General features: G+C 45.5%; 1 protein-coding gene across 3 annotated transcripts; it reads right to left on the reverse strand.

Annotated features, from left to right (window-relative positions):
* Positions 1–15,804: 15,804 nt before the first annotated feature.
* On the reverse strand, positions 15,805–114,069 carry MOSPD1 (motile sperm domain containing 1). 3 transcript variants are annotated; one of them, XM_073543523.1, is made up of 7 exons: positions 113,883–114,069; positions 72,495–72,529; positions 43,923–44,177; positions 20,650–20,725; positions 19,365–19,588; positions 18,647–18,808; positions 15,805–16,207 (listed from the first exon to the last, which is right to left on the reverse strand). In XM_073543523.1, the coding sequence occupies exons 3-7, from the start codon at positions 44,074–44,076 to the stop codon at positions 16,176–16,178; spliced, it is 648 nt and encodes a 215-aa protein (XP_073399624.1). In that variant the 5' UTR covers positions 44,077–44,177; positions 72,495–72,529; positions 113,883–114,069; the 3' UTR covers positions 15,805–16,175. The 3 variants fall into 3 exon arrangements, with proteins under 3 accessions (XP_073399624.1, XP_073399623.1, XP_073399625.1); XM_073543522.1 differs by lacking the exon at positions 113,883–114,069 and adding an exon at positions 88,307–88,480; XM_073543524.1 differs by lacking the exons at positions 72,495–72,529; positions 113,883–114,069 and adding an exon at positions 58,028–58,153.
* Between the last annotated feature and the right edge of the window lie 30,110 nt (positions 114,070–144,179).

The raw sequence follows: 144,179 nt of genomic DNA on the forward strand, positions 1-144,179 counted from the left end.
GGGGCAGTGGGGCAGAATCTCTCTCAAAATCGGGACTGTCCCGCTGGGAGGTATGAATGCTCCCACCATACACCTTGCACACGTATGGCTCCGCACACATCATACACACACGGTTCCGCTTTTTATGCCTCGTACACACACGGCTCCGCTCTGTACACCTTGCACACACAGGGCTCCACTCAGTACACACATGGCTCCACTCCGTAAACCTCGTACACATGCGGCTCTGCTCCGTACACCTTGTACACACGTGGCCATGCTCTGTAAACCTTGTACACAAATGGTTTCCACTCCGTAAACCTTGTACACATGCGGCTTTGCTCCATACACCTCGCACACGCGGCTCCGCTCCATCTCACACGTGTGACTCTGCTCCGTACACCTCGTACACGCGCTTCTCCGCTCCGTACACCTTGCACACGCTCCACTCCATGTACACACACGGCTCCGCTCCGTACACACACACAGCTCCGCTCCGTACACACACAGCACCGCTCCGTACACATCTCTGCTCCGTACACCTCGTACACGTGCAGCTCCGCTCCGAGCACCTCGTACACGTGCAGCTCCGCTTCATGCACCTCGTACACGTGCAGCTCCGCTCCATGCACCTTGCACACGCGCAACTCCGCTCAGTACACCTCGTACACACACGGCTCTGCTCTGTACACCTCGTACACACACACGGCTCCGCTCCGTACACCTCGTACACACACACGGCTCCGCTCCGTACACCTCGTATACACACACGGCTCTGCTCCGTACACCTCGTATACACACACACGGCTCCGCTCCGTACACCTCGCACACACACAGCTCCGCTCCGTGCACCTCACACATTCGCGGCTCTGCTCTGTATACCTCGTACACACACGGCTCTGCTCCTTACACCTCGTACACACGCGGCTCCGCTCTGTACACCTCAGACACATGCGGCTCCGCTCTGTACACCTCACACACTCGCGGCTCTGCTCCGTACACCTTGTACACACACACGGCTCCGCTCCGTACACCTCGCACACGTGCTGCTCCGCTCCGTGTACACACGGCTCCGCTCCGTACACATCTCTGCTCCGTACACCTCGTACACGTGCAGCTCCACTCCGTGCACCTCGTATACACGCGGCTCCGCTCCTTACACTTTGTACACATGTGGCTCCGCTCCGTACACCATGTACACACGTGGCTCTGCTCCGTACACCTCGCACACACGCGGCTCTGCTCCGTACACCTCACACATTCACGGCTCTGCTCCGTACTCCTCACACATTCACGGCTCTGCTCCGTACACCTCGTACACACACATGGCTCGGCTCCGTACACGTCATGCACACATGGCTCTGCTCCTTACACCTCGCACACACGCGCCTCCACTCCGTACACCTCACACATTCACGGCTCTGCTCCGTACACCTCGTAAACACACATGGCTCCGCTCTGTACACCTCATGCACACACGGCTCTGCTCCTTACACCTCGTACACACGTGGCTCTACTCCTTAAACCTCGTACACACGCGGCTCCGCTCCGTACACCTCGCACACACACACGGCTCCGCTCTGTACACCTAACACACTTGCGACTCTGCTCCGTACACCTCGTACACACACACGGCTCCACTCCGTACACCTCGCACATGCGCCTCACTGCTCCGTACACCTCGCACATGCGCTGCTCCGCTCCGTGTACACACACACGGCTCCGCTCCGTACACCTCGTACATGTGCAGCTCCGCTCTGTGCACCTCGTACACACGCGGCTCTGCTCCTTACACCTCGTACACACGCGGCTCCGCTCCTTACACCTTGTACACACGCAGTTCCGCTCCCTACACCTTGCACACGCGCGGCTCTGCTGCATACACCCTGTAAACCCCCCCTGACCCCACACATAAACTTCCCTTATCCAGCACGATGACAACCAGCATAGACAGCAGAGTCCTGAATAAACCAAGGGCTGATGCGCACAGGACCTGTGATGAGGTCACAGGACGGGAGGAGTCAGGGGTCACATGATCAGGGGGCCCTGACTCCTTCCCTCCTGTGACCTCATCAATTACAAGCCTCTTGCAGACTGCAGCACCAGCATGCAGAGGCTAAATTGTAGGTGCTGCAGGTAGAGGATTGCATAATGCCGCCCCCTGCCGCTTGAGCAACTGGCTCAAATCGCCTCACTATAGCTGCGACCCTGGCTGCGTGTCACCCCCAGAGAATCCCCATGTGCTGCATGTCACCCCCATAGGAACCCCATGTGCTGTCTGTCACCCCCATAGAATCCTCATGTGCTGCATGTCACCCCCATAGTATCCCCATATGCCGCATGTCACCCCCATAGAATCCCCATGTACTGTCTTTCACCCTCATAGAATCCCCATGTTCACTTCCATAGAATCCCCATGTGCTGCACGTCACCCCCACAGAATCCCCATGTGCTGCATGTCACCCACATAGAATCCCCATGCACTGTCTGTCACCCTAATAGAATCCCCATGTTCACTTCCATAGAATCCCCATGTGCTGCATGTCACCCCCACAGAATCCCCATATGCTGCACGTCACCCTCATAGAATCCCCATGTACTGTCTGTCACCCTCATAGAATCCCCATGTGCTGTCTGTCACCCCCATAGAATCCCCATGTTCATACAAATGAAAAAAAAAAAAACAGCACATACTCACGTCGGCCCGGCTCCCTGGCGCTCTGCTCCTCTCTCTGCCTCCGGTGCGTTGACTCTCCGGAGTACACAGCTGACTGCGCCTAGGGAGACAACGGAGACAGCCAACGGGCGGGAACGGTGCAGCCCACGGACATCTGGTTTCCAGCCCCATGGCTGTCTCGGTCCGCGGGCCAGACTGAGACAGCCAGAGGGCAGGATGTGGCCATGGACCCTTGTTCTCAATACCGACCAGTGTAAATGTATCCTTATGCTTCCTTTGGTTGCAATTCTGTAGCTGAAGATTATTATTACTATTATTACTAGTACTAATAATAATATCATCATTAGATCTGCAGTTACAAGACTGTGAATGTCCTGAATTGCAGTACTAATTTATGACAGACAGCTCTGAGTGGCTTCCTGTCAATTTCTGTAACAATTTCACAATGGAATTTTTGGAAGTAAAGTTCCTCAACATGTAGATTTTGCTTCCTTGATGCACCATGATGTAAATGTGATCTGCAGAGAGCCTGGTGGTGCTTAAGGGTCCCGATACACTTGGCGATGCACCAGCGATCCCGACAACGATACGACCCGGTCAAACAGGCAGATCTCACCAACGACACAGCAGCGATAAGCGATCTGTTGGCGGTTGCTCTTACTTGTCACACCGCTGCGATGCCGACTTCCGCCTGCGTCCATGCATCGCTAGTCGGCGCCAGCGGGACGCCAACGAGGAAAAAATGGCCCAGGATGTTCGAGCGCAATCAGCGATATCCTGGGGGGGGGGCCGGTTGCAGGTACGTGTCACATGTAGCGAGATCGCTAGCGATATTGCTGTTCCGTCACAAAATCGGTGACACTTTAGCGATATCTCTAGTGATCTCGCTACGTAAAAGGCCCTTTAGGCTATGTGCATGTTGTGTAAAATTTCCTTGCAGAAATTTCTGCAAGGTTTCTGCATCTCTTGGCAGCAAAAACACTCGCGTTTTGGTACGTTTTTGCCCCGGTTTTGTATGCGTTATGTACAGCAATGAAGGCTTTTTTGAGCTAAATATATTTTAAAAAAAAGTTTTGTGACGTGATTTCTTTGTTCAACACCTTTTTCATTCTGATGCAGTGTGGCATCAGGGTAATGGGATTAAGGCTTGATGTCAGCAGCAGCCATTGACACCCAGTCCTAGGTTTAGTAATGAAACGGTGCCAGCCAGACACCCACATTACTAAGTCGGTAAGTAAACACACACACACTGACGGATCTCACGGGGGAAGGGGGTGTCGACTTTGCTTACCTCGGGGGAGGGGAAAGAAGGACCTAGCAGGGGTTGGCTCTCTGGCACTACCACTTGCCCCAGGTCAGTCAGGGTACTGCACCGAGGGCATATAGTCACCGGAAAGGCTTCCCTTATAGGTATGAGTTATTGAGGCGCTCCCAGTGAGGGGGGATACATATCACCAGTCTAGGCTGGGGATATATATATAAACCTCCTGGCCAGAGTTCCTCACTAACACAGTACGGTATTCTGCCACCAGTTCCTCGTTCAATGTAAGCCCCGTCTGACAACAGGCTTATATCAGGTCAGAAACCAACCCAGATAGCATATAATTGACCAACGGAGCGTGCGGACGTGGGTTTGTGTATCGAGATAAATGAGCAGCCCAAGATTAATTTTATATTTAATCGGTTGGGTATAGATAGGTTGCAATTACCATGACATGTAGCATGTGACCAGAGGGAGGCGCTGATGGATCACAGGTCCAAATCTTAGTTATGTGGTTCCCTTGGCCGCATCAGGTAATGGACCTCCTGCCGGTAGAACTAAGTCCAAAATGAAGGACTGCCTTATATCTCCTAGGCTGTTCCCTCCCACACTCTGCTGTCACACCTCCCATCTCTGATAATAAGATTTTCTGTCCAGAATCGTGGATGGCCCATAACTTTCTGCCTGAATCTCTGAATGGGTTGGTGGCGTCGCCACTGGGTTTCCCTAGATTTTTTCTGCGCATAGAGACTAAATATGCCTAAAGTATGTAATTCCTGGTAGCTATGCTTTATAATGCAATAACGCAGAGTAATACAGGTGGCTGCTGGACACAGGCATATGGGGGAAGGAACGCCGATTTGGATTATGTGCTCAGCTAATCTCAGAGATATTGCATTCTGTTATTATACATCATTTTCCAGATTCAATACCTCAGAGCCTTGCTGTGCCTTGTTGTGCCACGGTATCTCCATGTGCTTCAGTCAGATAAAAACTAGCCAGTAAAGGCTATTAATATTAGCTCACAGCTGCTTGCTTAGCCTTCACTGGCTATTTTTTAAGAACACCCCAAAAAAAATTACATAGGGTCCCCCTATAAAATGTAACCAGCAAAGGGTGGCAGACAGCTGCGGGCTGATATTAATAGCCGAGGAAAGGGCCATGGATATTGGCCCCCTCTCAGACTAAAAGCATCAGCTCTCAGCTTCTATAAGATGTGCTAAATCTGTTGCTTAGCCTCGCTCTTCCAACTTGCCCGGGTGCAATGGCAAGTGGGGTATTGGGGGTGTTAATGTCACCTTTGTATTGTCAGGTGACATCAATCCCATAAGCCCATAGGTCAGTAATTGAGAGGTGTCTATAAGATGCCCTCATTACTAACCACATAGTGATATTATAAAAAAACACATCCAGAATAAAGTCCTTTATTTGAAATAATGACAGACTCCTTTATTGAATCTAAATTAAACCATATTCATTGAATGCCTAATCCACTGAACAAAAACTAACAAAAGTAAAATATTAAACAATATTCCTCACCTGACCGCAGAGAATATAATAATCCATAATGTCCCCAGATGATACTAATGACTTTGAAAGCAGACATTGAGAGAGTATTTGTAATTTTTATTTAATATTATTTATTTTATTATTTTTATGGTTTATTATTTTTAATTTTTTTATAGGAGAGAGACAAGGGCATTGGGATTGGGCGTTAAGGTGAGTATATGCTGTTTTTTATTTTACATTTTTCATAGGAGACAAGGGCATCAGGGATTTGGTGTTAGGTGAGTATATATATATATTTTTTAATTTGAATATGTATTTAATTAATTTATGTTGTTTTAGCATAGGTGGCGGTTGCCAAGAGACAACTTCTCCTATCAGCGGCTCCTTCTATTACAATCAAAGGACACTGATGAAAATTTGAGGAAACTTTGAATCACTGATGAAACTCAGACCGATGTTCACGTATGAAAAAATGACTGAAGTCTGAATGAGCCCTGAATCTACCTTAGGTCGCCCCAGACCCTGGAATGATCTCGGTTTGCTTCAGTAGAGCAGAGTGATTCGTGCTTGTAATACAGATGCTAAAGACAGTCACATTATTGGTACATAAAACCAGTCTAACGTTTTGACTGTCCACTATTTATGTGGCTCTTAGTAATGTTTGTGTATTAAGGTGGAGTCAGTAGAGTTGAGCGACTTTGGTCGGATCGGGTTTCATGAAACAAAATTTATTTCAGATGAAACTGGTCAGACTAGGGCAAAAAAAGTCGGAGTTTCGTCCAAAACCCGACCCCAATGCAAGTCAATGGGGAATAAAAGTCAGCATTGAGTGGATGAATGTCATCCGCGCAATGCCGACTTTTATTTCCCATTGACTTGCATTGGGGTCGGATTTCAGACAAAACGGCGACTTTTTTTGCCCTAGTCGGACCAGTTTCATCTGAAACAAATTTTGTTTCATGAAACCCGATTCGACCAAAGTCGCTCAACTCTAGGAGTCAGCCTTCCAATGTTTGACGTTGTCTTACATTTCACTTACCCACCAATGTACTGAATTTGCTGGGATGAGTAAGCCATAATTTCCAGTCATAAATATATAATTGTCTCTGAGGCTGTTAGGGGTGGGTTTGGTTCTGCAGCAAGCACATTTCTCTGCAATCCCAATCTACCTTAGGATACGCCATCAATGTGTTAACTATTGGAGCCTGCACATGGTGGAAGGAGTTAAGTTGGGACAAGAAATTCTGTTTCCTGTTTGTGAGGGAGATATTGAAAAGAGAAGGACCTATGGTCCAGGATCGGAAAAGGGTGTTGTGTGTAAAGAATGGAGACCATACTCAGATAGTAAGTTCTAAGAGAGAACAAGTATCAGAGGCAAGTGGGGCCTACAGCAAGCATTATCTATACCATAGCTCACAACCATCCCAGATTGAGCCAGACTGTCCCATCACATCTTTCATCCCACTTCTATACATACCTCTTCTCTCTAACATCTTCATTGCTCCACCTCCTCTGAGAGCAGGGCTACTCAGAGATCCCACAGGTACAGTGTCCATTATAGGACAATATCATATATCAAAATCAGGTATGAGAGTCAGGTATCAGGGTCAGGTATCAGAATCAAGTATCAGAGTCAAGGTACCAGGTATCAGAATCAGGTATCAGACAGCGTATTTCTGATGTTTGATTTTGATATATGATCATGTCCTAAAATGGACACTGTACATCTGGAATACTGTGTCCAGTTTTGGGCACCACATTTTAAAAAAAGACATCAACAAACTCGAGCAAGTTCAGAGAAGAGCGACCAGAATGGTGACCAGTTTGCAAACCCTGTCTTATGAGGAAAGGTTACAGGATTTTGGAATGTTTACTTGCAAAAAAGAATACTGAGAGGAGACTTAATAGCTGTCTACAAATATCTAAAGGGCTGTCACATTGTAGAAGGATCATCTATATTCTCATTTCCACAAGGAAAGACTAGAAGCAATGGGATGAAACTGAATGGGAGGAGACACAGATTAGATAGTAGAAAAAACTTTTTGACAGTTAGAGTGATCTACCATTCTATGATATGTTCTTTACGTGTCATGCCTGCTATATGATGTATATGCGCTTCACCAGTTTGTTCAGTAAAGTTTATGTTTGCACTTTGGTCTTTCTCATTCATCTCTACTTAGTCGGGTCCTGGCCTGCCATGTCAAGAGACAGCAAGAGGTCTGCAGTAGCGTATCACTAAGGTTAAAGCACACACACTAAGACAGAATCCCCAACTTTTCTGTAGCATGTCGGGGCACAGATGCAACCAAGGGCCACCCTGTTAAATATGATTGGTGTTACCTCTCCTGGCTCCATTGCCGACCATTGCGTCCCCGCTATCTATTGTCCGATATCATCTGTTCATGTGATGTTACCCCATCGGCCCAAATAGCCCGACTCAGTAGGTGGAAATGCACGTCAGTAGTCAGGTACTTGGTGTTCCGCCACTACTTACTGCTGGAATTTATTTGCTATTCAAGACTCCGCTGCTACATCTTTTCTGGTTATTTCAGCCTCAGCTGCTATAACTCTGCTATATTGTTGTTCCAATTATGTTATCTCAGTCTTTGCTGTCCCAGCTTCACACTGGCATGGTGTTTCCTCTACAGCCCAACTCCTCCATTCTGCTGCACCAGCACCTTCTGCCGTGCTGCTCAAAAACGTCTTTCCTGGACCAGGGGCTTAAAGAATCCACCTCAGCATGTGAGACATAACACAATATTCAATATATGAAGTGAGCGGCAGACACAGCTACATGTCCAAGGAAGCCACAATAGCAAGTACAGCTTTTAATGGGCCCCAGGGCACCGGTGATCGCTCCTGCCCCCTCATTCTGCTAGAACCTGTCTGACTGAGCACTAATGAAATGCTTCTATGTGAGGGAACACTTTATTAACAAGATCCAGCAGTGGAATGAGCAGAGCTGGTTGACTACATGATAGGAGCTGCTGGGTAGCTTGAATATTCGGTTCAATCAATCAATGTTTCAGAAACACAATATTGGAGGAAGGCGAGATCGGTGTTGTAGTTTGCAGTTTTTCCTGGCCTCATTAGGACGTGCTTTATTTCAGTATGGCCCATAACATAGAAAATGTCATGTTTTGGGATGCTGCATTCTAAGTCCGGCTCTGTCTGACATTCATGGTATAGATTCTATACTACAGACTATAGTGCTGTTCACACGAAGACTAAGTTCACACCAATCAGGCTGCAAATTTTGGATCCATTTTCCACACAGACAAAAAAAAAATGTTCATCTGAATGTACTCAAATGGTCAGGAGAAGCGTTGCAATTTTTTTTTCCTGCAGGAGAAAATAATGGATTGTAAAAACCGACACATGGACCAAAAAAATTAAGAAACTCTAATGTTGTTTTTTTCACATGAGTAAAAAAAATGGACTTCTGAATGAGACCTAAGTAAGCTCCCTTTCCCCACATATTGCAATAGTGTTGCACTATTGTCCACTTGGTGTAATACATTGCTGTGGATTAGTTGGGGAAAAATTAAATGCAATTTGTTATATAAGAATGGACCTTACAGCCAAAAATTACCTATGAATAACCCCATTCCCCCACATGTAGTGTTTACACCAAGGTCTACTAGAATCATAGAATCGTAGAGTTGGAAGGGACCTTCTGGGCCATCTGGTCCAACCCCCTGCTCAAAGCAGGATTCGCTAAATCATCCCATACAGATGTCTGTCCAGCCTCTGTTTGAAGACTTCCATTGAAGGAGAACTCACCACTTCTCGTGGCAGCCTGTTCCACTCATTGATCACTCTAACTGTCTAATATCTAATCTGTGTCTCCTCCCATTGTTTCATCCCATTGCTTCTAGTCTTTCCTTGTGCAAATGAGAATAAAGTTGATCTTTCTGCAATGTGACAGCCCTTTAGATATTTGTAGACAGCTATTAAGTCTCCTCTCAGTCTTCTCTTTTGCAAACTAAACATTCCCAAATCCTGCAACCTTTCCTCATAAGACAGGGTTTGCAGACCGGTCACCATTCTGGTCGCTCTTTTCTGAACTTGCTCCAGTTTGTTGATGTCTTTTTTAAAATGTGGTGCCCAAAACTGGACACAATATTCCAGATGAGGTCTGACCAAAGAGGAGTAGAGGGAAATAATGACTTCACGTGATCTAGACTGTATGCTTCTGTTAATACATCCTAGAATTGCATTTGCCTTTTTTGCTGCTGCATCACACTGCTGACTCATATTCAGTCTGTGATCTATTAGTATACCCAAGTCTTTTTCACATGTGCTGTTGCTTAGCCCTATTCCTCCCATTCTGTATATGCTTTTTCATTTCTATTGCCCAGATGTAGTACTTTGCATTTTTCCCTGTTAAAAACCATTCTGTTAGTTGCTGCCCACTTCTCCAGTTTATTTATATCTTTTTGAATCCTCTCTCTCTCTTCTCTAGTATTAGCTATCCCTCCTAGCTTTGTGTCATCAGCAAATTTAATCAGTTTACCCTCAATTCCTTCATCTAAATCGTTGATAAAGATGTTGAACAATACAGGACCCAGGACAGAGCCCTGTGGTACCCCACTTGAGACTATATTAAGAGCTCATTCACACATCAGTTCTTTTCACGCATGAGGAAAAACAAGCCTGGTTTCATCAGTGATTTTGGTTAGATTTTCATCAGAGTTTGGTTGATTTCAGAAATTTTTCTCAGATGAGAAACAGAAACAAAAAGGTTTCCCCACCTTCTAATAACAGTCCATGAAAAACCGGAGCACAGTCTGACGATATCTGAGTGCGGTCAGCCATAGACTTGCATTGCTAATTTTCATCCTTTTGTCAGATAAATATCGAGCATGTCTCTGCAATTTTGCTTGGTCCGCGAAAATGAACGGCCCAATTAAGAGTACAAGTGGTTTCCTTGAAAAACCCAGATGGCACTTGCAAGCAAAAAAAGGGACGTGTTTAATGAGCCTTTCAGGGAAGACCAGAAGATGCATTTTGGATCTGTTCAAAACTACATGTGGTTGACACAGTGTTGACCTTGTACTCCCAAACACTGATGAAAATTTGATCCGGAACCCAAGGAAAATCAGTTCATTTTCTTCATGTACAAAAAAGAGAATATTCAAAGGGATGTATTTTCGTTCTTAGGCTATGTGCACACGGGGCGGATTCTGCTGTGGATCCGCAGCATTTCAGGCTCTGCGGGTCCGCAGATTTAGGTGCGTTGTACAGTACCACTGTTTTCAATGGTAAACTGAAAAAACGCAGTGCACATGCTGCGGATTTTTCCGCGCGGATTTGCTGCAGGTTCAAATCCGCAGCATGTCAACTCTTTGTACGGATTCCGCTGCGGTTTCACACCTTCTCCATTGTAGAGGTGTGAAACCGCAGGCTAATCTGCAGGTAAACCGCAGGTCTTTTGACCTGAGAATTTACCTCCAGATTTTTCCAAATCCACAGGACCAAAATCTAGGTGTGCATACGTAGGCTATGTGCGCACGTAGATTTTGGTCCTGCGGATTTGGAAAAATCCGCAGGTAAATTCTCAAGTCAAAAGACTTGCGGTTTACCTGCAGATTAGCCTGCGGTTTAGCCCTGCGGTTTTACACCTCTACAATGGATAAGGTGTGAAACCGCAGCGGAATCCGCACAAAGAATTGACATGCTGCGGATTTGAATCCGCAGCAAATCCGCGAGGAAAAATCCGCCAGCATGTGCACAGCGTTTTTCAGTTTACCATTCAAAACAATGGTACTGTACAAGGCACCTAAATCTACTTAGAAGACAGCAGACAGCATTTATAGTGGAAGGATCCATGTTTTGAGCTTTAGCACTATGGCACTTTGCAACAAGTTAGTCCCCTGAAGATTTACTTGGATGAAACGCGTTGGGACGCTCTTCTAAGGGAAAGTGCAGGGCATGTGCAATATAGGGTGAGCTGTGGACTGCCCTTGTAAGGGCAGGAGTCTGGGGATCAGATGATGGTTAGTTTTTGAGGGATTTGACAGGGTATTGTCTTCCTATCTCTACCTCCCTGTGTGTATACAGAGTATCCCTGGAGACTCCTGGCCGTCTGCAAAAACCGGTGAGATTGTTCCTATTTTATATATCTCACCTTCTTGTATCTCGTGGCTATAAACCTTTTTTGTTTTAGCCAAACACAATATACATATATGCAATTGGTTATGGCATTGTGTGCTAACTGTTAAATGCTGTATCCTGTTTACAAACTGTTGCCTGACATGATACATTAGCAACGTTTTATATCCTGATTGATGCGGTTGGGTGGTTCCCATCTTTTTCTAGGGATTACCCATCAAATGGCATCCTTTTAATCACTATTGGTGACATTATTGTTTTGGAGCTTTTAAGTTACATATTAAAAGTTATTTTTTAACCTCACTTATTGCTGTATGGATATGTCAAAAGTAAAAGAAAAGTCAAAGATGCTATAGGATTTTTACAGGATGAAAATGATGAAATGTAAGACAGGATGTTGAGAAGGCCGAACTTTTAAATTCCTATTTTGCATCTGTTTTCTCTCAGAAAGGAAATGTAACATCAACTGTTCTTCACTGTCCTATTAAGGGAATAGAAGAATCCAGGATATCTATAAACAGAAAGATAGTGAGGAAACACTTAGCTAACCTAAATGAATTCAAGTCTCCAGGTCCAGATGAATTACACCCCAGAGTACTGAAGGAGATAGCAGAAGAAATTTTTGAACCCCTCTCCATAATCTTTGAAAACTCTTGGAGAACAGGAGAAGTCCCAGAAGACTGGAGAAGAGCAAATGTTGTTCCTATCTTCAAAAAGGTGAAGAAGGTGGACCCAGGGAACTATAGGCCGGTGAGTGTGACTTCTATACCAGGAAAGATCTTTGAACAAATTATTAAACATGTGTGTAAGTACCTGCATAAGAATGAAGTGATTAAACAGAGTCAGCATGGGTTTGTAACTAATAAGTCTTATCAGACTAACTTAATTTCCAGCTATGACGGAATCACTGATTGGGTGGATCAAGGAAATGCTGTAGATATAGTATATCTTGACTTCAGCAAAGCATTTGACAAAGTATCTCATACAATCCTTATTGAAAAAATGACTAAGTATGGAATGGACAAGTCAACTGTTAGGTGGATTCATAACTGGCTTAGTGATCGGACCCAAAGAGTGGTCGTAAATGGCTGCACATCCAGTTGGAAGAATGTCTCAAGTGGGGTACCACAGGGCTCTGTCCTGGGCCCTGTATTGTTCAACATCTTTCTCAACGATTTAGATGAAGGAATTGAGGGTAAACTAATTAAATTTGCTGATGACACAAAGCTAGGAGGGATAGCTAATACTAGAGAAGAGAGAGAGAGGATTTAAAAAGATATAAATAAACTGGAGCAGTGGGCAGCAACTAACAGAATGGTTTTTAACAGGGAAAAATGCAAAGTACTACATCTGGGCAATAAAAATGAAAAAAGCATATACAGAATGGGAGGAATAGGGCTAAGCAACAGAACATGTGAAAAAGACTTGGGTATACTAATAGATCACAGACTGAATATGAGTCAACAGTGTGATGCAGCAGCAAAAAAGGCAAATGCAATTCTAGGATGTATTAACAGAAGCATACAGTCTAGATCACGTGAAGTCATTATTGCCCTCTACTCCTCTTTGGTCACACCTCATCTGGAATATTGTGTCCAGTTTTGGGCACCACATTTTAAAAAAGACATCAACAAACTGGAGCAAGTTCAGAAAAGAGCGACCAGAATGGTGACCGGTCTGCAAACCCTGTCTTATGAGGAAAGGTTGCAGGATTTGGGAATGTTTAGTTTGCAAAAGAGAAGACTGAGAGGAGACTTAATAGCTGTCTACAAATATCTAAAGGGCTGTCACATTGCAGAAGGATCATCTTTATTCTCATTTGCACAAGGAAAGACTAGAAGTAATGGGATGAAACTGAATGGGAGGAGACACAGATTAGATATTAGAAAAAACTTTTTGACAGTTAGAGTGATCAATGAGTGGAGCAGGCTGCCACGACAAGTGGTGAGTTCTCCTTCAATGGAAGTCTTCAAACAGAGGCTGGACAGATATCTGACTGGGATGATTTAGCGAATCCTGCTTTGAGAAGGGGGTTGAACCAGATGGCCCAGGAGGTCCCTTCCAACTCTACGACTCTATGATTCTATTCCTTTCCTCCATCCAGGGTAATATTAGTGATATATCCCATCTGGTGCTTGGGACGGGAACAGCATGGGCCTGTGTGATTTCAAATGCCAGGGCTGAATTTCAGCCCCAGTCCGTACCTGTAAACAGCTATCTGAATGAGGCCTATGACGTCTACTTCAGCCATGCAAACACCTCAAGGTTTTGAAGAGAAGCTTATTTGGTAGTTTCCTGAGTGCATTCTCAACATTTTTGACTGCCATTTTTTGTGTAGCGTCTTTTTCAGCTTTTTTTGTGTTCCATTTTTTTTTCTATTTCTGATTCAACAATGAAGAAACCACTCGAAACTTTCAAGCAAAAACACTGGCAAAGCGCACAAAAAGACGTCTTTTGAGCCTTCCCACTAACTTCTATTATAAAGTAGAGAGCGTCTTGCACAGCGGAAAGCACCTGAAGAAAGGTTAAGTCACATCTTTTAACTTCTTGGCGGGAAAAAAGACGATCAATAGCCTGAGCATATGAACAGCGAGTTTTTTTTATACAGAAGTTATATATTCATTCGAGTTCTTAGGTAGTGCTTTTTCAGGTGACATCGTGCGCATAAACCCAAAGACCTCCTTGCCTTCCAATTTATTTCAGTTTGTAATAAATCTGAGATTTTTAACAATTCTTCTCTCTGTAAATAATTTGAAGATATTTATAAAATTATTAATTGGTTGATTAAAAGCTGGAATAAACTTTTCCCAAAATCGGCGACACGAATGATTTTGAAATGACTTCAGTCAGTCATTATTTCGCTATCAAACACGTTAATTAAAAGCAAGACTAAATCACATTCATACTAATATACGGAGTTTGTGCAGTGGGAAGTTAAATTGATTTAGACTACAAATCAGAAGTGACTTCTGAAATGAATGTGCCAGTAATGTGCCACTGGGCACAAATGGATCCATTGCGTTGCTTTCGCTATTGTGACGGCAGAACGATTCTTTTAGTCATTGTACCTGTTCAATGCTGTCAGAGTCCAGAATGCAATGTTCACAGCATCAGAACGAATGAACTCCCTTGACCGGCCATGCTGATTAGTTTTGTGAGGCAGGGCACTTGTAAATTTCAGCTGCACAGCTCTGGCTAGTATTGCAAGTTTTGCCTCTTTTGACTTTAAGGGGGTAACATGTCTCCTTGTTGAGAATGACATGTCAGTGTAAGGAGACTTATAGGCCATGCAATGCTCCTTTGGGAAACTAAATATGCAGTTTGTGTATAGCTACAACACTGGAATACCTGCCAACTTCACACGAGTATATCGCCCTCCATTGGTGAGTTACTATTACTGCATGTTACAAGCACCGTTACTGTATGTTCCTTTTTAGGAATGGACAATAAAAAATAACTGTTGAATCCAAATTTTTGCTGTGATTTGTCTTGAGACGATGGAGAGAAAAGAAGCCCTGAGTTGAAGCCAAGACGGATAGAGTGAATGTGATGTCTTCTTTACGCAGAGTTGGTTAGTTTCTTCCTGTAGCCATGTTTCTGTAACCAATAAGTACAAAACAAGCGCGATTCAGCATGTAACATATGGGAGTAGTTCCTACAAGCCCTAGGAAATTATTATATGCTCACTGTATAAGATAGGATAGTAATATTTTATACTAAAGTATTCACTTACGCGTTCTCTTATTTTTATGTTCCCATTATACTGTAGTCTTTGAGCAAGTTCACTACTTTTTTGTGGACCATCCAAATTTCCAGATCAAAATTACCTATTCAAGTCAATGGACAACAGACACCGGCCGGCAGCAGAGGCGCAGACTAAGGGCTCATACTCACTTGCGAGAGACTCTACACATGCTCTTTTGTCATCCCTTCATAACAGAGAGGCAGGCTTTCACAGCAGACACAATGTATGCTGGGAAGTAAGGGGAAGAGAGTTCCAGCTCTGAAAGTGCTGGCAGAATGCTGGCAAAGAGAAGCTGCTCATTCAAAACAAGTGAATGGCAAAAATTACAGAATTGAGGCAGTTTTTAGGCAAGATAGAAGTAGTAAGTCCATGCATTTTGACAGGTTGTGTTTGTGAAAGGACAGGTACGCTTTACATCATGTATATTTTTCTAATATAAAATCACCAGGAGTAATAATCCCTACACACATAAACAATGACTGATTATGGGATGCTACATGGTAGATGGATTAAATTAGATTATTTCCGTTATTTTTTTTTTATTATTCCTGAAAAATGAAACACAAACAAAATGTAGAAAATGACCGTCCATTGGACAATAAAAGTATCGTATAGGCATACATAGAAAATGCAGTTTCTTCAGATTTCTTTCACAGACGTCATTTAACAACAAAAAAAAATCTTGGTTTTCTGTAACAAATTCACCGGTAATATATTTTCAGCCATTCAGTGACGATAATAAACAGTTAAAAGAGCTGACGTTTCGGCCATAATTCCTTAAAACCATTGCTATGTCTGTATGGCGGGAGAGCGCGGCCGGAGCAGCGGCTGAAAGCGGTCCCCGTGATGAAGTGGACAAACGCTGTCGTTTTCTAGGTGAACTAAAACCTTCATGTTCTCAGAACAACCATTGTGATAAGACCTGGAAGAGACAAAGCGGAGACAATGCAGAAGTCAGCACCGCAGAGTACAGCATTGTCAGCCATGAGGAGGGGGCTGCACAAAGGGTTAAGTGTGTTAGGTGATAGGGAATTGGTGCGGTGGCCACCTGCAGGCTATTGGGAGGTACTGCAGCATGCTACACCAAAGGTTTTTAAAGGTGTTGGTCACCATTGAGAATAACTTAAATGCATGTATTTTGACCTAAAAAGAATTTTGCCAATTGGGTTTCATTAAAAATTTTGCTAACTGCAAAATTAATTAACTGAGAGTCTTTCAGCTCGTTTTGTAAGTCTTTTATCTGTCTTTTTCTGAACTCCTCTGTGCTGCTTTATGGCCACTGACTTCTATCGGTGAGCTGAACTTTCCTGCGGTCCTAAAAAAGCTGAAAAGTGATTAGATACCGACGGATAAAAGAGTTACAAGCTTTCTAAATGAATCAGCTCACTGAAGGATTCTTAGGCCGGGGTCACACTAACCGACGCAAAATACGGTCCGTAGTTTACAGGCGTAATACGGATGAATGACCCCTAAACAGTGCTCCGTATGTCATCCGTAAGCAAGGTGTGGTCGCGTATTTTGCGCATGTCTGCATCCATATGTAATCCGTATGGCATCCGTATGGTGAGATTTTCTCGCCGATTTGCAAAATGGACATATAATGGAGCCCTATGACAGGGTTTCTAACAGAAACCAAAGAATAGATATAGACACATAGAATACATATAATATATATATATATATATATATATATATATATATATATATATATATATATATATATATACACACACACACACACACACACACACGTCATTGAGATAAACATATATAAATATATATATTTATATTTTACAGAGTTCTTCATAGCAGAATAGACGCTAATTAAATTGCCGGCTTCTATCAAATAATTCCCCAACCTGACATGAAATGACACATGGTTTACATTCAGTAAAGCACTTCATTTCATGTTTTTTTATACGTCCTTGACTAATAATTAGATGCGGGTTTGTGTGCCAAATTTGGGAGTTGTAGTTGTTATTTTAAGGGGTTAATCGTTGTTAAAAAATGCGTGGGCTTCCCATTGCCCTGTAGCGGTGGCGAATGGGTTAATCTAACAAAGGGTTAATGTCACCTTACAATCGAATGGTGACATTAACCCTTTGTTAGATTAACCCACTCGCCACCACTATAGGGCAATGGGAAGCCCACGCATTTTTTAACACAAAGAAACAGTGCAAAAAAACGCAAGTGTGAAACCAGCCTCAGATGCGAGAAAATCGCATCCTCGCATTGCACACGGTGACATACGGATCACTGTTCAGGGAACATTTCTGCGATTCTCGTCCGTGTAAAATAGACCGTATTTTTATACGTTGTGTGTGACTCCAGCCTTAATGTGACACTCCCCAGCGGCCCACAAATAATAACAAACATTATTAGTGATGCTAATAATCAGAGAAAAAGGGAAAAAAAGATGAAGGGTAAAAAAAAAGATGAAAAAGGTATATTCTTGGGTAAAACCAATACAAAGTAATTTGAGAAGTTGTCCAGGATTTGTTTAAATGTGTGCCAAGAGCTGGAAGTGTGGCAACCTAATAAAATAATCTTTAGTGATTTCTCTGCTGCTCCAGAGCTAAAACTATGGTGGTCTTCACTAATCCTGCATGATAATGTCATGTCCAACATTCACAAGGCTGGGCAGTTCTGCTTCTAACATACAGACACGCAAAGACACGTCTATACTTCTTCCACTGGATCCAGTCACAGTGGCTGGGATAAGTGGCACTACATCTCAGATGTTGAGCTTTGCCTAGTTAATAATTTCTAATGTCTTACCACAATTTTATTTTGTATTGTACATCGTAATGTCTTAGGCCTCTTTCACACTTCAGTTTTTTGCATCAGTTCAAATCCGCCAAAAAGTCAGACAAGCGGATCCGTTCTCAACTGATGTGAACGGATGGCACAGGATCCGTTTTCAGACGGATCCTGAAAATGAGGAAATTAAGGAACCGCTGGCCGGGAAGAGGAGAGAGAGAGTGAGAGTGAGAGTTTTGTCCGGCACCCAAAAAGAATTTCGGGTTAAATCAGTGTCTGGAGGATCCGCCAGAGAAAAAAACGTTGCAAGCTCCGTTTTGAAATCTTTGAGGATGGTGACGGACAGCAACTTTTGGCGGATCCTCAAAAAAAACGGATGCTACGGACGGCAATCCGTCACAATCCGCCATTAATGGAAGTCAATGGGGAAAAAAACGGATCCTCAAAAGAAAATTGAGGATCCGTTTTTTTCAAAACCTGGCGGATTGTGACTGATTGTAAAAAACTGAAGTGTGAAAGAGGCCTTACTAAATGCCTTCCTCATGGCTCGAAGGGGAATAATACTGGGCTTCATTTCACGTGACCAGCATGCTATTCTTACCTAAAACATAGGCAGCCACTAATTTTTGATTCACACTTAAGTGGAGGTAGAGAGGCACCACAGATTCCATTTCACCCAAAGTGGGCATCATCAGTGCGGCAATACAAACCATGCCAAGGAAGACCATCAGTAGACTCGGTCCTGAGGAAGAATTTCTGACATCTGGAAGAAGTACAAAAATAAATAAAAACTGACTCCCTGTTGATAAAATGCAAATTTTCATCTGGATTTTGACAAATAATTCTACAGTAAATGATTGTTGTTAGTAACTCTACCCAACGATTAGGTTTCAAGACGAGTTCACATAGGGCGGCCATAGCATGGGCAAGTTGTATATCCCGAGGTCAGCAATAAAACTTGTTGTTTGCCATAATACCAACACTTTGGGTTTTTTTTGCCCCTGCAGTTTTGCAGGCAGAGAGCAGTTTTACACCCAAACCATGAAGTCATGTATGATTTATTTCTACATCCCATCTTCCAGAACGCTCGGCTCCACCGCCTTTCATCTTCCCGTTTGCTGGAGGTAAGTACGTTCCTCAAGATTGACCATTTGGCTGACAGCATCATGGCGCTGCTTGCCCGAACTTTAGGCGTTACAATGCTAATTTTTAGATCAATTAAAAATGCTTTAATAATGTTGTTCCATAAACGTGTAGATAACGGATAAGTAGCAGGTGACTTGCCTACAACATCTGCACATTTCTAGAATCCCACTCACCCGCTTGGCATGGTGTCTGCTCGAAGAAGACACTTTCCGCTAAGTGCTCTTTGATCCTCTTCTCTTCCTCCTCTTTGTGCTGTTGCTCTTTAGCGGATGGAAGAAGAGTTGCTATTACCTCTTTGCGTCCCAATGCTTTTCTCTGGCTTTGTTCGGACACTTGAAGGCGGAATTTGTCAATAATGCCAAAGTGACTGGCTCGGACATCTTTGTGTCGAATAACACTGCAGGAGAGAAGAAGAAACACAATTAGGCCGGGATCACACATGTGGCAGTGCCGGGTATTAACATGTGAGACTCGTCTGAGTTTCTCGCATGTGTGATCCCAGCCTTAAAATTTGTGATTAGCAAAAATCTAGATTCTAATGTGGGTGGAGATGTAGGATATCAGGACTCGATAAGCATGGTCCCTACTCTGCTCCTTCACTTTGCAGTACCCTAAAATATAAATCTACTTCAAGGCAACTGGTCAGATCCCCTAAACCTTACACACCACCTTAGTACCATGTAATAAATACTCCAGCATCCCAATATTGCCCCTGATCGCCCAGGTAATAATTAGTATTATTAATGCCCCCGGCTTATGCAAGTGAACCTAACTAGTTTGGGGAGGGGGAAGTTTTTTAACCAATCTGGCCTTATATGCTGCAATCAAGACCCCTGGAAGGGATTCACCACATGATCTTTTCTGCGCTTGAAATCTCACATGCATCTAACCACCTTCGGCATCACTATGCTTCTCAGGGCATGCACAGAGTGCTGTTCAAGTGTGACAAGTACACCCAGCCTCTTTATAAGAAAAGAAGTCATGTACACGCATCAAATTTCATGCACCGAAAAGAAGATGAGATGGTCAGGGGGTCATGCAGACGTCCATGCACATCGGTCTGAGCATGGACCACAAATGCACAGACTGACCGCAGTTCTCCCAACCCAAGCGGCCACAGCCTCAGAAAAATACATAAAGCAGTTTGGAGACCTGCAGCCAGTCTGTGCATCATGGTTCAAAATCGGACCAAATTGCATGGACGTCTGAATAAGCTCTAAGGAGAAAAGATGCCTCGGAGGTCAGGCTCATTTGCAAGGTGGCAAGCAGTCCTCAAACCATGCACCCTGTTAGGGAGGGAGTATGAGCGCTGTGGATGTGGTGCTATTTACTGTATATATATATATATATATATATATATATATAACATGTCCCTTTTCTGCTCATCTTTTTCTGCCATTTGTCGGGCTGAATTTATAAGAGCATTAATAATAGTCCACCTGGATGTAAAATACTCACATATCAATGCAGCACTGAGGTTTCACCGCACCAGCAGCATCAACAACAACATACTTGTTAGGGGTTGTGCACAGGACTGCAGAGAAAAAAAGACAGTGTTGGCGAGCACAGAACTGCACTTTATTATTATTATTAAAGGGCATCTGTCAGGATGGTCCCTCCTAAGCCGTCTATATGGACATGTAGGTCATAGAAAGCTGAATAATATGATACATTTATATCTGCTATCTGATGTCTTATTCCGGAGAAATCCATGCTTTTTTTAATATGTAAATGAGCTGTTAAGATCTATGAGCCGAACATAGATCTCCCCGAGAATCTGTCTCCAGAGCTTATTTTATATGAATGGGGCATTACCACAGTGAGACATGTAGCTCAGAATAGCAGCCTGTCAGCCATTACATGTCTCACACTGGGAACTCGCCCAGTCATTTATAATAAGCTCTGGAGACAGATTCCCAGAGAGATCTATGTCTGGCTCGTAGATCTTAACAGCTCATTTACATCAGACCACAAATATCAAGGAACCATTTTATACAGCTTCCTATGACCTCCATGCCCATATAGACAGTTTAGGAGGGTTGATCCTACTGACAGATTCCCTTTAATCTCTTACTTTGCAGATCCTGATGGACTCTCAGCATGTTTTATCCGTGATAGATGTCACCACCTTGTATCGCAAAGGAAAATCTGTGGCAAAATCCGCAGTGAAAAATAAATGTGTTTGACTTTTAGTGCAGGCACTTGCCATGCCGCAGTGATATCATCCACGTATATGACACAATACACAGCGGCTGACGAATCAAAAAATTACCGGTATATGAAATAATTTATTGCTTTTCTATTTTTGGATATTCATAAGTTATTTTTTATTATTTCAAATAAAGGAAAAGTCCTAAAATTAACTCATTAGCTGGTTCATGGATGAAGCACGCAGTATTACAGTGTATGTGCGACCTGTAATGGCTGACCAGTAGTGATGAGCGAACATGCTCGGATAAGGCGTTACCTCAGCATGCTAAGGTGCTAACCGAGTATCTTCGGCGAGCTAAAAAAATATGTTCAAGTCCCCGCGACTGCAAGTCTCGTGGTTGTTCGACATGCAGGGATTGCATAAACAGCCGCAAGACATGCAGCCATGGTGACTTGTACATATTTTTCGAGTATACAGAAGTCACTTTGCTAGTACCAGAGCATGCTCACATAACACCTTATCCGAGCACGTTCGCTCATCACTACTGACCAGTTATTAGCTATTAGTATTAGTAAATGTTACTTTTTGGTGGAAGGTCACTAAACCCACATGAATATGCAATTATCAGTTCTCACGCAAATGGTAATGATGTGTATGGGGATTTCTGTGACTCTCAGGGGAACACCTTTAAAGGACAATTTTTTTTACTTAAATGCATGTTAATTGGGTTGCAATAAGAACTTTGCACGATTTGGCTTATAAAGGCTTTTTCTTTTCCTGTGGACTGCGGTAAAAAAAAAAAATTAGTTAAGAAGAGCTCCGAAAAAGACAGATAAAAGAGTTACAAACTCCAGATCAGACAATCGTTGTGCCTGACTGACGGAGTCTGGTATCTCCTTCTGCAGCCTGCAATAGACGGGTGCAATACAAAGGCCAGAGAAGGCAAGCGGTGCAACATTGTTAATGACGCTCAATTTCAAAATTTTTTTTTTTTACTCCAAATTCCATGCATTTAAGAAGAAAAATTGTCCCCAAAAGGTGGAAAACTCACCAGACCCTTTGCTTTTTTGATAGGCTTTCTCCTCTCTGAAAACATGTGATCGCTTAGCAGTGCCGAAGGTTTAAGCGTATTGGCGAGTGAGGAATTCAACCTCCATGTGATACTGGTAAAGTCATGTTCACACGGTCAGTATTTTACATCAGTATTTGTAAGTCAAGATTGGAACAATTGTAGGGAAGGTGACCTGACGGACGGACTGACTGGTCAGATTTAAAAAGGAAAAACAGCTAGGAAAGTGTAGGTGACGTGCAGTACCTTGAACTGACATTAGAGGGCAGAGAGCAGTGTGAGCATAGGACTTGACATCAGCTTAGGGCTAAGAAACCGTTGGTCATGGGGGGCGGAGTTATAGGGAACCGGGAAAGTTATAAATTTGACAGGAGGGCTCCAGAAAGTTCCAGTCCCCAGGGGGAGCTCAAGTGACGAGGAGACTGTGACAGTTGCTGCACTGTGAGGAAAACCCAACCAGGGGGACTGAGGAGAAAGGAAGTCAGGGGAGTGGTCCTGACACGAAATACCGCAGTATAGACGAGGCTCCGGGTGTGGGACACCATATTGGAACGACACTTGACCAGTAACATTACTGTTGGTGTATAGGCCTAAGGCAGCCACAGTGACGGAGCTGTCAGAGCGTCACTGAGTGTAAAGGGGATGGTACGTAAATATACTCCCCGGGAGAAAGTGTGTCACCCTGTGTTCTGTAACCGGAGAACCGTGAAGAAAAGTGCGGTGTGCTGTGAGGCCGTCTGGCGGACGGCGAGAGAAAGAATAACCTTGGACCTGTTGCACCCAAAACTTGCCTCCAGCTAGTGTCTGTACGTTACTGCGCGGTATCCAGAGGGACCACCCCCCAGCCCGGCCCACCGACCCTATAGTTGGCGTAGTCGGCAGGATCAACGCCGCTAATACAATATCTTCTGCGGCAGGCCTACCTCTGAGGAATGGGAACGGACTTGGACTGCACTGTGTTGATTATAAACCCCTGTGGATTACAAATTAAAAAACCTGTGGATTACAAATTGGGAGTGCTGTGGCGTATCTGCGTTGCCAGCAGAGGATCCGAGGTGGTACCAGGTCCGGAGCAAGATGGTGGTGCTGCTTCAGCGCAGAGGAGAGATCCAGGTGTTTGCCGTTGTCTCCAATGGACTGGGGCCCCCTCCTACGTACCCTTGGGGACGGCGATATGTACCAGGAGGCCGACGCTTCCACATACTGGACCCTGACAAGTGGGTGGAAAGGCCTGCCGTCGCCCCACCCAGCAGAGGGAGTGCCACAGAGGAAAAGATTGTCTGTGGCTGTTTGGCGCAATTCGATTGCTGCCCACTGGACGGGATGCGACACTGCGGTTGTAGAGGCATTGGCCGCCTGGAGTGGCGATGGCGGCTGGAGGTCGAGCTCCGCCAGAAGATCTATACCTCGGAGTCACGAACAGCCAGTCCGGTCTCGGGTGGAGCCATGGCAGATCCCACGGGAGCGGTTGCCCAAGATATCAGCAGAGAGCCCCTCCGCGGAACATCTGGGCCTGGAGGCCAGCCTCACCGGTTGGTGGAGTGAAGAGCGGAGACTGCAGGAGCAGCCGCGGGAAGATGTGACGGAGACCGCGGCGCCGGGGAAGGTGAGAGTTCCCCCGGCTTTGCCAGTGGCTCCGCAAGCGGCCCCCACCACTCAGTCGCAGCGCGCGGCCTCCTGTGCTCCCGAAAGTCTGGGCAAGGAAGATCCCGCTGTCTATGCGGAGCTGAGTGGGGCCTCCACTCCCAGCCCCGAGTCACCGCGCCCGGTGACGCCACGCCTGGTGTCGCCGGTGCGGAGCATGTTTCCCGAAGACGCTGTTGCGTCCCCCCTGCAAGTGACGACATCCTCCCCGAAACCAGCTGTTACTCCGGTTATGCCGGCTCCAGCTCCGGATGCAGTCCACCCTGCGGCCGCGGTTATGCCGGCATTGGAACTGGCTGAGGCCTATTTGTCAAGCCCTGTGGCCCAACATCCGGAAAACCTGTCTGCCCCTATCCACCACCCGGCCCCAGCGGCTGCTGGGCCGCAGACATCACCAGCCGCCTCTGCCCTGTTTTTGTCCCCGGCTAAGTCCCGCCCACCGGACCTCCCGGGCTCACACCGGACCCTCCGTTTGGGTCACAGAAGTGGTAAAAAAGAAGAAAGCCAGGGAGCAGGAAGTATGGAACCTGCTTCATGCAAAGGGGGAGGCTGGCATGGCGGCGACACGATCTATGGGACGGCTCGTGTATACGAATATACCCAGGGGGTATGGGTTCATACGCGATCTGGCTACCGGCCAGAAGGTTTATATTAATGTGGCCTCTATTCGTCACGGCCGGGCTCTACACGAGGGGGACTTGGTGTCGTACTACAAAGAGTACTGTCCCCACGGCTACTACGCAGTAGCTGTGATTGCTGAGTCCGAAGGTCACGAGCCCCCGTAGAAAGAACTCACAGGACACTCCTTACATCCCGGGAGCTCCACGGCTGTGGGGCCCCTCGTTGCCGGCCACTAGGAGGTGGCTTGAACTTTCGAAATTTCGTTGCACCGTTGTGCAAATCACAAGGACAGTTTGCGTCCAAGTTAATGGGAAAAAAAAAAAAAAGTTTAATATAAAAGTTGAGGTTTTGTTTGTATTAAGCCTGGCAAAGCAGGGATGTGATGAGAGAGGAAGTGTCCTTGTTAACCCCTTCACGACCTTTGACGCCACGTAGGCGTCATGAAAAGTCGTGCCAGAACGACCCATGACGCCTATGTGGGTCACTGAAAGGTCACCCGACCCGCAGATACAGGGGGCTTTGTTCTTCGCCACAAGGGGCGTGGCTTCGCCCCCACGTGGCTACGATCGCTCTGATTGGCTGTTAAAAGTGAAACAGCCAATCAGAGCGATAGTAATATTTCATCAATGAAAATTGATGAAATATTACAATCCAGCCATGGCCGATGCTGCTGTAGCATCGGACATGGCTGGAGACACCGATTCCACCCCCCCCACCGGCGATCGCCCCCCCCCCCCGCAACTGAATGACAGCGGTGATCTGCCGCCGCTGTCATCATCTGCCCCCCTCCCATTCCCTCTGCTCCCCGCCAGCTTCCGATAACCCCCTCACCCCCTCTCACCTCCCCCGGCACCTTCTAAGTCCCCCTGTCGCTCCCGGTGTCCGGCGGGTCCGGTTCATGGGCGCCGCCATTTTGGAAAATGGCGGGCGCATGCACAGTGCGCCCGCCCGAATCTGCCGGCTGCAGATTCCATTCTTTCATTTTGATCACTCTCACAGTGATCAAAATGAAAGAAAAAGTAAATAAACCCCCCGATTATCACCCCCACAGGTAGGCACAACTAATAAAGTAAAGAAAATATTTTTATTTTTCCATTAGGGTTAGGGTTAGGGTTGAAAAGAGGGTTAGGGTTGAAAAGAGGGTTAGGGTTGGAAAGAGGGTTAGGGCTAGGGTTGGAAAGAGGGTTAGGGTTGGAAAGAGGGTTAGGGTTAGGATTGGAAAGAGGGTTAGGGTTGGAAAGAGGGTTAGGGTTGGAAAGAGGGTTAGCGTTGGAAAGAGGGTTAGCGTTGGAAAGAGGGTTAGCGTTGGAATTAGGGTTAGGCTTGTGGTTAGGGATGTGTTAGGGTTAGGGCTGTGGTTAGGGGTGTGTTGGGGTTAGGGTTGGAGTTAGAATTGTGGGGTTTCCACTGTTTAGGCATCAGGGGGTCTCGAAACGCGACATGGTGCAACCATTGATTCCAGCCAATTTTGCGTTCAAAAAGTTAAATGGTGCACCCTCCCTTCCAAGCCCTGACATGTGCCCAAACAGTGGTTTACCCCAACATATGGGGTATCAGCGTACTCAGGAAAAATTGCACAACAACTTTTGGGGACTAATTTCTCGTGTCACCCTTGGGAAAATAAAAAATTGGGGGCTAAAAAATTATTTTTGTGGAAAAAATGATTTTTTCATTTTCACGTCTCTGCATTATAAACTTCTGTGAAGCACTTGGGGGTTCAAAGTGCTCACAACACATCTTACATACATTCCTTGGAAGGTCTAGTTTCCAAAATGGGGTCACTTGTGGGGGGTTTCCACTGTTTAGGCACATCAGGGGCTCTGCAAACGTAATGACGACCGCAGTCTATTCCATCAAAGTCTGCATTTCAAAACGTCACTACTTCCATTCCGAGCCCTGACGTGTGCCCAAACAATGGTTCCCCCCCACATATGGGGTACCAGCGTACTCAGGACAAATTGGACAGCAACTTTTGGGGTCCAATTTCTCCTGTTACCCTTGTGAAAATAAAAAATTGCGAGCTAAAAAATCATTTTTTGAGGAAAAAAAATTATTTTTTATTTTCATGGCTCTGCGTTATAATCTTCTGTGAAGCACTTGGGGGGTTCAGTATGCTCACTACACATCTAGGCAACTTCCTTATGGGGTCTAGTTTCCAAAATGGGGTCACTTGTGGGGGATTTCCACAGTTTAGGTACATCAAGGGCTCTGCAAATGTAACATGATGCCCGCAGACCATGCCATCAAAGTCAGCATTTCAAAATGTCACTACTTCACTTCCGAGCCCTGACGTGTGCCCAAACAATGGTTCCCCCTCACATATGAGGTATCAGCGTACTCAGGAGAAACTGTACAACAACTTTCGGGGTCCAATTTCTCCTGTTACCCTTGTGAAAATAAAAAATTGCGAGCTAAAAAATCATTTTTTGAGGAAAAAAAATGATTTTTTATTTTCACGGCTCTGCGTTATAAACTTCTGTGAAGCACTTGGGGGTTCAAGGTGCTCACCACACATCTAGATAAGTTCCTTGGGGGGTCTAGTTTCCAAAATGAGGTCACATGCGGGGGTTTCTACTGTTTAGGCACACAGGGGCTCTGCAAATGTAACATGACACCCTCAGACCATGCCACCAAAGTCAGCATTTCAAAATGTCACTACCTCCCTGCTGAGCCCCGACGTGTGCCCAAACAGTGGTCCCCCCCCACATATGGGGTACCAGTGTACTCAGGACTAACTGTACAACAACTTTTGGGGTCCAATTTATCCTGGTACCCCTGTGAAAATAAAAAATTGCGGACTAAAAATATTTTTTTTAAGAAAAAAAAATATTTTTTATTTTCACGGCTCTACGTTATAAACTTCTGTGAAGCACCTGGGGGTTCAAAGTGCTCACTATGCATCTAGATAAGTTCCTTAGGGGGTCTAGTTTCCATAATGGGGTCATTTGTGGGGGAGCTCCAAAGTTTAGACACACAGGGGCTCTCCAAACACGACATGGTGTCCGCTAACGATTGGAGCTAATTTTCATTTCAAAAAGTCAAATGGCACTCCTTCCCTTCTGAGCCCTGCCGTGCGCCCAAACAGTGGTTCCCCCCCACATATGGGGTACCAGCGTACTCAGGACAAACTGGACAACAACTTTTGTGGTCCAATTTCTCCTGTTACCCTTGTGAAAATAAAAAATAGCGTGCTAAAAAATCATTTTTGAGGAAAAAAAATGATTTTTTATTTTCACTGCTCTACGTTATAAACTTTTGTGAAGCACTTGGGGGTTCAAAGTGCTCCCTACACATCTAGATAAGTTCCTTAAGGGGTCTAGTTTCCAAAATGGGGTCACTTGTGGGGGAGCTCCAATGTTTAGGTACACAGGGGCTCTCCAAACGCGACATGGTGTCCGATAATGATTGGAGCGAATTTTCCATTCAAAAAGTCAAATGGTGCTCCTTCTCTTCCGAGCCCTGCCGTGCGCCCAAACAGTGGTTTATGACCACATATGAGGTATTGGAGTACTCAGGAGAAATTGTCCAACAAATTTTAGGATCCATTTTATCCTGTTGCCCACGTGAAAATGAAAAAACTGAGGCTAAAAGATAATTTTTGTGAAAAAAAAGTACTTTTTTTTTACGGATCAATTTGTGAAGCACCTGGGGGTTCAAAGTGATCACTATGCATCTACATAAGTTTCTTGAGGGGTCTAGTTTCCAAAATGGGGTCACTTGTGGGGAAGCTCCAGTGCTTAGGCGCACAGCGACTCTCCAAACGCGACATGGCAAGCGCTAAATATTCCAGCATATTTTCCATTCAAAAAGTCAAATGTGCTCCTTCCCTTCCGAGCCCTGCCGTGCGCCCAAACAGTGGTTTATGACCACATATGAGGTATCGGTGTACTCAGGAGAAATTGCCCAACAAATTTTAGGATCCATTTTATCCTGTAGCCCATGTGAAAAAGAAAAAAATTAATGATAAAAGAAAATTTGTGGTGCAAAAAATAAAATGTCCATTTTTTCCTTCCACGTTGCTTTAGTTCCTGTGAAGCACCTGAAGGGTTAATAATCTCCTAGAATGTAGTTTTGAGTAGCTTGAGGGGTGCAGTTTTTAGAATGGTGTCACTTTTGGGTATTTTCTGCCATATAGACCCCTCAAAGTGACTTCAAATGTGAGGTGGTCCCTAAAAAAAATGGTTTTGTAAATATTGTTGTAAAAATGAGAAATCGCTGGTCAACTTTTAACCCTTATAACTTCCTAACAAAAAAAAAAATTGTTTCCAAAATTGTGCTGATGTAAAGTAGACATGTGGGAAATGTTATTTAGTAACTATTTTGTGTCACATCACTCTCTGGTTTAACAGAATAAAAATTCAAAATTTGAAAATTGCGAAATTTTTAAAATTTCCACCAAATTTCTGTTTTTTTTCACAAATAAACGCAAAAATTATCGACCTAAGTTTACCACTAACATGAAGCCCAATATGTCATGAAAAAACAATCTCAAAATCGCTAAGATGCGTTGAAGCGTTCCAGAGTTATTACCTCATAAAGGGACACTGGTCAGAATTGCAAAAAATGGCCAGGTCATTAAGGTCAAAATAGGTTGGGTCATGAATGGGTTAAAGGAAGGGGGAGGAGAAAATCTGTTATGTTTATTATATGTTGGTTTTAAAAAAAAAAATAGAAAAAATGTAAGAAAACGGGGTACTTGTGATATTATAGAGTTGTTTTGATGTATGATATGCACAAGAAATGCAACAGATCCGGGTAAGGGAAGGTCTGTGTGACCAAAGGAAGCGTGAGACCGAAGGGGTCTATGAGTTGAGAGGGTCTGAGAGACCGGGACGCCGACCATGACTGGTAACTAAGAGAAAGACAAAGAGATAGAAGATGTGAAGCAGACAGTAGTCCTAGGTCAGGTCCCAACCACCACGGACACCCCTGGAAGAGGAAGGCGGGCACCGGCGATGATCTGGTAGGTGTAAGGCCTCGATCATGGCGTACCGGATTGTGAAAAATGACAGAAGGGAAGAGTAGGAGAGTAAGATTGTCGGGGACGACAATAGATAAAGGAAGGGAGAGTGTAGGGAAGGTGACCTGACGGACGGACTGACTGGTCAGATTTAAAAAGGGAAAACAGCTAGGAAAGTGTAGGTGACGTGCAGTACCTTGAACTGACATTAGAGGGCAGGGAGGAGTGTGAGCATAGGACTTGACATCAGCTTAGGGCTAAGAAACCGTTGGTCATGGGGGGCGGAGTTATAGGGAACCCAGGAAAGTTATAAATTTGACAGGAGGGTTCCAGAAAGTTCCAGTCCCCAGGGGGAGCTCAAGTGACGAGGAGACTGACAGTAGCTGCACTGTGAGGAAAACCCAACCGGGGGACCGAGGAGAAAGGAAGTCAGGGGGTGGTCCTGACACAAAGTACCGCAGTATAGACGAGGCTCCGGGTGTGGGACACCGTATTGGAACGACGCTTGACCAGTAACATTACTGTTGGTGTATAGGCCTAAGGCAACCACAGTTACGGAGCTGTCAGAGCTGTCAGCCTGGCCCACCGACCCTACACAATCAGAGGAAAAGTATAATAGAAACCAGTCACCACTTCTGAATTTATCACCCACTCCTGGTTATGGCTTACAAATACGGAGGTAAAATACTGACCAAATACTGAACATGTCCTAAGTGAAATTTCATATAACTGTCTGTTCAAATGAATCATTGCAATTTTGCTTGATCATTAATTAGTTGCTGATTATGCTGCTTGGTATTATATGATGAAGGTAAACTTTAAAGGGGATGTCCAGGGTATAGAAAAAGCAGGAAATGGAAAAAATTACCAACGATCGCTTGTTCTATCCATCCTAGCTCCTGTGACTCGGGACAACCTCTTTAAAGAAGCGCTCCTCCTCCTCCCATCAAAATTCCTATCATCATATTATATGGCACTTGTGACAAAGTCACTGGCAAAGTGCTGGAGGGGAGATATGCATCACTGAGGATGGTAACTTCAGGGATATGAACATAGGAAAATGCTCCAGAACACTAAGTGTTTAGAGGGGTTAATCGGCCATGTAAAGGGCTAGGTTTAGTGAACAGCTGAAGAGTGGGTGGGAGGCTGTTCACCTTATCTCCACCCCAGGGTGTGGTTTAGGAGGTAAAAAGTCAGCCTTCTGAATCATTCAGTGTTGGGTGTGCCTGGAGATGCAAGCTCAAGAGAAGTGTTTATGTGAAAGAAAGCTGAACCTTGTTTACCCAGAGCGGACGGTGTTATGAATGAGTCACCGAAGGAGGAAAAAACAAAAATACAAGCTAAGTCCAGAAAACCGGAGAGTGTTGTGAGTTCATTTTTCCCTTCACCGTTGAGGTCTGATGAACTCCCTCCTCTGGTGAAGGAAGGTAGTGAGGCTGATTATCAAACACCTGGGCAGCTAGATGATGACTGGGTGGCTGGAATTGAGGACTGGATATAAGGCAGCCGACGCCCTTCTGCCTTGCTGGTGATCCTGCTGGATTCTTGGAGACCAGTCTGATTCCTGCGTCTCAAAGCTAAGTTTTTCTGCTCTGCTTTGTACTCTTCAGTTTTGTTTTTGTTTTGCCTTGTTTTTTGGGAGTTCTGCCATCCCCGGCCGGGGGTGAGCTGAATTCCATTTTTGCCTCTGATCTGTTGATCTTTTGCTCTGTCTTCAGAATATACCTGAGTGCTGATTTAGTCTTTTGAAGCCTAGCGACTTCAGGGCCTGTTTTTCCTTTCAGTCGGTTGGCACATTTTGGATAGGGTTTTTGCGGATGGCAGATAGTAGCTTTCCTATCCTGTCCTATTTTAGTTAGCTTGGGCCCCATCATTTGCTCAACCTATCTTTCTATCTCTGTTAGTGTTTTCACCTTGCTTCACCGTCATTATATGTTGGGGGCTGCCAATTGCTTTGGGGTCTGCTCTGAGGCAGTTTAGTTTTTCCCCTTTCTGTCTTTAGGCTATGTAGTTCTCCGGCTGTGATCGAGGGGTCTAGGGCACCGTAGGAACCCCCCACGGCTACTGCTAGTTGTTGTGTATAGGTTCAGGGGTCTGCAATCCAATAGCTGCCAACCTCTCTGGTTTTTCTGGACTTAGCTAGTATTTTGTTTTTTCCTCCTTCGGTGACTCATCATAACAGGAGAGGTTGGTAGCTATCGGATTGCAGACCCCTGATCCTATCCACAACAACTAACAGTAGCCGTGGGGGGTTCCTACGTTGCCCTAGACCCCTCGATCACAGCCGGAGAACTAAATAGGCCTAAAGAAAGAAAGGGGAAATCTAAACTGCCCCAGAGCAGACCCCAAAGCAACAGGCAGCCCCCAACATATAATGACGGTGAAGCAAGATGAAAACACTAACACAGATAGAAAGATAGGTTGAGCAAACGATGGGGCCAAGCTAACTAAAAAGGACAGGACAGAAAAGCTGCTGTCTGCAATCCGTAAAAAACCCTACCAAAAAATGTCCCAACCGTCTGATAGGAAAAACAGGCCCTGAAGTCGCTAGGACTTCAAAATGACTATATCAGCACTCAGGTAAATTCTGAAGACAGAGCAAAGAGACAAACTGATCAGAGACAAAAATGGAACTCAGCACACCCCCGACCGGGGATGGCTGAACTCCAAAAAACAAGGAAATTTACACCCAGGGCTCAGCTCAATTGCACATAACTCCTATGAGGAGGCAAAGACGCAGACTCATTCTCACTAAATACATCATAAAAATCAGCCAAATAGTCAGGAACATCATGCGACTGGGGAGAGGTGGAGAAAACAGGAGCATCACTAAGGGCACACCGACAACCCCAACTCACCACAGACACAGATTTCCAACCAAAACTGTATTATGGATTTGCAACCAGGGAAACCCCAGAACAATGGTATCATGCAAATTATGCAACACCAAAAATCTGCAATTCTCTTGATGGTCTGGGGTGACCCGCATTACCACCTGGGTCCAAAACTGAGGTTTATTCTTCGCCAAAGGAGTAGCATCAATACCCCCCCTCAAAGGGATAGGTGTCCGCAGAGGTGTCATTGGAAATCCACAACGTTTAGCAAAATCCAAGTCCATCAGGTTCAGAGCTGCTCCCGAATCCACAAAAGCCTTAGCGGAAAATGTGGACAGGGAGTAGATCAGAGTAATTGCCAGAAGAAACTTAGGTTGAACACCACCCACAGCAAATGTGTGTGCAAAACGTTTCTCTCGTTTAGGGCACACAAAAATAATATGCGAGGCATCACCACAGAAGAATCACAGCTTATTACGCCTTCTGAACTCCTGATGTTGCGCCCTAGACAAAACTCTATCACATTGCATAGGTTCAGACATTTGTTCAACAGGTGGCAACACCTCTCGTGCGGTTTTACGTTCACGCAAACGCCGATCAACCTGAATGGCTAATGACATAGAATCGTCAACACCAGAAGGAACAGGAAATCCCACCATAGTATCTTTTACGGTTTCTGACAAACCCTTCCAAAAGAGAGCTGCCAAGGCACCATCATTCCAGGTAGTAGGGACCGCCCACTTTTGGAATTTTTGACAGTACAACTATGCAGAATCCCGACCCTGGCTCAATGCCAACAGGGCCTTTTCAGCCTGATCAATAGCATTAGGTTCATCATACAACAACCCCAAGGCTTGAAAAAATGCGTTCACATTAGTAAGAATAGGATCATCAGGTTTCAAAGAAAACGCCCAATCCTGGGGATCGCCGCGCAGCAAAGAGATGACAATTTTAACCTGCTGCGCGGAGCTCCCCGACGAGTTAGGCTTCAAGGCAAAAAATAATTTACAATTATTCTTAAAATTCAAAAATTTAGACCGATCCCCAAAAAACACATCAGGAGTAGGGATCTTTGGTTCAGCAGCATGTGAATGAGCAAGATAGGCGGAAATTCCCCGCACTTCAGCAGTGAGCTGCTCCACACGATCAGACAATTGCTTCATCTCCATTGAGAAAGAAAAAAAAATTCCCCCTACAGCCTCAGAGACAGAGGAAAAAATATACACAAAAAAAAATATATATTCTGACAAACTCTTTTTTTTTTTTTTTACAATTCTCTCCTGCTATTGAGTACCCTAGGATCTGCGGTATGGCTGGTGATTCTGTTATGAATGAGTCACCGAAGGAGGAAAAAACAAAAATACAAGCTAAGTCCAGAAAACCGGAGAGGTTGGTAGCTATCGGATTGCAGACCCCTGATCCTATCCACAACAACTAACAGTAGCCATGGGGGGTTCCTACGATGCCCTAGACCCCTCGATCACAGCCGGAGAACTAAATAGGCCTAAAGAAAGAAAGGGGAAATCTAAACTGCCCCAGAGCAGACCCCAAAGCAACAGGCAGCCCCCAACATATAATGACGGTGAAGCAAGATGAAAACACTAACACAGATAGAAAGATAGGTTGAGGAAACGATGGGGCCCAAGCTAACTAAAAAGGACAGGATAGAAAAGCTGCTGTCTGCAATCCGTAAAAAACCCTACCAAAAAATGTCCCAACCGTCTGATAGCCCTGAAGTCGCTAGGACTTCAAAATGACTATATCAGCACTCAGGTAAATTCTGAAGACAGAGCAAAGAGACAAACTGATCAGAGACAAAAATGGAACTCAGCACACCCCCGACCGGGGATGGCTGAACTCCAAAAAACAAGGAAAACAAAACTAATAAGTTCAATAGCAGAGCAAAAACTTATCTTTAGGAAGCAGGAATCAGACTGGTCTCCAAGAATCCAGCAGAGAAATCACCAGCGACTCAGAAGGGCGTCGGCTGCCTTATATCCAGTCAGAAGTTCCTGTTACCCAGTCATCATCTACAAGATCAGGTGTTTGGTAATCAGCCTCACTACCTTCCTTCACCAGAAGAGGGAGTTCATCCGACATCGACGGTGAAGGGGAAAATGAACTCGCAACAGGACGGGTCCTTGCAGCCTGTGCTATAGGTTTACTTTTGTTTTCCCTTTAAGCCAGAAAGGTTGTGTTTATTTTGCGTAACTGTGTACTGGTTTATGCCATACCTTTTAAATAAACCAGTGGAAGACAAGAAGTGTTCTGGTGCTACCTCTGTGAGCAGCTGAGTGAGCCAATTTACCAGACACTGTATACTTACAGTTGCTCATTTTGCCCATTTACCCAGATAATTCTGCTCTTTTCCATTACGTCTATGACATCACGTGATTAATAACTGACTGGTTGAATCCCTCTAAGCCAGTGTTTCCCAAACTCCAGTCCTCGCGGACCCCAACAGGTCATGTTTTCAGGATTTCCATAGTGTTACACATGTGAGAGAATTCCTGATGCCTTGATGATACTTTCATCACCTGTGAAATACTAAGGAAATTCTGAAAACATGACCTGTTGGGGTCCGCGAGGACTGGAGTTTGGGAACCACTGTTCTAAGCTCTATGTAGAAACAGGAGGTCTATTTTCCCTGCATGAGACAAAAGTCACTGCAAAAGTCCCCTGGCAGGGTGAGGAGGGAGCAGCTGGGCCAGGATTTGAAGAGGGGAATGATAAATGAAGGAACAAGAGACTTCCTGTTTCTACATAGAGCAGAGAAAAGAGAAGAATTATCTGGGCAGAAAGACAAAATGAGCAATTGTAAGTACACAGTGCTGAATAATATGATGACTGCAATATATTAAGAGGATAAAAACTTTGATGGGAGAAGGGCTTCTTTAAGCCATAGGTATATTCAGTGCATCAATAACTTTTTTTTTAATTAACCCCATTAAGAAAACACTAAAACACTTGACTGCACATAAGCTTCCAATAGCCTAGAGGATACCATTGTATGAAATATTTTTTTCACTGCAATGTGCTCGGATTTCCCCTTGCCTCCTTGGTGTGCTTTTTATGGTGGTCTTTCCAAATGTATAAACTGATGTGAAAAATTACATCAAGGTGACACTAGCTTTACACAGCACTGAAAATAGACAAAGAAATAAAACCTGAACACCAGTCCTAAATTGAAAGGTTAGCAGCAAGATCCCATCGCACTGCATTCACCCTCCGCCAATTATTCCATGGCAGAACATTTTCATATGAACCTTGTGACACAAGTGTTCACGGAAAATCACAAAGCAAAGTAATAACATTTTGACAAGTACAGAAAATACTCCCTTCCTAAGTAAACTGTGATGTCCTGCCAAACAAGATCCCATACAGCAGCAGTGCACGCACTTCATCCCCTATTAGAACTTCATTATCGCGGAATAGTTTGCTCTTAGTGTACACTTTAACCCCTTCCCGAGAAGGCTAATTTTCACTTTTGCTCTTTAGCTTTTTCCTCCCCTCTGAAGAGTCGTAACTTTTATTTTTGCCTCTTTTTACACAGCCATATGAGGACTTGTTTTATTGTGGACCAAGTCGCTGTTTTGCGTGAAACCATTAATTTTACCATGTAAAACACTGAAAATTAGGAAATAAATTAAAAATCTGGTGAAATGAAGAAAAAAAAAAAATCTGCCATCACGTTTTGCTTTTACAGCATTCAGTAATCGGTAAAAATGATTTGGCAAAGTTATTCTTCAGGTCAGTACGATTACAGCAATACTAAAACATCCATAGATATATATATTTTAGTGGCTTAAAAAATGTCAAAACTTGGTAAAATAAAGATTTAATTTTTTTTGCCAAGCCGTTTTTGTCTGAAACTCATGTTTTTTTTATTTTTCCCATCAATGGAGATGTGTGGGGATCGTTCATGTTTTTGTGAGGCAAAATCTCATTCTGATTGGTATTTTTCTGGGATATATACAAGTATTTTTTTTTTATCAGTTTTTGTCCCATTTTTCGGTGGAGGAAAAATACCAAATCTGTTTTTTTTTCCAACATTTACAGCATGGGTCAAATAATTTAATATTTTGATCAATTGCACATTATGGACCTTGTGATACCAAACATATTTATTTTTGCACTTGCAAACAGGTTGTGAGGTTGTAATTCAAACTTCTTTTTAATTTTTTTTTAGATTTTTCAAAACTTTTTCATCACTTAGGGGACTTGAACCTATATATAAATGATCGTCACAGCTCATTTTCTAAGTTGCAGCTTTACAGTCTGCATACCTAACATTTACTGCTCCTGTGAAAAGACTCCTTGACATTTCGTACAGGTAATGAACATGCTCTTTACTTGTACTGGGGAGGTTTGACAGGAATTTGCAGAATTCACATGGGACGCTTTGGTTTATTCTGTAGTTTCCTTGTAAATGCCTTGAAATTTCAAAATCAGATCACGTCATTGGCAAGTGACGTAAGAAATTATTATGCCCAATAAATAATACTCATATTAGAAAGCAAATGTTCCCATAATGAACTTTTGGTGCATTTTTTTACTCAGCGATAACTGGCCTTGATGAGCTTTTGATGTTGCAGATTTTCTGCTGCTATTATGCAAACTAGATTACCGGTGTTTTTGAGTTTTTTGTTTTACATTTTTTTACGTGTTTTTATTGTGTTTTTGACTCATTTTGGTATGTAATGTTTTAAATACAGTCGTTTTGTTATTGATGCTTCCTGATATTTAGCTTTCAGAAAACTTTATTGATATAGTCATGTGTGGATTACACATGTTTTTTTACCTGCAGATTTTCGAGATCTAATGCAAATCCACGCAGAAAACTCAGCGTAAGAGATTGACATGTTGTGGATTTCAAAACTGAACCACAGGTCAGTTTACGATGCTGGGAAAAAAAAGAACAGTGGGCATGAGAATGCTAGAAATCCCATCCACTGTGCTCGAATTGTAAGAAGCTGCGCTTTTTTGGGCAAAAAAAAAAAATTCAACATCAAACTCTACAGAAACTCATTGTGGAAACTTACCTGAGGGCTCATACTCACTTGCGAGAGACTTGCACGATACTCGTGTGACTCTCTCGCATGGAGACCTGGCACTGCCGCTGGCACTCAGACCGGAGCGTGCGGCTGCATAGAAATACATGAAGCTGCACGTTCCGGTCCCAGTGCCGGCGGCAGTGCCAGGTTTCCATGCGAGAGAGTCACATGAGAATCGTGCGAGTCTCTCGCAAGTGAGTATGAGCCCTGAGAAGCAGAAATTGAAGCAGATGCATGGAAATCCACATAGAAAACTCAAGGTGAACATGATCTCAGAGGAATTATGAAAATCTTGGCTTGATAACACCAGACTCTCTTTCCCAGGGTTTCCGGTAACCTGATTTGAGTGCTCAATGTTCAGCCAACCTTTAGCTGATTGTCATAACATCTTTTTTTCTAATTAACCTCTTTAGGGTGCAGTCACATGACCGTATTATTCATGCGAGCATCACCTCTCAATGCCCGGACTGGCCGGCGGCTCTCCTTACTTGAGTGTGACAGCACGTATTTCTATGCAGCTGTCACGTTTAGGTCGGTAGAGCCGATGGCCAGTCCGAGGATTATGATGCCATCCTCGCACAAGACCATGTGACTGCACCCAATTCTGTGTTTATCTGGTCATCAAATAAAAAAAAAACTAAAGAAAGAAAGCAGCCATACTTACCAATAGTTGGTCACAGCATGTTATCAGTATTTTGCACCTGAGCTGTTTCCACCTTTTATCATTGGGGCCGGTTTCATCCTTCAGTGCAATAGTATTGTCACGGGGGCTTAGTTCAACTAAGGCTGAAATACCCGGGGCCCCTGTGGTGTCCCTTTTACTAGGGGAAACCCTGTCTGACCCTCAATCCAGGGTTTTTGCTGAAGGTGCAAATGCCTGAGCCTCCGACCTTTCCTTATCTCCTGCTCAGCCCTGCACTTAACCCTCCACCCTCCACCCAGTGAGGAGTCACACCACCAAAGCTCCCACACAAATAATGACAGACAGGGAGAACTTAAACTGCACTGCGCCGCACACACACAGGAATAAACAGTAATGTGAACAGGGCACAACTAAACACAAATATGGGAAGGAGAAAGGATAACGACGGATCATACGACACCAGATATGAATCTCTCTCTCTTGAACACCTCCACTCCAGACCGGAACCACTTGGTATGAAACACAAGCTATAATCGGCGACGCCCATATGCCAGTATGACTATTTAAAGACCGTGGGCGTGACTAACCTTCCAACCTGGTCTCCAGCAGGATTAACCCCCGAGAGCCTGAAGATCAAACCGGCGCCACTGAGGCTATAGTGGCTGGAGGTGGAACTACCTCTGCCTGCCGGATGCTGTGGTGTGAACAGCGTCCGACATGACAGTACCCCGTCTTCTACGAGGGACCCCAGGGCCCTCAAGACTCATAGGACCCGGCTTGTCCGGATGACGACGGTGAAAAGAACTGACCAGCCGATCCGCATGTATGTCTGAGGCTGGAACCCAAGACCTCTCCTCTGGACCATACCCCCGCCAGTGCACCAAATACTGAAGAGTACGGCGTAGTACTCGAGAGTCCACTACCTTGGCGACCTCGAACTCTAACTCGCCATCCACCATGACTGGAGGTGGCATCGGCGTCGTGTCCACCAAGCCTACCACCTTTTTCAATAAAGCCCTGTGAAAAACGTTATGTATTCTGTACACCGCAGGAAGTTCCAACCGATAAGCCACTGGGTTAATGATGGCAGAAATCCTAAAAGGCCCAATAAACCTTGGACCCAGTTTTAAAGATGGGATTTTGAGTTTTATGTTCTTCGTAGCTAACCACACCCATTCACCCACACACAGGTCCGGACCTGGCACGCGTCTACTGTCAGCCACCCGTTTGTACCTGGCACTCATGCTCAACAAACGCTGTTTCACCCGCCTCCAGACTGATGACAATTGGGCTCCTAGCTGATCCTCCTCCGGGACACCCCCGGAGTCACCCTGACGTAAGGTACAAAACTGAGGATGTTGACCGTACACACAAAAGAATGGAGACTCTCCTGATGACTCTTGGCGGTGATTATTTAATGCGAATTCGGCCAGAGGAAGGAAAGTAGACCACTCCTCCTGGTTGTCGGACACAAAGCATCGTAAATACTGTTCTAGATTTTGGTTCATGCGCTCAGTTTGTCCATTAGACTGTGGATGAGACGCCGATGAATGTGACAACTTGATCCCCAACCTTGAGCAAAAAGCTTTCCAAAACCTCGCCACAAATTGCGTACCCCTATCAGATACTATGTCAGACGGTACTCCGTGGAGTCTGACCACCTCCTTCACAAATACCTGAGCCAACGTCTTAGCATTGGGCAAAGAGGACAACGCCACAAAATGCGCCATCTTTGAAAAACGGTCAACCACCACCAGGATGACAGTGTTCCCTGCCGAGGCTGGCAAGTCAGTGATAAAATCCATGGAGATTTCTGTCCATGGCCTATTGGGTACCCCCAGAGGCTGTAGCGTGCCAGCAGGACGGGTTCGGGGTGACTTAGCCCTAGCGCACGTGATGCAAGCTGCCACGTACGAGACCACATCCTGCCGGATTTTGGGCCACCAGAAACGACGCGATACCAGCTCTAAGGTGCCCTTCACCCCTGGGTGACCAGCCAGTACCGAATCGTGGTGTTCCTTCAACACCTTAGGCCGAAGATGCAGGGGTACAAATGATTTGTTGGCGGGAAGTCCTGGTGGTACCTCCTCTTGGGACTCGGCAATCTCCGCCTCTACCTCAGTCGTGAGAGCCGAGACCACTACCCCTTTCTGGAGGATGGGTACCGGCTCTTCCCGCGGTTCTCCCCCCGGAAAACACCTAGACAAAGCATCCGCCTTGGTGTTTTTAGCCCCGGGACGGTACGTCACAAGAAAATTGAAACGAGTAAAAAACAATGCCCAGCGAGCCTGCCTAGGAGACAGACGCTTGGCCGACTCCAGATAGAGCAGATTCTTATGGTCGGTGATAACTGTGACCTGGTGAGCCGCCCCCTCCAAGAAGTGTCGCCATTCCTCAAAAGCCAGTTTGATGGCCAACAACTCCCTGTTGCCGATATCATAATTCCGTTCGGCCGGCGACAGCTTCTTGGAGAAGTAGGCGCATGGATGCATCTCGCTCAAGGACGAGCCTTGAGACAGTACTGCCCCCACTCCCACCTCCGACGCATCAACCTCTACCACAAAAGGTTTAGACACGTCTGGTTGCACCAGAATGGGGGCTGAAGCAAAACTATTCTTCAGACGCTCAAATGCACGTATAGCCACCTCAGGCCAGTTCGCCAGATCGGCACCCTTTTTTGTCATGTCCGTGAGCGGTTTGGCGACAGTCGAAAAGTGTTTTATAAATTTCCTATAATAATTCGCAAACCCAAGGAACCGCTGGAGTGCTTTCAGACTCTCCGGCCTCTCCCATTGCAACACCGCTTGCACCTTAGCGGTGTCCATTTTAAAACCGGCTGCGGACACAATATATCCCAAAAAGGGCAACTCCTAGACAAAAAATAAACATTTTTCCAGCTTAGCATAGAGCTGGTTCTCCCGGAGCAACTGTAACACCTGCCTAACATGCTCCAAATGAGTGTCCCGATCGCTAGAATAAATGAGGATATCATCCAGGTATACAATCACAAATCTCCCCAGGACATGAGCAAATACATCATTAATAAAATGTTGGAAAACGGCAGGCGCGGTGGTCAACCCAAACGGCATAACCAGACTCTCAAAATGACCCTCAGGAGTGTTAAACGCCGTCTTCCACTCATCCCCCTGACGGACCCTTATGAGGTTATACGCCCCCCTGAGGTCCAGCTTGGAAAACCATTTCGCCCCCGCTACCTGGTTGAACAAATCCGGGATCAACGGCATTGGGTAGGGATCACGGATCGTAATCTGGTTTAACTCTCGGAAATCCAGACACGGGCGTAACCCCCCATCTTTCTTCTTAATGAAGAAAAACCCCGCGGCTACAGGCGAGGACGAAGGCCGGATGTGACCTTTGCTCAGACTCTCCGCGATGTAGTCTTTAAGAGCTTGTCTCTCAGGACCAGAAATATTAAACATCCTGGCCTTAGGTAATTTGGCCCCGGGTTTTAACCTAATAGCACAGTCATAGGCTCTATGTGGAGGCAGTTCTGAGCAACCCTTCTCAGAGAAAACATCCGCGAAATCCTGCAAAGCCTCCGGCAGGCTGGGCGTCACGGCGGACACACATATGGCCAAGCAATTGTCTTGGCAGAAACCACTCCATTGTACTATGTCCTGAGTTTTCCAATCAATTACCGGGTTGTGCCTGGACAGCCATGGAAAACCCAGGACCATTTGAGCTGGGAGATTACGGAGGACCCTACATGTAACCGACTCAGAATGTAGGACCCCAATGTGGAGTTTCACCTCTGCCACAAACTCAGTAATCTCCCCTTGAGGGAGGGGAACAGCATTAATGGTCACCACCTGTATGGGGTGAGGAAGTTTTTCGATCTTAAACCCGGCGGTGTGTGCAAACTCCTCATCTATGAGATTGGTGGCGGAACCGCTATCCACAAACACTGATATAGGTAGCTCTCTGCCGGCGATAATAACCTTGGCAGGGAGCATACATTGAGATACCATCATGGAGGATATGCATACGCTCAGTTGGGTCTCCTCCATACCCTCTGAGCTTAACAGTTTTCCGCCGGTGTGACCCTCTTAGGTAGTACCGGGCAAACGTTAACATAATGACCTCCTTTACCACAGTAGAAACATGCTCCGGGCTTCCGGAATCCCGGAGCGCGAGGCTGAACCTGTGCCACGCCAGCAATCTGCATAGGTTCAGGGGACTCATCTACTTCAACCACACCTGCACCTCTGTTTTCCCCCAGAGGTAGCGTCTCCTGTGCCCCCTGACGAAAACGGCGATCAATACGTATCACCAAACTCATGGCAGACTCCAATGATGCCGGAGTCTCATACATCAGGAGGGCTTGTTTCACCCTCCCTGATACCCCATGAATAAACTGGCTCCGCAGTGCTGGGTCATTCCACTGTGTGTCTACAGCCCAGCGGCGAAATTCCGAACAATAGTCTTCTGCCAAGCGCTCCCCCTGGCGGAGGGCGCGGATTTTAGATTCCGCTAGAGCCAGTCGGTCAGGGTCATCGTAAATGAGCCCGAGGGCAGAAAAAACATTATCGACCGAATGAAATGTAGCAGAGTCAGCTGGTAAGGAAAATGCCCATGCTTGGGGGTCACCACTCAGTAATGACAACACCAGCCCTACTCGCTGGGCCTCATTACCTGAGGATATTGGCCGCATGCGGAAGTATAACTTGCAGGCCTCCCGAAATACGACAAATTTGCTGCGATCGCCTGAAAATCGTTCTGGCAGCGGAAACTTCGGCTCTGCACCGATACCTGCTGATGCCGTTTGCACCTTTGCTACTACCAGGCCCTGCTGCTGAACTGCCCCTTTCAACTCGGAGACCTGTATGGACAGCGCCGCCAACTGGCGGGTTATGGAATCTAATGGATCCATGGACTCCTGAAAAAATGTGGGCCGATTATAATGTCACGGGGGCTTAGTTCAACTAAGGCTGAAATACCCGGGGCCCCTGTGGTGTCCCTTTTACTAGGGGAAACCCTGTCTGACCCTCAACCCAGGGTTTTTGCTGAAGGTGCAAATGCCTGAGCCTCCGACCTTTCCTTATCTCCTGCTCAGCCCTGCACTTAACCCTCCACCCTCCACCCAGTGAGGAGTCACACCACCAAAGCTCCAACACAAATAATGACAGACAGGGAGAACTTAAACTGCACTGCGCCGCACACACACAGGAATAAACAGTAATGTGAACAGGGCACAACTAAACACAAATATGGGAAGGAGAAAGGATAACGACGGATCATACGACACCAGATATGAATCTCTCTCTCTTGAACACCTCCACTCCAGACCGGAACCACTTGGTATGAAACACAAGCTATAATCGGCGACGCCCATATGCCAGTATGACTATTTAAAGACCGTGGGCGTGACTAACCTTCCAACCTGGTCTCCAGCAGGATTAACCCCCGAGAGCCTGAAGATCAAACCGGCGCCACTGAGGCTATAGTGGCTGGAGGTGGAACTACCTCTGCCTGCCGGATGCTGTGGTGTGAACAGCGTCCGACATGACAAGTATTGTGACCAGCTATGGGTAAGTATGGCTGCTTTGTTTCCTGTGATTTTTTTTTATATACATAAAATCAGCATGTAAAATCGATTACGGTACTCCGATGAAAAAACTCTGCTTTATATCAATACTTGGTGACTGTCGGCTTTTGTTTTGGTCACATTATTACACAAAATTGGTTGAAAATTAAAAACAAACAAAATAAACTGTCAACCATAATGTAACTTACCTTTAAATTTTAAGGCAAATTCATAGGGGTTATACAAAGTTAACACCTGCTTGTGAGTTGTCTGATCATCGGCATAAAAGATTAGTTCAGTTGGAAAGACAAACACGGGAAGGTTTCCTTCCACTAACTCTGGCTGCCGTCTATGTTGCTGCATTGGCACAGGATCTGTATTTCCTCCCCAGCTCCTTTTGTCTCCAGGACGATCAAGCCTTGTTTTTTTGGTGCTTGGAAGACCTCTAGTGCATGCTGTCAGATCTGCAGGAGGAAGAGGAGCGTTAATACCGCAGCTCTAAGCGCTCACAACAGACAACAGCCCCAATCTGCTCAGTACAGACTTAGTAATAGGACTGCAACAGCGTCTAATGTCAGGGAGCTGTCTGATTATCAACTCTGATCCAAAAAAACAGAGAGCTCGGTTTCTATTCTGCTACTTAAGTTCAGATAAGTGTTACTAAGCAATCTATTAAAGTCAACATAAAAAAAATAAATAAATTTGTCATTTTCACACTGGACACTGGGACTTCTAATAATCTAGCTGCACTACACAGAGGTGATATCTGTCACTGTGATCCTGCCAGTGAGGGAAATGAGACTGCTGAAAAGTCTTCTGTACAGCACAGGAAGAATCAGAATAGTACATGGTCTTGTGGCTAGTGTGGTGTAGTAACCACTGAGTCCGCTAGGTGGCGCTGTGTGGATATCCCAGGAGAAAGGATGAATGGCAGAATACGGAATGGCTGTTATGTATCCCAAAGTGGGTGGCTTTGGGATGGAGACTTATGTGTTGTTCAGCAATGATATTACTGAGGTGTTGCTTCAATGTATAAGGGTGAAGTCTCCAGGTAACTAAAGAGATGGGCGGGGGCCTGGTTACCTACAAACCCACCCAGGGGTATGTTTAAGAGTGTCATAATAAAGTATATGTGTGGCTGTGTGTAATAGGACCTTTAGTGAGGTCATAGCCATGTGATCACCTGTGGGTGTGGTTATGGACCATATAAGGTACCTGAGGTCCGGTCACATGAGAGAGAGCACATGGATCTGATTGGGCCATGTGGTAGGTCCCGGCAGGCCTAAGTGGAGGAAGGTGTGCTACCTTCCTGAAGACCACGTGCTGAGGCTGCTGACCCGGTGAGGCCTGTGGATATTGGCTGTATGTGAGGACGGATAAGCCTCCTGTGTTTGCTGAGGCTCCAGGACTGAGCCTGAAACAATGGACACATACCTGCTTTCACCTGAGCTAAAGGCTATTCCTTATGTTATGTGCTGGTTTATGGGTTATGGAGCAATAAACCCTATGAACTTTTAAAGGAACGTGCCTCCTGATTGTCTCCCTTTGCTCCTGAGCGAGTTGAATCCCTACGGTAGTATAAAACTAGCAAAATGTCAGATTTAAAAAAAAATTGAAAAACATTTTTTTAACATAAATTTAAATATATGTATACCGCAAACTAAACAAGAAGTCATTTTCTGATGACACATTTCCCTTTCATCTGAATAATAATAAATTTTATTTCTATTGTTTTTACTTACATCTTTCGCTGTTTATAGATATAAATGCATCTACAGGGACATTACATTTGCGCATGCCTTGTTTCGATTTTCTTGTATTTACTCTGTGAGATGCTCTATATGACAGAACACAGATATGGTGGCTGCGCGTGCGCTCTGTATCTAAATTCAAAGCAAGAGCTGTTTACTCTGGGAGGGATTACAGATGTGAAGCTCTGTGCATGCGCCCCACACTGGCCTTAGCGTAGGCGCCGTTTGACCTCCTGCCTAACTTTATTCACACGCCTGGAGATGTTGACAAGATGGCCACGGCCGCGTGTTTCTCCTGTCGCCTCATTTCAGTAAGATCTCCTTAAGCATAATTATATTGCACATGTGTCTACTATATAAATAGACTGAGCACACACTGACGCTCAGCGCTTTATCCTCCCTTGAGAAAGCCACCTGGGCTGTGGCGATACGCGTGGGGCCTTGCTCCCCCCATCATCCTTTTCCACATTTGCACCATGCATTTTACCTCTGTTGCATTTTTTTGTCCTTTGGAGCTCTGACCGAATTTGCTCCTGGTTTTTGAATAGCACCATGCACTTTACTTGTGATGCATTCTTCTATTCTCTGGAGCTCTGATTGAGTTTGCTCCTGGTTCCTGAACATTACCCAGGTAATATATGGTGATTGTTGTAGCGCTCTAAAATCTTTCTAGAGGTACATAGGTTTCTTTGTAGACATTTTGGCAATATTCTAGTACCTTATGTCCTCTGGAGCTCTGCATCAGACACGTAGGGAGATTGCTACTTCTAACAAAATTGTTTAAGAGGTTCTTAAGCTTATTTTCATATATAGATTTAAACGCTTAAAAAGGTCTTAGCTTGGTGCTGTGAATTATCTCATTTGTATTGTGCATAATATAATGGTACCATAGTTCATCTATGTTTGCATGTACATTGAATGGGGGCAAATAATCGTGTTCAAATAGATTTGCTGATTTTGTGGATTTTGGATGTGGGAGGGTCATTGTATCATAACCATATGACATGACTTGCTTGCATTTTTTGCATGTTTTTAATTGTTTTTATGGGTCTAGTGTTGTTCCATGTGTGTGCTATTTTTGTTAAATAAAAATATCTTTGTCTATCACATTGTATTAGTGGTGTTCCCCATATTATGGGCAAGTCTCTTTTCTTTGGTTTATGACATTTTTTGACAAGCTCTGGGTGAACCCCTTCTCTTCTATATTATAGTTAGCGGTGCCCTCCATTTCTGTTTTCTTGAAATTGTATTTCTATAGCCCCGACATATTCCGCAGCACTTTACATTTCAGAGGGGACTTGTACAGACAATAGACATTACAGCATAACAATAATCACATAGATTATAACAAATACCAAGAGGAATGAGGGCCCTGCTCGCAAGCTTACAATCTATGAGGAAAAAAGGTAGACATGAAAGGTGGGTGGTAACAATTGCCCTGATTGTATGGACCAGCCATAATGTTAAGTGTGTAACAGTACAGACACAGAGGGCTAATGGATGCATAAAGCATGTGGGAACATGATGCAGGGAAGAAGAAGAATAGGTGATACAGTAAAATTCCTTAGATTAGAATGAGGGGAATTACGAGAAAACACTTCATAATACAATATGCAGAGATGCATGCCACATTTTTGTGAGCTTCAATATATAATAGGAAATTGGAAGCCCTGGATGATGTGGTTTCCATATGTAACGTTAATGCAACGGGGACAATGGAAGCATGGATGTGAGGTTTTAATATCTGTCAATCTGAGGTCTGTATGATTCATTTTGGGGCTTACCACCGATTTCTTTCTCTTTAAATATGGCCACAGTGTGGTAAAACCCCCTAAGAAATAGCAGATACTGTACTTACATACCGTACCTACCAATGCCTCCACGGCTCCTCCATCCCACTGGCCGTGTCCCCTGATGGACTCCTCTCCTTCTCTTCTGGAACGGTCTGCACTTGACCGCTATAGATAATTGCTGTGGTCACATGCTGAGAAGAAGAGGAGGCCGGTGGAAGTCACAGCCAGTAGGACGGTGGGGACTATATCGCAACAGATGTTATTGCTTTTGCCTTTTACAAAGTTAAAGAAAAGAGCAATAAACCCCTTTAAAAGAAATATTATGATAGTAGGAATTATATTTTTCATTAATTTCCCTTCTCAGCAATAAAGTTAAATGATACAATTCTGCCACCACTTATTCCATACTATGTTATTATTTAGACCAATAAATATTCAGCGAGCTCCCCCTAGTGGTGGCAGAATTTTATCAGGCCATTCACCAAGACAAGTCCAAAATGTCCAATTTTTGCTCTTATTTTATTCCCGCTGCTCCCCTAAGAAAGCCGTTTTTTTCTTTAAAAAAATCCGCCATAACGTTGGTAAGCCATTTTATATTTGTGCTAATTTTCATAGTCTTTACCATTGCGTGAGTAATTATGCAAAGCAGCCTAAAGACACGCCCACAGATAATTTTGAGTCACGCCCCCTTGTAAAGACTATAAAAATGAGCTCAAAATAAAAAAGCCCACAGCTGGATTAAAATAAAAAAAAAAGGAATACTTATAGGGGCAGTGAGAATACAATGAGAGCAAAAACTGCCCACTGTTGTCCTGGTGAATGTTCTCCTTATATTATTTTGCTTTTTGGAGATCTGTAACAGAAAAACAGAACTCTAAAGGTTCCACAGACGTACTAAGAGATTAATCAGAATTGTGGACCTATTCAGTTAAATAAAAATAAACAAAAAAATAGTGTTGGAGCATAGAGCATTGTAGACAGAAATGGATATGCACAGAATATAATAAGTCGGCATGTCTGTGCTCGGATATGCATAGCCCATTAGTGATAATGTAAGGATGGAGGTCCTCAGAAAGTGATATACTCTTCTACTGCAGCAAATGTTGTGGCAGTAACTACAACAGCGGGCAGTAACATGAGGTGAGCACACTATTGTGCACACTTGGCAGTGATTGCTACTTTCATTGTGTTGCCAGACAAATAAGTAAGCACACTGCCAGAGGAAGAAGGATGTCCTATTTCCCTTCTATCTCCATAGTACCTTATTGTCATGTACAGTCTGAAATGTGCTCCAGGCAAGTCTACAAAGAGAATTAACAATTTTTAAACTCAAACCCTTACGATCATACAGCAGATAAGTTTTTAAATATTTCATATAAATTATATATAAAAAAATTATATATAGCAAATCGACTAATGCCTTCTCCTACCCATTGCGTGCATACTGAGCTCTTCAGCTATACTCCTTTGAGGTGTAATCCCTAATTCCTATATTATCCACCATCTTCTTGATGGGGGATAACATACAGGAATTTTTCTCCAAAACCCCTAATATCATGCATTCTCTTCCCTCCTGCACTGCATCTAGCTCAAGCAAGAAGTAGTTACCAGGCTACTCGCATATTCTCCCCCTACTACCTGTACCAGTGACCCTATTCCCTCACATCTCCTTCTGTCCCTATCCCCGGCTGTCACCACTCTATGCTGATGATACCCAATTATACACATGGTCTCCTCACATCAGCCCTGCATTACTACAAAATATCAGTGACTAGACATTGTTCAAAATAAAAAAGGACATGAACAGTGACAAGATACGTGGTATAAATAATTCATATAAGGATTGTGAATAGAAAAACCCAAGTATATATATATTGCACAAAAACTGTGCCCCAGTAAATATATGGCCACTTAAAGTTGGAGAAAAATTTAATACCTTACATAAATTAGTTCATTATCAGTGATCACCTATAAAGAGCATTATTAACTCCAAATTATTAAGGTGCCATAATATGATCACAAAGGGGAATTCTTACCCAAATAGGTCCAGATATACCACACACAAAGCAGCCCCAACGCTTGTTTTGCGTGGGCTTCCTCAAGGGCCGCGAAACGCGCGTTGGGGCTGCTTTGCGTGTGGTATATCTGGACCTATTTGGGTAAGAATTGCCCTTTGTGATCATATTATGGCACCTTAATAATTTGAAGTTAATAATGCTATTTATAGGTGATCACTGATAATGAACTAATTTATCTAAGGTATTAAATTTTTCTCCAATTTTAAGTGGCCATATATTTACTGGGACACAGTTTTTGTGCAATATATATATATATATTTCTATACTTGGGTTTTTCTATACCCAGTCCTTATATGAATTATTTATACCACGTATCTTGTTACTGTTCATGTCCTTTTTTATTTTGAGCAATGTGTTGTCCAAATAATTAGTTTTCTATGATATGTAAGAAAATTTGGTATTTTTATGATATTTTATACAGGTCTTTGTACTTTTTTTTTGCGGTTTGGTTTATCAGTCTTGAGTATTCCTGTTACCTTAAATGGTGGCATTTTAGCATTTGTTTCTTGGTTGTTTTAAAATATCAGTGACTGCCTTACCTCTCTCTCTAACATCATGTCCTTCCTCTATCTAAAACTGAATTTGTCAAAAACTGAACTCCTTGTCTTTCCTCCTTTCACTAACCTTCCTAAATCCAATATTGCCATTTCCATGTGTGGTTCTACCATTACTCCTGCACGCCTGTTATCTCAGGGTTTATATTTGACTCAGATCTTTCCCTCACTCCCCACATCCAATCACTCGCTCATGTCACCTACACCTCAAAAACATCTCTAGAATTCAAGTTTTCTTACAGTCTTTGACTCTGCAAAAACTCTTATTTTAGCCCTTATTCATTCTCGTCTGGACTATTGTAACTCTAATACTCGGTCTCCTCACTAAACTCTCCCCTCTCCCATCTGTCCTGAATACAGCAGTCAAGATCATATTCCTCACCAGCCACTACACTGATGCCTCCACCCTGTGCCAGTCATTGCACAGGGTGGAGGCCGAGTAATGCCAATCCATTAGAGTATCACTCTCAACCACAAAGCTCAATTATTTGGAATGCACTACCCAGGACAATTTGATTAATTCCCAATGACAATATTTTTAACTCTTCCAAAGCCGATTACTTTCCTGACCAGGCAAAATTTTACAATTCTGACCAGTGTCACTTTATAAGGTAATAACTCTAGAACGCTTCCTCGGATCCCACTGATTCTGACAGTGTTTTTTTCGTGACATATTGCACTTCATGACAGTGTTAACATTTAATCTATATGTTTATTTGTGAATTATTTTTTTTTTTGCAATTTTCAAACTTTTAATTTTTATGCCCTTAAATCACAGTTATGTGACACAAAATAGTCAATAAATAACACGTCCCAAATGTCTACTTTACATCAGCACAATTTTTAAAATATTTTTTTGTTAGGAAGTTAGAAGGGTTAAAAGTTGACCAGCGAGTTCTAATTTTTTTTTTAGGGACCACCTCACACTTGAAGTGACTTTGAGGAGTTTATGACAGAGAATACCCAAAATTGACGCCATTCTAAAAATTGCACCCCTCAAGGTGCTCAAAATCACGTCACGACTACGGGTCACCATGGCAACGATCGGGCCCCTGCAATGACGTCGTGGGTGTGCCAATATCGATTGAACTATCTTGGGGGGTTAACCGCCCTCTGTACCTGTACTTATACACATACTGGCTGGTGCATACCCTATATATTATACTGATGGCTAGACCGTACAATACAAGCCCTTTTTTTTTGTGTTACCCCCATCTCCTCAAAGGTTGTAAGCTTTCAAGCAGGTTCCACAATCCTTTCGGTATCTGTTGAATTATGTGTTACTCTGTTATGTCTTTATTATCTGCACAAGTCCCTTCAGAAATATCAAGTGCTGCAGAATATGTTGGTGCTTCAGAAATAATAATAATTTTTATTATTGTTAGCAGTCCGACAGCTGGGATCCACAGTGATCCCAAAAACAAGGCTCTGAAACGCAGGAACTGGGCTCCTCAGAGCACGGTCTTGAATGGGGTGGAGGTGTAGCTGCTCCACTTCTGCTTCATTCATTGTGTATGGGACTGATATAAACTGCAAATGCTGTACTAGGATTCCCCTGGCAGTCCCATACACAATGAATGGAGTGGAGGTCAAGCAGGTGCATCTTCACTCCATTCCAGCGTGGTACATAGGTTCCAGTGAGTCATTCGTGGGACTGATGGTGGACCCAGGGATCGGTACCCCAGCAATCAGGAAGCCCTATGCTATGGACTGCGGATAAATTACAATATAGGGAAAAAAAAAACATTAATTGTATATACAGAGCCTACAAGTAGTATTCAACCCCCTGCAGATTTAGCAGGTTTACACATTCGGAATTAACTTGGCATTGTGACATTTGGACTGTAGATCAGCCTGGAAGTGTGAAATGCACTGCAGCAAAAAAGAATGTTATTTCTTTGTTTAATTTTTTTTTTAAATTGTGAAAAGTTTATTCAGAGGGTCATTTATTATTCAACCCCTCAAACCACCAGAATTCTTTTTGGTTCACCTAAAGTATTAAGAAGTATTTCAGGCACAAAGAACAATGAACTTCACATGTTTGGATTAATTATCTCTTTTTCCAGCCTTTTCTGACTATTTAAGACCCTCCCCAAACTTGTGAACAGCACTCATACATGGTCAACATGGGAAAGACAAAGGAGCATTCCAAGGCCATCAGAGACAAGATCGTGGAGGGTCACAAGGCTGGCAAGGGGTACAAAACCCTTTCCAAGGAGTTGGGCCTACCTGTCTCCACTGTTGGGAGCATAATCCGGAAGTGGAAGGCTTATGGAACTACTGTTAGCCTTCCACGGCCTGGACAGCCTTTGAAAGTTTCCTCCCGTGCCGAGGCCAGGCTTGTCCGAAGAGTCATGGCTAACCCAAGGACAACAAGGAAGGAGCTCCGGGAAGATCTCATGGCAGTGGGGACATTGGTTTCAGTCAATACCATAAGTAACGTACTCCACCGCAATGGTCTCCGTTCCAGACGAGCCCGTAAGGTACCTTTACTTTCAAAGCGTCATGTCAAGGCTCGTCTACAGTTTGCTCATGATCACTTGGAGGACTCTGAGACAGACTGGTTCAAGGTTCTCTGGTCTGATGAGACCAAGATCGAGATCTTTGGTGCCAACCACACACGTGACGTTTGGAGACTGGATGGCACTGCATACGACCCCAAGAATACCATCCCTACAGTCAAGCATGGTGGTGGCAGCATCATGCTGTGGGGCTGTTTCTCAGCCAAGGGGCCTGGCCATCTGGTCCGCATCCATGGGAAGATGGATAGCACGGCCTACCTGGAGATTTTGGCCAAGAACCTCCGCTCCTCCATCAAGGATCTTAAGATGGGTCGTCATTTCATCTTCCAACAAGACAACGACCCAAAGCACACAGCCAACAAAACCAAGGCCTGGTTCAAGAGGGAAAAAATCAAGGTGTTGGAGTGGCCTAGTCAGTCTCCTGACCTTAACCCAATTGAAAACTTGTGGAAGGAGCTCAAGATTAAAGTCCACATGAGACACCCAAAGAACCTAGATAACTTGGAGAAGATCTGCATGGAGGAGTGGGCCAAGATAACTCCAGAGACCTGTGCCGGCCTGATCAGGTCTTATAAAAGACGATTATTAGCTGTAATTGCAAACAAGGGTTATTCCACAAAATATTAAACCTAGGGGTTGAATAATAATTGACCCACACTTTTATGTTTAAAATTTATTAAAATTTAACTGAGCAACATAACTTTTTGGTTTGTAAGATTTATGCATCTGTTAATAAATCCTGCTCTTGTGTGAAGTTTGAAGGCTCTAACTTATTTGCATCTTATCAAACCTGCTAAATCTGCAGGGGGTTGAATACTACTTGTAGGCACTGTATACACAAATAGCCTCATCAGAGGAAGAGTACCTTTATATTCCCAGAGGAGCATTGCATGCCCTGTAACACACTTCACACCAGACTGGCATTCTCCGCGAGCAGAAATGTTCTCCCTTAGGTCCCTAAAAATATCCCGAAAGTTTGGGACTTTTCATTCTCATCACTAAGTGGCGGTCTTTATTGTTCTGCAGAGATCAGTAGTCCTCTTAACCATTACAGACAGGGTAACACCTCTATAAAGAGTTGACAATCTAGGGTCCACCACACCATTTGTTTTAATTAGTAAAATAAACATTGGGATTCATTCTGTTCAAAATAAAATGGAAACGGCATACATAAAACTTTTTTTTCTACCCTAAGGATTTTTAATGGGAGGATTTTGGATTAGTGTGCCGTTTGGAATTTGATATGAATGGCACTATTCTATGTAGTGCAGAACCGACTATTCTTGGTCTTATGGTCTTTACAAGGGGACGGTGCTCACAAGGTCATTATGTAAAGATGACCCTGCATGAGCATAGCTGGTCCGGGAAGTGAGTATTTTTGGTTTATGTGAAGCACTTCAGCAATGAAGAAGGCGTTATCTAGTAGTCCACAACCCCTTTACAGCTAAGGTACTGGACACTTGTAACAGCACAGTAGAAAAGAAATATCGACAGCAATCTGCAACATACGTGACTGTGAGCACGCCTTGTTCTGGTATTCCCTGACAATATGTCACACAAGCAAACATGGTGGAGAGACAGCTGTTCCTTTTTGCACAAAGCCAAAAGAATGGGAGTTGCACTTCTTGCAAAGGCTACGCACATGACGAAATGATTAATCTATGGTAATCCGGAGTTAGATAATAATACCACCACACTTGCTTTATCTCCTTGTAATAAATGCAATAATGTCTATTTAATGATGTGAAATCTCTATATACGGCTAATGACACTTTTAGCACAAAGAGATAAACAAAGTCCATTTTAGATGTATTTATGACCCCCATAGGATACAATAAAGATGTAGATTAGTTGGTGTGCACTGCTCGCCGCTCCATATCAATAATATGGCTTTATATTTAAAGTGGATTTCATGTTTGCGGAAGGTTTGAGCTAATGAGTACGATGAGGCAGATTTCCTAGCAAGTTCTCTATGGCTCTGCCAATCCCTAGAATGGGTGGATTTAATTAGTGACTGCATGTTCCTGAAATTATATGGCTCTCTGGTCACAACCCTGTGTGACAGCCTGATAAAGTGCCACATAGGAGGACTGCTGGGACTCGTCCTCTTGATAATGTTAATGACTAGCTACGTACCAGAAAAATAAATAACCAGTATGACAAAGTGGAAACACAAAGTTCTTGCTGCATGAGTCTGATAGATGTAAACAATGTACCCATGGGGGAGGCACTTTAACACTTCTACTGCCTGCGTAACCAGTCCAGCAACAAAAGCTGCCATATGTGATTGTGGAAAAAGCATACAACATATGCACTAAAAGAGTCGTTTCATTTATTAATTTCCATAAATCAATAGCACATGTAAAATAAGAAAAGGTCATATCTTATCAGACTAATCTGCTTCCTTCTCCTGGACTGTTCTTTCATTCTCAATTCACAGTTAAATCTGTATTCAGTGAACTTAGATAGAAGATGACAGTTGGTGCCCAGGAAGTTCTATGCAGAACTGTAACTGTTATTTCAGTATAACCTGCAGCAGAATGTCTGTCTATAGCTGTTCTCTCCTCCCTTCTGCCCTCTCCGTAGAATCTTATGAGGGCCAAATTACCATCTCCTACCTCAGTCATTTTGAAAATCTGTCTTCAGTTAATCCAAATTTTACTGAGAATCGAGAGTGAACAATCAGTCCAGAAGGTGAAAATAGCTATTTTTTTTTATAAGACATATTACAAAGTTGCTTATTATCATTAGTACTATTGATTTATTAAATCAAAAATAAAATGACAGCTACTCTTTAAAGGGAATCTGTCAGTAGAATTTGAAACCACAAATTATTTATATGTGTATGTAGCTCTTTCAAAGACAAGTTGAGCAATACCGATACATGGCCTGTCCGCTCCTCCATTACTAAGAAATCATTGTTTGAATTGATATGCAAATGAGGATGAAGAATTATTTTTACATCGGAAGCCTCTGTCACTCCAGCTCTATTTTTCACCCACCTCCTGCTTCACTTTATTTAAGTTCTTTAATTATTAGCTAAATACATGAACATTAAATTAAATTAAATAGGTAAAAGGTGGGGTGGGAGGGGTGTTTATTTTAAATAAAGGACTTTATTCAGGCTGTGTTTTTTTTTACAATTTGACTATGGGGTTAGTAATGGGGGTGTCTCCATTACTAACCTCTGGGCTTGATATCAGATTCTATACAAAGGTGACATCAACATCAATACTATCACCCCACTTGCCACTGCCCTAGGGCAAGTGGGAAGAGAAGAGGTTATGCACCAGAATTGGCGCATCTAATGGATGTGACATTTCTGAGGCGGCCGAGAGCTGATGCTTTAGTCTGGGAGGGGGCCAATATCCATTCCTAGACTATTAATATCAGCCCGGGCTGTCTGCCTAGACTTTGCTGGTTATTAATTACAGGGGTGCCCCACATCATTTTTTGAGGGGTTCCCCTATTTTGATAACCAGTAAAGGCTACAGGAACCACATCAGACCAATTTTATTTACGCTGATGGGTATGAGCCCTAAGGAGGACCCTTCACCAAATTTTTCATATTAAATTGGACACATGATGTAATATTGGCTGCAGAGTGGAATATATTTTTTTTTCTATATATATATTTTCGTGTCATGAGTAAGACTGCTTAGTGCAGTCAAAATGTGTCCACTGGGTCATGTCGACCATGTACCTTTTTCTTTTGTATGCACTATAATTTGTTTTGAAAAATAAAAAGAATAGGAAAATCCAGTCCTGTTGAGCCGGACTCCAATCTTTTTCTATTATCCTTGATGTGAGGTCATGGAGAGGCCGGTGTCTGAGCCCCAGGTGGATGCGCATAGAGCAACTGGGTATGCTGGAATTAATATTTCATAACATCAAGACTGGGACAACAAATATCTGAAGACGGATTTCTCACAGGTTTTATGGACTGATGAAACGAGAATGACTCTTGACGGACCAGATGGATCAGTATCAGACAGCTCTTCCACTTCCACTCAGACACCACCAAAGAGGAGGTAGAGTGCTGATATTGAGGTGGTTGAACCTTTTCAGGTTGAAGATGGACTCAAAATTAATCCCCAAACCTACTGCCACTTTTTACAAGACACTTTCTCCGAGCAGTTAGTACAGGAAAAAGTTTGTATCTTTCAGAAAAAACATGATTTTTATGCAGGAAAATGCTCCATCTCAGCACTGAAGTCTATATTGCCAGTAAAGAACTTAAGGGCTTTGCTCACACTAGTGTATATTCTCACTTTATGTCTTTATGCTAATGACAATCAGCTTAAAGGGATCCTATCACCACTTTTCTGGGCCTACCAGTTAAAAATATCAGTTAATTGAGTGTCAGTTATGCATTCCTTGCGAATTCGCACTTCTGCTTTGCCCGCAGTTGGGCAAAGCATACTGCACATGCGCTAGATCCCATTTGACTGCGTACACACAAAATCTCTACGCAATCTGCGTTATTCACGTCAAGGAATGCATACAGCAAGCAGACGAGGGGTGGAGTGAGGGAACCGAAGCAACGCCCATCTGACTGGACAGAACATATTACCATATAGGGCGGGAGCAATAAAAAAAGGTTTTTATGGGTGATACATATTGAGTCAGGGGGTTTCAGAAGTAGTTGTGGAATGCATAGCTCACACTCAATTAACTGATATTTTTAGCTGGTAGGCCAGAAAAGTGACAAGTTCCCTTTAAACTCAGTCAGAGTATGAGCTGAATGTCATCCAAGTGGGATCCAATTCCCTTGATTGAGAGACTTCCAACACAGGTGTGGAAAAGATGGAGAACTTAATTTCTCCATGTTCTTCATTGTTTCTGTGAACGGAAGTTGGTCTGCGCTCAGATGACATCCGAGTGCAGTCTGATTTTTCACATGCACCAACAGACTTGTATGGGTGCATGTATTCCAAATATTGGAACCTCTGGACTTTTTTCTCATGCCAACTCGGCATGAGAAAATTGCAGATCTACACTGCCCCATATTATAAAATTGGGTAGAGTACTATCCGATAAAATATAACATCGCACTCAGCCATGTTATATGGCAGTGTAAAGGTGAAAGAATAATGACACGGCCCCTTCCTCACATAACCTAAATCCTATTGAGAACTGGTGGGCCTTTCTTTATTGGGAGATTTACAGTGAATAAGAACAGTCCTCTCTCTGAACAGTGTCTGGAAGTCTTACTGGAGTTTTCCACCTCCAAAACTCCATGTCAAGTCAAGTGGGCATAGGCTGTCTGCATAAGACAAGGCCTTCAAGTGCTCTGTGAAACAGTGCCACAGTTGTCTACAGGCTGTAAGTGGGACTGCATGCCAGTTCCATGAGTGCTACTTAGGTGCAGCGCCACCCACAACCTGTAGGGAGGTCTTATAGCAAGGTTCAGACATGGGTATAATTAGTCCATGTGACCACGGACCACACATGGACCAATTATAGCCAGTGCACAAAACCGATTTTCCATATGGTCTTCTGAACCCACCTGAAACGTGTCTTTCTAATCCTGAACAACCTGCCTAATACTGCAAGACCCAGAATGTCAATTAACACTAGATCACAATAACACAGTCCAGCTGGCATAATGCTTACCGTACAATGTGACCATGATACCGCTATATGAGGCAGGCCTGACTATGCTGAGAAAAAAACACCATGACTGTGATGTGCATATAAACCTTGGGGAAAAAAGCTGAGTGGGTGATAAACTAGAGGCAAAATTAGCAAGGTCTGACAACACATGTCTGAGATTCCAAGTGTCTGGCCTTATTCACAGGTCAGGATTTTCCGACAGTGTAAGACAAAATCAGGAGCGGATCCTACAGATAGAAAACCTATACAAGGCAATGTGCACACTGTGTCGATTTCAGGCGCGTTCCGCCTGGAATCCATCTGAAAAAGTGCCGCAAAAGTGACCAATGAATTTATGCCCATGTGTTATTTTATCTGAATGTACATATGAAAGAATAAATATTTCACCAGTATACAGTAATAGTATCTATTAAACAATGCCTCTTTAAGCCACTTTCCCACCATGAGGATTTGGTGCGTTTCTGATGCTGCAGAATTTCTGCACTTTTTAAAATTAGGTTATGTGTGTTTTTTTATTGCGTTTGTGTGCGTTTTTTTAATATGCATTTTCATATCTTGTTGGTGTGTGATGCTTTAAATAAAGTCACTTTAATTTTTAGATACTTTCTAGTAATTTGGCTTTCACAAAAAATTATTGACATACTTAGGTGTGGATTACGTGCGTTTTTGATGCGTTTCCGCAACAACGTGTGTGCATTTTTTTTAACCTGCGTAATTTCCACACCTAGTATAAATAAGAGGGGCAGAAATTCTGTACCCAGTGGCGTATCTAGGGGGGGGCAGCCGGGGCAGTTGCCCCGGGCGCAGCCAGCAGGGGGGCGCAGTCGGGCCGCCTAATGCAGCGGTCCGCAGTGTCCTCCCTGGCAGCTGCGTTCTGCCGCTACCAGTCCTGGGAGCCGGCGGTTCTCTGTGTCAGCTGTCAAGCTGACAGCCGGCGCAGAGAAGGAGGCCGTGCCGGCTCCCAGGGAGCAATTGTACTGGCGTCTATACAGACGCCTGTACAATTGAAGCTCTGACCGCTGGGCCAGAGCGACGTCAGCATCGTGATCAGGTCATGTGATCACGCTGCTGACGTCACTCCCCGGCGCCCAAAGCAAACGCTGGTGGTAAGTGTGCTCCTCTGTGGAGCTGAAGAACCACCGAAGATGGGAGATGAGGGGGATTTGTAGAGGGGATGGCGGTTAATGTGAGGGGGTATTTAGAGTGGGGATGGGGGTTAATGTGTGTGGGGGTTAATGAGTGGGGATGCCATGGGGTTAATGTGTGGGGGGATTTGGAGTGGAGATGGGGGTTATTTAATGTGATGGGGGTTAATGAGTAGGGATTGGGTTAATGTCTGCGGGGGTTAATGAATGGGGATGGGGATTAATGTGTGGGGGCGTTAATGAGTGGGGATGGGGGTTAATGTGTGTGGGGGTTAATGTGTGGGGGTATTTGGAGTGCCGATGGTTATTTAATGTGTGGGGGGATTTGGAGTGGTGATGGGGTTAATGAGTGGGGATTGGGTTAATGTGTGCGGGGGTTAATGAATGGGGATGGGGGTTAATGTGTGGGGGCGTTAATGAGTGGGGATGGGGGTTAATGTGTGTGGGGATGGGGGTTAATGTGTGGGGGTATTTGGAGTGCAGATGGTTATTTAATGTGTGGGGGGATTTGGAGTGGTGATGGCATTAATGAGTGGGGATTGGGTTAATGTGTGCGGGGGTTAATGGATGGGGGTTAATGTATGGGGGCGTTAATGAGTGGGGTTGGGGTTAATGTGTGGGGGTATTTGGAGTGCTGATGGGGGTTAATGAGTGGGGATTGGGTTAATGTGTGGGGGGATTTGGAGTGGGGATGGGGGGTTATTTAATGTGTGGGGGGGGATTTGGAATGGGGATGGGGGTACTTAATGTATGTGGGGGATTGGGGATGGGGGGATTTAATGTGTGGGGAGATTTGAGGACACAAAATAAAGAGTATGTATGAGGAAACAGTATGGGGGATTGGTGCAGACAGTATGGGGAGTGAATGGGTTAATGTATGTGGATGGACACAGTATGGGGAGTCGGAGATATGTGTGAGCAGACAGTATAGAGAGTGAGGGGGTAAATATATGAGGAGACAGTATAGTGAACAGGTGGGATGCTAGAGGGGAATAGTGTGAGGAGACAGTATATTGCAGATATTTTTATTTAGGAGCATTATAATGACACTTCTATCTTTAAGGGCATCGTGTGGAGATTTGCTGCAGAAGACCGGAGAAGATGGAAGTCTACAGAGACGAGATGTGGATGAGAAAACTCATCATGGGGTCTGGACAAGAAGAAGAAAAGGTGACTGACTCCAGAGATGACGTCATCTATAAGGTACCTGGATGTAAATGTTATTTGTGATTCTGACTAATTCTCATGTTTTTATTTGTTAGGAACATTAAAGGGGTTGTCCAGGTTTGTGCTGAGTCTGCAGTCATTCTATGTGACTGCAGACGTCTGAATTCTCACAGTGCTCACTGAACGCTGTTAGGATTCTCTCATGCCGGTAATTTACATAAATGCGGTCACATGCTGACTAGACATGTGTGGCATCACTCAATGAAAATGAACGGAGCGAGGCGGGCACGTCTAGTCGGAATGTGGCCAGAAGTATATAAATCACATACTTGTGCTGACATGACGGTACATCGGCAAGGGAGAATCCTAAAAGTGTGCAGTGCATTCGTTGTGAGAATTCAGAAGCTGCAGTGTCAGGATTCAGCTCTGCAGGTTGCCGTAGTCATCACATGGACACTTCACTCATATGCGATTTTCATAGGTATGGTCCTGTGACAACGAGCTTCCCTTCCTGCTTCTCTCAGTTTTTTACTGAACATTGAGAGCATTAGGAGGAGCAGCTCGTGGGTACATGGCTAAGTGTGCAAGTCGCATATGTACTTGGGGGGGCGCCGAACCGAATTCTTGCCCCGGGTGCCAGAAAGCCTAGATACGCCTCTGTCTGTACCCCACACATGGAGGAAAAATCCAGTTCAGCCACTTAAAGGGTTTTCTGGGACAAAACAAATCTATTTGTAAGCTACAGGTCCAACACCGGCAATGTATGGTTCAGAAAACTTGCAGGCCTTTACATGATTTTGTGCCCACTGAAGAGAGCTGCAATTGCTCTTATTCAAACTTTTTACTTTTATATGACAATTTGGTGGAAAAAAAATGAATACTGAAGTTATGTCCGTGTGTTATTTTATATGAATGTCCATGTGAAAGAATAAATAGCTTGTCCAATTATTGTATGTTATTGTAGTATTATATATACAGTGGCTAGTATTAACACCCCCCAGCGTTTTACCTATTTTCTTACATTACAACCTGTATTTAAACATTTTTGTAATCCAATTTATGTGTGATGCATCAGCACTAATAGTCTGTTTGTGAAGAGAGAAAAATATAGGCAGAAATTACATTTATGGGATCAAATAACTTAAAATTGGCATGTGCATATGTATTCACCCCTTTTTGCTATGAAGCCCCTAAAATTTCTGGTGCAAGTAATTATCTTCATAAGTCACATGCTTAGTGAAAGGAATTTCACCTGTGTGCAATCTAAGTGTCACATGTCGGTCAGTATATACATTACCTTTCTGAAAGGCCACAGAGGCTGCAGCACCATTAACAAGAGGCACCATTAACCAAACACCATGAAGACCAAGGAGATCTCCAAACAAGTTAGGGACAAAGTTGTTAGAAGTACAAGTCAGGGTTGGGTTCTAAAAAAATATCCCAATCTCTGATGATCCCCGGAGAACCATCAAATCCATTATCATCAAATGGAAAGAACATGGTACCACAGCAATCCTGTCAAGAGAGGGCCAGCCACCAAAATTCTCAGCCCGGGCAAGGAGGGCATTAATCAGAGAGGCAGCACAGAGGAAAGGTAACCCTGAGGGAGCTGCAGAGACTGGAGTACCTGTCTATATGACAACAATAAGCTGGACACTCCATGGAAGTGACCTTTATGAAAGAGTGGGCAGAAAAAAGCATTTACTTACACACAAAAATTGTAAGGCTCATTTTGAGTTTGCCAAAAGACATGTGGGAGACTCCCTAAATGAAAGGAGAAAGGTGCTGTGTTCTGAGGAGACCAAAATTGAACTTTTTGGTCACCAAAATAAACGCTATGTCTGGCACCAAATCAACTCAGCTCATCACCCCAAGAACACCATCCCCACAGTGAAACATGGTGGTGGAAGTATCATGCTGTTGGGATGTTTTTTGGCTGCAGGGACAGGAACAATGGCTTGATGATGCGAAATACAGGGATATTCTTAAGCAAAATCTGTTTCAATCAGTCAGTGATTTGAGACTGGGGCAGAAGTTCACCTTCCAACCAGGGCTGTGGAGTCGGTATTCCAAACCTCCAATTCCAACTCAATTTCTCCGACTCTGAATTATAATTTCGACTCCATGACTCTGACTCCACAGCTCTGGTCTCTACTGAGCATGTACATAACGTGCAGCATAGATTAATCACAACTAAAAGCCAAGATCCTTAGATCAGGAACATAACAGACATTTATAGGGCATTTCATAAGTTTCCCAAACTATCATGAAAAAATTTACAGCACATCCTACATTGTATTACTGTACCCAATTTATTTTATATTTTAGGACCATTTTACTCCGACTCCACCAAAATGGACACTGACTCCAACTCAACCGCTCTACTTCTAAAAGGCCAATGACCCATAGCATACTACTAAAGCAGCATCTGAGTGGTTTAAGGGGAAACGAGAAAATGTTTTGAAGTGGCCTAGTCACAGCCCAGACCTTAACCCCTTCACGACCAATGACACCACATAGGCATCATGAAAACTGGTGCCAATCTGACCAGTGACGCCTATGTGGCGTCATGACTTTAAAGCCCCCCTGCGGGTCGGGTGACCTAGGTCACTGAAAGATCACTCGACCCGCAGATACAGGGGGCTTTGTTCTTCATCATAGGGGGCGTGGCTTCGCCCCCACGTGACTACGATCGCTCTGATTGGCTGTTAAAAGTGAAACAGCCAATCAGAGCGATAGTAATATTTCATCAATGAAAATTGATGAAATATTACAATCCAACCATGTCCAACGCTGCTGTAGCATCGGACATGGCTGGTGACAGCGATCCGACCCTCCCCCACCCGTTAACGGGGGCGATCTGCCCCCTGCCACTGAATGACAACGGCGATGTGCCGCCACTGTCATCATCTCCCCCCCCGCCTTCCCTCCACTCCCCCCGGCTTCCGATCGCCCCTCCTCCCACCCCCCAGTACTCACCGAGTGCCGTTATGGCTCCCGGTGTCCCGTGGTCCCGGACCATGGGCGCCGCCATATTGGAAAATGGCGGGTGTATACGCAGTGCGCCCGCCGGATGCAATTTCCATTCATTCATTTTCATCACTGTGATAAACTCTCACAGTGATCAAAATAGAATGAAAAGTAAATAAACCCCCCGTTTATCACCCCCATAGGCAGGATCAACTAATAAAATAAAGAAATTATTTTTATTTTTCCATTAGGGTTAGGGTTGGAAAGAGGGTTAGGGTTGGAATTAGGGTTAGGGTTGGAATTAGGGTTAGGGTTATGGTTAGGGTTTGGATTAGGGTTAGGAGTGTGTTGGGGTTAGGGTTATGGATAGGGTTGGGATTAGGGTTAGGGATGTGTTGGGGTTAGGGGTGTATTGGGGTTAGGGTTGAAGTTAGAATTGTGGGGTTTCCACTGTTTAGGCACATCAGGGGGTCTCGAAACGCGACATGGTGCAACCATTGATTCCAGCCAATTTTGCGTTCAAAAAGTTAAACGGTGCTCCCTCCCTTCCAAGCACGGACGTGTGCCCAAACAGTGGTTTACCCCAACATATGGGGTATCAGCGTACTCAGGAAAAATTGCACAACAACTTTGGGGGTCTAATTTCTCCTGGTACCCTTGGGAAAATAAAAAATTGGGGGCTAAAAAATATTTTTGTGTAAAAAATTTTTTTTGTTTATTTTCACGTCTCTGCGTTATAAACTTCTGTGAAGCACTTGGGGGTTCAAAGTGCTCACCAGGCATCTAGATAAGTTCCTTGCAAGGTCTAGTTTCCAAAATGGGGTCACTTGTGGGTGGTTTCTATTGTTCCCCCACATATATGGGGCACCAGCGTACTCAGGACAAACTGTACAACAACTTTTGCGGTACAATTTATCCTGCTACCCTTGTGAAAATAAAAAAATTGCTGGCTGAAAATAATTTTTTTGAGGAAAAAAAAATATTTTTTATTTTCACGGCTCTGCGTTATAAACTTCTGTGAAGTGCTTGGGGGTTCAAGGTGCTCACCACACATCTAGATAAGTTCCTTGGGGGGTCTAGTTTCCAAAATGGGGTCACTTGTGGGGGGTTCCACAGTTTAGGTACATCAGGGGCTCTGCAAATGTAACATGATGCCCGCAGACCATTCCATCAAAGTCAGCATTTCATAATGTCACTACTTCCCTTCCGAGCCCCGATGTGTGCCCAAAACAGTGGTTCCCCCCACATATGGGGTACCAGCGTACTCAGGACAAACTGTACAACAAATTTTGGGGTCTAATTTATCCTGGTACCCTTGTGAAAATAAAAAATTGCGCACAAAAAAATAATTTTTTGAGGAAAAAAAAATATTTTTTATTTTCACGGCTCTGCGTTATAAACTTTTGTGAAGCAATTGGGGGTTCAAAGTGCTCACTATGCATCTAGATAAGTTCCTTAGGGGGACTAGTTTCCAAAATGGGGTCATTTGTGGGGGAGCTCCAATGTTTAGGCACAGAGGGGCTCTCCAAACACGACATGGTGTCCGCTAACGATTAGAAGTAATTTGCATTTCAAAAAGTCAAATGGCGCTCCTTCCCTTCTGAGCCCTGCCGTGTACCCAAACAGTGGTTCCCCCCGGTACCAGCGTACTCAGGACAAACTGAACAACAACTTTTGTGGTCCAATTTCTCATGTTAGCCTTGTGAAAATTAAAAATAGCGTGCTAAAAATAATTTTTGAGGAAAAAAAAATATTTTTTATTTTCACTGCTCTGTGTTATAAACTTTTGTGAAGCACTTGGGGGTTCAAAGTGCTCCCTACACATCTAGATAAGTTCCTTAGGGGGTCTAGTTTCCAAAATGGGGTCACTTGTGGGGGAGCTCCAATGTTTAGGTGCACAGGGGCTCTCCAAACGTGACATGGTGTCGGATAACGATTGGAGCTAATTTTCCATTCAAAAAGTCAAATGGTGCTCCTTCCCTTCCGGACCCTGCCATGCACTCAAACAGTGGTTTATGACCACATATGAGGTATTGGTGTACTCAGGAGAAATTGCTCAACAAATTTTAGGATCCATTTTATCCTGTTGCCCACGTGAAAATGAAAAAACTGAGGCTAAAAGAAAATTTTTGTGAAAAAAAAGTACTTTTTTTTTTTACAGATCAATTTGTGAAGTACCTGGGGGTTCAAAGTGATCACTATGCATCTAGATAAGTTCCTTGGGGGGGTCTAGTTTCCAAAATGGGGTCACTTGTGGAGGAGCTCCAATGTTTATGCACACAGGGGCTCCCCAAACGCGACATGGCAACCGCTAAATATTCCAGCATATTTTCCATTCAAAAAGTCAAATGGCGCTCCTTCCCTTCTGAGCCCTGCCGTGCGCCCAAACAGTGGTTTATGACCACATATGAGGTATCAGTGTACTCAGGAGAAATTGCCCAACAAATTTTAGGATCTATTTTATCCTGTTGCCCATGTGAAAATGAAAAAAATGATGCTAAAAGAAAATTTTTGTTGGAAAAATTAAAATGTCCATTTTTTCTTTCCACGTTGCTTTAGTTCCTGTGAAACACCTGAAGGGTTAATAATCTTCTTGAATGTAGTTTTGAGTAGCTTGAGGGGTGCAGTTTTTAGAATGGTGTCACTTTTGGGCATTTTCTGCCATATAGACCCCTCAAAGTGACTTCAAATGTGAGGTGGTCCCTAAAAAAAAAGGTTTTGTAAATTTTATAGTAAAAATGAGAAATCGCTGGTCAACTTTTAACCCTTATAACTTCCTAACAAAAAAACATTTTGTTTCCAAAATTGCGCTGATGTAAAGTAGACATGTGGGAAATGTTATTTAGTAACTATTCTGTGCCACATAACTCTCTGGTTTAACAGAATAAAAATTCAAAATTTGAAAATTGGGAAATTTTCTAAATTTTTGCCAAATTTCTGATTTATTCACAAATAAACGCAAAAATTATCGACCTAAATTTACCACTATCATGAAGCCCAATATGTCACGAAAAAACAATCTCTGAATCGCTAGGATCCGTTGAAGCGTTCCTGAGTTATTACCTCATAAAGGGACACTGGTCAGAATTGCAAAAAATGGCCTGGTCATTAAGGTCAAAATAGACTTGATCATGAAGGGGTTAATCCAATTGAGAATCTGTTGTTAGACTTGAAGATTGCTGATCACCAGAGGAAACCATCTAACTTGAAGGAGCTGAAGCAGTTTTGCCTTGAGGAATGGGCACAAATCCCAGTAGCAAGATGTGGAAAGCTCATAGAAACTTATCAAAAGCAACTTTCAGCCGTAATTACAGCAAAAGGAGGCTCTACAAAGTACTGACTTTAGAGGGTTGAATAGTTATGCACACTGAAGTTTTCAGTTATTTTGTCCTATTTGTTTGCTTCACAAAAAAAGAAAAAAAAAATCACAGTTGTAGGCACATTCTTTACATGAACTGATGTAAACCCTAAAAAAACCCATGAAATTCCAGGTTGAGAAATGGCAAAGCACAAAAAATGCCAAGAGGGGTGGGGAGTGGGCGAATACTTTCGCAAGCCACTGTATACATTGAACAATGCCTCGTTAGGTTGCCTTCAGACAGCCAGAATGCTGCAGAGATCTGGCATCAGTACTGCAAAGCTCAGACTGATCCTTAGGACACGTTCAGTATTTGGTCAGTATTTTACATCAGTATGTGAAAGCCAAAACCAGAAGTGGGTGATAAATCCAGAAGTGGTGACATGTTTCTATTAGACTTTTCTTCTGACTGTTCCACTCCTGATTTTGGCTTACACATACTGATGTAAAATACTGACCGAATACTGAACGTGGCCTTAGGCTGGGATCACACTAGCATATATTAAAAAAAAAAAACAGTCCAATTTTCTGCCAGAATAGTTGGACGATTTTTTCTGACTTATCCACGTGTTGTCGTTCATAGGCAATCTGTATGCAATCCGCTTTCTTACTCCACAGTTATTAATCACTTATAGGTCTTGTTCACACTGGTGAGTCGTCAGCGTCATCAGTCATCAGACGAGATGTTTCATCACATAGCACTTCATTCCAATGTTATACTATGGAGCAATGCTGGCTAGCGTTTATTTCCATGCCCGGTCGGCATGAGAAAAAGAATCGCTGCATGCTGCTATTGGCAACATATAACGGACGACCCGTGCTCATAGAAGTCTATAAGTGCGTGCAAAACATCGGACTGCACTCGGATGTCATCCCAGTGCAGTCTGATAAACGCCACCTCACAGGATGGAGAAATTACTTTCTTCATCTTCTCCGCACCTGAGATCTTATTCTCGCATGTGAGTGAATGGATCATAGTCAGATGACACTCGGATCACAGTCAGATGACAGTAGGATCACAGTCGGAGGACAGTAGGATCACAGTCGGAGGACAGTAGGATCACAGTCGGAGGACAGTAGGATCACAGTCGGATGACACTTGGATCACAGTCGGATGATATTCGGCTCACAGTCGGATGACATTCGGCTCACAGTCGGATGACACTGGGATCACAGTCGGATGACATTCGGCTCACAGTCGGATGACACTCGGATCACAGCCGGATGACACTCGGCTCACAGTCGGAGGACACTCGGCTCACAGTCGGATGACACTCAGCTCACAGCCGGATGGCACTCGGATCACAGCCGGAAGATATTCGGCTCACAGTCGGATGACATTCGGCTCACAGTCGGATGACATTCGGATCACAGTCGGATGACATTCGGCTCACAGTCGGATGACACTCGGATCACAGCCGGATGACACTCGGCTCACAGTCGGAGGACACTCGGCTCACAGTCGGAGGACACTCGGCTCACAGTTGGAGGACACTCGGATCACAGCCGGATGGCACTCGGATCACAGCCGGATGGCACTCGGATCACAGCCGGATGACACTCGGATCACAGTCGGAGGACACTCAGATCACAGTCGGAGGACACTCGGCTCACAGTCGGAGGACACTCGGATCACAGTCGGATGGCACTCGGATCACAGCTGGATGGCACTCGGATCACAGCCGGATGGCACTCGGATCACAGCCGGATGACACTCAGATCACAGTCGGAGGACACTCAGATCACAGTCGGATGGCACTCGGCTCACAGTCGGAGGACACTCAGATCACAGTCGGATGGCACTCGGATCACAGTCGGATGGCACTCGGATCACAGCTGGATGGCACTCGGATCACAGTCGGATGGCACTCGGATCACAGCTGGATGGCACTCGGATCACAGCCGGATGGCACTCGGATCACAGCCGGATGACACTCAGATCACAGTCGGAGGACACTCAGATCACAGTCGGATGGCACTCGGCTCACAGTCGGAGGACACTCGGATCACAGTCGGATGGCACTCAGATCACAGTCGGATGACACTCGGATCACAGTCAGATGACACTTGGATCACAGTCAGATGACACTCGGATCACGCTCACAGCAGAGTTAGAGCCGAGGGTTATTTGCACATAGCATCCGATTCGGACACTATACACTAGTGTGAGCGAGCCCATAGGACCATCCACAGTTTTCTATATTACATAATTGCAATATATTTGTAAATATCGGACACTATACTGTGGCATCCATTTTTTTCTCACAACCATAGACTTGAATGGCTGACTCTCTCATCCAATTTCCTGCTGTGATTTTTTTCTCACTACAAATCGATAAGATAAAAAAAAAACCCATGATCACTGAATTGAATAACATTGGTCTGAGTGCAATACCCTTTTTTTTTTTTTTTTTTTAAATCGGTTTGCGCTGCGCTCGTTCAATTTATATGGTTGTGTGAGCGAGCCCTTACTTGGGTCATCAAGGAACCCTATAGTGATGGAAGGTTGGTTCAGGGGAATGGCAGGAGGTTTGGACACTGCGGCTGGAAATTGGATTGATAGTTTAACAAAAGGGAGCAGCAACTTCTGCCACATTAATCAAGTTTCTAATATTATTGGGGGAAAAAAGTACAGTTGTGTTTTTTTATTTGTTAAAACTAAAGGTCAGTTATCACCATATACAAATACGTTTTTTGTTTTTTTTTTTACTATTTTTACAAAAAATATGTACTACCAATCCGCTGTTTATTGCATTTTTATGTTTTCCCTTTTGCAATACATTTTGGTGCAGCTTTTTTATTTTTTATTTTTTTTCATGCAGAAACGCTTCAATTTCACACCTATAAGGATAATAGCAATTTTACATGCATGTTTATATGCTCCCTATAAAAGTCTATGGAGAAGAAAAAAATGAGTTTCCATGAAATTACATCCACTTTGTTTGAACTGATAAACGCAGCGGACTTTCAGCAACAAAAGAAAATGCAGCGTTTATGCTATGTAAGAACATGATCTGTTTTTTTCCTCAATACCAATTTTTTGGTTGGAATTCATTCTTGGGTCAGTGTGAAAAAACATAAAAAATGTCTCCTATCTGTTCTGTAGAGGAGAGCTGGGTATACAGGAATAAACACTTCTGAGCACTTAGGCCATGTGCACACGATGCATTTTTCCTGCGGATCCGCAGCGGATTTTAACGCACAGAAACGCTGCAGATCCGCAAAGTGATTTACAGTACAATGTAAATCAATGCAAAAAAAAAACCGCTGTGCAGACGCTGCGTTTTTTCCGCGCGTTTTTTGTGCGGTACAAAATATGCAGCATGTCACTTCTTTTGTGCGGTTTTCCACCTGCTCCATTCTCCAAATCCGCAGGGGGAAAAAGCAGTGGAAAACCGCACACAAAAACCGCAGGAAAACCGCAATAAAAAAGGAAGAAATCCGCAGGAAAAATGCAGGTCATTTGACCTGCGGATTTCTTCAAATCTGCGCGGAAAAATCCGCAGGAGGAAAATCTACGTGTGCACTTAGCCTAAGTCTGCCTATTCAGCATGCATTAGCTCTTAATTAGGCTTTGATCAAGAGTTTTCTCTGGCTTAAAAGTAAGCTTTCAAGAGCGATTCTTCATATAAGACAGAAGGCTTTAAAAATAAAAAAATAAAAAGTGACGGAAAGTGCTGGCTATTCCTCCATTTGTCCTCAGTCATACCATCAGTCTACGCAATGAAACTGAAACATAAGTATAAGGCCGGGATCACACACAGCGAGATACGGCCGAGTCTCGCAGGTTAAAACCAAGCTCTGGCGCCGGCACTCCGGAACGGAGCGTGCAGCTCCATGTATTGCTGTGCGGCTTCACGCTCCGCTCCAGAGTGCCGGCGCCAGAGCTTGGTTTTAACCCGCGAGACTCGGCCGTATCTCGCTGTGTATGATCCCGGCCTTAAAGGGAACCTGTCACTTTTTTGGCCTACCAGCTAAAAATATCACTTAACAGAGAGTCAGCTATGCGTTCCACAACTAGTTCTGAAACCCTCTGACTCTCCAAACCTTTTTTAATTGTCCCGCATGTGCCATGATTCCAGTCCTTTTCAAATGTTTCCGGCAGCAGGGAACACAGAAATGGCCGCAAAATATTTCTATAACATAAGAAACAACTGTGTAGGCCAACGCATGCGCACTACTGCTTTTGGGTTTTGCCCGCACTTGGGCAAAGCATACTGTGCACGCGCAAGGTCACATTTCAATGCGCAAGCGCAAAATCTGTACGCGATCTGCGATATTCACGGCGGAGAATGTGTACAGCAAGCCGAGGAGGGGTGGAGTGAGGGAACAGAGGCAACACCCATCCGACCGGACCGACTACATTAAGTATACAGTGCGGGACAAATAAAAAGGTTTTTATGGGTGATACATGGAGAGTCAGGGGGTTTCAGAAGTAATTGTGGAATGCATAGCTGACACTCAATTAAATTATATTTTTAGCTGATAGGTCAGAAAAGTAGGGAGAGGTTCCCTTTAAGGATGCCCCGTTATTTTGCTGGGGAAAGCTGTGGTGGTAGTCTACGCGGCAGTCACTGTGTTGTATAAGGGTGTGTGCACACGCTGCGGATCCGCAGCAGTTTCTGCTGCGATGTACAGTACCATTATAATCGATCAAAAACAAAAACCGCAGTGTACACGGTGCGGAATTTTGCACAGTTTCAAAACCGCAGCATGTCACTTCTTTGTGCGGAATCCGCAGCGGTTTTACACCTGCTCCATTGTCCAGGTGTCAAACTGCAGGCTAATCCGCAGATCTTTTGACCTGCGGATTTTGCAAAATCCGTGCGTAAAATTCCGCAGCAGAATCCGCAGTGTGTGCACACACCCTAAGGCTATCTTCCCATGATGAGCTCTTGGTGAGTTTTTTGATGTTGCAGATTTTCTGCAGCCAATAAGTAAAATAACCTATGTTACTTTCATTTTTTCAAAACTAGCATAAATAATTCACCAAAAACTCATTGTGGCAATGTAGCCTTATAATGCCCATTAAAAGGAATGGTCTGCTATATAATGTATAGACAATCTGATTGCAGAAACCATTGGCTAATACAGGTGTGTGGGCAGGAAATGTCAAAACATTTTGCCTATGTTCTGGCTTTATTCCATCTTTTTAAGTGGATTCTGCCAGAAATCCGCCTGAAAAAAAACTCTACAAATGCATAAAGGAAAAAACTAAACTATGCATTGCAATATCAAAATGACTTGTTGTGCATACTTTCAGTCTTTTTTAACTTCCTTTAATCGCTTCAGTTAAAGCTGCTAAAAAGACAACAAAGAAAATGTTTCAAGAAAAACACTATTTGTATGCGTGCACACTGTGTCTTTTTCAAGTGGATTTTACAAAGAAAATCACCGCAAAAACGCCCATTAAATGAATATAGTGCACAGCAATGTCAAAGCGACATTGCTGTGCACACGTTCCATCTTATGTCACACTCAATAAACTTCACGGTATGAGTTTTTTTCCGGAGGAAGACGCTTTAGGAAATGATGACATGTTTCTATGGTAACTGTTGAGTGCTTTTTCGATGTTTTTGACCGCTTGCAGTTTTTCCCGAGTTTTTTGTGTAGTCTTGTGTTAATAGTACCAGAGATGATAATGTGTGCAAACTGTAAAGCGCTGCGGAATATGTTAGCGCTATACAAAAATAAAGATTATTATTATAATGGTAAGTGCTTTATCCAGGAAAATCATCCACAGAACATGTATGTGAAAAACAGATGTCTGCATGTGGTCTTAAAGCAGTAAAGACGTAAAAAAGTAAAGAGAAGTAAAGGTTCCTACCTTGGATAACACCGTGTTCCTTTCCATGATTCAGGCTGTAAAATATAATAAAAATGTATAGCAATTACCGGTAGCATACTATTACATTTCCAGTATTATGGTGAGTCATGTTGTGTCTCAGGAAGAGCTGAAATCTCTGATGCAAGCCAAAACTAGAAATGGCATCTCTTGTGTAGCTAGGCGTCCTACACAATCCAGGTTCATGTGGAGGAATTTGGATTCTGTAAGCCTTTAATTAGCCATTACTTTTAGATCACCTACGCAACTAGTAGCTGTAACATGTCGGCCCTGCCGCTGTTTCCATAACAATATGTGGCTATTCTGAAACTAAAGACTAGAGAAACCATGAAAGGGACCTAACATCTGTCTGAAGAATGGGGCCCTATCATGCACTCCTTATAAATAAATGGGAAGTCTCACCACCTCTTCACTGAAAGCAGAGCTTGTTTCAGAGCTCTGTCCTAAAGACAGCTATAGGACTCATTACTGAAATATGGCATAAATGCATGAGAAGGGAATGCCCCTTTAAGTTTATCCCGTTTCTTTCCTGTATTCCTTAAAATAAACCACTTGCACATTTGCACATTTATGTCATCTGTACCTCAAAAATATTACCAGAAGACATCCCTTTATGGCTGCAGAAAATGTTGTCCAGCTCCTACATCAATACCTTCACCATGTTCCAGTCACTGCACTGGTTCTCCATCCACTAGACAATACAATTCTGCAAAGTTCTTCACCACTGTTCTCCATACTACACCTCAGTCCACCATCCTACCGATGTTTTACATTCTGTTAAAGATCCAAGATTTGGATCCTTAATAATTTTAACCTCCCAGTCCCATCTCATAGATCCTGCTGCACCATTTCTCTCGACTGTGCTACCCCAGACACTCAAATTAATTCCCAACATGTGTGTCCTAAAAAAAAACATATTTTTATGCAGGATTATTACTTTGTAAACTGTCTCGTCTACATTAACCTTTTTCTTCAAAATCTCATCTCTTCATTCAATAGTATCACGCAGACTCCTTGCTCCGTAATGCACTTTATAATGGTTGAAAGACTAAAAGAATGAAAGCTGGTCAGGATTCATGAGACAACCGGTGAGATTTGTGCATCATGCTATAGTTTATCGCGATATTGTATATCAGGAAGAAGCTGGACACTTTTACCCTAGATGTATAGAGGTTTATGGAAATATATAGGGCACATTTAGATGTGAAAATAACTCAGAATGAGCTTTTCTAGGAACTGTCATTTTATTACTTCCTACAAATAAATAAAATGCTTGTTCATCAGGTGAAATTATTGTTAAGCTGGCTTCCAAATAATTACTCTGAGCAGCACATTGTGCTGTCGATAAAATGAGTGTTCTTTGAACAGAAAACAATCATATTAATGATCTTTCTGTAAGCATGAAAGTATGGTCAACTGGTTTAACAGTCTATTAAACGGCAAGCAATCGGCTTCCATGTGGTTGATTGGAGGTTATTTTATGACCAAGTACGGCTTGTCTAAATGGGCTCTTAGGTGCCTGAGCAATGGGAATATATTTATGTTGGAAATTTGCATTCTCCATTCAGAGATGTTGAGGTGGTCATGGCCCGCTTTTGCTTCAAGTGCCGAGCTGATAAAGTCACAGGGCTAATAGAAAATAATAATAATAATTTTATTTCTATAGCGCCAACATGTTCTGCAGCACTTTACATTATAGAGGGGACTTGTACAGACAATAGACATTACAGCATAACAATAATCATATAGATCATAACAGATACCAAGAGGAATGAGGGCCCTGCTCGCAAGCTTACAGTCTATGAGGAAAAAGGGGAGAAACAAGGTGGATGGTAACAATTGCTCTCATTGTTGGGACCAGCCATAGTGTAAGAATCGGGGGTTCATGTAATGCTGCATGAACAGGTTATCAGCCAGCATATGTAAAAGTACAGACATGGAGGGCTATTAAATGCATAAAACATGTGAGAACATGATGCGAGGAACCTGGTTATGGTAAAAATATTGAATAGGAAACACAGGGATATTTAGGTTAATGCGTTGAGGCGGTAGGCCAGTCTGAAGAAATGCGTTTTTAGGGCACGCCTAAAACTGTGTGGATTGAGGATTAATCAAATTAACCTGGGTAGTGTGTTCCAAAAAATTGGCGTAGTACGTGAAAAATCTTGGAGACGGGAGTGTGAGGTTCTGATTATTGAGGATGTTAACCTCAGGTCATTAGCAGAACGGAGGGCACGGGTAGGGTGGTAGACTGAGGCGAGGGAGTAGATGTAGGGTGGTGCTGAGCCATGGAATGCTTTGTGGGTGAGAGCAATAAGTTTATACTGAATTCTGGAGTGGATGGGTAACCAGTGTAATGACTGGCACAAGGTAGAGGTATCGGTGTAATGGTTGGTGAGGAATATGAACCTGGCTGCAGAATTCAAGACAGATTGGAGAGGGGAGAATTTGGTAAGAGGGAGACCGATTAGTAGAGAGTTACAATAGTCCAGACGAGAATGAACAAGAGAAACAGTAAGAGTTTTTGCAGAGTCGAAAGTAAGAAAAGGTCGAATTCTAGAAATGTTTTTGAGGTGCAGATAACAAGAGCAAGCCAGTGATCGGATGTGGGAGGTGAATGAAAGCTCGGAATCAAGTATGACGCCAAGACAGCGGGCATGTTGCTGGGGAGTAATGGTGGCACTACACATGGAAATGGCAATGTCGGGCATAGGTACATTAGTAGAGGGAGGAAACACAAGGAGTTCAGATTTTGACAGGTTCAGTTTCAGACAGAGGGAGGACATGATGTTAGACACAGTGTTTAAACAATCACTGGTGTTTTCTAAAAAGGCAGGCGTGATGTCAGTAGAGGAGGTGTATAATTGGGTGTCATCAGCATAGAGATGGTACTGGAAACCAAATCTACTGATTGTTTGACTAAAAGGGGCAGTGTACAAAGAGAAGAGGAGGGGGCCTAGAACCGATCCTTAAGGAACCCCAACAGTAAGGGGAAGATGAGAGGAGGAGCCAGCAAAATATACAGTGAAGAAGAGGTCAGAAAAAAATAGGAGGAAAACCAGGAGAGAACGGTGTCCTTGAGGCCAATTGAGCTGAGCATAGTGAGGAGGAGCTGATGATCCACAGTGTCGAAAGCTGCAGAGAGATCAAAGAGAATTAGCATGGAGTAATGACTAGTGTTGAGCATTCCGATACCGCAAGTATCGGGTATCGGCCGATATTAGCGGTATCAGAATTCCGATACTTAGTTCCGATACTTTTGTCATATCGGATTCCGGAATCGGAATCGGAAGTTCCCATCATGCTATGAGCCTGCTTGCTTTGATTAAGCCAATGGGAATCCTCCGAAGTGTGGGCACATCCTGTTAGGCATGTAGGCATGTTAACTATTGGCATGGCTGTGATTGGCTGCCGAAATGATGTCATGATGCACTATAAAAGCCACCGCAGCCGCCATTTCTGGTCACTCTGCTGTGAATTCAGTTAGGGACAGGCTGCTGTAGAAGACTGTGAGGGACAGTTAGAAATAGCGATTCCACCAAACATCTAGTGCTTTACCCAGGCTACATAAACCACCACTGTAGCCTTCTTTGCCCTAGCAGCAGTGTTCACAGCTGTCTGCAAGGGCTGTGTGAGTGCAGCTCACGCTGTGGAGTGGGTCCTGCAGCCACGTCAGGCTGTAGGCCACCCAGTGTGATCACTGCTGCCTCATACATCTTTTATTTTTTGAGCTGCATTTTTTACATAATTTCAATCTAGTGTGCTTCCATCCGTATCCATATACGTTGGTTGCAAACACTAGTAGTAGACAGCGGAGCCTTTCTGCAGCCTTTCAGTGCTAGTGTCCACTTTGCTGCACTGTTCACGGCTGTCTGAGAGGTCTCTGACTGTGTGTGAGTGCAGCTCACGCTGAGTAGTGTGTCCTGCAGCTACGTCTGGCTGTAGGACGCTCAGCGTGCGTCAGTGCCTCACACATATTTTTATTTGAGTGCAGCTCATTTTTTCTTCTATTAGTGTGCATCCATCCGTCTCCATCTACGGTGGTTGCAAACACTATAAAGGAGTACACAGCGGAGCCTTTCTGCAGCCTGTCAGTGCCAGTGCCCACTTAGCTGCACTGTTGACGGCTGTCTGAGAGGCCTCTGACTGTGTGTGAGTGCAGCTCACGCTGAGTAGAGTGTCCTGCAGCTACGTCTGGTTGTAGGACGCTCAACGTGCGTCACTGCCTCACACATATTTGTCTTTGAGTGCAGCTCATTTTTTCTTCTCCTATTAGTGTGCATCCATCCGTATCCATCAACATTGGTTGGTTGCAAACACTATATAGGAGTAGATAGAGGAGCCTTTTTTTCTGGCTTGTGCCCTGCCGGCGCAGCCAGATTAGTATTACCCAATTTTTTTGGAGCCTCATCTTTTGCATTGTAGGTTACCTGCCTGCATTGTAATAGCTCCAAAAAGTTGGTGATACTATCAGTTTCAATTCTTTGTTCACATACTTTGAGTTTGTTTCCAACAAAGAAACCACAAAAAAAGTTCACCAAACACTACATTTTGAACTTGTGTAGGCCACATCAGCTCCTATTAAAGTCTAGTCCACACACACACACACTTCATAAAATTAGTGTTTCTTGTACCTGTAACCAGCTGTTCAGGAATAAGCACACTAAGGCCCCCCTTTGTACTTTTTTGCCTATCTTAAGCAGTCTTGCAAGATGAAGAAGGCAGGGAGTAAGGCGCGTGGGCGTGGGCGTGGGGTTTCAGCAGGGAGAGGACGTGGGGATTCTGCAGGGAGAGGACGTGGGGATTCTACAGGTAGAGGACGTGGGGATTCTGGGCCTGCTGCGGGCACCAGTGGATCAGCATCCCCCAGTTTTAGCAGGCAACAGTCCTTTATGCGCAGCTTTGTAGGACCTCAACGTACCCCACTGCTGCGGGAGGAACAAATTGAAGCCGTTGTCGGATGGATGGCAGCTAACGCATCGACTTCAATTACTTCCGTATCCTCTCAGGGTCAGAGCACCGAAGAGCAACCATCTGTCTCTTCACCACCTGCCAAAGTGCCCAGGCAGTCAGAGAGACATGGACAGGAGCCATCACAGTCTCTATTTCTGTTCTCGGAATCTGTTGGCTTGGAAAGAGGGGGCCAGCCAAGCAGCATTCCTGAATGTGAAGAAGAGGGAGTATGCAGTGATGCGCAACTTCTTTGTCCCTCTGAATCTGAAGAGGCGAGTGGGCCAGTGCCTATGGTCAGCACACCTCAGTACGCATCAGATGATGACGAGACTCAGTTGCCACTTTCTGGTGCGTACGGTGCTGGCGAGACAACCCCGGAGAAGCAGCTGTTTGAAGAGGGGAGGGAAGATGATGAGGTCCTTGACCCATCATGGCGTGAGCAACAGGAAGGTGGTGGGAGCAGCTCGGAGGAAGAGATTCCCCTACCGGCCAAAACAGGAGGCAGAGGGAGGGGGAAGACTTGGTTGCCTGTACCCTCCACTTCGGCACCCGTTAGGAGCATTCCTCCTTCCAAAGGCAAACCGGGCGCTCACAAGAGTTGCAGTGCGTGGTCCTTTTTTGACACAGTTGCAGATGACATTTGCTTTGTCAAATGCAAGCTGTGTCATCAGAGAGTCAAAAGAGGGAGAAATGTCAGCAACCTCAATACCACAAATATGTGGAAACATGTGCGCACCAAGCACGAGTTGGAGTTGCAGAGACACCCTGAAGACGTAGGCCAACGTACAGCACCACCTACCACCTCTTCAGTTCGTGTTGGGCCCTCTTCCTCCAGCTCACACACTGCTGGTTCGGCTTCCTCACAGGATCGCCAAGGAAGAACCTCTGCCACTGTTGTCCGGAGACCCTGTCAGATTACACCCATAGCAGCACGTTCCCATCCATCACAGCCATCGGTAGCACAGGCATGGGATAAAAGGCGCCCTTACTCGGCAAACCATCCCCGAGCACAGTCTCTGAATGCTGGCATTGCCAAACTTCTGGCAGTTGAAATGCTGTCATTCAGGCTGGTGGACACTGACACCTTCCGGGACTTAATGGCATTGGCAGTCCCCCAATACAACGTGCCCAGCCGCTTTTATTTCAGCAGGCGAGCCGTCCCTGCCCTGCAGAAACATGTTGAGGGCAAAATAAAACATGCGCTACTAAACGCCGTTAGTAGCAAGGTCCACCTGACCACCGATGCGTGGACCAGTAACCATGGACAGGGACGATACCTTTCCCTCACTGCCCACTGGGTCAATGTTGTGGAGCCGGGTACGGATCTGGAGAGTGGCGCTGTACGTGTTCTTCCAACGCCACGGATTGCAGGACTCCAGTCTGTACACATAGACTCCTCCTCCTACTCAAGTTCCTCAGAAACAGCAGAGCAGGAGCCTGTTACGACCGATATGAGCACAGCCGTGGCCAAACGTCAACAGGCTGTACTCAAATTAATTTCTTTGGGGAATCGAAGCCACACAGCGCAGGAGCTCTGGAATGCTATCAAGCTGGAGAGCGATGTGTGGTTTGGGCCAGCGAATCTCCAGCCGGGCTTGGTAGTGTGTGACAATGGCCGAAATCTGGTGGCAGCTCTTGGCCTAGGCAACCTCACACACATCCCATGTCTGGCACATGTTCTTAACTTGGTCGTGCAGAGCTTTCTGAGGGACTATCCGGATCTTGCTGCACTGTTGCACAAGGTCCGCATAGAGTGCGCTCACTTGCGACGTTCCAGCACGGCAAGATCGCGCCTCGCTGCTCTGCAGCGACGATTTGGCCTTCCGGAACATCGCATCATATGTGACCTACCCACCCGGTGGAATTCAACGTTACATATGTTGGAGCGGTTGTGTGAGCAGCAGGCAGCAGTCATGGAGTACCAGCTGCATCAGGCGCAAACAAGTCGCACTGTGCGCCGTTCACACTTCAGCACCATTGAGTGGGCCTCTATGAAGGACATCTGCCTCGTTTTGCGTGCCTTCGATGAATCCACGCGGATGGCGAGTGCAGATGATGCACTAGTCAGCATGACTGTCCCCCTTATCTGCCTGCTTCAACAAACACTGCAAGCACTAAGGGATGAGGTTTCAGAAGAGGTGGAGGATGAGGAGTCCCAAATGCCATCTGCTTCTGGACAGTCTGCGCTACGTGTTTCCTCACAAAGGCCTAGGCAGGGGACACTTTGTGAGGAGGATGAGGAGGAGTCGATGGAGGAGGAAGACATCTCTCCAGAGGAGGGAGGTACACAAACCTCTACTCAGTATGTACAGCGAGGGTGGGGTGATGCAGAGCAGGCCGAGGTCACGCCTCAAACAGGGGACAGCGGTTCTTTGGCAGTTGGGAGTCTGCAGCACATGGTTGATTTCATGCTGCAGTGCCTGAGAAACGACCGCCGCATCGCCCACATTCTCGTCTCGGCTGATTATTGGGTGTACACCCTCCTAGATCCTCGCTACCGGGACAGCGTACAAAGGCTCATACCAACGTTGAACCGGGAGCGTAAAATGCGGGAGTACGAAGAGTCACTGGTGCAGTCCATAATGTTTTCCATTCCACCCGACAGCATTGTTGCTAGTGCTTTACAAAGCAGCTCTGTGCGTCGAGGCAGTGGAGGAAACTCTGCACAAAGAGGGAGCAGAGGCAGCGCCGCAGCACAAGGCAAGACCACTATGGCCCAAATGTGGCAAAGTTTTGTGTGTCCACCACAATTGTCTACACCATCAGCGACGCCTCGAGTCAGCAGGAGGCAACGCTTCCGTCAGATGGTGTCAGACTACATGTCTTGCCCTGTCGCTGTACTCCCAGATGGCTCTTCCCCCTTCAAGTTTTGGGTCTCTAAGCTGGATACATGGCCAGAGCTTAGCCAGTATGCATTGGAGGTGCTGGCTTGCCCTGCTGCCAGTGTATTATCGGAACGTGTCTTTAGTGCCGCAGGTGGTGTACTAACAGACCGTCGCACGCAACTATCTTCCGATAATGTTGACCGGCTGACTTTTCTGAAAATGAACAAGGCCTGGATCTCCAAAGACTTTGCCATTCCTCTTACAGACTAAATTAGTGGTTGGCAACTGTATCCAGGTCTGCTGGTGTGTTCATTTTTCTACCACCTGAACTATAATCCCTTTGCTTCAACACAGCCAGTTGTCGCTCAGATGTGTCGTCTGCACAGAGAAACACACTAGCTCCTGTGTTAGTGGGGTTCAGTAATGCCAGCTGATCCCCTGCTGTGTGGACGGCAAAGTCACCAGCTCCATCAACATTCAAACCACTACTGATTTTTAACCGTGCCCAACTTAGGTCTCTGGCTCCACTGTCTCTACTATTTCCCCTGACCTCCAACCCCGCCATCTACATCTCTGAAGTGGCGTCAGCACAATCTACACTTGTTCCTGTGTTCCTGTGGCTCAGTCCCATCAGTTTATCCCCTGATGTGTGTCCGGCAAGGTCTCCTGCTCTGTCCACATTCCCATAACCAGTAGTGGGAATGAGGACAGAGCTGGCGAACTTGCCGGACAAACATCAGGGGATCAACTGACGGGACTGAGCACCAGTAACACAGGAACAAGTGTAGATTGTGCTGACGCCACTTCAGAGATGTAGCTGGCGGGGTTGGAGGCCAGGGTAAATAGTAGAGACAGTGGAGCCAGAGGCCTAAGTGGAGCATGGTTAGAATCAGTAGTAGTCCACAACCTCCATAAAAACCGCTGCCCATTGGCCTCTGCATGCGGCATGCGTAATCCTGGGCTCCAACAGCGTCAGTTGGTGTTCAGAAGTGTCGTCTCCACAGAGCCAAACACATTCGTTAGAGTGTTAGTGGGGTTCAGCACTGCCAGCTGTTCCCCTGCTGTGGAGATGGCAAGTCTCCTGCTGCCTTCACCTGCCAAAATCCAGTAGGCCACAGCCTGCTCCTCGCCTAATCCTGGGCTCCAACAGCGTCAGTTGGTGTTCAGAAGTGTCGTCTCCACAGAGCCAAACACATTCGTTAGAGTGTTAGTGGGGTTCAGCACTGCCAGCTGTTCCCCTGCTGTGGAGATGGCAAGTCTCCTGCTGCCTTCACCTGCCAAAATCCAGTAGGCCACAGCCTGCTCCTCGCCTAATCCTGGGCTCCAACAGCGTCAGTTGGTGTTCAGAAGTGTCGTCTCCACAGAGCCAAACACATTCGTTAGAGTGTTAGTGGGGTTCAGCACTGCCAGCTGTTCCCCTGCTGTGGAGATGGCAAGTCTCCTGCTGCCTTCACCTGCCAAAATCCAGTAGGCCCCAGCCTGCTCCTCGCCTAATCCTGGGCTCCAACAGCGTCAGTTGGTGTTCAGAAGTGTCGTCTCCACAGAGCCAAACACCTTCGTTAGAGTGTTAGTGGGGTTCAGCACTGCCAGCTGTTCCCCTGCTGTGGAGATGGCAAGTCTCCTGCTGCCTTCACCTGCCAAAATCCAGTAGGCCACAGCCTGCTCCTCGCCTAATCCTGGGCTCCAACAGCGTCAGTTGGTGTTCAGAAGTGTCGTCTCCACAGAGCCAAACACATTCGTTCAAGTGTTAGTGGGGTTCATCATTGCCAGCTGATCCCCTGCTGTGGAGATGGCAGTCTCTCCTGCTGTCTCCGCATTACAAAGACAGTAGGCCTCTGCCTACACCCTCCTATTTCCTGGGCTTCAACACAGCCAGTTGTAGTTCGGAAGTGCCGTCCACACGGAAAGAGATACTTGCTCCCGTGTCTCAGTGGGGTTCAGTAATGTCAGCTGATCCCCTGCTGTGTGGATGGCAAAGTCTCCTGCTGCCTACACAGTCGTACCACTACTGATTTTTAACCGTGCTCCAATTAGGCCTGTGGCTCCACTGTCTCTCGTATTTCCCCTGTCCTCCAACCCTGCCAGTTACAGCTCCGAAGTGGCGTCTGCACAATCCACACTTGTTCCTGTGTTACAGGTGTTCAGTCCGGTCAGTTAATCCCCTGATGTGTGTCCGGCAATGTCGCCTGCTCTGTCCACATTCCCATAATGGGAATGTGGACAGAGCAGGCGACATTGCCGGACACACATCAGGGGATTAACTGACCGGACTGAACACCTGTAACACAGGAACAAGTGTGGATTGTGCAGACGCCACTTCGGAGCTGTAACTGGCGGGGTTGGAGGACAGGGGAAATACGAAAATCAGTGAAGCCACAGGCCTAAGTGGAGCTTGGTTCAAATTAGTAGTCTACAACCGATCTTAAAATTTCTTCAATGCAGCCTCAGCCTGCTCCGTGCTTGTCCCTGGGCTTCAACACAGCCAGTTGTTGCTCGGAAGTGCCGTCTTCACAGAGTAAAACACTAGCTACTGTGTTTGTGGGGTTCAGTAACGTCAGCTGTTCCCCTGCTGTTTTGATGGCAATCTGTCCTGCTGCCTCCCAATTGACAGCACATCAGGCCTCAGCCTGCTAAGTGCTTGTCCTGGGCTCCAACATCGCCAGTTGCTGCTCATAACTGACTTTGGCACGGGTACTCCCTCCTGCCCAGCTTGGTTCCAGCCCTGCCTGCTGTTTCCGGGAAGTGTCAATGTCAGTTTGCCACCCCAAGTTGCCATGTCGTGTTGCGGTTGGGTTAGCCGAGGCTAGGGTGCCAGCAGTTTAGGTGCTTCCTATGTGGACTGCGGGTTCTGGTAAGAAAGGCTTGTTCCATAGTGCCAGTAGGACAAGCACCCCCTGTAGGACTGTGTGATTCGGTAACTGCGGCCAGCTTGCGGCATGCCAACTTTGCTTTTCAGGGGTAACTTCTGATACCCCTCCGGGTTCCAGCACCGTCAGCTGGTTCTCGTCAGAGCCTTTGGCCTAGGTGCCTCCATCTCGGTATCCGAGTTCCGGCAACGTCTGCTGGTCCTTGGTAGTGCTTTGTAGCACAGGTACCTCCTGCTTAGTAACCGGGTTCCAGCACCGTCAGCTGGTCCTCGGTTGTGCCATTGGCTCTTATTCCTTCTGCTGCCCCTCCGGGTGCCAGCACTGTCAGCTGGTCCTCGCTATTTCCATTTGCTCTTGCAGCTTATGCTACCCCTCCGGGTTCCAGCACCGTCAGCTGGTTCTCGTCAGAGCCTTTGGCCTAGGTGCCTCCATCTCGGTATCCGAGTTCCGGCAACGTCTGCTGGTCCTTGGTAGTGCTTTGTAGCACAGGTACCTCCTGCTTAGTAACCGGGTTCCAGCACCGTCAGCTGGTCCTCGGTTGTGCCATTGGCTCTTATTCCTTCTGCTGCCCCTCCGGGTGCCAGCACTGTCAGCTGGTCCTCGCTATTTCCATTTGCTCTTGCAGCTTATGCTACCCCTCCGGGTTCCAGCACCGTCAGCTGGTTCTCGTCAGAGCCTTTGGCCTAGGTGCCTCCATCTCGGTATCCGAGTTCCGGCAACGTCTGCTGGTCCTTGGTAGTGCTTTGTAGCACAGGTACCTCCTGCTTAGTAACCGGGTTCCAGCACCGTCAGCTGGTCCTCGGTAGTGCCATTGGCTCTTGTTCCTTCTGCTGCCCCTCCGGGTGCCAGTACCGTCAGCTGGTTCAAGAGGACAAAGAACAGGAAGACAACTACCAAGATGCAGAACAACAAGAGAGAGAAGACAAAGAAGCATAAAAAAAACAAAGCAGAAGAACATTAAGCATAAGACTAATACTCTGAGCAAATGATATTATCTTATTTATAAGCAGAAGAAGACTAAGCAGTGTATGGGGGTGAGTCCGTTCCTCCTCGTGGTGCCCCTGGAAAAGGCCTGCTGCTGCAGGCCAAACTGATCGCGGACAAATCCTGTTGTAAATCTTTTGTGACAGGCAGAACGGAAGGTGTAAACTTCTAACTTTTCTAGATAACAACTACAGGAATGCCTGACACAAACAAGAATATGATGAAGAAGAATAGGAAGAAGATGAAGAAGCTGAATATGTAGAATAATAATTGTTGAATAAGAAGAATATGAAGAATGTAAGAAAAGGAAGAAGAAGAAGAAGAAGAATGTAAAAAAAGGAAGTAGAAGAATTTAAAAAAGGAAGAAGAAGAAGAATGTAAAAAAAGGAATAAGAAGAAGAATGTAAAAAAGGAAGAAGAAGAAGAATGTAAAAAAAGGAAGTAGAAGAATGTAAAAAAAGGAAGAAGAAGAAGAAGAATGTAAAAAAAGGAATAAGAAGAAGAAGAAGAAGGTAAAAAAAGGAAGAAGAATAAGAAAGAAGAAGAAAGAAGAAGAAGACATACATGTCTGGCAAAATATAAATGAGGCTAACATAGTCAATATCTTTGTAACTCCTAACATCTTTAAAAAAAAAGTTTAATTCCTGCTATTCCATTTGATTGGGCTAAACCTCTATGGCTTTAATGTCTCCTCCACCTCCCACAATACATTCTACATTATTCTTAGTTGTTTTTCTTCATGTAGAATTAACCTACAAGGAAAGAAAGGGTTTTTTTTAATTCCGATATTTTGGCCCCATTGACTTGCATTGGTTCCCGGTATCGGAATCGGCGATACCGATACTTTTTTTTAAGATCGGCCGATCCATTCCGATCCGATATTTTCAAGTATCGGCTGGTATCGCTCAACTCTAGTAATGACCATTAGATTTAGCTGTTAGTAGATCATTAGAGACTTTAGTGAGGGCAGTTTCAGTGGAGTGTAATCTGAGAGATAGCAGATAAGACGGGAGTGGACCAGGCGCTCCAGGAGTTTAGAGATGAAGGGAAGATTAGAGACAAGATAGAGGGGAAAAGAGAGAGAATAAAAGAGTGACCAATTTCTAATCAAGAACCGAGACCATCAGGCAGATCTTTATCTTTGTTATTCATGTTATCATTTTGTCATAAACCAGTTGGTTGCAAATGAAGCCTCGCTCTATAGTTCCTCTTTGTATTTGGAAATCAGGATACCTCTACTGCAGTGTTCTGTTATTTCACAAATATTTTTTTTTTCTGAAGAACCCTTGAAGTCTAAGGCTGCGTTCACACGTTCAGGTTTTTACTGCGCGAATTTACCACAAAAACGCAAAAAAACAGCATCCGATGCAATCCTATGGGATTCCGCAATGCTGTGCTAATGTTGTGGATTTTCCTGTGGCGGAATCGCATTGGGGAAAAATACGCAGCATGCTCATTAATTTGCGGAATCGCGGCGATGCAATGCATTGTTCTGCTTACTTTCCGCATGTGGCTGTGCCCACCATGCGAAAAGTAAGCAGAACATTTGCGGATGGTACCCACGGTCTGTTCTCCGGCCTCTGGGTACCATATCCCTGTAAAAAATAGAACTAAAATAAAAAAATCACGTTTTATTCACCTTCTGATGTCCCGCGCAGCGTCCCCAGGCTTCAGCGATACACGCAGCAGCTCCCGTTCCCAGTGATGCATTGCGATGACCTTTGCTGACATCACGTCTCGCGATGCTGTAGCGATCTCGCGAGACCGCGTCATCATCAAAGGTCATTGCCACAATGCATCGCTGGGAACAGGACTTGCCGGAGCATTGCGGAGGCCTGGGAAAGCTGCGCGTGACGTCGGAAGGTGAATATAACATGATTTTTTTTTTTTTTTTTTATTATTTTTAACATTAGATCTTTTTACTACTGATGCTGCATAGGCAGCCTCAATAGCAAAAAGTTGGTCACACTCATCAAACACTATGTTTGACGAGTGTGACCAACCTGTCAATCAGTTCTCCAAGCGATGCTACAGATCACTTGGAAAACGCTAGCATTGTGCAAGTTAATTACGCTTGCAAATCGCTAGTTTTTCCACGGGAAAATCGCGGGAATTTAAAATGCGATTTTCCGGCGGAATGGAATTCCGGAATTCTCGCAGTAACTTCCGTGGGAATTCCGCTACGTGTGAACCCAGCCTAAAAGTCCCATAAGTTTATGGTGCATTAAGGAGAGAGCTGTCTGCTAAGCGAACGTTCAACTGTCAGTTATTTTCTTTGTACATTATAGCCAGTTTAAAGAGGTTGTCCGGTGAGTAAAAAGTTATCCTTTGTTGTTTGCTCTGGGTCCGACTACTCGCACCAATCAGCAGATCAGGAATATTTCATCCCAATTATAATGGAGAGGCAGTGTGCATGTGTGACCACCACGCCATTCATTCCCTATGAGACCCATAGTGAGCGAGTAGAGGTTGAGTGTCCGACCTGCCACTCTATTTTGTAACGGGAGTAAAAATTCCCCATACTGCCGATCGGTGGGTAAACCAGCAATAAGACTTCCAATGATCAGTAAAGCCCCCGTTACACATAGCGATATCGCTAGCAATATCGCTGCAACGTCACTGGTTTTTGTGACATTATAGTGATATTGCTAGCGATATCGCTATGTCTGATACTTACCTCAGACCGCTCCCCCGCTGGTTATCGCTGATCGCGTGAGAAGGTCCTGGACCATTTCTCGTCGGGCGATTCCTGCTGGGCTTCCTGTGACGCCGACGAGCGACGCGTGGACGCGGGCGGGAGGACATCAGGATCGTCGCGTCTGACAGGTAAGTAGCGACCCCCGACCCCTGCTATGTCGCTGGTGAGATCTGCCTGTGTGGCAGTTCACTAGCGACCACTTAGCGATGCACCAGCGATCCATATCGTTGTCGGGATCGCTGGTGCATCGCTAAGTGTAACGGTACCCTAAGTTATAACCTAGTCCACATCCGGCCCTCTGGCTGTTCCAGTCCGGCCCACAAACCGAGACAGCCGGAGGGCTGACAACACAGGCATGCTGCTGCTGTATCCCGCTGATTTCACTGCTATCTGCAACCTCAGGGTGCAAATAGTGGTAAATATAATGGCGGAGAAGGGAGCCGCCGGCTCCTTCTACCGTCATTTAGTGTGTGCATCTCAGACTGCAGACTTGATTACATCACTACATCATGTCTGCTCTGCGGAGCGTTAGTGCACACGGCAAAGACCAGAATGGAGTGACGAGGGAACAGGAGCAAGGTATATGGGTTTTTTATATATATACGTGTGTGAATTTGTGTCTGTATTTAGAGGGGCTATGTGGGGGCTCATACTGTATATATAGGGGGACTGTGTGGGGGTTCATATTGTATATGGGGGTTGTGGGGGCTTATAGTGTATATAGGTGCAGTGTGGGGGCTTGTAGTGTATATAGGTGCAGTGTGGTGGCTCAGAGTGTATATGTGGAGGTTGTGTGGGGACTTATAGTGTATATAGGTCCCGTGTGGGGGCTCGTAGTTTATATGTGGGGGCTGTGTATGGACTCATACACTATATACTATACTATATAGTGGCCTGTGTGTGGTGGCCCATACTATATATAGGGGGCTGTGTGTGGATTCACACTGTATATAGGGGGTTGTGTGCGGGCTCATACTGTATATAGGGGGCTCATAAGGTATATAGGATGTGTCAGCATACTTGATTCTGCTCAATATTAAATGATACCTTTTAATACCTGAATATAAAATAATAATTAAAGTTAATATCAATATTGAACAGAATTAATTTCAGCCTATTGGTTCGGCCTCCACATCAGTCACTGTCTCTCATGTGGCCCCTCCGCTAAATGAATTGCCCACCCTGACCTAGCCTGTAGATAGGTGAAAACCCCTTTAATAGCACCATACTTTGACAACTCTTGTCCTTAAACCCTTAACAGATTTATGTAAATTCTGGCGGATCCCTCTGACCTAAAAAAGGATCTGTTAGGTTTCTGGGGTTTAAGTGTATTTAATGGCAATAATATCACTGCAGACTACATGAAAAACTCAGAAATCCCAAGAAAACAGACCCCAATCACCTGGAAAAATGCCACACCGAACACATGAAAGTCAACATAAGCTGCAGAGAAGTGTCATACGTTACCTTACGTGTGCCGCCATGTTACGTGAACGCCGTGAGCTGTACGTCGTACGAGCGGATACGGCAGAACATTTCCCACTTATTACGGATGAGGAGAAGCGGATATTACGGTCTGTTTTCAGCGTCACAGAACCTTCGCTCTTTGTTTTTCACCTCGTGCTCTCTTTTTTTCCTCCTATTTGCTGGTGTAATTTCCCAGCCTGTATAACTTGCACAACAGTTCCCTGCCCTCCCCCTCCGTGCTCAGTGTGGCTCCACGTGGCTAGTCATGTGACCATGTTTACAGGGCGCTGCTGCTGTCTGTCAGGTCTGTCAGTCAGGTCTGGGGTTACAATGTCACTGCCTCAGCAGTGTCACCCTGACTCCGGGCTGACCAGCCAATCCTTGAGCTGACCTGGCCGCAGACAGTGCTGACCTCTGTGAAATCTGAGGCTCACCAGCAAGATGGGGCCCGCCCTGAGTCACGAAAACAAAAGGGTCCTGTCCCAGAAGAAAGAACAACAACACGGCAGATGGTGCCATGTTCCTTTCTCCATAATCCCCCCTGAAATGGCTATTCAAAAGTTAGAGTATTATTATCATAGAATAAAATTGGCTGACAACCTATAAATGATAGTGAAAAATTTAAAATTTGGCTAATTTATTTTTCTTTTCCTGTAAAAATTAAAAAATGTATTTTAATAAAAATTTCTATTTAGAAGAATTGGCTGATCAGCTGCGCTGACTTGTAGGACAATAAAGATCAATGTAAATCTTTTCCTATATATAGCAGTGACGGACCCTCGGACACGGGCTGCAGAATGGCAGCACATCGCTAATGAATGCCGATTATGGAATGCGTTAGCGATGCGCTCGTCTATAGCAGTGTATGGGTGCGTTAATGCCGCTATGTAACGGATGCATTAAACGCACCCCTTTAACGCTATGTGAACCCAGCCTAAGACATGACACACTGAAGACAGACTTTGTAGTTAAGGCCTGGGTCACACTTGTGAGAAACTTGCATGAGTCTCGCGTCTCAATACCCGGCACTGCCACCGGCACTCGGGACCGGAGTGTGCGGCTGCATTGTATTTCTATGAAGCTGAGCGCTCCGGTCCCGAGTGCTGGCGGCAGTGCCGGGTATTGAGACGCGAGACTCATGCAAGTTTCTCACAGGTGTGACCCTGGCCTAAGAGCTCCATCCTGGTTTCATCCGTTTTCACTGGTACTGTTAAAGAGTCAATGGATTAAAAAAGTTCATGCACTCTACTTGTTTCAGTGAAAAACAGACAAGAAAAAAAATGGCTGCAGTTAGGATGTAATTGTGATGCAACTAAGGGGACACATTAGAAGAAAAAAAAAAATCGGACAGTTTGTCTCAGCTGGTAACACTCTGATGTGTGAACGCAGGCTAATGGAGTGGACGGACCCATGGATCTCTTAAAAGAACAGATGTGTGAATAGTTCCATCAAATTGAGCCATGTGCTGTCTGTTTTACAAACAAGCATAAATTGACATATGTTTTATCATCCGCACTGCAGGTCAATTTCAGAGCAGCTTGTTGCAGCTTGTTGATGTGATCTGATAAATCTGTGCTATATGCGGCCTTACAAATGACTGTTAGTAACTAAACCAGAAGTCTTACTAAAGATGCCATCACATTCCTTGCAGTATAATGGCAGATACACCAATGGTTTACCGTACAGCACACCTGTCAGGCTGGTATACACCGGCCCCCTTTTTTCCAGTTGCATGGACTCGCACATCATATTGCACGCTGAGCCATCCAGGAAAAATTCGAATAGTGCCTGGAAAGCCGTTTTTGCACAAGAGTGCTTTTGGCCGATAGATGTCATTGTACGGCTAGTGGCATCTGTTGTCAATAAACATCAGAATATTTGCCGGACATGTACAGACACAGCGTGGAAGCAGCACGAGTGCTGAGGCTATAGGTACATGTACTATCCGATATCTATATGGATAGATTATGGTTCCATTGCAATGAAGGTGCCTTTCCACATGTACTTTTTTTGTGGACCAATTGTGTGCAAAAAAAGTCACTTCCTACTCTGACCTGTTTTGCAGGTCAAATTTGTCAATGCAAGTCAATGGCCCTTTGAGAAAAGACAAAGAGCACACGGATGTCATCTGCGTGTGGTCCATACTTTACAGTTTAATGGGCAGGAGGTATGTGGTACAGTAAAGGGTGTTTTACTGGATGGGAGATACATTTCTCCCAGCAGATTAATGATTGGCCGGGTTTTTCCCTAAAGACAGGACCTGCGATGATGTCAGGGTCACATGATCAGCCCATGTGATGTTTACCTCACTTGTGGGAGAGGTTATGGGCTATGTAATGGAGGTTGGTGTTTGGCACATGGTGAGTGTGTTTCTGGAAGTTACAGGAACTTGGCTGGACTTAGCCTGATCTTGTATACAGGATCCCCGTGCTGCAGGACTATAGCAGCAAGACTCGGAAGAACCTCGGGAATGGCAACTGCCGGATGCCGCAGGACCTGGCAGCTGCTTAGTTAAGCCTGTCCTGTGAAAGGGGTGAGTCTGAGACCAGTGGTTCTCCAAGCTGGAGTATGTGTATGGTTTTTCCTTATGTTCTGTTAACCTGCTGGTTATTAAGTGACATTAAACCACTGAAACTGGACTTTATGCCTGTGTGTTGCCTCGTTACTGCCGCCCTGCCATTACCTACCAGAGCGAATCCCTACAGAAGACATTTTGTTTTTTCTTTTGAGAAAAATGGATGTAATAAGGATTGTAAAACCTGACCAAAAATGGATCCACTATACTGAAAAAACAAGGACTGTTCTTCGCATCTAAGAAAAAAATGACATGTAAAAAAGCCCTTAGGCCTCATTCAGACATACGGTACATTTCTTTAATAAACAGACTGTTTTTCATCAGTTTGGATCAGATTTTCATGTGTTTTGGCACGTTCCTTCATTGTTACCATCAGTAGGACCTCCATTTTTCTTGTATACAAAAAAATCCAAGCTTCTGCGACCCATTAAACAGTCAATAAGGACAGCGCTGGAATATCACAAAGATGGCAACCGAGCGTTGTCGTTTCTTCACGAACCCATTGATTTGAAGTGTGAATGAGGCCTAACACCAGTTTTACACAAAATACTACAAGTACACTTTTGCTTCTGTATTACAGTCACAAGTTCTGGCCTGACCGTGGGTCTAATGACGTGTGATGCTGCTAGTTTGTGTCATTAGACAAGTGGTTGCGCCCTTATTATGGGTTAATCCTGCCTCATACAAGCGTCTAATGCTGACAGATGAACAATTACCACCGATAAATCTTATAATAAAGGGAACATGACGGCAAATTTGGGCTGCACGACCCGAAGTTTCAGAGTGAACATACTTCAAAAAGTCGGTTGGGAATGATGTATCTACGATGACTGGAGCAAGGTAGGGCCTGGACAGTATCTCCATGTGACGCACCCCAAGACCAACAGGTCTAAGCCTATACGGACACAGGGAGGGAGACATCTCTCAGTCTAGGACAAAGGAGGACAGAAACCACCAACCTGAGTCTTGGACTAGTTATCTTCAGACTACGGGTTTTTGTTAAAGACTGTGTCATTTCAACGTGGAATATACATGGTTGCAATAATGCAGTCAGTGCATGAATCGTACTGCCCGTAGTTCACGCAGCATCATTCTCATGACAGGTTCCCTTTAAAAGGCTGGTCCAGCCATAACATATTTTTGACCCACCCTTGAGATTAGATCATCATCAGTATCAAATCAATTGGGGACCAACAGTTGGAGCCGCCACCAATTAGATGGTATTAGCTCCAGTGCTGGTCAGACGCGAACACTGATCGGAGCTGCACTGCACAGCCCCATTTAATGTGTGGCGCTCACCGCCACGTTTCTTATTAATAAAGTGTAAATGAGAGCAAAAAGCAGTTTGTAAAGAGAGAGAAATCTCACATTCCATGACATGTACCGATAGTCTCTGCAGGCTGGCAGCCAGATAACAGACATTGCCAGTGACCTGATCCGAATGGCCTGTTTGGTCAGCAGCACTTTGCATTTTTTCTTAACAAGCTATATGAAAGCTGCCAGAACTGCCCAGCGACATCTCTCATATCTATACCTATACACCAATGATTAGAGTTCTACAAATACTAAGTGCAATAAAACACAGATTCAATCATTAACATTTTTTTTCTGGGCTCAAGAGAGATTTCTGCACTCACGCTCACAGTGTGCATGTGCCCGCTGTCAGGATTCCCCTCTATTTCCAGCGCGAGGGGGCAATTGCATGACCACAAGAATGCGATTTGCATATCTGTGGTCAATAATGCCCACCTAGATTCTCATCCACTCCTCTCAATAGAGCACTGAGACAAGCGGAAGAGAATGGTTACCACATGATTGCAAGTATGAAATTAGTACGCTTGTGGTCACGTGACCACTCACTCGCGCTGGAAATAGAGGGGAATCCTGACAGCATGCACAATGCACACACACTGTCATGATTCGAAAATCTGAGTGACTGCAGAAGTTTATCAGGAGCCTGGAACACCCACATAAAACTCACATTAAATATGTTGTTTGGACTGGTTGACAACTCTTCATGAAATTGGAGCTTTACTATAGTAAGGAGAGGGGAAAAAATAGGCTTGGCTACATATTTCCACTAGTAGCATGATTCTAGAGGAACAGATCCAACATACCCAGATCCTTTTTTGGTCCCATACACAATAGAAAGTTGTCCAATCACAAGGATGGCAGGTTTGACTCACTTTGATCTAATGCGTAATGCCAGTAAAGTGTTAATCTACTGTACATACAGTAATGTTTAATCCAATCTCTACATATGAACCGTCCCCGTTTTGGGTTCTGGTTCCCCTATAAATTGGTTGTTGTTACATATGATGATATTATACTATGTGAGTGAACCATGACACAGATACTATACAAGGGAATGTGACTGTCCATAATGACATTAATTATCACAAGGTATGTGCGGATACTTTACACGTGACATACTTGTCCTCCAGAGTCAGCTGCTGCCTGGAGATGTGTGTAATGTCTGAAGCATCATCGCAAATGACTTACCACATAAACAAGAGCGTGTACAGGATACATTACTGCAGAAGTGGATGAGCCCTGAGGTTGGGGCTGTGAATGGCGATGGCCAGAATAGTTCATAAAACAATAACGGCTACAGAGGTTTTAATCAATGTAATGTAGACTCACTTATGTGGTCCGTGCTGGACTGGGATATCTTTGGGGGCCCACAGTTACATGCAAATATTATATATTATTATTATTAAATAATAAATATATAATATTAATAAGATAAAATAAACTGGGGCATATTTCGATCCCCCACTACACCCCGTACAATTGCTCTCAGTTCAGCCAAGTGTGCATGTGGGTTAACAGTATAAAATGCAAAAATAAAAAGTGATGGCGCATAGCTATTGGAGCAATATTTTGGCCCTTCATTTCCAGGACCATGGGGGGACTGAGAGGTCAGACCCCCAGAAATCACTAAGTGATGGCCTATCCTAGCTATCATTTACTGATGATGGTATCGACCCTAAAAATGTATGATATATAAATTTGTACCAATATCCACAACTAAATATTCCTGTAAAAAAAGGAAATGGCTGGACCACGAGTCACCGCTGCAGTCAATCTTTGAACTCGGCTAGGGAAAGCCGTTGAGATCAGCGACTGGCTGCAGCGGTGATGTGCACTGTTGATGTGATGTCGTCTTTGCAACCAAAAACACAAGAGAGAAGCAGCGGCGCTGGACTCAGGGAGGGTGAGTACTAACTGATTTTGTTATTTTACAAGCATTCTATCATTTGGATACCACTTTTAAAAGTGAAAAAAAAAAGGATTTTCCAGTTTCAGAAAGCCCCTGTCCCCAGCCGCAGTTTGTCTTAAAAAAAAAAAAAGGCAAACTATACATTAATCACCCTTGCTGTGTCAAGCACTGAGTCTCCTCCGCTGCTCCTGGTGGCAGAGATGATGATAATAATAATTTTTATTTATATAGCGCCAACATATTCCGTAGCACTTTACAATTAAACGGGGACATATACAGACAATAAATTCAATACAAGTTAAGACAATTTAAACAGTGACATTAGGAGTGAGGTCCCTGCTCGCAAGCTTATAATCTACAAGGAAATGAGGGGGGGACACAGTAGGTGAGAAGTGCTTGTTATTTCAGGTCTGGCAATTATAATAAATAGGGATTTTCATATAAAGCTGCATGATCCGGTCATCAGCCCATGTGTTTAAGTGCAATAGTCAAGTATCAAGTGCCGTTATCGTGTGCATGGAGGGTGTGGAGACAGATGAATAGTAGGGTGCAGATTCAGAATAATATTTGGAAGAAGGGAAGAGGGCAAAGTTAGTTTACTGAGTAGTTGATGTGGTAGGCTTGTTTGAAGAGATGGATTTTCAAAACGCGCTTGAATAGGTCGGGGATAGGTATCAGTCTGATCATCTGGGGAAGTGCATTCCAGAGAGCTGGAGCAGCACGAGAGAAGTCTTGGAGACGGAGGTGCGAGGTTCGGATTACGGGGGATGTTAGTCTTAGGTCATCTGTAGAACGGAGGGCACGTGTAGGGCGATAGACAGAGATGAGAGAGGAGATATAAGGATGTGCAGAACAGTGGAGAGCTTTGTGGGTGAGAGAGATGAGTTTATACTGGACCCTGTAGCGAATAGGTAGCCAGTGTAATGACTGGCACAAGATGGAGGCATCGGTGAAGCGGCTGGACAGAAATATGACCCTAGCTTCCGCATTCAAGATGGATTGGAGAGGAGAAAGTTTGGTAAGAGGGAGACCGATCCGAAGAGAGTTGCAGTAGTCCAGACGAGAATGAATAAGCGCGACAGTAAGAGTCTTAGCAGTTTCAAAGGTGAGAAATAGTCGGATTCTGGAGATGTTTTTAAGATGCAGGTGACAAGAGCGAGTGAGTGATCGGATGTAAGGAGTAAAGGAAAGTTCAGTGTCGAATATGACCCCAAGACAGCAGGCATGCTGCTTGGGAGTTATGGTTGAACCCTCCAGGGTTATTACGATGTTAGGTAGAGTGAGGTTAGTAGAGGGGAGAAACACAAGAAGTTCAGTTTTGGAGAGATTTAGTTTCAGAGGGAGGACATGATGTTCGAGACAGCAGACAGACAATCCTTGGAAATTTGAATTAGGGTAGGGGTGATGTCAGGGGAAGAGGTGTATAATTGGGTGTCATCAGCATAGAGATGATACTGGAACCCAAATCTGCTGATTATTTGTCCAATAGGGGCAGTGTATAGAGAGAAGACGAGGGGGCCTAGGACAGAGCCCTACGGGACCCCGATAGGGGACGAGGAGAGGAAGAGGAGACGGCAAAAGATACAGTGAAGGAGCGGTCAGAGAGGTAGGAGGAGAACCAGGAGAGGGCTGTGTCCTTGAGGCCTATAGAGCGGAGCATAGTGAGGAGGAGCTGGTGATCCACAGTGTCAAATGCGTCAGAGAGATCAGGAGAATCAGCAAGGAACAATGACCTTTCGATTTAGCTGTTATTAGATCATTAGAGACTTTAGTGAGGGCAGTTTCAGTGGAGTGTAAAGAGCGGAAACCAGATTGTAAGGGGTCGAGAAGAGAGTATCCGAGAGATAGCGGATTAGACGGGAGTGGACCAAGCATTCCAGGAGTTTAGAGATGAAGGAAAGGTTAGAGACAGGTCTGTAGTTAGCAGTGCAGTTCTGGTCCAGGGATAGCTTTTTAAGTAAAGGTGTTATGATGGCATGTTTAAATGAGGATGGAAATATACCTGAAGAAAGAGAGAAATTAAATATTTTAGTCAGGTGAGTGGTGACCACTGGTCAGAGAGACTGCAAGAGCTGTGAAGGAATGGGGTCACTGTTGCAGGTTGTAGGCCGAGCGGAAGCGAGGTACCATTATAGCAAACCATCTCGATATCAAATGACAAGGATTGCGAACAGTAACAACATGAAGAAATATTACTATTGACAACACCAATATCAAACGATAAGAATGCCGCACAACACCAATACCCCTATGTAGATTCTAGTGAAAGGTCAGCATTGAAAGCAAACCAAAAATAAAGTATAAAAATAAACTATATATGTCCCAAGCAAATTTAAATTATAAAATTCATAAAACAGATAACCAAATAAAAAAAAAATAAACGATCACAGTATTACAGACATAAATATCCTAAAGGTACTGTCACACTTAGCGATATCGCTAGCAATATCGCTATAACTTGTAACGTTATAGCAATATTGCTAGCGATATCGCTATGTCTGATACTTACCTACGACCCGCTCCCCCGCTGGTTATCGCTGATCGCGCGAGAACGTCCTGGACTGTTTCTCGTCGTCAGCTTCCTGCGGAGCTTCCTGTGGCGAGACGAGGGACGAGCGTGGAGCCGGGTGGGAGGACATCAGGATCGCCTAGTGTGACAGGTAAGTAGCGACCCCCGACCCCAGCGATGTCGCTGGTGAGATCTGCCTGTGTGGCAGCTCACTAGCGACCACTTAGCGATGCACCAGCGATCCTGACCGCGTCATATCGCTGGTCGGGATCGCTGGTGTATCGCCAAGTGTGACAGTACCTTTAGCTTATGGTCATTTCATAGTTACAAGAAAGGAAACCTTGACGTGGTGCCTCCTGGACGTACCTCTAAGACCCAACCCGGAATAACAACTTTCCTTCTGGCTCTCTATATCCCCCTCCCCATGTCACACCTGAATCCTTTATACCTCATTTGGGAGGAAAGATATCCACTACCCCTTTCAATGTGGAGACACTATGTCTCACCTTGTGAACAAAGAACTGTGTTCACCTATCTGTTCTTTCCGGATAACGAGATGCTGATTTATTCTGTGCTCCCACCCTGCATTTAAAGTACCCAGAGACTTGTTGGCCAAGTGTTATCATCCCCTAATGGCTGTGACACAATGTGACATTTTTTTGTCTCCAGCACCTATGTGCTTTAAGATAACGGAAACAATTACTAAAATCCCTTTTAAGGGGGTTTTACACTAAGCGATATCGCTAGCAATATCGCTAGAACGTCACCGGTTTTGTGACGTGCTAGCGATATCGCTATGTGTGATACTTACCAACGACCGGCTCCCCCGCTGTCCATCGATGATCGCGCGAGATTGGGCGGCTCCATTTCTCGTCGTCAGCTTCCTGCTGTGACGACGAGCGACGCGTGGAGGCGGGCGGGCGGATGCCAGGATCGCTGTGTGTGAAAGGTAAATATCGTCCGCTGCGTCGCTGCTGCATCGCTGTGAGGTCTTTCTGTGTGAAAGCTCACTAGCGATCATTTAGCGATGCACCAGCGATCCTGACCGGGTCGGATCGCTCGTCGGATCGCTGGTGCATTGCTAAATGTAAAAGGGCCTTTAGGCTATGTGCACACAGAGTTTTTTGCCTCTGCGGATTTTGTATTGAAAACCGCAGATAAATTTACCCGAGGTTTTACACCTCATAATGGAGAAGGTCTGAAACCGCAGCGGTTCTGAACAAAAGAATTGACATGCTGCGGATTGTAAACCGCGGAAAAATCCGCAGCATGTGCACAGCGTTTTATAGTTTACCACTGAAAACAATAGTACTGTACAACGCACCTAAATCTGCTGTGGACCCGCAGCTGCAGAAACGCTGCGGATCCGCAGCAGAATCCGCACCGTGTGCACATACCCTTAGAAACTGGCCAAAGGGCTAGCTTTTAGCGTACGCTCTCATGTCCAGTAATCATCCATTAGAATGGATACGTGAAGATGGCTTTAAGGTGCAATGATACACTGCGCTGCTGTAGGTATAATTCAAGGAACTTTATTGGTGCCTACGCGTTTCCTGAGCTGTCCCAGCTCACTTCATCAGGGCAGTTTCACAACCCTATCAGGTGAGTCTGTCCTTGCCTCACCATTAAAATTGTGTTTTAAAGGATTCACACAGTGGATGCGCCCTGTTTTGTTTCTTTTAGTTAGAATAGATACGGCAGAAATCCATTGACGAAAACATTGTGCAGACACAACTTTTTCTGTTCGGCTGAAAAAAATTCTTTCAACTGGATCCATGTTTTTAACATTGAAGTCTATGGAAAATGGATCTGTTAAATACCCATCTGTTTTCTTCCATTTGAAAATGATCCAGTAAGCAAAAAATAGACCATAAACTTTAATGTTAAAAAAAAGGCAGTTAAAATCGTTTTGTTTTTTTTTGCCAGACAGTTGAAACTGCACAACTTTTTCGTCAACAGATTGCTACCTAATGGATGATTTCTGGACATGTGAAAATAGTCTAAGCTACAGAATACAAAATGATAAATACCCATGTTTTGAGATCTTATATTTGTATATCTTACACTGATAACTGATATTGCCTGTAGTGTTGAAATCGTTGCAGCCGATCAGTGAACTCAGCACCCCATCTACTCGGGCAGTGCAGCTTAGCTCATTGATTGACTGCAGCGTTGTCAACATGAGGTCAGCGCAAAAACACCGGGAGCAGCAGCAGAGGTTCACCAAATATATATATTATATATAAAAAATATTGAATGATGTTTTCCAAAACTTGGAAAACCTCTTATAAAATTCACTATTGCTTTGTTGCCGAAAGCAACTAATCACAATGCAGCTTTAATTATTGTTAACCAGTTAAACAGCCTCGTGGGGTATGGATGATTCTAAGAGAGGTCAGGATTCAGCCTAGAACTACACGGGAGAATCTGGTCAATGATCTGGAGAGCTGGGACCATAGACTCAAATATTACCGTTAGTAACACACTACGCCGTCATGGATTAAAATCCTGCAGAGTACACACTGTCCCCCTGCTCACAACAGCAAATGTCCCGGCCTGTTTGAAATTCACCAATGACCATTTGGATCAGTGTTTCTCAACTCTAGTCCTCAAAACCCACCAACAGGTCAAGTTTTCAGCATATCCTTAGTATTTCACAGTTGATAATTTCATCACCTTCTCAAGCTTTAATTCCATCACCTATGCAATACTAAGGAAATCCAAGAAACATGACCTGTTTGTGGATCTTGAGGACTGACGTTGAGAAACACTGATCTGGATGATAGAGAGGATGCATGGGAGAAGTTCATGTGGTCAGATAACACCAAAATAGAACTTTTTGGTATCAACTCCACTAGTCGTATTTGAAGGAAGAAGGAGAATGAGTACAACCCCAAAACACCATCCCAACCGTGAAGAATGGTGGGGAATCATCATATTTTGGGGGTGTTTTCCTGCAAAAATGACAGGATAACTGCACCATCTTGAAGGAAGGATGGGATCGTGTATCAAGAGATTTTGGCCAATATCCTCTTTCCCTCAGTAAGAGCATTGGAGATGGGTCATGGCTGGGTCTCCAAGCATGACAATGACCCGAAACACAGAGCCAGGGCAACTAAGGAGTGGCTCCGTAAGAAGCATTTCAAGGTCCTGGAGTGTCCTAGCCTGTCTCCAGACCTGGACCCAACAGAAAATCTTTGGATGGAGCTGAAACTCAATGTTGCCCAGCAACAGCATCGACACCTGAAAGATCTGGAGAAGATCTATATAAAGTAGTGGGCCAAAATCACTCCTGAATTGTGTGCAAACTTGGTCAAGAAATACAGGAAATGTCTGACCTCTGTAATTGCAAACAAAGATGTCTGTACCAAATATTAAATTCTGTTTTTATATTGTATCAAATACTTATTTCATGCAATAAAATGCTAATTAATAATGTAAAAACCCATACAATGTGATTTTCTGGATTTTTGGTACGATTCTGTCTCTCACAGGTGAAGTGTACCTACGGTAAAAATTACAAACCTCTCCATTCTTTGTAGGGAAAACTTGTAAAATCGGCAGTGTATCAAATACTTATTTTCCTCACTGTATGTCCTACATTAATCTTGCCCCAACAGTCTGTCAGTGTCTCAACCATCAGCCCTCCTAGGAGAAGTATGTACTACCACTTCATGGTGGACGCACTGGATGTCCCGAGATGCCAGATACAATATTAGCATAGGCCCAATAATACAAAGTATACGAGCATTTAATGCGCTTGTTTTAATAAACTTCATGAAAATAAATTGTAGACTAATTATCATGTATTAACTGTTCCTCTCCAAATGAGTGTCCTATATCATATTCACCTTGTCTATGAAAATTATGTATTTAATTAAGGATAACCAAGAAGTAATATACGGCAAGAACATTATTAATAAAAAAAAATTGGGCATCGGACCAGAAATCTGATCCAGAGACCTGATCTGAAGAATGGAAGATTATTGACTATACAGACGAGCCAATAAAAGGGAAACAAATCATACCATGGGCTACAAATATCACCATAAAGTAGTCACAGGATGAGGTAGCGTGGAAAATGGGGTCCTGGCTTAGGTTATCCCCAGGAAGTCAGAACAGAACATAGTCGCACTGGGGCCAAATTAGACCAGGAGGAGGAAAAACAAAAGGGCAATGGTATGGTTTTTGATAGCTTATGCAAGTGTGGCGCCCCTGAGGGTTCAGTTGCCACAGAGGTACTGCACCTCCTCCTGAGGTGTGGTACCCCACCTTCCAGGTAAGTTGGAGGCTCCTAACCACGCTCCAACACTCGCATCCCACACAACACAGTAGTTCAGCAAAGCCACATTACGGCTCCCTGCTTGGAATGTAGCAGAGCACCTTTGGTGGTTCCCTGCTTGGAACACGAAACGTGCTGGGAGGCGGGTGGAGTGAACACATAAAAGAGCGGGAAGGTTTAGAATTTCAGTCAGTGGGTCAGAGAGGAGTGAGGAGAGAAGATCCCTGGGAGAAGGATGGAGGAAGGAGGTGCTGCAGCAGCAGATCTCAATGACCTGGGTCTGCTGGCACGGGAAAGGAAAGAAGAAAGACTTTGAACAGAGACCTGATCTTCCATAAGAAGGAAAGACTAGTACGGAACGTAGGAGTAAAAGGGAACAGAGGACGTGGGTTAGGAGGGAACCCTGACAAGAAGTTCTAAGCGCAAGGCCGGGGCCTGGTCCCCGAGGTTGTATGGACACTAATGGTTCTGCAGCAGACACCGGTGGAGTAATGGGCTGTAAATGCACTACTCCCATCTCAGACTTGGGGGCACAACAGCAATATTGATAGTGAGCCGGGACTTAGGAAGCAAGGAGTCCCCGAAGCAGGCTACAGCTGTCTGCCGTACAAGGAAAGTTCATATGAATGTTTGTCAGGAGGAACTCCAGTGTAACTCAGTACTAGGAGTACTTCACACTTAAAGGCGCTATAGAGGAGACGTTCAGAAAGGCACATGTTGGCGGAGTGTTGGAAGGGAGCATCCTATCTTGCCTGGAGGTTGACTGAGTCCCGGACCCGGAGGACACAGCACGGAGGCAGGCACTTGTGTGTACTACAGACTGAGTAAAGCTTTGGAACTACAAGCCCTGGTGTCCTCCATTCATTCCTGCGCCAACACACCTAGTCCCACTACATCTGGGTACCAGCTTCTACACCGCCTGCGTCTCTCTTCTACCCCTACATTTACTGGGACTACAGCTCCACCTGTGGGGAGCTTCACCATCTTGGCTGCAACACACCACCAGTCCCAGAGGATCTGCATGCAGCGTCGGCTTAACATCTCACTTGCCGAACACTACAGGTGGCTTCACAAACTATTCATTCAATTAACTACATTCCACCTGTGACGGACTCAGCTCCTGCTGAGCCCATTTTTTGAGTGGACCCTCTGGGTCGTGGCACCCACCCACCGAGGGCGAGCTGACCTTGTGAGAATCCACCCCCTATACAGGGAGTGTCAGGGGCAAGACCAAGGGGGTGAGCCACCACGACTGCTGGGACCAGACGGCCGGCTCAGGGGGACACTATGGGAGTGTCTGATGACCAGAGACAAGCAGGAAACAAGACAAGACAAAACATAAGTGCAAGGTATCTTCATTAAGATCTTCAGAATTACATTCAGTGCAAACGTGAAAACAAGCAAAGCGTGCAAGGTGCGTGCGTGGGCACGCCAAGGTCCATAGCATAGTATGTGCCAGGTGGCACACCTAGGTACAGGTAAAGGCACAATGGCATCGGACTCCGGACAGCTGGCGACGATGAACATGATCAAGGCATCAGGCTGCGGACATCAGCTCCGGAAATCAGGCCACAGTCATCCAGCTTACGATCTCTGGCAGCGATCGGCAGGTTCCGGGCATCCGGCAGGCAAACCAGGGTTCAGGCAAGGAGGCACGACAGATATCCAGGCATGGTGCGTGTTAGGGAACACGCCAAGGTCCAAGGCTAGGTGCGTGTGTAGGGGACACGCCAGGGTTCAAGGCTAGGTGCATAAGTATGTAAGGGACACGCCAGGGTTCAGAGCGAGGTGCAAAGCAAGGTGCGTGCGTAGGGGACACGCCAAGGTTCACAAAACGAGACAGGGTGCATGTGTAGAGACACGCCAAAGCACAAGGTACAAGACGGAGTGCGTGTGAGACACGCCAAAGCACAAGGTACAAGACAGAGTACGTGTGTAGAGACACGCCAAAGCACAAGGTACAAGACAGAGTGCGTGTGTAGAGACACGCCAAGGTCAGGGTTCAAGGCAGGGTGCGTGCTAGGAGCCACGCCAGGGTTCAAGGCAGGGTGCGTGCTAGGAGCCACACCAGGGTTCAGAGCAAGACGCGTGCTAGGAGCCACGCGGGACGCACACCTCACTGGCCAATGCACACGGCTGTAACACCAGCACGAGGCACGACTAAGGCACAGGAGGGTGCAAAGGAACCTTCGTGCTAGGAGCCACGCCAGGTTCAGGGCAGGGTGCGTGCTACGAGCCACGCCAGGGTTCAAGGCAGGGTGCGTGCTGGGAGCCACGCCAGGGTTCAAGGCAGGGCTGCGTGCTAGGAGCCACGCCAGACTGGCCAGTGCACACGGCTGTACACAAACACGAGGCACTTACCACGGCACAGGAGACGGCCAAGGGGAACCCACGCCGGGGTTCAAGGCAAGGACAAGGCAAGACTAGGCAAGAAACACGGAGCGGAACATAGGCAGAAACAGAGCCAGGTCAGAGCGAGGACAGAGTCTAGCAGCGGAGCGTAGGCCGAAACCCAGAGCCGGGCCAAGGGAGAACCTTGGGACTAGACTTGGAAATGTGCAAGAGAGCACCAGAAGACAGAGTGTGGAAAACCAGGCTGAGACAAGAACATGAGAAGTACTACAAGGCTCAGAATAGCAAAGACCAGACATGGCGAAAAAGGCAAGGCAGAGAACAGAGGAAGGACTACAAGTCAAAGAATAGCTAAGGCGAGACATAGCAAAACAGACTAAAGCAGAGAACAGCGGAAGGACTACAAGGCAAAGACAAACATGGCACAAGACAAGAGACGGAATACGAGCACGGAGCATGTGCAGAGAAGCACTACAGAGCAAAGTGCAAGGGCACAGAATAGAGGGAGCAACCCCACAGACCAAGAGCCGTGCAGGGAAGCAACACAATAATCAGGCCCTGAGCAAAGGAAGGGGTGGTCTGATATAGGGCACAGCACCTCCTCTTCCGGGTCAGGACCAGGGGAGAACTTCCTAGTTCAGATGATCAGGGATTCTAGACATGACGAGATGATTGCAGAACCAGACAGTGCAGGATCCTAGGAAAGGTCACATGATCAGAGTTTCAGACATGACGAGATGACTGCAGAACCAGACAGTGCAGGACCTTAGGAAACGTCACATGATCAAGGTTTCAGACATGACGAGATGATTGCAGAACCAGACAGTGCAGGATCCTAGGAAACGTCACATGATCAGGGATTCTAGACATGATGAGTAGATCACAGAAGGCAAAGCAGAAACGCAGGCCTCTTCCAGCTCAGCAGACTTGAGGAGAGTTTGCACACTGCTCTAGGGAACATGCAGGAGAGCAGACAAGGCACCGCTCCAGGGGTTCATGAGGCAAAACAGACATGGCGGACGTGACACCACCATTGCAAATCTCCCTATTACTTGGGCACTCAGGGCCATGGACCGGGTTACTGCTGCTGTGACACATCCCGCTGATACCGGCCCGGTACCGAGTACCCCACAGCCCTGGGAGGGCGACCCACACCATCTGCAGAATACAGACCATAAAAGAGCAGCCTGTATTCTGCTGATGGGTTTTGCTTGGAAACATCATGTAGCTTGATTTCTGCTGCAAAAAAAAATGCTTTCCCCCAAAGACAAATGTGAAATGTTATCCTGAACGCAGGCAGCGTACAGCCCTAGATAAAACGTATCTAGATAAAATGATAACATTAGACATTTCCTGCACTCACCCTGCCTTAGCCTCCATCCACGCCTGACATTTATGACTGAGAAGCTGCTTCCTGTCTATAATAACAATGTCATTCTTTTTTTTTCCTCAGAGACTAGTTTCAATATCTATGGGGAAAAGGCTAGTGAGTCTTTTCATACTGGCTTCCAGGCTATTAATGGTGAATGATGCATGCTCAAAATCATGGACATAGCCCATCGTATGTAATTCAATATGTGTTCCTGCATGCAGGGCCTTGTGGCCCACTCTGCCTGGGCTTCAATCTACCACATTCACTTTATGCACTGCATGTATGGGACGGGCTCAGGAGCTGAACCTGCCATACAGTGTGAAGTGCCGGCTGTATTATACAGCTGGCACCCAAGTCTAACTGCTGCGACTGGAGCTATCTTAGATGGCAGTGGTTTAACCTCTTAGATGCTGCTATCATTTAACAGGTTCGAAATTGGGGAAAATGTCCCTTCTGATCCTGGTGTGTGTGTGTGTGTGTGTGTGTGTATATATATATATATATATATATTTATTTATTTATATATACACTGTATATATTTATTTTAAAGAAAATACAAATATTTCTAAAATTTACCACAAATACAATAAAAAAAATGAACATTAAGTATCACTATCACTACAAACTGTATAAACCGATGAAATATAATATTTATCCCACAATTAGAACTCCAAGATTAAATAGAAATTGAAATGGCACAATTACTGTTGCTTAACCTAAAAAAATGAATAAAAAGAGATCTCATGGAACATAAAATAAAACTAAAAAGCTACAGCTTCTACTGCAAAAAAATAACAAATAAAAAAACAAGACCAGATACATCTCTATCAACCAAAAAATAAAAAAGCTTTAGTTCTTGGAAGGCAAAGAGGAAAAGTCAATAATGAAGAGGGGTCACTGGCACCTGTTGCCCAAGGGCCCACCTAATCCTATAAACGGCACTTGCAAAGGGATACAACGGCGTGAACTCTCATACAATTGCGCATATTTATATGCAGTGAATCCCAGATCGGGCATTACACATTGTTCTTAATGGTGGCCGAACGCTTAGCAGGTGCGACTGGCAACCATCTGACATATATTAGATGTTCAGCTCATGTTTGTTCCAGAGATACCAGAGAAAAAGCTGCAGCAGCCAGAGGGGTCAGTGGCTTAGTGCCCTCTCTACATTGGGAACACATGCACGCTTGGCAGAGCGGAGCGTACATGTGCGTGGGGAGGATGGGATGAATATCTGTTGGCCAAATGAGCGTATGGCTGAAAACTATTGAAGGAGAGCGGCCACCTTAGAGCAGCAAGCGGCTTCTATTTTGGTCAACCTAGTAAATACTAAAAGTGTGTGCAAAACCTGACATGACAGTATCCGCTATGACTTTTGTACATTCTTTACTAAATTCTGAGAGCAATCGCATTAATCTGTCCCAGTATATTCTGGATACTTAGCCAGGAGCACTTGAGCTGCATGAGATGTAGCTTGTGGACCAGAATGCGAAATCTCCAACAGGGTGCCCAAGTATCACAGGTCTTTGATAGTATTGGTCTTTCTCACATGGGCCCTTAAGACCTTTCGGGCCCCCCCCCTGGGTCCAGGACTTTGGGTGTGACTACAGCCCCAGCAGCCACTATAGTTACACCCCTGCGGGATCTTATGTAACACAATCACTAGAAGCCCATTGTGTGATAGTGTGTCCTGTGTGTACAGGAGGCTCCTCGGCTCAGCCCTCGTCAGTAGTCATCATCATGGGGACCTGGAAGCGTCATGTGAGGTTTTCTATCCCTATGTTCTTCAGCATGTGACAACTACATGGAGGAACCAGAGGAGCCGAGAGACACCATGCCGCCCAACCCTTATCCCAGTAATAGTAATGTAGGGACATCCCCCATGGAAAAGTCTTCTTATTGCCTTCACCCTGTAAATTGTTTTTTTTCCAGTACAGCCCTAGCCTTTGTTTTCCAGTAACACCCAGCTTGTTACTGGTTTGGTGGGGTTATTGTTACTACTATTACTGCAATGACTAAATGTGTGGTAATTATAAGAATATTCCTATTAATATGAGATTTTTTAGTATTATATTTATTAAGATTAATATTACTATTAATTGTACATTATCACTATTAACATTCTGGCATTATTTTTATTGCTAATATTATACTCTTATTATGACTATTATTATCACCATTATATTATGTATTGTTGTTATTTAATAATAATAATTATTATTACATTACTACTATTAGAATCATCAGTATTTCATGGATTACATTGATATTATATCCCTATTTCAGTATTATTATTATCATTATTAGAATTACTATAACATCACTATTACTATATGGCATTATTATACTATTATTACCGTATGTCACTATATGATATTACTATAATATCACATTATCACTATCCCTATATTGTATTATTACTATGATTACATTATTACCACTATTACTATGCAGTGCTATTATTACTAATACAGTGGTGTTATTATTATACTATTATGATATTATCTCCACCATCACTCTCCGGTACTAACCCTGCTGTCTGTATACGGTATCTGCTGTCTGTACACGATGTTTGCTGTCTGTACACAGTATCTGCTGTCTGTACACGGTATCTGCTGTCTGTACACGGTATCTGCTGTCTGTACATGGTATCTGCTGTCTGTATACGGTATCTGCTGTCTGTATACGGTATCTGCTGTCTGTACACGATGTTTGCTGTCTGTACACGGTATCTGCTGTCTGTACACGGTATCTGCTGTCTGTACACGGTATCTGCTGTCTGTACACGATGTTTGCTGTCTGTACACGGTATCTGTTGTCTGTACACGGTATCTGCTGTCTGTACACGGTGCCCGCTGTCTGTACACGGTATCTGCTGTCTGTACACGATGTTTGCTGTCTGTACACGGTATCTGTTGTCTGTACACGGTATCTGCTGTCTGTACACGGTGCCCGCTGTCTGTACACGGTATCTGCTGTCTGTACACGGTATCTGCTGTCTGTACACGGTATCTGCTGTCTGTACACGATGTTTGCTGTCTGTACACGGTATCTGTTGTCTGTACACGGTATCTGCTGTCTGTACACGGTGCCCGCTGTCTGTACACGATATCTGCTGTCTGTACACGGTATCTGCTGTCTGTACACGGTATCTGCTGTCTGTACACGATGTTTGCTGTCTGTACACAGTATCTGCTGTCTGTACACGGTATCTGCTGTCTGTACATGGTATCTGCTGTCTGTATACGGTATCTGCTGTCTGTATACGGTATCTGCTGTCTGTATACGGTATCTGCTGTCTGTACACGATGTTTGCTGTCTGTACACGGTATCTGCTGTCTGTACACGGTATCTGCTGTCTGTACACGGTATCTGCTGTCTGTACACGATGTTTGCTGTCTGTACACGGTATCTGTTGTCTGTACACGGTGCCCGCTGTCTGTACACGGTATCTGCTGTCTGTACACGGTATCTGCTGTCTGTACACAATGTTTGCTGTCTGTACACGGTATCTGTTGTCTGTACACGGTATCTGCTGTCTGTACACGGTGCCCGCTGTCTGTACACGGTATCTGCTGTCTGTACACGGTATCTGCTGTCTGTACACGGTATCTGCTGTCTGTACACGATGTTTGCTGTCTGTACACGGTATCTGTTGTCTGTACACGGTATCTGCTGTCTGTACACGGTGCCCGCTGTCTGTACACGATATCTGCTGTCTGTACACGGTATCTGCTGTCTGTACACGGTATCTGCTGTCTGTACACGGTGCCCGCTGTCTGTACACGATATCTGCTGTCTGTACACGGTATCTGCTGTCTGTACACGGTGGCTGCTGTCTGTACACGGTGCCCGCTGTCTGTACACGATATCTGCTGTCTGTACACGGTATCTGCTGTCTGTACACGGTATCTGCTGTCAATACACGGTATCTGCTGTCTGTACACGATGTTTGCTGTCTGTACACGGTATCTGCTGTCTGTACACGGTATCTGCTGTCTGTACACGATATCTGCTGTCAATACACGGTATCTGCTGTCTGTACACGGTGGCTGCTGTCTGTACACGGTATCTGCTGTCTGTACACGGTGGCTGCTGTCTGTACACGGTGGCTGCTGTCTGTACACGGTGACCGCTGTCTGTACACGGTGGCCGCTGTCTGTACATGGTATCTGCTGTCTGTACACGGTGCCCGCTGTCTGTACACGATATCTGCTGTCTGTACGCGGTATCTGCTGTCTGTACACGATATCTGCTGTCAATACACGGTATCTGCTGTCTGTACACGGTGGCTGCTGTCTGTACACGGTGGCTGCTGTCTGTACACGGTGGCTGCTGTCTGTACACGGTGGCCGCTGTCTGTACATGGTATCTGCTGTTTGTACACGGTGGCCGCTGTCTGTACACGGTGGCTGCTGTCTGTACACGGTGACCGCTGTCTGTACACGGTGGCCGCTGTCTGTACATGGTATCTGCTGTCTGTACACGGTGGCCGCTGTCTGTACACAGTATCTGCTGTCTGTACACGGTATCTGCTGTCTGTACACGGTATCTGTTGTCTGTACACGGTGGCCACTGTCTGTACACGGTATCTGCTGTCTGTACACGGTGGCCGCTATCTGTACATGGTGGCTGCTGTCTGTACACGGTGGCTGCTGTCTGTACACGGTGTCCGCTGTCTGTACACGGTGGCCGCTGTCTGTACATGGTATCTGCTGTCTGTACACGGTGGCCGCTGTCTGTACATGGTATCTGCTGTCTGTACACGGTGGCCGCTGTCTGTACGCGGTGGCTGCTGTCTGTACACGGTGACCGCTGTCTGTACACGGTGGCCGCTGTCTGTACACAGTATCTGCTGTCTGTACACGGTATCTGCTGTCTGTACACAGTATCTGCTGTCTGTACACGGTATCTGCTGTCTGTACACGGTATCTGTTGTCTGTACACGGTGGCCACTGTCTGTACACGGTATCTGCTGTCTGTACACGGTGGCCGCTATCTGTACACGGTGGCTGCTGTCTGTATACGGTATCTGCTGTCTGTACACGGTATCTGCTGTCTGTACACGGTATCTGCTGTCTGTACACGGTATCTGCTGTCTGTACACGATGTTTGCTGTCTGTACACGGTATCTGTTGTCTGTACACGGTATCTGCTGTCTGTACACGGTGCCCGCTGTCTGTACACGGTATCTGCTGTCTGTACACGGTATCTGCTGTCTGTACACGGTATCTGCTGTCTGTACACGATGTTTGCTGTCTGTACACGGTATCTGTTGTCTGTACACGGTATCTGCTGTCTGTACACGGTGCCCGCTGTCTGTACACGGTATCTGCTGTCTGTACACGGTATCTGCTGTCTGTACACAATATCTGCTGTCTGTACACGGTATCTGCTGTCTGTACACGGTATCTGCTGTCTGTACACGATGTTTGCTGTCTGTACACGGTATCTGTTGTCTGTACACGGTATCTGCTGTCTGTACACGGTGCCCGCTGTCTGTACACGATATCTGCTGTCTGTACACGGTATCTGCTGTCTGTACACGGTGCCCGCTGTCTGTACACGATATCTGCTGTCTGTACACGGTATCTGCTGTCTGTACACGGTGGCTGCTGTCTGTACACGGTGCCCGCTGTCTGTACACGATATCTGCTGTCTGTACACGGTATCTGCTGTCTGTACACGGTATCTGCTGTCTGTACACGATATCTGCTGTCAATACACGGTATCTGCTGTCTGTACACGGTGGCTGCTGTCTGTACACGGTATCTGCTGTCTGTACACGGTGGCTGCTGTCTGTACACGGTGGCCGCTGTCTGTACATGGTATCTGCTGTCTGTACACGGTGGCCGCTGTCTGTACACGGTGGCTGCTGTCTGTACACGGTGGCTGCTGTCTGTACACGGTGCCCGCTGTCTGTACACGGTATCTGCTGTCTGTACACGGTATCTGCTGTCTGTACACAATATCTGCTGTCTGTACACGGTATCTGCTGTCTGTACACGGTATCTGCTGTCTGTACACGATGTTTGCTGTCTGTACACGGTATCTGTTGTCTGTACACGGTATCTGCTGTCTGTACACGGTGCCCGCTGTCTGTACACGATATCTGCTGTCTGTACACGGTATCTGCTGTCTGTACACGGTGCCCGCTGTCTGTACACGATATCTGCTGTCTGTACACGGTATCTGCTGTCTGTACACGGTGGCTGCTGTCTGTACACGGTGCCCGCTGTCTGTACACGATATCTGCTGTCTGTACACGGTATCTGCTGTCTGTACACGGTATCTGCTGTCTGTACACGGTATCTGCTGTCTGTACACGATATCTGCTGTCAATACACGGTATCTGCTGTCTGTACACGGTGGCTGCTGTCTGTACACGGTATCTGCTGTCTGTACACGGTGGCTGCTGTCTGTACACGGTGGCCGCTGTCTGTACATGGTATCTGCTGTCTGTACACGGTGGCCGCTGTCTGTACACGGTGGCTGCTGTCTGTACACGGTGGCTGCTGTCTGTACACGGTGCCCGCTGTCTGTACACGACATCTGCTGTCTGTACACGGTATCTGCTGTCTGTACACGGTATCTGCTGTCTGTACACGATATCTGTTGTCTGTACACGGTATCTGCTGTCTGTACACGGTATCTGCTGTCTGTACACGGTATCTGTTGTCTGTACACGGTGGCCGCTGTCTGTACACGGTATCTGCTGTCTGTACACGATATCTGCTGTCTGTACACGATATCTGCTGTCTGTACACGGTATCTGCTGTCTGTACACGGTGGCTGCTGTCTGTACACGGTGGCCGCTGTCTGTACATGGTATCTGCTGTCTGTACACGGTGGCCGCTGTCTGTACACGGTGGCTGCTGTCTGTACACGGTGGCTGCTGTCTGTACACGGTGCCCGCTGTCTGTACACGACATCTGCTGTCTGTACACGGTGCCCGCTGTCTGTACACGGTATCTGCTGTCTGTACACGATATCTGTTGTCTGTACACGGTATCTGCTGTCTGTACACGGTATCTGCTGTCTGTACACGATATCTGTTGTCTGTACACGGTGGCCGCTGTCTGTACACGGTATCTGCTGTCTGTACACGATATCTGCTGTCTGTACACGGTATCTGCTGTCTGTACACGGTATCTGCTGTCTGTACACGGTGGCTGCTGTCTGTACACGGTGGCCGCTGTCTGTACATGGTATCTGCTGTCTGTACACGGTGGCCGCTGTCTGTACACGGTGGCTGCTGTCTGTACACGGTGGCTGCTGTCTGTACACGGTGCCCGCTGTCTGTACACGACATCTGCTGTCTGTACACGGTGCCCGCTGTCTGTACACGGTATCTGCTGTCTGTACACGATATCTGTTGTCTGTACACGGTATCTGCTGTCTGTACACGGTATCTGCTGTCTGTACACGATATCTGTTGTCTGTACACGGTGGCCGCTGTCTGTACACGGTATCTGCTGTCTGTACACGATATCTGTTGTCTGTACACGGTGGCCGCTGTCTGTACACGGTATCTGCTGTCTGTACACGATATCTGCTGTCTGTACACGGTATCTGTTGTCTGTACACGATATCTGCTGTCTGTACACGGTCGCTGCTGTCTGTACACGGTGGCTGCTGTCTGTACACGGTATCTGCTGTCTGTACACGGTCGCTGCTGTCTGTACACGGTGGCTGCTGTCTGTACACGGTGGCTGCTGTCTGTACACGGTATCTGCTGTCTGTACACGATATCTGCTGTCTGTACACGATATCTGCTGTCTGTACACGGTATCTGCTGTCTGTACACGATATCTGCTGTCTGTACACGGTATCTGCTGTCTGTACACGGTATCTGCTGTCTGTACACGGTGGCTGCTGTCTGTACACGGTGGCTGCTGTCTGTACACGATATCTGCTGTCTGTACACGATATCTGTTGTCTGTACACGGTGGCTGCTGTCTGTACACGGTATCTGCTGTCTGTACACGATATCTGCTGTCTGTACACGGTATCTGCTGTCTGTACACGGTGGCTGCTGTCTGTACACGGTGGCCGCTGTCTGTACATGGTATCTGCTGTCTGTACACGGTGGCCGCTGTCTGTACACGGTGGCTGCTGTCTGTACACGGTGGCTGCTGTCTGTACACGGTGCCCGCTGTCTGTACACGACATCTGCTGTCTGTACACGGTGCCCGCTGTCTGTACACGGTATCTGCTGTCTGTACACGATATCTGTTGTCTGTACACGGTATCTGCTGTCTGTACACGGTATCTGCTGTCTGTACACGATATCTGTTGTCTGTACACGGTGGCCGCTGTCTGTACACGGTATCTGCTGTCTGTACACGATATCTGTTGTCTGTACACGGTGGCCACTGTCTGTACACGGTATCTGCTGTCTGTACACGATATCTGCTGTCTGTACACGGTATCTGTTGTCTGTACACGATATCTGCTGTCTGTACACGGTCGCTGCTGTCTGTACACGGTGGCTGCTGTCTGTACACGGTATCTGCTGTCTGTACACGGTCGCTGCTGTCTGTACACGGTGGCTGCTGTCTGTACACGGTGGCTGCTGTCTGTACACGGTATCTGCTGTCTGTACACGATATCTGCTGTCTGTACACGATATCTGCTGTCTGTACACGGTATCTGCTGTCTGTACACGATATCTGCTGTCTGTACACGGTATCTGCTGTCTGTACACGGTATCTGCTGTCTGTACACGGTGGCTGCTGTCTGTACACGGTGGCTGCTGTCTGTACACGATATCTGCTGTCTGTACACGATATCTGTTGTCTGTACACGGTGGCTGCTGTCTGTACACGGTATCTGCTGTCTGTACACGGTGGCTGCTGTCTGTACACGGTATCTGCTGTCTGTACACGATATCTGCTGTCTGTACACGGTATCTGCTGTCTGTACACGGTGGCTGCTGTCTGTACACGGTGGCTGCTGTCTGTACACGGTGTCGCCCCCGTCTCGCTGCTGTGCTCGGTACCGCTGGGTATGTGAATAACCACGGGTCTCACGTTTCCCCTCTTGCACACAATGCTGAGACTGGCATTACCGCGGTCTGCAGCGGACGGCACAAACACACAGCGGGCGGAGGACACCGCGCTGCGCCTCCGTCTCACACTGTTTACACGGTCGGTGTATTGGGGTCAGATGAGGCGGTGTGTGCGGATGTCACGTATTTCCTCCGCCCTCCCCTGGTGACTTCCCGCCCCCTCCTCCTCCTCCCGGTTCCCCTCTCTCATTACCTCCTCTCCGGGTCCCGCCGTTCTTCGTCCCTTTGTCAGCGGCCTCTGGCCGCAGTGCCGCCCCGGAGCACAGCCGTGACGTCAGCGCTCCTGCTGCGGATACTGAGCTGCTGCCGCCGCCTCTGTCCCTGATCGCGCAGCTCAGAGCTCAGCAGCGCACCCCGGGGATGGGAGCACCAGCAGCCACGGGGCGTGACGTCACAGAGCTCACTAGTCCTCACTTCACCTCCTACGTCATCACCAACTATCATCCCCACCACTGCTTCCTGCACTGCACCATCTACATCACATCACCACCACTGCGTCATAAACAGTACCTTCTACGTCACCGCCACTGCTGCCTGCACTGCACCTTCTACGTCACCGCCACTGCTGCCTGCACTGCACCTTCTACGTCACCGCCACTGCTGCCTGCACTGCACCTTCTACGTCACCGCCACTGCTGCCTGCACTGCACCTTCTACGTCACCGCCACTGCTGCCTGCACTGCACCTTCTACATCACCCCCACTGCTGCCTGCACTGCACCTTCTACATCACCCCCACTGCTGCCTGCACTGCACCTTCTACATCACCCCCACTGCATCCTGCCCTGCACCTTCTACATCACCCCCACTGCTGCCTGCACTGCACCTTCTACATCACCCCCACTGCTGCCTGCACTGCACCTTCTACATCACCCCCACTGCATCCTGCACTGCACCTTCTACGTCACCGCCACTGCTGCCTGCACTGCACCTTCTACATCACCCCCACTGCATCCTGCACTGCACCTTCTACATCACCCCCACTGCTGCCTACACTGCACCTTCTACATCACCCCCACTGCATCCTGCACTGCACCTTCTACATCACCCCCACTGCATCCTGCACTGCACCTTCTACATCACCCCCACTGCATCCTGCACTGCACCTTCTACATCACCACCACTGCTGCCTGCACTGCACCTTCTACATCACCCCCACTGCTGCCTGCACTGCACCTTCTACATCACCCCCACTGCTGCCTGCACTGCACCTTCTACATCACCCCCACTGCATCCTGCACTGCACCTTCTACATCACCCCCACTGCTGCCTGCACTGCACCTTCTACATCACCCCCACTGCATCCTGCACTGCACCTTCTACATCACCACCACTGCTGCCTGCACTGCACCTTCTACATCACCCCCACTGCTGCCTGCACTGCACCTTCTACATCACCCCCACTGCTGCCTGCACTGCACCTTCTACATCACCCCCACTGCTGCCTGCACTGCACCTTCTACATCACCCCCACTGCTGCCTGCACTGCACCTTCTACATCACCCCCACTGCTGCCTGCACTGCACCTTCTACATCACCCCCCACTGCATCCTGCACTGCACCTTCTACATCACCACCACTGCTGCCTGCACTGCACCTTCTACATCACCCCCACTGCATCCTGCACTGCACCTTCTACATCACCACCACTGCTGCCTGCACTGCACCTTCTACATCACTCCCACTGCTGCCTGCACAGCACCTTCTACATCACCCCCACTGCTGCCTGCACTGCACCTTCTACATCACCCCCACTGCTGCCTGCACTGCACCTTCTACATCATCCCCACTGCTGCCTGCACTGCACCTTCTACATCACCCCCACTGCATCCTGCACTGCACCTTCTACATCACCACCACTGCTGCCTGCACTGCACCTTCTACATCACCCCCACTGCATCCTGCACTGCACCTTCTACATCACCACCACTGCTGCCTGCACTGCACCTTCTACATCACTCCCACTGCTGCCTGCACAGCACCTTCTACATCACCCCCACTGCTTCTTGCACTGCACCTTCTACATAACCCCCACTGCTTCATAAACAGTACTTTCTACGTCACCGCCACTGCATCCTGCACTGCACCTTCTACATCACCCCCACTGCTTCCTGCACTGCACCTTCTACGTCACCGCCACTGCTGCCTGCACTGCACCTTCTACATCACCCCCACTGCTGCCTGCACTGCACCTTCTACATCACCCCCACTGCATCCTGCACTGCACCTTCTACATCACCCCCACTGCTGCCTGCACTGCACCTTCTACATCACCCCCACTGCATCCTGCACTGCACCTTCTACATCACCACCACTGCTGCCTGCACTGCACCTTCTACATCACCCCCACTGCTGCCTGCACTGCACCTTCTACATCACCCCCACTGCATCCTGCACTGCACCTTCTACATCACCCCCACTGATGCCTGCACTGCACCTTCTACATCACCCCCACTGCATCCTGCACTGCACCTTCTACATCACCACCACTGCTGCCTGCACTGCACCTTCTACATCACCCCCACTGCTGCCTGCACTGCACCTTCTACATCACCCCCACTGCTGCCTGCACTGCACCTTCTACATCACCCCCACTGCTGCCTGCACTGCACCTTCTACATCACCCCCACTGCATCCTGCACTGCACCTTCTACATCACCACCACTGCTGCCTGCACTGCACCTTCTACATAACCCCCACTGCATCCTGCACTGCACCTTCTACATCACCACCACTGCTGCCTGCACTGCACCTTCTACATCACCCCCACTGCTGCCTGCACTGCACCTTCTACATCACCCCCACTGCATCCTGCACTGCACCTTCTACATCACCCCCACTGCATCCTGCACTGCACCTTCTACATCACCACCACTGCTGCCTGCACTGCACCTTCTACATCACCACCACTGCTGCCTGCACTGCACCTTCTACATCACCACCACTGCTTCCTGCACTGCACCTTCTACATCACCACCACTGCTTCCTGCACTACACCTTCTACATCACCATCACTGCTTCCTGCACTGCACCTTCTACATAACCCCCACTGCTTCTTGCACTGCACCATCTACATCACTCCCACTGCTTCCTGCACTGCACCTTCTACATAATCCTCACTGCTTCATAAACAGTACCTTCTATGTCACCACCACTGCATCCTGCACTGCACCTTCTACATCACCGCCACTGCTTCCTGCACTGCACCTTCTACATCACCACCACTGCTTCCTGCACTATACCTTCTACATCACCATCTCTGCTTCCTGCACTGCACCTTCTACATCACCCCCACTGCTTCCTGCACTGCACCTTCTACATCACCCCCACTGCTTCCTGCACTGCACCTTCTACATCACCCCCACTGCTTCTTGCACTGCACCATCTACATCACCCCCACTGCTTCCTGCACTGCACCTTCTACATCACCCCCACTGCTTCCTGCACTGCACCTTCTACATAACCCTCACTGCTTCATAAACAGTACCCTCTACGTCACCACCACTGCATCCTGCACTGCACCTTCTACATCACCGCCACTGCTTCCTGCACTGCACCTTCTACTTCACCACCACTGCTTCCTGCACTGCACCTTCTACATCACCACCACTGCTTCCTGCACTACACCTTCTACATCACCATCTCTGCTTCCTGCACTGCACCTTCTACATCACCCCCACTGCTTCCTGCACTGCACCTTCTACATCACCCCCACTGCTTCCTGCACTGCACCTTCTACATCACCCCCACTGCTTCTTGCACTGCACCATCTACATCACCCCCACTGCTTCCTGCACTGCACCTTCTACATCACCCCCACTGCTTCCTGCACTGCACCTTCTACATAACCCTCACTGCTTCATAAACAGTACCCTCTACGTCACCACCACTGCATCCTGCACTGCACCTTCTACATCACCGCCACTGCTTCCTGCACTGCACCTTCTACTTCACCACCACTGCTTCCTGCACTGCACCTTCTACAACACCATCACTGCTTCCTGCACTGCACCTTCTACATCACTCCCACTGCTGCCTGCACTGCACCTTCTACATCACCCCCACTGCTTCTTGCACTGCACCATCTACATCACCCCCACTGCTTCCTGCACTGCACCTTCTACATAACCCCCACTGCTTCATAAACAGTACTTTCTACGTCACCGCCACTGCATCCTGCACTGCACCTTCTACATCACCCCCACTGCTTCCTGCACTGCACCTTCTACGTCACCGCCACTGCTTCATAAACAGTACCTTCTACATCACCGCTACTGCAACCTGCACTGCACCTTCTACATCACCGCCACTGCTTCCTGCACTGCATCATCTACATCACCACCACTGCTTCCTGCACTGCACCTTCTACATAACCCCTACTGCTTCATAAACAGTACCTTCTATGTCACCATCACTGCTTCCTGCACTGCACCTTCTACATCACCACCACTGCTTCCTGCACTGCACCTTCTACATAACCCCCACTGCTTCATAAACAGTACCTTCTACGTCACCATCACTGCATCCTGCACTGCACCTTCTACATCACCACCACTGCTTCATAAACAGTACCTTCTACATCACTCCCACTGCATCCTGCACTGCACCTTCTACATCACCCCCACTGCTTCCTGCACTGCACCTTCTACATAACCCCCACTGCTTCATAAACACTACCTTGTACGTCACCGCCACTGCATCCTACACTGCACCTTCTACATCACCACCACTGCTTCATAAACAGTACCTTCTACGTCACTGCCACTGCATCCTACACTGCACCTTCTACATCACCGCCACTGCTTCTTGCACTGCACCTTCTGCATCACCACCACTGCTTCCTGTACTGCACCTTCTACATCACACCACTGCACCATCTACATCACACCACTGCTTCCTGCACTGCACCATCTACATCATACCACTGCTTCTGCACTGCACCTTCTACATCACCACCACTGCTTCCTGCACTGCACCATCTACATCACATCACTGCTTCCTGCACTGCACCTTCTACATCACACCACTGCTTCCTGCACTGCACCTTCTATATCACCCCCACTGCTTCCTGCACTGCACCTTCTACATCACCACCACTGCATCCTGCACTGCACCTTCTACATCACCACCACTGCATCCTGCATTGCACCTTCTACATCACCACCACTGCTTCCTGCACTGCACCTTCTACATCACCACCACTGCTTCCTGCACTGCACATTCTGCATCACCACCACTGTATACTGCACTGCAGCTTCTACATCACCCCCACTGCTTCCTGCACTGCACCTTCTACATCACTGCTTCCTACACTGCACCTTCTACATCACCACCACTGCTTCCTGCACTGCACCTTCTGCATCACCAGCACTGCTTCCTGCACTGCACACTCTGCATCACCACCACTGTATACTGCACTGCAGCTTCTACATCACCCCCACTGCTTCCTGCACTGCACCTTCTACATCACCACTGCTTCCTACACTGCACCTTCTACATCACCACCACTGCTTCCTGCACTGCACCTTCTGCATCACCAGCACTGCTTCCTGCACTGCACATTCTGCATCACTACCACTGTATACTGCACTGCAGCTTCTACATCACCCCCACTGCTTCCTACACTGCACCTTCTACATCGCCACTGCATACTGCACTGCACCTTCTTCATCACACCACTGCTTCCTGCACTGCACATTTCACATCACCACCATTTCCACAGACTGACAGAACGGAGAAGATGGAGGATTTTTTATCCATCTTCTCATCCGAAAAAATCTAATCACTCTATGCTGACTCTCTGATCAGAGCGCCATTTGCATAATCAGCCCAATTCTCTTGGATGAGAGAATATACCCTGGTGTGACCCTAGTCCTATAAGAAGAAACCATTATACTTAATGTGACTTCTGAGTCTAAAAGTGATGTATCATCTTTATATCACTGACGCGCAGTATTTTGTCTCCTTTTGTTCCACTTTAATATTTAATAGGATTCAGTGTGTGTGCTACACGTTACTAAAGCTCGTTTGGTGAGCAGACGAGGCTCCGGATGACATTTTTCCACGTGCTGGATGCCACATGCCAGGAGATGCTCTCACACAGGGAAATGCAGTCCTAAATGTCTTACAATAGAAGACGAGACTTTTATTAAATGCCAGAGCAGCTATTCGTAGTGCCCCAAGTATGGCACAGACCTTTCATTAATAAAACACCTTTGAGCCGCACAGTGTTGGATGGGAAACTGCTGTTATTAGGCTGTGTACACACGCTGCGGATTCTGCTGCGGGTCCGCAGCAGTTTTTGCTGCGGTGTACAGTACCATTATTCCCTATGGGAATACAAAACCGCTGTGCAGACGGTGCGGATTTTTCCGCGCGGTTTTTCTGCGGTTTTGAAACCGCAGAAAGAATTGACATGTCAATTCTTTCTGCGGATTCCGCTGCGGTTTGCCATCTCCATTGAGGAGATGAAAAACCGCATGGCAAAACCGCAGAGCAATCCGCAGGTAAAACCGCAGGTTTTTTGACCTGCAGATTTACCTGCGGATTTTACAAAATCCGCGCGGCCAAATCCGCACCCCAATCTGCAGCGTGTGCAGTGCACATACCCTTACTTATCCTGGATGGCAAATTTCATGGGTTTGATATTATATAGTTTTCAGCAGCTGTAACAATTGCCTATAGAACACAGGACACACAGAAGTAACACTATATATAGGGATGTCAGGAGTCGACTCTAGCTTCACTATCCATTATATTTATAGTAAGAGAAACTGCCACCTGCTGACGCCTTTATATCATTATACCAGTTGGGCTCTGTTCATACCTGCAGCATGGTTTTCACTAAAAATGGAAATACCTTTGTACTCCTCCTTGGCCCTCTGAACTAGTATTCTTGAACCCATAAAGAACACAGGAGAAGAGCCCTGTCCGTCAGCATCTCTTTCTTTTTGAATGCATTACATAGTAAAATTTAGCATCACCAAACACCAATTTAACACTTATCCTCATCTTCATAAATGGATAATGTTGCATAGAGCTTGTAAAACCAAGCAGTTTTGCAATTAAGTGCTTGCTAAAATTTTCAGCCATTCTTGACATATTAACACTTTTGTTTACAGCTCGTTACCTTGGAACCCGACCACAAGCAGCGCTTATAAGCACATTTCTATTGAGCTTGTAAGCACTATTTTGAAGCTGCTGAGGATTGCTGTTATCCCCTAAAGGCCCCATCACACATAGCGATCTCGCTGCTGAGTCACAATTTTTGTGACACAACAGCGATCTCACCAGCGAGATCGCTGTGTGTGACAGCGATCAGCGACCGGCCCCCCTGCTGGGTATCGCTGATCGCTGCAGCAAAGGCCAGGACTTTTTTTTGGTAGCTGGTCTCCCGCTGGCCAGCACGCATCGCTGCGAGTGACAGGCGGGAGACCAGCGATCTGCTGGTAACTAACGTACACATCGGGTGTCCAAGGGACGTGCGTCCCTTAGAAACCCGATGTGTACGTTAGTTACCAGCTTCCTGCATCAGCGCGCTGGTTATTAACGTGCACAGCGTCGCCGGGCACTGGGCGGCATCGCTGTGCTGATCGCTTGTGAAGCTGTCTGTGTGACAGCTCACCAGCAATCACTTAGCGATTCACCAGCGATCCTGACACATTGATATCGTTGTCAGGATCGCTGGTGAGTCACTGTGTGTGACTCCAGCCTAAGCCTGGCCAGCTTTACAAGGTAGACCGCAGCAGTGGTCAGTCTCCTAGGCAACAGTCCATGGCCGGAGTTCATAGGAGATCATGCTGAAGCCTTGCTATGTATAGCACAGGAGATCGGACGATCACAACTTCAAATCTTCTAAGGAGACTATTGAAGACATTAAAAAGTAAAAGAAAAAAAACTTTTTTTAAAAAAATATGAAAAAAATAAAAAACAAAACACAAAAGTTCAAATCATCCCATTTTGCTCCACTAAAAAAATACAAAATGTTCAGAAATGTCCGATCTATCAAAATATAAAAAAAAATTAACCCGATTGGTAAACAGTGTAATGAGAAGAAAAATCATAACATCAGAAATGCGTTTTTTTTGGCCGCTGCAACATTGCAATAAAATGCAATAAGAGGTCATCAAACCCTCGTACCTACTCCAAAAGGGTTTGGGATCAATAGAAGCATCAGCTAAGGGCGTCAAAATGAAACCCTAACACAGCCCCAGATTTCAACAAATGAAGACCTTATGATTGTCGAAAAATAGCGACAAAAAACATTTTTTTTGTGCAAATTTCCAATTTTTTTTCACCACCTAAATAAAAAAAACTATACATGTTTATTATCTGCATACTCGTACTCACCTGGAGAAATATAATGCCGGGTCAGTTTTACCATATAGTGAACATGGTAAATAAAAAAAAAAAGCAATTGTGAAATTGGATTTTTTTTTCAAGTTTCAAATCATTTGGAATTCTTTTCATGTTTTCCAGTACAATAAATGGTAAAGTGAAAGGTGTCATTCAAAAGTATGACTCATTCCGCAAAACAACAAGCCCTCATATGACCAGAAAAATAAAAAAAGTTATGGCTCTTGGAAGGAGGGGAGAAAAAAAATAAAAATGGAAAATCTAAGTGGTGTTGACAGGTTCCTTCTAACATTTCCTGAAGAAGATTGTAAGTTTTCAAAATCTTAAAAAATATTAACGTTTGAATCACCCCCTTTTCCAAATACAAAAATAAAATTATAACAAAATAAACCAATTTGGTATTCCTGTGTTTGTAAAAGTCAGACTTATGGAAATATATAATTAATTCGTAAAGAAAGCATTTCATAAAGAAATAAAAAGCCACAAACAACAAGATCCTATTTGGCTATGCAGACACATAAAAAGGAGAGGAAAAGACAAAACCGCAAAATAAAAAAAATGTCCCTGTAATGAAGGTTTTAAAAATATGGCAGTGTCATGCAGTCGATGACGTGATGGACTAGTGTCGGAAACCTTAGCTTAGTGTTCATATACATTGTATTGTACAAAGTAGCTTATCTTTCACCCATCTAGACCTACCCCGCTCCGAGTGATCATGTGATATTGTGCGACCAAAATTCGCCCGGAGCTGATGCTATATCTCGGCGTTATACAGTACAAGTGAATGGGGTCGCATTGCAACACCTACACTTACCTACAAGTCACAAAAAATCGGACTTGGTTAGAATTTGTTGCAGTAGTAGTAGTGTAGGTGTTGCAATGCAATCCCATTCATTTCTATAAAGCTGAGAACCGAGTGTAGCAGTCAACGTTGTCCCACCTGGGTGTAACATGAACCAGAGCCTTGTCGTTCCATTGCAGCCGTGTATCTTGAACTCTCAAATGCTGCAGTGTTTCAGAGAACACAAATGTTGAATAGCCTGCCGGGTACAATGTGTGTTGGCTGACTAGCCCGATCAGGTCCTTGGTGTCTTGGCTGACTAGTCCGAAGCAGGTCCTTGGTGTCTTGGCTGACTAGTCCAAGGCAGGTCCTTGATGGCTTCGTCCTGCCTCTATACCTTTGACTAACAGGTCTCTCCTTATACACACATAGGGAGGGACCTGGTCTACTGGAGTGGAGTTGGAAGAAGCCACCAGGTACTTGCCTCGGACTAGTCAGCCAACACACATAGTCCTCAGCCGGCAATTTAAAATATCTTTTCTCTGAAACACCAAAGTTTTTCTGCGTAAGGCCAGGTTCATACTGCAGCCCGTTTAACGCTATAGCATAACCACTAGCGCAGATGCTTCATCTGCGCTAGCGGTGACAGAGCCTTGGACGCTGCAGCCCACGTCCGAGGCTCTGTCACTGAATGACGGCATATCGCTGGCGCATGCCGCTTTATGGCATGCGTTGCGATGCACCCGATAATGGGGCTTAATGGCAGCGTTAACGGACCGTGTTATGCCGTGGTGTAACGCAGTCTGTCTAACGGACTGCCATAACGCAGTGTGACCCCAGCCTAAAACATGCCTGTCTGTAATTGTGCAGCCAGACTCAGATTTTTGCTGCATGAATCAATTGATAAAAAGGGAAGCAATAAAGGAATTATTTGTCTTTCCTAAAAAGCACATTTTTTGAGGTCCAAATATCATATGCTTGCAGAAAGAACAGATGATATTGCCATTGCTAGACAAACAAACATCTCCATCACTGGTCCCTGCACCCTCTGATCATGCAGCAAAGTCCTTACCTCCTGGTGGGGTTTATGGATAAGAACTATGAAATCCCTTGGACTCTGCACCACAATTTAGCAACCGTCAAACATGTAAACGGCTTTCAAAATCCACGCGTCTGGTACGTGAGTGTAACTTCTACTACAGCTTCTGTTCTCCTTTTGGAAAATACTCTGGTTTGGCTAAATATCCCAAATCATGTAGCAAGGCTTATTATAGGGTTAACACTGACTTACAGTAGAGAGCCAGCCTCCTTCCTCCTGGAATAAAACTAATTTGCATCACAGGTCTATAAGTCTTCTTAGGCCATCTTGGCCGTCTCCACAAGGATAAATAGTGCTCCCCAGACTAAGGGCAGCCTTGTCTCTGTGATGACACCAATGATGTCACTGGCACTGCCTAGGGGGCGCTATCAGGGGGCACGTCAATGAGCGCAGGGAGTGCAGTAACAAGGCACGCAGTGTGCAAGGACCTGAAAGTAAGCAGTGAGCACAGGACCTGGCACTAAGCAGTCACGTGACCAGGGGGCGGAGCCACCATGCGTGAGTACAGGGAATGAAACTGAGCAGCAGAGTGCAGGGTACAGACAGGAAACGTCAAGGAGAGCCGAGTGTCAAAAGCCAGTGGAGAGTGTAGTACCTAGGGATCAGACAAAGAGTAAACGGAGACAAGCCAAGGGGTCACATAACCAGGAGAGACAGGGCAGTACAAGGCAGGATGCAGAGGTAAAGTCAGGGGACAAACCGGGTCATACACAGTGAAACACACAAGCACAGAGGCACAACGTTTCCGGACAAGTAACCTGGGTCAGCAACCACAAACCCAGTATACGTTAGTATCACCAACACCAAATCCAGGAACTGCCAACATAAAATAGCCGCCCCAGAACCAAAGAGAGGGGAACTAAAGTTAACCCTGACCTGACCAGGATGGAGGCGGAACCATCTTGTCCAGAGTCGTGACAGTCTCACTACTGTTACTGTGATATGTCATGGCTTCCTCCAGCAAAATCAACTGTTTGCTGCGGTTTCTGAGAGTAAGGCCGGTTTCACATTTGCGTTAAAGGCCGCCGCTAAGCCCCGCCCCCTGCCACGCCTCCGCCGGTAGCTCCGCCTCCGGATGCATGACGCTGTATGCGTCATGCGTCCCATATCTTTATCACTGAGGACGCAGGCCGTGCGCAGTATTCGTTTGGCGGCGCCTGCGTCCTTTTGACGGTGCGCCGAGCGCAACCAAATTGCAACAGGTTGCGTTTGGCGCTGGTCGGCGCACTGTCAAAAGGACGCATGCGCCGCCAAAACGCATACTGCGCACGGCCTGCGTCCTCAGTGATAAAGATAGGGGACGCATGCAGCGTCATGCGTCCGGAGGCGGAGCTACCGGCGGATGCGCGGCAGGGGGGCAGGGCTTAGCGGCGGCCGTGCGCAGGCCGACGCTGCGGCCTTTAACGCAAATGTGAAACTGGCCTTAGACTCATGGACAAGACTCCAAAATAAAATGGTTTGTCCCTAATGAAACAAACCTTTTAATATATTATTGTTGATGGGGCCTAAGACACAAGTAACTTTGGCCCTCATTCATTACGCAGATTTTGTAGTGTAAAACTGCTTGAATTGTCAGAAATTTTTGTAGAAATTGTGGTTTGGACATTTTTACGCCAGTCATGGACAACTTTTGAAAAGTTGTGGTGGGGTTGACCTCGGCTGAAAACTTCATAAAAATTTACTACAAAAAAATGGTGTCATTTAGTAGAGAAATCCATTAACAAAATGTCCAGAGGAGCTAAATGTAAAAGAGACCTGAGATTATAGGGGTTGTCTCATGTTCCTATCTTCAGGAGTACACCGCTCCTCTGCCTCCAGGCTTTATGCATGCTGGAAGGTGATACGCTCCTGAAAATTGACAGTTCATCCGGTCGTATGGTTGTGCCGCTGGTCCCAATAGTGTGCTCTCCAGTGCTTTGCCCAATGGTGCCATTTTCAGAGCAATGTAGGGGAGTGGGCTAGAACATCCCTTTATTGGCTCCTCCCCTTTAAGAGCTTTAATGTAAATATACTGTTATGCTTCAATACTGCTACACGGCATTGTATTACTGACTGTCTTATTGGTATTGCCACAGTTTGGCCTAGAGGACTGTGAGCTGGGCGAAAGATTTGTAGCCTATGGACTCTTTTTGTTGCACCTGTTGTGCCCCTTCTGCTGGAACGGCCTGGACCATGGGCCATGCACAAAAAATAAAGATATGTTTTCTTGCTGACAAAGAAACCTGATCTCCTTAAGGAAAGAGGGAGCTCTACCTCAGAAAGACTGGCGGCTTTGAGAATGGGCCGTATACTGTGAATGGATCGTATTTAATATATAAATAATAGTAGACAACCCAGAGGACTGTAAGCCGGGTTTGTATCTTTGCAAAGTTGAGCTGCTGAGTTTCATCACCAAGTAATGAACATTGTTTTAAGTGTATAATGTAAATATTAAAGTCTGTTTGGTCGGGATGACCAAATTATAGGAAAGGGGGAATGTAGGGGATTGGGATAGAACATCCCTTTATTGCCTCCTCCCCTTTAAGAGCTTTAATGTAAAGATACTGTTATGCTTCGGTACTGCTACATGGCTGTGTATTACCGACTGTCTTATTGGTATCGCCACATGATGTGTTACCATACTGTACATACTGTAAGATATTATGCTTTATTATGTCTTTTGTATTGTATTTCTGTACAGATTAGGGTAAGATAGTGATTCCTTTGGGGACATTAGAGGAGGGCACTTATAGTATAGAGTTCATAGATTTGGGTAAGTGTAATACTGGAACGGGCCACTAGATGGGGCATACTAGTGGGTCCTTGATAGGTATAGTTGGTTATGGAGTTCACATATGGGTTAACTGTAGGAGGAGCTGCTATGGGTTAAGCAAGTGTAGGTTGTAGGTATTAGGCAGAAGGGCGAGCACACCCAACAGATCCACAAGGGCTCTAAGCCCAGGACACCTTAGCAGCTACGCAATGTTGTTTAAGTGAGGAAGCATGGGCACAGTCAGACAGGTGCTGGATAAGACCGGAGCACCCTGGGAAGTTACAGTTCACGGCAGCAGCAGGAAAGGAGAAAGAAATGCGGTCCAAAAGTCGTGCAGGGCGCAGAAAGTTCATGATGTGGCAGATCCTCAATAGGGCTGAAGCTGGCAAGTCCCGGGGCGAAACGGATGAGCGGGATCCCCTATGTACTGAGGTCCTACAGTAGTGAAGCTGCGGTACCACCAAGAGCGCTACTACCCCGTAATGTACGTGAGGGCGAAGAAAGTAAGAAAGGGAAAGAGCAGGAGGAATGCTGTGTGGACTGTGATGTAACTGATGTGTCCGGGACCATTGAAGAAGAAAGTAAAAGCGTTGATTTTGCATCAGAACCGGTATCTGTGTCCATTATTTCATCCTCATGCACTGGAATCAAGTGTGCAGGAGCTGGGTCGCACCGCAGTGGAATCTCTGACCGTGAACCAGCAGCAAGAAAAGGTACATCGGTAGATGCTGAAGGTATTTCTGTGGGAGGAGGTCAGGACACCAGAGCACCGGTGTCCTCGGCTGTGACTACCATCCTGGCCACCTTACAGTAACACCTTCAGACTTTATAGCGAGCAAGTATTCTCTTTTTGCCTTAGTAGACTGACCACCTCTGAAGTGGCCGGTAACCTTGACAATGAGCAATAGACTACAGATTAGAAAAAAAATGAAAAATCCTTGTGTTCTTGAGAATGTAGAGGATTTTTTAATAAAAGCTAAATTGAAAAGTTGCTTGTTTTTACAATCACCTTCCATTTTTCCCAATTTATTAAGATGAGACAATCCCTTTAATAATAAAATTCACTCCACTTTCACCTAAAAGTACGTGATGCCGGAAATTGAAAATAACACTGTAGATACACAACCCCTGCCACATGAATCCCCTGGTGATCTAATCTGATGCGCTGGCAAGTGTGAGAATATTTATGCTAATCCACATCCAGGAAAGACATGTAATGTTTAAAAAGGACATCAACTCTGCAGCTCTGACCTGAGAAGACAGCGTGTGCATTGTCTGACACTCCTGCTCTTGCCTATTAGTGATATTTGCAATGTAAAATACCAGTTGCATTAACCAAACATAGCCGCCTATTCACACAGATGATTTCCTCCTGTTTACTATGTGCAAAAAAATAATAAAAAAACAACAACTCTCTGTATTTCCAGTAAAATCTTATAATATCAGGTTAAATTGGAAAATTCTGCTGTAGTGCGATCAATGTGAAAGAGTGCCTCTTGTAAAAAACAAAGTAATATTTTAATAAAACTTAATAGTTCTGCTTAAAAAATGTAGTCATAGGTCTTATTAGATTATTTTTCACCCTTCTATTTTCTTTGCAAGCCATACAGATAATGCTTTACAGAATCTGGTGCTTTCATTGGCTGAGATAAAATATGCACATATGCTAATATTGGGTCCTGATGTTATATGTTCCCCTCACATCCGAAAATGTGTTGGTGTGAACGTGCCCTTTGGCATTATAGGTCAGATCCAGTTAATTTAATCAGGATAAACTACAAATACTAAGCACAGCTTCTCATGGGCTGACATACCGCCGGTTCAACAGGTGCAGCGCACCAGGGCCCAGAAGCTCTAGGGGGCCCCTGCAGGGTGGCTAATGATGAGGGCAATCTGGCCGGTTTCTCCGGGACCGAGGCTCCGGAGGGCCCCTGGCCAGATTGCCCTCATGTGCGGCGGGCAGGAAGCAGGAGCGAAGCTGAAGGATCCTTCCTGCCCGGCTCCAGCGCTTCCTATCTCTGAGAGCAGCGCCGCTGAATGACGTCATTATTCAGTGGCCACTGTGCGAGAGCGAGGAAGCCGAAGCAGCCGGAGGCGGAGATGCTGCGGACAGGTGCTGTCACTGTGTGTGTGTGTATGTATGTGTGTGAGCTTCTAGGTAAGAGTAGTGATATTTTTGGACAAAAAACCCCCCACCTTTTAGAAGCACCCATGTTTTAAATATTGTTCCATAAATTTTGCATTAATTTTGTAATATATCTTATCTGTCAGCCACTTCTCTTTACCACTTGTCACACACGTGGATCGTGAGCCGACTGTGCCACGTGCCGGGCTTACCTAGGTGGGGCGTGGCTAAGTGGCTACCTGGTTTTCGCTAGATCTCCTGATGGTGAGGTTAGGCTTGAGCTGCAAGTAGCTGCCAGGTATCGCTCCTAGGTAGTCCCTGGTACTGCAGCTGCTGTCCCCAGGGGTCAGGATTGCAAACACAGACACGGGCTCGGAGTCACTGACAGGACAGGATTCGGACAGTGTTCTGGGTCACCGAGCAGAACGGACACTGACTCGTAGTCACTGGCAGGACAGGACTCGGATACTGGAACAGGTTCCGACATTACAGACTCTGAAACGTTAACCAGGACAGACAGTGGTGCTGGTTCAAGTACTGCCAGAATGGTTTCAGGTTTGGGTATCGCAGGTGTGGTTTCAGGTACTGCTGGAGCGGCTTCATGCTCAGTTACCACCAAAGCGGTGTCAGGCTCAGGTACCGCTGGAACAGCTTCAGGGTTCAGGTATCACAGGAGCTGCTTCAGTGTTCAGGTGCTGTAGGTGTAGTGTCAGGGTTCAGATACAGAAGGAGCAGTGTCAGGGTTCAGGTATCGCAGGTGAGGCTTTAGGGATCAGGTACCGCAGATGCAGTGTCAGGGTTCAGGTACTAGTTGCACAACACTACAGAATGTATAATACTGCTCACGCACCTCCCAACTCGGAAGCGTGCCTTAAATACTTGACACCACCCAGCTATTGACTAGGGGCATATCAACTAGGTGCGCCGCAGAGAATCCCTCACGGCGTTCGCAGCTCCAGGGGAACCATGGCAGCAGGAAAACACAGCAGACAGCAAGAACACCGTCGCACAGCCGGGGTGGTGAGTATGTCGGTGTCCCTGTAGGGGGTGGGAGGGGAAAGCAGGGATGCCAGCAACTAGCACTGCACCACTGCTTGCTGAACTGATCATTCACTTCCAGCTCACTAAAGGATCATATAACAGCTGCCAACTGAAGTTCAAAAGAGGAGAGGAAGGAGGAGAGGAAGAGAGAAAGAGGCACATGGATAGAGTTGTCCACAACAAAACTGGATTCACATCTACACTGCTCAGTGCTGCTTTTTAATGTCCTCCATACTCCTGCTGCTTCTGAGGATGTGCTACGTAAATTGTGCTCACTAAAGGATCAAATAACAGATGCCTATCTAAGGTGAAGAGACGGGAGAAAGGAGCAGATTAAGAGAGAGAGAGGCACACAGACAGTGCTGTAGAGAGAGAGAGAGAGGCACACAGACATTGTGGTTTATCCCACCACAAAGCTGGATTCACATTTAAACTGCTCAGTACTGCTTTTTAAGGTCCTCCATACTCCAGCTGTTTATGAGGATGTGCCAGAGACGTACTTGATAGGGAATTTAGATTGTGAGCCCCATCGGGGAGAGTGATGATGTGTGCAAACTGTAAAGTGCTGCGGAATATGTTAGAGCTATATAAAAATAAAGATATTATTATTATTATTATTATTATTATTATTATTATTATTATTATTATGTGCTATATATGACATGCTCACTAAAGGATCATATTACGGCTGCCTATTGAAGGTGAGGAGAGGTGAGGTAGAAGCAGGGTAAGATAGGCACACATATGATGTGTCTTATCACATTCCAAAGCAGGATTTACAACTACACTGCTCAGTACTGCTATTTACTTTCCTTTATACTCCTGCTGCTTCTGAGGATGTGCTACATAGAAACAAGGGAGATGGAATTCATCATGTGCAGATAGTCTCCAACCACTTGGTCAAAGACAAAAAATTAAACATACAGTCCCGGATTCATGAAGACTGTCAGTTTTCATGTCAGTCTTGACGAGGAAATGTGGTGGCGTCATATGCTCCTGATTCATGAAGCGGCACATGAATCAGGAGCGTATGAAGAATGTCTGATGGGCAGTGTAGAGTGAGATTTCGGGCGTAGAGTACCCTGCAGCTCTTTATGAATTAGACAAGCTGTGGCATTACGCCCTTTCATAACCCTGTCCTGCACTAGCCCCACTTATTTTGGTGCAGCTGGGAGAGACTGGTGTAGAAAAGCTAAAAGTCTGAAACTTTTGTGACTTTTCAAAATAATTTACACCAAAATTCTGATGAATCTGGGCCAGAGTCTGCAGAGGAGAAAACTTGCAAATTACAAGTCATATAATGGACAGAAATACAGTTATTCTTCACGGACATATAACAGTTTAGTATGAAAAGTTACTGAAAATAGAGCTAATGCTCCTATGCGAATCCTGATTTAGCTGTCCTTATTATTTTATGGTCCCTTGCTGAGTCTCTGTGTGCCTCTTATTTTCACACAGGCACATGGAAGTTTTTTCTCAAGAGCATTCAGCATTTTGAGTTGATTTCATTTTTTTCTGTAGCTGAGTATTAGTACTAGATTAGATATTATGATCCAGTTCATGCTTTTAAAATTGCAGAAGATATTCCCATAAATTGGTTTTATTGTAAATCCATGTATGATGTTGTCTCATTAAAGTCTCGGCACTGCAGAATAGCTGCCAATGGTTCTCATAGGAATTCTGCCAGAACTCAGTTTTTGGAGGTTGAAAAACAAACTTTTTGTTATTGAAGACCCTGGAAATAAGAGACGATACTCAGAATCATCTGTGATCGAGGAAATTTATAAAACTGCTTTTTTTTTAAGTAATGTGTATTATAACAGTCCAAGAAATACATTATGTCAATACACTTCCAAATTCTAGGTATACATCTAAGACCGGGGCGGACGTACCACTGGTACAACCTGAACAGCTGCACGGGGTCTATGAGGTAAGGCTAGTTTCACACTAGCGCTTTTGAGCGCAGCGACGGCCTGCGCACGGCCGCCGCTAAGCCCCGCCCCCTGCCGCGCCTCCGCCGGTAGCTCCGCCTACCGGCGCATGACGCTGCATGCGCCCTGCGTCCCCTATCTTTATCACTGGGGGCGCAGGCTGTGCGCAGTATGCGTTTGGCGGCGCATGCGCCTTTTTTACGGTGCGCCTTCCTGCGCCAAACGCAACCTGCTGCAGTTTGGTTGCGCTCGGCGCACCGTCAAAAAGGCGCAGGCGCCGCCAAACGCATACTGCGCACGGCCTGCACCCCCAGTGATAAAGATAGGGGACGCAGGGCGCATGCAGCGTCCTGCGCCGGTAGGCGGAGCTGCCGGCGGAGGCGTGGCAGGGTCGGGGCTTAGCGGCGGCCTTGCGCAGGCCGTCGCTACGCTCAAAAGCGCTAGTGTGAAACTAGCCTAAGGAGGCCACTTCTACCTCCAAAGTAGGTAGAATTGTGCTTTATGATGAGCTACTGGACTGCAAAGGGTCCATATATTGTTCTTACTCTGGAGCCCTCTTCTGTCTGTGTTCCCCCTGATTTCAGAAAGGGGGTTCCTCACCAGTTAAACTTTTTTTCTAAATGCCCAGTTGTGGCATATAGATGATATAAAAGGCGTCACCAGCACAGGGCTCCCTCTTCCCCATTAGCAGTTAACTGGCTAACAAGGAAAAGCTCTTTCTTGCTTACTGCAGTAGCCTGCGTGTCCCAAAGCAATCCCATTCTCCTGCATGTCACAATGCAATCCCATTCTCCTGCGTGTCGCAACGCCGCAATCCCATTCACCTGCGTGTCACAACGCAATCCCATTCACCTGCGTGTCGCAAACGCAATCCCATTCTCTTGCGTGTCACAACGCCGCAATCCCATTCACCTGCGGGTCGCAACGCAATCTCATTCACCTGCGTGTCGCAACGCAATCCCATTCACCTGCGTGTCACAAACGCAATCCCATTCTCCTGCGTGTCACAACGCCGCAATCCCATTCATCTGCGGGTCGCAACGCAATCTCATTCACCTGCGTGTCGCAACGCAATCCCATTCACCTGCGTGTCACAAACGCAATCCCATTCTCCTGCGTGTCACAGCGCCGCAATCCCATTCACCTGCGTGTCGCAACGCAATCCCATTCACCTAAATTGTGCTGTGATATAGATTAATCTTTGATTGTGTGACTTTGATTGTGTGACCTATGTCCTCTCTGGAGTTGATATGTAGCTCCATAAAAGAATGGAGCATGATTATTATGGGTTTTTAAAGAAGCACTCCTCCTCCCCATCAAAGTTTTTACCTCTTAACGCCTTAACGAAGAGAGGTATTTTTTGGTTTTGCATTTTCGTTTTTTGCTCCCCTTCTTCCCAGAGCCATAACTTTTTTATTTTTGCATCAATATGGCCATGTGAGGGCTTGTTTTTTTCAGGACGAGTTTTCTTTTTGAATGGCAACATTGGTTTCACCGTGCTGTGCTCTCAAAAATGGGAAAAAATTCCAAGTGCGGTGAAATTGCAAAAAAAAGTGCAATCCCACACTTGTTTTTTGTTTTGCTTTTTTACTAGGTTCACTAAAAGCTAAAACTGACCTGCCATTATGATTCTCCAGGTCATTACGAGTTCATAGATACCAAGCATGTCTAGGCTCTTTTTATCTAAGTGGTGAAAAAAATCCAAACTTTGTTAAAAAAATAAATTGCGCCATTTTCCGAGACCCGTAGCATCTACATTTTTCGTGATCTTGAGGGCTCATTTTTTGCGTGCCAAGCTGAAGTTTTTAATTATACCATTTTGGTGCAGATACTATCTTTTGGTCGCCCGTTATTGTATTGTAATCAATGTTGCGGCGACCAAAAAGCGTAATTTTGGCGTTTTGACTTTTTTTCTTGCTATGCCATTTTACGATCAGGTTAATATTTTTTTTCATTGATAGATCGGGGGATTCTGAACGTGGCGATACCAAATATGTGTATATTTTATTTTTTTTTTTTACATTTTTTAATTTGAATGGGGCGAAAGGGGGGTGATTTGAACTTTTAACCCCTTAACCCCCAAGGGTGGTTTGCACGTTCATGACCGGGCCAATTTTTACAATTCTGACCACTGTCCCTTTATGAGGTAATAACTCTGGAACGCTCCCGTGGATCCTGGTGATTCTGACATTGTTTTCTCGTGACATATTGTACTTCACGCTAGTGGTAAAATTTCATTCATATAACTTGCGTTTATTTGTGAAAAAAATGGAAATTTGGCGAAAATTTTGAAAATTTTGCAATTTTCCAGCTTTGAATTTTTATGCCCTTAAATCACAGAGATACGGCACACAAAAAACTTAATAAGTAACGTTTCCCACATGTTTACTTTACATCAGCACAATTTTGGAACCCCAATTTTTTTTTCTTAGGAAGTTTTAAGGATTAAAAGTTGACCAGCGATTTCTCATTTTTGCAACACCATTTTATTTTTACGGACCACTTCACATTTGAAGCCACTTTGAGGGGTCTATATGATAGAAAATACCCAAAAGTGACACCATTTTAAAAACTGCACCCCTTAAGGTGCTCAAAACCACATTCAAGAAGTTTATTAACCCTTCAGGTGCTTCGCAGGAATTTTTTGAATATTTAAAAAAAATGAACATTTAACTTTTTTTTCACAAAAAAATGCTTCAGGTTCAATTTTTTTTATTTTACCAAGGGTAACAGGAGAAGTTGGACTGCAAAAGTTATTGTGCAGTTTTTCCTGAGTACGCTGATACCTGATATGTGGGGGGGGGACCACTGTTTCGGCGCATGGCAGAGCTCAGAAGGGAAGGAGCATCATTTGACTTTTTCAATGCAAAATTGGCTAGCATTCAGATCGGACACCATGTCGCGATTGGAAAACCCCTGATGTACCAAAACAGTGGAAACCCCCCACAAATGACACCATTTTGGAAACTGGACCCCCCAAGGAACTTATCTAGATGTGTGGTGAGAACTTTGAACCCCCAAGGGCTTCACAGAAGTTTATAACGTACAGCCGTACAATTAAAAAATCATATTTTTTCCACAAAAATGATCTTTTCACCCTCAATTCTTATTTTTCCAAGGGTAACAGGACCCTAAAAGTTATTGTGCAATTTGTCCTGAGTACGCTGATACCCCACATGTGGGGGTAAACCACTATTTGGGCGCATGGCAGAGCTCGGAAGGGAAGCAGTGCCATTTGACATTTTTGGCTGGAATTGAGATCGGACACCATGTTGCGTTTGGAAAGCCCCTGATGTACCAAAACAGTGAAAACCCCACACAAATTACACCATTTTGGAAACTAGACCCCCCAAGGAACTTATCTAGATGTGTGGTGAGCTCTTTGAACCCCCCAGTGCTTCACAGAAGTTTATAACGCCCGGGCGTGAAAATAAAAAAATCATATTTTTTCCACAAACATGATCTTTTAGTCACCAATTTTTTTATTTTCCCAAGGGTACCAGGAGAAACTGGACCCCAAAAGTTGTTGTCCAATTTGTCCTGAGTACGCTGATACCCCATATGTGGGAGAAAACTACTGTATGGGCACACGTCGAGGCTCGGAAGGGAAGTAGTGACGTTTTGGAATGCAGACTTTGATGGAATGTTCTGCAGGTGTCATGTTGCTTTTGGAGAGCCCCTGATGTACCTAAACAGTGGAAACCCCCCACAAGTGGCCCCATTTTGGAAATTAAACCCCCTAAGGAACTTATCTAGATGTGTGGTGAGCACTTTCAATCCCCCAGTGCTTCACAGAAGTTTATAACGACCGGGCGTGAAAATAAAAAAAATCGTATTTTTTCAACAAACATCATCTTTTAGTCCCCTTTTTTTATTTTTCCAAGGGTACCAGGAGAAATGGGACCCCAAAAGTTGTTGTCCAATTTGTCCTGAGTACGCTGATACCCCAAATGTGGGAGAAAACTACTGTATGGGCACACGTCGGGGCTCGGAAGGGAAGTAGTGACGTTTTGGAATGCAGACTTTGATGAAATGTTCTGCGGGTGTCATGTGCGTTTGGAGAGCCTCTGATGTACCTAAACTATTGAAACTCCCCACAAGTGACCCCATTTTGGAAACTTGACCCCCCACGGAACTTATCTAGATGTGTGGTGAGCACTTTGAACCCCCAAGTGCTTCACAGAAGTTTATAAAGCCCGGGCGTGAAAATAAAAAAATCATTTTCTTCCAGAAAAATGATATTTTTGCCCCCAATTTTTTATTTTCCTAAGGGTAACAGGAGAAATTGGACCCCAAAAGTTGTTTTACAATTTGTCCTGAGTACGCTGATACCCTATATGTGGGGGTAAAACACTGTTTGGGCGCATGGCAGAGCTTGGAAGGGAAGGAGCACCATTTGACTTTTTCAACGCAGAATTGGCTGGAATTGAGATCAGACGCCATGTTGCATTTGGAGAGCACCTGATGTGCCAAACAGTGGAAACCCCCAATTCTAACTCCAACCCTAACCCCAACACACCCCTAACCCTAATCTCAGCCCTAGCCCTAGCCCTAACCCTAGCCCTAACCCTAATGGGAAAATGGAAATAAATACATTTTCTTTTAATTTTATTATTTTTCCCTAACTAAGGGGGTGATAATGGGGGGTTTGATTTACTATTTATGGCGGTTTTTATGTTTGGCAGCTGTCACACGCTAAAAGACGCTTTTTATTGTAAAAATAGCTTTTGCATTACCACATATTGAGAGCTATAATTTTTCCATATTTTGACCCACAGAGTCATGTGAGAGCTTTTTTTTTGTGGGATGAGTTGTTGCTTTTATTGGCATCATGTTCGGGCACGTGACATCTTTTCATCGCTTTTTATTCCGATTTTTGGGACACAGAATGAACAAAAAACAGTGTTTCATGAATTTCTTTTGGGGGGTGCATATACACCGTTCCGCGTGCGGTAAAATTGATAAAGCCCTTTTATTCTTCGGGTCAGTACGGTTACAGCGATACCTCATTTAGGTTGTTTTTTTATGTTTTGGCGCTTTTATGCAATGAAAACTATTTTATATAAAAAATAATTATTTTTGCATCGCTTTATTCTGTGAGCTATAACTTTTTTATTTTTTCACTGATGATGCTGTATGGTGGCTCGTTTTTTGCGGGACAAGATGATGTTTTCAGCGGTAGCATGCATATTTATATGCGTCTTTTTGATCGCGTGTTATTGCACTTTTTGTTCGGCGGTATGATAATAAATCATTATTTTTTGCTTCGTTTTTTATTTTTATTTTTTAAGGGGTTCGCTAAAGGGGTTAACTAATGGGATGGTTTTATAGGGCAGGTCGTTACGGACGCGGCGATACCAAATATGTGTACTTTCATTGTTTTGGGTTTTTTTCATTTCCAAAAAATGAATTTATTAGGGAATATTTTTTTTTTAATTTATTTAGCGATTTTTTTAAAATTATTTTTACACTTTTTTTTAACTTTATTACATTGTCCCAGGTGGAACATCACTGTCCTGTGAAAGATTGCTGATCTGTCAGATCACAGATCACAGGCACTGCACAAGGCTTCCTCCTTGCCTGCGCTTTGCAGGCATGAGGAAGCCAGCTCCCTGCAGGCCCCCGAAGGTCCCCGTCACCATCTTGGATTCGGGGTCCTGCAGGGATGGAGCCCCCCGCAGCAGTGCTGCACATTGCGCTGCTGTGGGGGGCTCAGGGAAGCATGGAGGGAGCCCCCTCCCTGCCGATGCTTCCCTTTAGCCCCTGGTACACCGCGATCGTGTTTGATCATGGTGTGCAAGGGGTTAACGTGTCTGGGGCGGTCCGTGACTGCCCCTAACACATTGTGCTGGGTGTCAGCTGTGATAATCAGCTGACACCCGGCCGCGATCAGCGGCGCTCACCACTTGGGCGTCGCTGATCGCTGTGACGTACTATCCCGTCCCTGGGAATTAAGTCCCAGGGCACATGGACGGGATGGTACGTCACATGACAGAAAGGGGTTAAATATATTTTTTCTAATATGTTTAAAAACATTTTTTTTTACTTTTGCCATGCTACAATAGTCTCCATGGGAGACTAGAAGCTGCCATAACTTGATCGGCTCTGCCACATACAGGCGATGATCAGATCTTCTGTATGTAGCAGATTTACTCACTTGCTATGAGCGCCGCCCAGTGGTTGGTGCTCATAGCAATCCAGCAGTGACAACCATAGAGATGTCCAGGAGACCTCTGGTTGTCATGCCGACCCATCGGTGACCCGCGATCATGGGATGGGGTCACCGTGGGCGGGATTTTTGGCACAATTGCTGGAAGCGCATGTTAAATGCCGCTGCCAGCGTTTGACAGTGACATTTAAAGGATTAATAGCCGTGGGTGGATCGAGATTCCACCTGCAGCTGTTCTTGTTTTGTATCTGCACCAGTTTGGGAGGAGTTTAGCATTTTCAGATGTTTACTACTGATGCATTGTTTGCTTCAGTCTAAAAGGTAACGTTTCTCATTGTATAGAGACAAGCCAAGCCTGGCATGTCAGAGTGAGGAGACTTATACGCCATGCAATCCTCCTCTGGGAAATTAAATATGCAAATTGTCTCTTAAGAGAGGAAGAGGACTAGAACTATAGCGCCACCTATTGGAAGAAGCGATCCTAAAAGTCAGTACCTGACCCTATAACGAGCCTTGACTTAAGGTACTGTCACACTTAGCGATGTACCAGCGATCCCGACCAGCGATATGACCCGGTCAGGATCGCTGGTACATCGCTAAGTGGTCGCTAGTGAGCTGCCACACAGGCAGATCTCACCAGCGACATCGCTGGGGACGGGGGTCGCTACTTACCTGTCAGACGAGGCGATCCTGATGTCCTCCCGCCCGCGTGCACGCGTCGCTCGTCGTCACAGCAGGAAGCTGACGATGAGAAACGGTCCAGGACGTTCTCGCGTGATCAGCGATAACCAGCGGAGGAGCGGTGGGAGGTAAGTATCAGACATAGCGATATCACTTAGTGTGACAGGCCCTTTAGGATAAAAGCAAAACCAGAATCTCAATTTGCAGACACTGTATTTCGGGGTGTTGTCCCTCATGAGTGCTGAGTATAATTTGGCTAGGAGAGAGGCTCTTGCCTGGGGTCCAAGAGGAATGTTTCTTCTTGTTGAGAGTGACAAACCAAGCCTGTCAAGGCAGAGTGAGGAAACAATTTTGCATATGTAATTTCTCAGAGGAACATTCATGGCTTATAAGTCTCCTCACTCTGACATACCAGGCTTGGCTTGTCAGTCTCCACAAGAGACTTTATCTTTGTCTTTATCTTTGTTTAAACAAATGTGTTGGTGACATGACTTGGTGGAATTTACTAATATATAAGTATTACAGAGATTCCTCCTGCACTTGTTAGTGCCGCGTTCCTCTGCACAGTGCTCCTGTTCTCAATATGGCTGCTGGGGAAGGAACATGTGACCTGACCTGTCCTTCAGCCTCTTCCAATTGAAAAGCAACTTTCCCATGTGCAGTTTTTTAGTCACATGCTTCACCACTAGTAATCATTCAGAGGACAGAAGAGCTGTGCAGTCTTAAGAAGCGGTATCATCAAGTACTGGAGGAGAACCTGTAATACTTACTGTATATATTAGTAAGAAAGGACACCCCTACACATACTTTTATTACATATCATTGCTGATTATTTTTTTCTTCTACTATTTAGACACATTTTTAAAAATAACAGGGATAGAAGGACGGAGACAGGAGATTGTGGATGGTGGTTAAATGCATGGGGATTTATGAGCAATTTAATGCTCTTTCTGGAATCAAACTTTAAAAAATAAATAATAAGTCGAACTTTCAAAGTAAGTACACCAGCCCCTTTTTAGGGTTAAGAGATCTATTTCATAATGTGAGCAGTAGATATTGTGGAATCTGGTGACAGATCTTCTTTTAACAAGTCCCCCTTACTAGGTGAAGATAGCACTACTCCCACTCATGCCGTAAAACACATCAAACCATTAGGAATTTTCTGTTCAGCTGGGAATATAGAAAATCAGCAAGTAGTCAGTGTATGAAACACGTATGCCCTAGGGTTGATGTTCTGTTTTTATATTCATGGAATAATTTACTGTATACTAAGTGGATATATGGGGCTCATGAATTCCTTTTCGATTATGTTCCAGCTCCTTTGGAGTTTTACAGCTGAAAATGACACATAATAATCCATGTATCATGCGACACAAAAGATACGAAGTGCCCAGAAAACAATATGCCTCCTAACCTAATGCAAGCTCTCCTTGACTTCAGATTATTCATGGAAATAATACAAGTCCAGGACGCAATAATAAACATAATTACAGAATATTTCTATTTCTATACACTGTTTCAAAGTAATTATGTGACTATATCTCCTCATGTCTCTCTGTATAAAGCCATGACATGTCACTCTCTACCATACAATTACATGCATGAAAAGTGTTTTTGACAAAGATGCAGGACACTTTTTTGGGATCTTTCTGCTAAAAAAGGGCCCTATAGATACATGTTTAGCATACATCAGAAACTTTCCTGGCACTTTGGCCAAAAGTAAACTGCAAACATGAATGGGCAGCATGAGCAAAGCCCAAATAGGAGATATCTTCACGTATCCATAGAATAACAAAATTATAATTTAATATAAGTAAAGAGTGAGGCTGCCCTTTTTATTTAAAGGGGCTGTCCAGGACTTTAGCCTTGATGGCCTATCTTTAGGATAGGTCATCAATTCTGATTGGTGGGGGTGCAACACCCAGCACCCCTGCCGATCAGCTGTTCCTAGTGTTGGTGGTGGTTGATGCTGCTCAGTTACGGAGCAGCAGAGCACAACAGTGCTGTATAGTGGCCATAAAGCGGTACTGAACATCTTCCCCCTATCCAAATCAATGGGGGTAGATGTGCAGAACTGGGCTGCGGCCACTATTCGATCAACAGCAGCAGATCTGTAACTAAGTAATTCCGCCAACGACACTGGGAACAGTTGATCGGTGGGAGTTCTGGGTGTTGCACTCCCACTGACAGACATTGGTGACCTATCTTAAAGATAGGCCATCAATGATAAAGTTCCAGAAAGCCCCTTTAATTAAAAAAAAATGTTCAGTTCCAGATTGGTATTTTTTTTTTTAAATATCACCTCTTCACACAAGTGCTCAGGAATAACCCTGAAGCCCCTCGAAAGGGCATAACTTTTCAGCAAAAGTTGGGTTCGAACATTTGAGTAGTTGAAACCCAGCATTTAAGACGTGATTCAATAAATCTCCGGTCAGGAGGGGATCAGTACAATACGTGGCAGAGCTGGGTTAGTTCAAAGAGCGAGATTTCAATCTGAGTATGAGATAAGCTGTGAAGGGCCATGGGATCTGCATGCCAGTAACCCACTATCCCAATGTCGCGCCCTTTCAGGTGTCATAACTTGTCATTACTTGTGATTAGTTTTGTGAATTAGGTGATATTTTAAACAATCACTAATCTGGGGGTGTCCACTGTTTAAATAAAACAATCAGTGCTGGATTGGAGATAGGTCAATGTCTTCTTGGAGGAACGCTGGCATCTTCAGACCTTTTGGACTAAGGGGCCAGAGACACAGACAAATAATTGGCAAACGAGCATTCATAACAACTCTGATTACTAGTGATGAGCGAGTGTCCTCCTAGTATTTTGGCGTGTTCGGAGATTTAGTTTGTGTCGACACAGCTGCATGATTTGCTGCTGCTGGACAGGCTGAATACATGTTGTGAGGGATGCCTATTTGTTAGGGAATCCCCACATGAATTCAGGCTGTCTATTAGCCGTATATCATGCAGCTACTTCGACAAAAACTAAATCTCCGAGCACACCAAAATACTCGGAGGTCACCCAAGCATGCTCGGGAAAACCCGAGCAACGAGTATACTCCTTCATCACTACTAATTACCAATCATCAACAACCAAAACGCTCATTTGTCAGCTGATTGGATTGTTAAGAAAGAGGCGGTCTTCCAGTAGCACTTTCAGTGTGCAATACCAGTTTCTAACCACCAATTTCACCAACAGTAACACTGCAGTTGTGTACTGGCACAGGAACTCTGTGTTTGGATAATGGCTGCAGAAGCCAGCAGGAAGAGTGGTCGGGGGCTGGGTCAATGCCAGGAGGTCTGTGATGGGAGACATCACAGAAACATCATAAAAAAAGGTTGTCAAAATATAGGCTAAGATGAAAAAAACAGGAATAAACTAACCAGGGTAGAGGCTGTAAAAAACGTGAAACCAGGTCTGGCAGAGTTTATAACTGGCAACTAGTGATAGAAAGATAGTAGAGTAAATAGTGGCCATATAGTGACGTCACCATATGTCATAAGCTGAGAGGAACTTAAAACCCCCAAATGGACTATTATTTTGCAAATTGTGCCCCCAACACCTCATTCCCATAATTCCCAATCCCCTCCCCTGTCACATCTATTTTCCTTGCTTTGACAATGCTAAATGTATTTTGGTCCTGCCAATAAAGCCTGTTTGAGTTTGAGTTTGAGTGTGAGTCCTGTGGGGGCTGAAAGTCACAATGTTGGGTGCGAAACTGAGAGGGAGGAGATGAAAGTAAATATTGATGAGGCACAAGCTTGCTTAACAAGATCTAGATATTTGCCACCCTCTTAACATGATTTACTGAGAAAATCTGAATAAACATTTTTTAAAGAACAGACGGAGCCTACAACATTCCAACAAGAGCGGTGAGAAATGTGTAATGATCTTGACATTGTGGTGAACTCAGTTGGGTATGGTTTTTCTAGTGACAGCTCCGCTTTCACTTTACACTGCCAAACTGCAAGACAGCAATAGTAAATGTGGGCCAATTTCCCTTATTCTTACCATAACATCCTAGGCTACATTTTGAAAAAAAAGCTACAGGATAACAATTAGAGGAGGTAGAGCAAAAACTTATTTAGGGAGCATAATACAAAAACTTGAGAGGTCTTTCACACGCTCTGGAGAACAATAGGTCAGGAAGTACCTAGTTTTTAGATTCCCTGCTAGGCTTTTCCACATTCATCTGCAGTGTTTCAGTCTGTGCCTGTACTGTTTATGAAGTTCTTGGGATCTTATTAAAAAATAATTCCTTAAACTGGCCAACATTAATCTTTCCTTCATGTCAGAAGCATAATGTAAAACTTTTGCGCTTTAATGCAAAATATGAAATAAAATATGAAAAATAGTATTTTCTTTTTCACCTACAAAAAGTACCAGATCTGGTGTTGAACTTCACCACTGCACAATAATAGGTTGATACCTTTAAACATTAACCTCTCTTGCTTATAAATTTCTCGGAAATCTTTGTGCCTTAAACTTTTTGTCAGATATTATACACTGTGTCATCGCCACATATAGTGGGAGTGGTGGAACCACTGTGCCATGGTCCAAGGAGATCCTGGAGGGGTGTAACTAAGTGAGCCACTTATGGTGGGGTTAGGCTTTCCTCCCAATGAACACCAAATGCTACTCCAGGACAGACCATGGACGCACAGCAGCTTACTGACAAGAGACTGATAACTGTAATGGCCCTGAAGGAGAGGACAGCTGATGCAGGCAGGCACTGGCAGAAGCAGACTAGTATGGCTTATATAAGTTGGCTTGGCAGGTTCAGACGGGTCCAGCTGATATTAAGTACTGGCACGGCTGGTACAGGTGGGTCCGGCTGATATAAAAATTGGCATGGCAAGTGCTGGTGACTCCCGCTGATATACAGATTGGCACGGCTGGTGCAGGCAGGTCCGACTGTACTACAGACTGACAAGGCAAGTATTGGCAAAGAGGTTTAGGGACAGACAGACACAAGCGGAAACTAGTGGACTGGGACCTGAGAAGTAGCAAGCATGTTTCGGAACAGACTAACAATACTGCACAGGCACCTCCCATCTAGTGGAGGTGCCTTAAATAGGAAGTGTCTCCCAGCCATTGACTGGAAACATTTTAATATGCCATGTGCTGTCCCTTTAAAGGACTGAACCATGCACGCCCTAAACACAGTGCCTGGGGATCTGAGAGCTATGCATAGAGCGGCAGTAGATGGAGGAGGGAGTGCTCAGCCATGTCGGTGCCTGGTGAGAGGGGTTGCGTGCAGAAACGCTGGCGCTACACCATGTGGGACATTCTGAGATGTTCATGCTCTAAATTAAATTGTAAAATCCAAATATGTGCACAGAACAGCCACACTGATATGTTGAGCATCTCTCTTTATAACAGGACCTGGACCCGTAGAAGCGAGTAATCACGAAACGGCCATTGTCCGGCATCTCCCTCCCCTAGAATTCCTCTAACGTCCTGCATGTCCACATATCTATTGATGGAATTCATGTGAAATAAAGTCGCACAGTTTTTCAGCTATATTGGTGAGTGCTGCATAATTCTCCTTTTT

This window comes from Dendrobates tinctorius, unplaced genomic scaffold, assembly GCF_039654945.1.
Source record: "Dendrobates tinctorius isolate UK_male_01 unplaced genomic scaffold, ASM3965494v1 ptg000133l, whole genome shotgun sequence".
Taxonomy (NCBI): domain Eukaryota; kingdom Metazoa; phylum Chordata; class Amphibia; order Anura; family Dendrobatidae; genus Dendrobates; species Dendrobates tinctorius.

Coding starts and splice junctions, on each gene's coding strand:
- MOSPD1 (XM_073543522.1), bottom strand. Junction 44,178..72,494: donor GGAACACGGTGTTATCCAAG/GTAGGAACCTTT, acceptor TTCCTCCTGCAG/ATCTGACAGCATGCACTAGA. Junction 20,726..43,922: donor ATTTGCCTTAAAATTTAAAG/GTAAGTTACATT, acceptor TTTTCTCTGCAG/TCCTGTGCACAACCCCTAAC.